General features: G+C 51.4%; 17 protein-coding genes across 45 annotated transcripts; 9 read left to right on the forward strand and 8 right to left on the reverse strand.

Annotated features, from left to right (window-relative positions):
- The first annotated feature begins 1,894 nt into the window (after positions 1 to 1,894).
- PCK2 (phosphoenolpyruvate carboxykinase 2, mitochondrial) lies at positions 1,895 to 10,169 on the forward strand. The gene is made up of 10 exons (XM_007180598.3): positions 1,895 to 2,052; positions 4,170 to 4,415; positions 4,851 to 5,035; positions 5,122 to 5,325; positions 5,693 to 5,880; positions 6,212 to 6,374; positions 6,658 to 6,876; positions 8,735 to 8,872; positions 9,171 to 9,266; positions 9,502 to 10,169. Exons 1-10 carry the CDS (start codon positions 2,024 to 2,026, stop codon positions 9,954 to 9,956), a joined length of 1,923 nt encoding a protein of 640 aa, XP_007180660.1. The 5' UTR covers positions 1,895 to 2,023; the 3' UTR covers positions 9,957 to 10,169.
- Positions 10,170 to 17,655: 7,486 nt separating this feature from the next.
- On the forward strand, positions 17,656 to 27,458 carry DCAF11 (DDB1 and CUL4 associated factor 11). Of its 11 annotated transcripts, none has more exons than XM_007180601.3 (15): positions 17,656 to 17,813; positions 18,441 to 18,647; positions 19,568 to 19,695; positions 19,928 to 20,055; positions 20,332 to 20,396; positions 20,709 to 20,809; positions 21,042 to 21,188; positions 21,401 to 21,455; positions 21,811 to 21,879; positions 22,240 to 22,297; positions 22,384 to 22,569; positions 23,027 to 23,180; positions 23,588 to 23,740; positions 24,577 to 24,683; positions 24,781 to 25,627. In XM_007180601.3, the coding sequence occupies exons 2-15, from the start codon at positions 18,493 to 18,495 to the stop codon at positions 24,913 to 24,915; spliced, it is 1,641 nt and encodes a 546-aa protein (XP_007180663.1). In that variant the 5' UTR covers positions 17,656 to 17,813; positions 18,441 to 18,492; the 3' UTR covers positions 24,916 to 25,627. The 11 variants fall into 11 exon arrangements, 10 of the variants coding, with proteins under 10 accessions (XP_007180663.1, XP_007180662.1, XP_028021900.1 ...); XM_007180600.2 differs by having other exon boundaries at positions 17,660 to 17,813; positions 18,413 to 18,647; XM_028166099.2 differs by having other exon boundaries at positions 17,660 to 17,813; positions 18,418 to 18,647.
- A 939-nt stretch (positions 27,459 to 28,397) lies between these two features.
- FITM1 (fat storage inducing transmembrane protein 1) lies at positions 28,398 to 29,697 on the forward strand. Its single transcript, XM_007180605.3, has 2 exons — positions 28,398 to 28,678; positions 29,060 to 29,697. The coding sequence occupies exons 1-2, from the start codon at positions 28,413 to 28,415 to the stop codon at positions 29,670 to 29,672; spliced, it is 879 nt and encodes a 292-aa protein (XP_007180667.2). The 5' UTR covers positions 28,398 to 28,412; the 3' UTR covers positions 29,673 to 29,697.
- A 2,051-nt stretch (positions 29,698 to 31,748) lies between these two features.
- PSME1 (proteasome activator subunit 1) lies at positions 31,749 to 34,496 on the forward strand. Its single transcript, XM_007180606.3, has 11 exons — positions 31,749 to 31,930; positions 32,517 to 32,549; positions 32,699 to 32,761; positions 32,879 to 32,989; positions 33,074 to 33,119; positions 33,237 to 33,334; positions 33,574 to 33,642; positions 33,729 to 33,796; positions 33,886 to 33,940; positions 34,016 to 34,102; positions 34,276 to 34,496. Exons 1-11 carry the CDS (start codon positions 31,892 to 31,894, stop codon positions 34,354 to 34,356), a joined length of 750 nt encoding a protein of 249 aa, XP_007180668.2. The 5' UTR covers positions 31,749 to 31,891; the 3' UTR covers positions 34,357 to 34,496.
- A 4-nt stretch (positions 34,497 to 34,500) lies between these two features.
- EMC9 (ER membrane protein complex subunit 9) lies at positions 34,501 to 36,871 on the reverse strand. 2 transcript variants are annotated; one of them, XM_057544563.1, is made up of 6 exons: positions 36,729 to 36,871; positions 36,448 to 36,490; positions 36,230 to 36,306; positions 35,079 to 35,148; positions 34,894 to 34,988; positions 34,501 to 34,731 (listed from the first exon to the last, which is right to left on the reverse strand). In XM_057544563.1, the coding sequence occupies exons 1-6, from the start codon at positions 36,845 to 36,847 to the stop codon at positions 34,551 to 34,553; spliced, it is 585 nt and encodes a 194-aa protein (XP_057400546.1). In that variant the 5' UTR covers positions 36,848 to 36,871; the 3' UTR covers positions 34,501 to 34,550. The 2 variants fall into 2 exon arrangements, with proteins under 2 accessions (XP_057400546.1, XP_007180669.1); XM_007180607.3 differs by lacking the exon at positions 36,729 to 36,871 and having other exon boundaries at positions 36,448 to 36,690.
- Positions 36,872 to 37,928: 1,057 nt separating this feature from the next.
- On the reverse strand, positions 37,929 to 41,259 carry PSME2 (proteasome activator subunit 2). The gene is made up of 11 exons (XM_007180608.3): positions 41,126 to 41,259; positions 40,783 to 40,815; positions 40,283 to 40,345; positions 39,952 to 40,038; positions 39,817 to 39,847; positions 39,633 to 39,730; positions 38,975 to 39,043; positions 38,753 to 38,820; positions 38,534 to 38,588; positions 38,147 to 38,233; positions 37,929 to 38,056 (listed from the first exon to the last, which is right to left on the reverse strand). The coding sequence occupies exons 1-11, from the start codon at positions 41,171 to 41,173 to the stop codon at positions 37,976 to 37,978; spliced, it is 720 nt and encodes a 239-aa protein (XP_007180670.1). The 5' UTR covers positions 41,174 to 41,259; the 3' UTR covers positions 37,929 to 37,975.
- Positions 41,260 to 41,544: 285 nt separating this feature from the next.
- On the forward strand, positions 41,545 to 52,191 carry RNF31 (ring finger protein 31). 2 transcript variants are annotated; one of them, XM_057543335.1, is made up of 21 exons: positions 41,545 to 42,432; positions 42,519 to 42,665; positions 42,816 to 42,971; positions 43,197 to 43,256; positions 43,360 to 43,435; positions 43,663 to 43,840; positions 44,315 to 44,702; positions 44,877 to 45,167; positions 45,593 to 45,673; positions 45,775 to 45,960; positions 46,072 to 46,278; positions 47,777 to 47,950; positions 48,033 to 48,131; positions 48,225 to 48,314; positions 49,721 to 49,835; positions 49,946 to 50,064; positions 50,330 to 50,443; positions 50,591 to 50,648; positions 51,369 to 51,465; positions 51,769 to 51,937; positions 52,049 to 52,191. In XM_057543335.1, the coding sequence occupies exons 1-21, from the start codon at positions 42,241 to 42,243 to the stop codon at positions 52,100 to 52,102; spliced, it is 3,051 nt and encodes a 1,016-aa protein (XP_057399318.1). In that variant the 5' UTR covers positions 41,545 to 42,240; the 3' UTR covers positions 52,103 to 52,191. The 2 variants fall into 2 exon arrangements, with proteins under 2 accessions (XP_057399318.1, XP_007180671.1); XM_007180609.3 differs by having other exon boundaries at positions 41,546 to 42,432; positions 45,425 to 45,673.
- Positions 52,192 to 52,218: 27 nt separating this feature from the next.
- IRF9 (interferon regulatory factor 9) lies at positions 52,219 to 59,809 on the forward strand. Of its 4 annotated transcripts, none has more exons than XM_028166062.2 (10): positions 52,220 to 52,870; positions 53,641 to 53,821; positions 54,144 to 54,327; positions 54,567 to 54,697; positions 54,786 to 54,867; positions 54,971 to 55,042; positions 55,660 to 56,001; positions 56,845 to 56,960; positions 57,108 to 57,275; positions 58,989 to 59,809. In XM_028166062.2, exons 2-9 carry the CDS (start codon positions 53,642 to 53,644, stop codon positions 57,234 to 57,236), a joined length of 1,236 nt encoding a protein of 411 aa, XP_028021863.1. In that variant the 5' UTR covers positions 52,220 to 52,870; position 53,641; the 3' UTR covers positions 57,237 to 57,275; positions 58,989 to 59,809. The 4 variants fall into 4 exon arrangements, with proteins under 4 accessions (XP_028021864.1, XP_028021863.1, XP_028021862.1 ...); XM_028166061.2 differs by lacking the exon at positions 58,989 to 59,809 and adding an exon at positions 57,386 to 57,652; XM_007180611.3 differs by lacking the exon at positions 58,989 to 59,809 and having other exon boundaries at positions 52,222 to 52,870; positions 57,108 to 57,653.
- Positions 59,810 to 62,848: 3,039 nt separating this feature from the next.
- On the forward strand, positions 62,849 to 69,259 carry REC8 (REC8 meiotic recombination protein). 3 transcript variants are annotated; one of them, XM_007180619.2, is made up of 19 exons: positions 62,849 to 63,211; positions 63,434 to 63,550; positions 63,651 to 63,719; positions 63,838 to 63,980; positions 64,065 to 64,140; positions 64,233 to 64,353; positions 65,451 to 65,526; positions 65,881 to 65,960; positions 66,199 to 66,292; positions 66,417 to 66,489; positions 66,568 to 66,659; positions 66,824 to 66,873; positions 67,199 to 67,333; positions 67,643 to 67,709; positions 67,813 to 67,979; positions 68,159 to 68,207; positions 68,471 to 68,537; positions 68,630 to 68,939; positions 69,052 to 69,171. In XM_007180619.2, the coding sequence occupies exons 2-19, from the start codon at positions 63,495 to 63,497 to the stop codon at positions 69,079 to 69,081; spliced, it is 1,755 nt and encodes a 584-aa protein (XP_007180681.2). In that variant the 5' UTR covers positions 62,849 to 63,211; positions 63,434 to 63,494; the 3' UTR covers positions 69,082 to 69,171. The 3 variants fall into 3 exon arrangements, with proteins under 3 accessions (XP_007180681.2, XP_057400123.1, XP_007180682.2); XM_007180620.3 differs by having other exon boundaries at positions 62,850 to 63,550; positions 68,630 to 68,761; positions 68,833 to 68,939; positions 69,052 to 69,259; XM_057544140.1 differs by having other exon boundaries at positions 62,849 to 63,550.
- IPO4 (importin 4) lies at positions 69,249 to 77,898 on the reverse strand. 2 transcript variants are annotated; one of them, XM_007180618.3, is made up of 30 exons: positions 77,689 to 77,898; positions 77,522 to 77,608; positions 77,314 to 77,393; positions 77,195 to 77,236; positions 76,632 to 76,761; positions 76,364 to 76,543; positions 76,049 to 76,114; positions 75,842 to 75,943; positions 75,674 to 75,757; positions 75,253 to 75,417; positions 75,099 to 75,152; positions 74,831 to 74,940; positions 74,433 to 74,541; positions 74,142 to 74,271; positions 73,839 to 73,952; positions 73,622 to 73,735; positions 73,261 to 73,381; positions 73,019 to 73,130; positions 72,795 to 72,910; positions 72,608 to 72,685; positions 72,474 to 72,531; positions 72,270 to 72,375; positions 71,976 to 72,169; positions 71,783 to 71,824; positions 71,267 to 71,392; positions 70,950 to 71,158; positions 70,711 to 70,843; positions 70,526 to 70,630; positions 69,743 to 69,812; positions 69,249 to 69,617 (listed from the first exon to the last, which is right to left on the reverse strand). In XM_007180618.3, exons 1-30 carry the CDS (start codon positions 77,755 to 77,757, stop codon positions 69,487 to 69,489), a joined length of 3,237 nt encoding a protein of 1,078 aa, XP_007180680.2. In that variant the 5' UTR covers positions 77,758 to 77,898; the 3' UTR covers positions 69,249 to 69,486. The 2 variants fall into 2 exon arrangements, 1 of the variants encoding a protein (XP_007180680.2); XR_009007712.1 differs by lacking the exons at positions 69,249 to 69,617; positions 69,743 to 69,812; positions 70,526 to 70,630 and having other exon boundaries at positions 71,267 to 71,412.
- A 255-nt stretch (positions 77,899 to 78,153) lies between these two features.
- TM9SF1 (transmembrane 9 superfamily member 1) lies at positions 78,154 to 85,290 on the reverse strand. Of its 4 annotated transcripts, none has more exons than XM_057544139.1 (6): positions 85,155 to 85,290; positions 83,559 to 83,923; positions 81,150 to 81,771; positions 80,664 to 80,849; positions 79,337 to 79,610; positions 78,154 to 78,768 (listed from the first exon to the last, which is right to left on the reverse strand). In XM_057544139.1, exons 2-6 carry the CDS (start codon positions 83,904 to 83,906, stop codon positions 78,375 to 78,377), a joined length of 1,824 nt encoding a protein of 607 aa, XP_057400122.1. In that variant the 5' UTR covers positions 83,907 to 83,923; positions 85,155 to 85,290; the 3' UTR covers positions 78,154 to 78,374. The 4 variants fall into 4 exon arrangements, with proteins under 4 accessions (XP_057400122.1, XP_028021840.2, XP_057400121.1 ...); XM_028166039.2 differs by lacking the exon at positions 85,155 to 85,290 and adding an exon at positions 84,384 to 84,604; XM_057544138.1 differs by lacking the exon at positions 85,155 to 85,290 and adding an exon at positions 84,227 to 84,350 and having other exon boundaries at positions 83,559 to 83,938.
- A 5,137-nt stretch (positions 85,291 to 90,427) lies between these two features.
- TSSK4 (testis specific serine kinase 4) lies at positions 90,428 to 92,669 on the forward strand. Of its 3 annotated transcripts, none has more exons than XM_028166040.2 (4): positions 90,428 to 90,649; positions 90,992 to 91,206; positions 91,584 to 91,983; positions 92,431 to 92,669. In XM_028166040.2, exons 1-4 carry the CDS (start codon positions 90,428 to 90,430, stop codon positions 92,611 to 92,613), a joined length of 1,020 nt encoding a protein of 339 aa, XP_028021841.1. In that variant the 3' UTR covers positions 92,614 to 92,669. The 3 variants fall into 3 exon arrangements, with proteins under 3 accessions (XP_028021841.1, XP_057400124.1, XP_007180685.1); XM_057544141.1 differs by having other exon boundaries at positions 91,602 to 91,983; XM_007180623.3 differs by having other exon boundaries at positions 91,620 to 91,983.
- Positions 92,670 to 93,616: 947 nt separating this feature from the next.
- CHMP4A (charged multivesicular body protein 4A) lies at positions 93,617 to 97,526 on the reverse strand. The gene is made up of 6 exons (XM_007180622.3): positions 97,325 to 97,526; positions 95,644 to 95,793; positions 95,376 to 95,553; positions 94,672 to 94,786; positions 94,371 to 94,506; positions 93,617 to 93,943 (listed from the first exon to the last, which is right to left on the reverse strand). Exons 1-6 carry the CDS (start codon positions 97,353 to 97,355, stop codon positions 93,885 to 93,887), a joined length of 669 nt encoding a protein of 222 aa, XP_007180684.2. The 5' UTR covers positions 97,356 to 97,526; the 3' UTR covers positions 93,617 to 93,884.
- On the reverse strand, positions 95,658 to 99,392 carry MDP1 (magnesium dependent phosphatase 1). The gene is made up of 7 exons (XM_057544142.1): positions 99,242 to 99,392; positions 99,065 to 99,125; positions 98,881 to 98,991; positions 98,443 to 98,550; positions 98,260 to 98,345; positions 97,923 to 98,082; positions 95,658 to 95,793 (listed from the first exon to the last, which is right to left on the reverse strand). The coding sequence occupies exons 1-6, from the start codon at positions 99,276 to 99,278 to the stop codon at positions 97,991 to 97,993; spliced, it is 495 nt and encodes a 164-aa protein (XP_057400125.1). The 5' UTR covers positions 99,279 to 99,392; the 3' UTR covers positions 95,658 to 95,793; positions 97,923 to 97,990.
- A 913-nt stretch (positions 99,393 to 100,305) lies between these two features.
- On the reverse strand, positions 100,306 to 110,146 carry NEDD8 (NEDD8 ubiquitin like modifier). The gene is made up of 4 exons (XM_007180624.2): positions 110,008 to 110,146; positions 101,389 to 101,436; positions 101,138 to 101,220; positions 100,306 to 100,541 (listed from the first exon to the last, which is right to left on the reverse strand). Exons 1-4 carry the CDS (start codon positions 110,023 to 110,025, stop codon positions 100,445 to 100,447), a joined length of 246 nt encoding a protein of 81 aa, XP_007180686.1. The 5' UTR covers positions 110,026 to 110,146; the 3' UTR covers positions 100,306 to 100,444.
- Positions 110,147 to 110,432: 286 nt separating this feature from the next.
- GMPR2 (guanosine monophosphate reductase 2) lies at positions 110,433 to 118,604 on the forward strand. 6 transcript variants are annotated; one of them, XM_007180632.2, is made up of 10 exons: positions 110,449 to 110,633; positions 111,016 to 111,136; positions 111,278 to 111,397; positions 113,524 to 113,607; positions 113,756 to 113,929; positions 114,753 to 114,834; positions 114,923 to 115,029; positions 115,215 to 115,257; positions 115,940 to 116,099; positions 116,275 to 118,604. In XM_007180632.2, exons 2-10 carry the CDS (start codon positions 111,050 to 111,052, stop codon positions 116,462 to 116,464), a joined length of 1,047 nt encoding a protein of 348 aa, XP_007180694.2. In that variant the 5' UTR covers positions 110,449 to 110,633; positions 111,016 to 111,049; the 3' UTR covers positions 116,465 to 118,604. The 6 variants fall into 6 exon arrangements, with proteins under 6 accessions (XP_057399625.1, XP_007180690.2, XP_007180688.2 ...); XM_007180628.3 differs by having other exon boundaries at positions 110,441 to 110,633; positions 114,753 to 115,257; positions 116,275 to 116,434; positions 118,253 to 118,604; XM_057543642.1 differs by having other exon boundaries at positions 110,433 to 110,633; positions 114,753 to 115,257; positions 118,253 to 118,604.
- TINF2 (TERF1 interacting nuclear factor 2) lies at positions 117,371 to 120,123 on the reverse strand. Its single transcript, XM_007180625.3, has 9 exons — positions 119,579 to 120,123; positions 119,332 to 119,436; positions 119,110 to 119,211; positions 118,923 to 119,030; positions 118,722 to 118,818; positions 118,093 to 118,555; positions 117,940 to 118,007; positions 117,741 to 117,832; positions 117,371 to 117,605 (listed from the first exon to the last, which is right to left on the reverse strand). The coding sequence occupies exons 1-9, from the start codon at positions 119,768 to 119,770 to the stop codon at positions 117,471 to 117,473; spliced, it is 1,362 nt and encodes a 453-aa protein (XP_007180687.2). The 5' UTR covers positions 119,771 to 120,123; the 3' UTR covers positions 117,371 to 117,470.
- Positions 120,124 to 127,089: the final 6,966 nt, after the last annotated feature.

Genomic DNA, 127,089 nt, shown 5'->3' on the forward strand with positions numbered 1-127,089 from the left:
AGCCTCAGTGTCCACATTGGTAAAACAGGACTATTGTGAAACTGAATGAGATTATGCATGTAAAGCTACTGGCTCAGAGCCTGGCACCTGGTGTCCATACAATAAATATTCCTCTCTCTTAATTTTCCAAAGTGAACTTAAGCACCGAGTTTGGAGAATAACTTGGTGGGAGGGAGAGGGGGTGGCATTTGGAGAGGTGGGAGGCCAAGAAGGTGCTTGGAAGCTATTGTTTGAAGCCAAGTGAGAGATAAACCCTGAAATAAGGCAGTGGCTAGGGGAAACAGACACAGACTTGAGAGCTAATTGTGAAATACAAATCCAAAGTTCCTGGCGTCTGACTGGACGATAAGAAAGGAATAGTCTAGACTGATTCAGGTTCCTCTAGGGCAATGGCTAGATAGTGGTGCCATTTGCTGAGATAGGGAGCCATGAGAGCAGGTGCAGGATCACAGAAGAGATGATGACCTTCAATAGCTTGGCCATGATGCCACCAGTGCGCACATCTTTAGGCCCAGAGAGTGACCAAAGAGGAGCTGTTTGCAGTGGAGTGGGTATGAACAGAGTTTGGATGTAGGGACTGGAGGGAACAGTCCCAAATACATACACATGAGGTTGAGTCCAGGATGGAGCCTGGGTGGAAGAGATGAGGGTCAGCAGCAAGCCCAAGGCTGGAGGCCAGCTCTTTTGTCCCATTATGTTCCAGTAGAGAACTCTGAGAAATCTGAGAATTAGGGTTGTTTCTGCTGCAAATAGCAGAAGTCCACTTGACATTAGCTTGAGCAAGAGAAGAAATTTATTGACTCCTATACCCAGAATTAGGAATCTGTCACTCTCCATCCCTCAGCCTGCTTCCTCTGGGCTGGTTTCCATCTCAGGCAGGTTCCTGCTTTGCAGGGCCAAGCTGACACCCAGCAGCATCAGGCTTAGGTTCTACCAGCCCAGCAACCCCAGCAGGAGATCTCATTTTGAAAGTTGACAGAAAAAGCCCCAGAGAGAGACCTCATGCCCATTCCTGAACATTTCCACTGGCTGTGGCCAGAGTGACGGACACACAAATTGGCCAAGCTGAGAGCGCACTGGTAGGAGACCCACAAGACCACACAGACTGAGGAAGTGGTTCCCCAAAGGAACATCAGGGTGCTATTACCAGAAAGGGGGAGTGGATGCTGGGCCGATGCTTACCATAGCCACGTTGAGTTTGAGGTGCTATGGCCTTTGGAGCGATACCCATGGTCTCAAGCTGAAGAGAGATGTCTGGCTGGAGACATAACTTGAGAAATTACCAGAGGACTTTGTGGTGGTGGTTGGGTGGGGCAGATGCATTCTCCAGGGGAATGTGGAGAGAATGACCAGGCCAGAGGCCCAAAGAAGAGATTCTGGGGTGGAGAGACATCACCACTTCACGGTAAGGCAGAAGAGAGCCCTCATCACTGGGAGAAGAAACAGGGATTTGGGAGTTGGGGACTGAGGGAACCATGGCATTAGGGCCCTGGACAACAGAAGAGCCTGGGCTCAGAGCGCCCAAGCCCCGGGAAGCAGGGGGAGGCAATGCCCAGCCCCCGGCTTCTAGACTTCCAGCGCCCCGTGGGCTCCAGCCCATGGCTCCTCCCCTTGTTCTTAGCTTGTTTGTCACCCAAAGTCTCCCAGTCGCTCTCTCCCGGGAGCAAGAGTCCTCAAAGTTACATCATGTGCAGGGGGGCGAGGCGTAGCGGTGGGGCGGGGCCTCGGGGAGGAGGGAGCCGAGGAGAGGACCCAATCCTCCAATGGGAGACAAGGGTTTGGGGGCTAAGATGCAGGAGGTGGGGCCATGGCTGGGCTGACCTGGGGCTGGAGCACCCGGCGGAGAGAGGGTCGCGCCGGCCCTGCTGGGTCCCGCCCCTTCGCCCGCCCTCCTTCTTTTTAAGCGCCTCCTGCCTAGCCTGAGCTCCTGCTCTCTGCGCCGCGCTCCCTCCTTCCCCGCCTTCCTTGTCTCCCCGGCTCCGCTCCGTTCGCGTGGCCACCCCGCAACCCCCGCCCAGGTGCCATGGCCGCTGTGTACCGCCCCGGCCTGCGGTGAGTGACCCCCAGTCCGGGGCCGACCCGCACCTTCCGCCGCGCTTGCCCCCTCGGGGCTGCCATTTGCGTTCTCCTGCTCGCCCTCCTCTGCCTGGTTTCGCCTCCGAGGAGGAGGAGGCGGGCAGGTGGCGAGTGCGTCTGGATCCACGGCCTCTCGGGGCGTGCGTCTCGCTGGAGATCGGGGCGGCCTCAGCCACTCCGGGTCTCTCGGTTTCCGTCCCCACCCCACCCCTACCCCCCGCTTTGCTGGTCCCTGACCACACCGTCTCTCTCTGCCACCCTCAGAACTTCCTTTCCCCTCCTCGCTCGTCCTCGCTGGGCCCGCTTTCCGTGTCTCCTCCTTTGCTTTACAGATGCAGCGCTTGTGCCCCAGGTTGCGGTGAGGAGCAGTAGGGCCTTGGGGTCAAGGGTGCATGAGCCCCTGGGGATTGAGCTCAGAGCTCCCTAAAGAAGGTAGAAGGTAAACAGCCATTCCGCAGCCTCCCCACGACTGGATCCTGGCAGACGAACCTGGCGGGAAGCCCAGCACAGCCAGAGGGGCCTGGGGCCCGGGAAAGGAGGGCGGCAAGGTGGAAGAGGGGGCCAAGTTGCCTTCATTCTTACCTGGCTGGCTTCATCCCCTGTCCAGGACGGGAACCCCTAGGTCCTACTTGTCTGCCCTCTCCCCGTTTTCACAGCTTCCTGTCTTCCCTCTGTAGCCTCCCTTTTCAGCTTTTGTCCCAGGGTCTGAGCTGACCCTCTGTCTCTCCCACAGCTGGTTCCACTTGGCCAGCCCTTGTGGGTGGTCTCTGGAGAAGGGGAAAAGGAGAAGGTCCTACTCAGGAGGCTGGGGTGGGGGGAGTGGGGGAGGGAGCTTCCCAGGAGACTTCCTGAGCCAGCCTCCCTGCGGAGACAGGTTCTCCCCAAGGCTGTCTGCCTTTAAAATTAATGCTCGGGGGAAATTCCTCTCTGAGGGGGAACAGAACCAGGCCCCAGGAGGCTTCCACCTCTGCCCCTGGGGCCACACTGGGTTTCCACCCTGCCCTGCCCAGTGAAGCCACCCAGCTCCCACATTCACGGTCTGAGCGTCCTCCCTTCCCCAGGCTTATTCCCTGTGAGTCTGAGCGCCCTGCAGTCTAATGTTCCACCCCACCACCAAGAGCCAAAGTTCTAGGCATGTGTTCTCTAGGAAAGAGAGCCAAGGGAGGGACAGGGTCATGCAGTGCTGGGCACGTGGAGCACAGTTTCTGACCGGCAAGGCCCTGGCATTAAGAGGAAGACAGCTTCTCTCTCTTGACCTTTGCTCTCTCTGGGTCACTCCATCCTGCGTCCAGGCCAACTGGAGCAGACCTTACTTTTCCCTCTCCTAGGGGTGTGAAGGGACGGACTCCAGGGACCCTGTTCTAAGAATTGGGGCATGCACCCCAGCCAGTGACATTCTCCAACAGTCAGCCTTCCACACAGTTCAAAAATACCTACCCAGTGGCAGCACTTTATGCAATCCTTGTTGGCCCAGGTGGGCAACCGCAGATCCAGTGCCTGGAACCCTGACATCCAATCACCCACTCTCTGTGCAAGGGCCCAAATCTAGAAACCTGGGACTTACCATCTCAAAGACCTAGTCCTCTGCTTGAGGCTTTCACAGTCTTAACAGCATGCACATCAGAAGAAAAGAATGAAAACAGCTGCCTTTTTGACTTATAAAAACTATACTTGAGAATGAAAAGGACACCAGACACATGAAGCTGTCAACTGGGCACAGTTTACTGACATTTGGGCCATAGGACACCTGCTCACTTCCAAACATTGACCAGACATAGTAAAAAATTGGCATGAGCTAAGCCTACAATAACATCAGCATGCCTTATACATACAGCCACACAGCCAGGCATGTGTCGTTATGCTCATTTGGTGATACCTGTCCCTTGCTAATCAGGAGACACCCACACTAAGCCTCATAAAGGCCACAAGACAGACATGGCCTGAACCCATCTTCCTTACCTATTCCGACCTCATCATGGTGCCTGTTCAGACCTACTTTAGCACATCCCCAGCAGCCCAGCTTTCTGTCCCCTTACTTGCCCATCTTCCACGAGAACACCTGGCCCATTACTTCTCTGTTTCTTCTCTCGCAGGCTTAGATGGCATGGGCTGAGCCCCTGGGGCTGGCCCTCACGGCGCAGTATCCAGACCCTGCGAGTACTGAGTGGAGACCTGGGCCAGCTGCCTGCTAGGGTTCGAGACTTCGTGGAAAACAGTGCCCGCCTGTGCCAACCAGAGAACATCCACATCTGTGATGGGACCGAGGCAGAAAATACTGCCACGCTAACCCTGCTGGAACAGCAGGGACTCATCCGAAAGCTCCCAAAGTACAACAACTGGTAAGCCCTGAGCCCAGCAACCTGCGAGATGGGGGCAGCTGTGGGGACGGAGGCCACTTTGGGTTTACCAAGACGAAATCAAATTTAAGTAGACCATCCCAATGGAATGAGCGAGAATGGGAGCTTTGGAGGAAACAATCAGGAATTATTGGGATTGGTCTGTGTTTTTATGTTAAGTGAATAAGCTGATACAAATAAAAGCCTTTGCTTTTTTTTTTTTTTAACTTAAAAGTTCAGTGAGTTTTTGCCAGGACTGGGGCCAAGGGAACTACCCCTTAGACTGGGACAAAATCTGGAGGAAGCAACTGAGATGCAAATGGATGGGAAAAAATAAGGCCAACAGAAGACCTAGAGACAAAGTTGGACTTGAAAGGGTGGGTCTGGGATGAGGGAGATCTACTGGCCACTATCTTCTTGATATCCGCTCTCCCCCAGCTGGCTGGCCCGCACAGACCCCAAGGATGTGGCACGAGTAGAGAGCAAGACGGTGATTGTAACTCCTTCTCAACGGGACACGGTGCCCCTCCCGGCTGGCGGGGCCCGTGGGCAGCTGGGCAACTGGATGTCCCCAGCTGAGTTCCAGCAAGCCGTGGATGAGAGGTTTCCAGGCTGCATGCAAGGTAACCAGGGCAGGGACACAGAGGCAGGGGCACTGAAGGAATAAACAGGTTGGAACCCTTCAGCCAGGTGGCGTTTTCCTCCACAGGCCGAACCATGTATGTGCTGCCATTCAGCATGGGTCCCGTGGGCTCCCCACTGTCCCGCATCGGAGTGCAGCTCACGGACTCCGCCTACGTGGTGGCAAGCATGCGGATTATGACCCGGCTGGGGACGCCTGTGCTTCAGGCCCTGGGAGATGGCGACTTTGTCAAGTGTCTGCACTCCGTGGGCCAGCCCCTGACTGGGCAAGGTGAGCACCTGCTCTGCCCGGGGCGAGGGTGGGGGTACACAGAGGCCTGCTTGTACTCAGAGGGAATCCCGCATCCTACCTATCCTGATTAGTGAGATACTGAATTCCCAAGAGCTAGGGCAGCAGTGCGCTGGGGGTGAGGCTGAGTTGGCAAAGCAGTTTGCTCAAGATTGAGAAGAGTGAATTATCCACGTCCAAGAATAGGGGCATGGGAGCTGATACATATTATGAGGTAGGAGGCCTTAGCTACTCATTGACACCACCACTGCTGCCGAGTGTCTTTCCTGCCACCCCCTGATCCCTCCGGCCCCTGACACCCCAGTGCCTGATGCCCCTGCCAGCAGCTCCATGACCCCATTGTCCCCAGGGGAGCCGGTGAGCCAGTGGCCATGCAACCCAGAGAAAACCCTGATTGGCCACGTGCCCGACGAGCGGGAGATCGTCTCCTTCGGCAGCGGCTATGGTGGCAACTCCCTGCTGGGCAAGAAGTGCTTTGCCCTTCGCATCGCCTCTCGGCTGGCCCGGGATGAGGGCTGGCTGGCGGAGCACATGCTGGTGAGGGCCTGGTGAGGATCTGGGCAGCTTCGGGGGGCAGGCCAAGGGCGGGGCCTGGCCAGTCAGCCTCAGCCTCGCCTCTCCACTGCCAGGTGCCCAACTGGCGGACCAGGGACTCTGCGCAAATGCCCGAAGCTTTGGCCCGAGGCTGCTGAATGTCGGGGGCGGGGGTGGGCTTCCCCTTGCTGCCACCCCAGGCCCTGTAGCAAGGCAGTGCACCTGTTTCATGAATAAACATTGGTCCTCCCTGTTGACCCCTAGCTGTCCTTCCCATGCAGACCATGCCTAACCTCTGGTGACCTCTTCCTTGCTCCCTCTCCCCACCTGGCAGATCCTGGGTATCACCAACCCTGCGGGGAAGAAGCGCTATGTGGCAGCTGCCTTCCCCAGCGCCTGTGGCAAGACAAACCTGGCCATGATGCGGCCGGCACTGCCAGGCTGGAGAGTGGAGTGTGTGGGGGATGACATCGCCTGGATGAGGTTTGACAGTGATGGTGAGAGGCCCTTGGATCGTACTCGCTGCTCTGGTTCTTACCAGAGTGTAGGATTCTCGCCTCCGCTGCTCAGGGTGAACTTTGTCAGTGAGAACCTTCTCCTGAACAACCACCCCTCCCCCATGCCTCCTGGCAGCCCAGCTGCCCTGGAGACGCCAAAACCTTTCCCCTCAGATCTAGGGTCCAGCTCAGGGCAGGGAGGGGCTGAGCAGGACCTTCCGAGGCTGAACCTCTCGACTCTTCCTGGTTAGTCCTTCCGTTTTTTCACTTTTCCTCCTGACAGGTCGACTCCGGGCCATCAACCCTGAGAATGGCTTCTTTGGGGTGGCCCCTGGCACCTCTGCCACCACCAATCCTAATGCCATGGCCACAATCCAGAGTAACACCCTTTTCACCAACGTGGCTGAGACCAGCGATGGCGGCGTATACTGGGAGGGCATTGACCAGCCTCTTTCACCTGGCGTCACCGTGACCTCCTGGCTGGGCAAACCCTGGAAACCTGGTATGGGGCCGGGGGGCGCGGGGTGTAAGTCAGCCCCCAGGGCTCAGCACCTTGATGATGTAAAAGCCTTTTCCTCAACCTGCAGCCATCTGCCAGGACCTCTGGGACTCAAAGGGAGTTACGCAACCCGAAGCAAGATCTCAGTTCACGTCCCAGTTCAGTTTGTGGCCTGGCTGAGTCGCTTAACCTCCTGAGCTTCAGTTTCCCCATCACATGAATGGGGGTAGTTATCATAGTACCTATCTCATAAGGTGTTGGAGGGTTAAATTAAATAATGCATGCAAAGGATTCAACATAGTGCCGAATACGTAGTAAATTCTCAATTAATATAAGCTGGATATTTTTTTAAAGGGGGGGTGTCTTGGAAATTATTACAGAAAGAATTGGACTCAAAGCACAGTCATAAAGTTTGACCCATTAGGAAGGAAGAAGCCTGCCCCTCCAACACATACACCCCAATCTTTCCGAACAAAATCAGACCAGCTCTTTAGCCTCTCCTAGAAGCTAGTTTCTCAACCCTGTCATTACTCCCTTGTGCCCTGCAGCCTGCCCCTTCCTCCAGCCCTGCACTCTGGACCTTCAGCTTTCAGTGGCCTTTGGCATTCCGCGAGCCCAGACCTAGGGGTGGGAGCAAAGAGGAGCCTAGCAGGGGAGGGTGGCCTGTGGTCACTGAAGCCTACATTCAAGTTTTTCAGGCTGGCTTAGCAGTCACCCCCCTCATTTAATCATCCTTCATTTTCTCTAACACCATCATTAAGCCCTCCTTAGCCTCCCCACCCAACTGAGAAATCCAAGAAACTTTCGTATTTCGCCACAGGCTAGTTGCCCAACCCTTTCATCACCTCTGGATTCAGGGGTGTAACGAGGGCATGTTGTGCCCAGCTTCAGTTCTCAGAATAATACCTTGTGCTAGGTCCTCAACTGGGGGCTGATGAAAGTGCAAGAGAGAAGCATAAGGATGGTTCTTACATGAAAGTGGAGGCAGGAGCTGGGGGTCAGAGGAGGGCGGGGGCGCTGGCTCCGTGACTTCCTTGCCCTCCAGGTCCAACCAGTAACCTCTGGCAGAGAAAGCACTGTGTCCATTCAGGGCCCCCGTGATGGTGCTTTATACATAGGCCACTGACTCAGTCCCAACTCCTCTCCAGACACCTGAAGGGGCCAAATGACCTGGGCTCCTCAGGTTATGACTGCCCAGGTTATGTCCTCATCTGAATTCTTCAAGCCCTATCACTCCAGCCGGGTCTGAGCAGACCCAGGGAAACCACCAAAACCCCGCTAGCTTTAAAATCAGTTCCGGTTCGCATTCTGATAGCTCAGGAGATTCTGTCTTCCGCTATTTGCTGATGGAAAGTCAGTTGTCTCTAAACTGAAGAAACAACACAACGACAACAAAGACAATAGCAAAGAAGAAAGTCGGTTGTCTGAAATACTGATCTGTCTCAGTTTTTGCTTTAGGTTTGAGTGTTTATTTAAATAATAATCCCATAAATTAAAAGAAGAGTTCCTGGGGGAAAATTTCCATTATAACCCTATGCCAATATTTAACCCCATTCCCTTGAGCACTGCTCAGTGCCAAGTGGCTGTAGCTTGGCATAAACATTAGTGTCCTGCTAAACACCAATTCCTCTCTCGCTCTTTTCTCCCATAGCTCAGCTGGCAGTACCATTATGGATAAATAACCTGATCTTCAGGGGAGATGTCCTGGCTCCCTTCTCCCTGCTCCTTACCAACCTCCAACCCGAGATTGTGGGGAGCTGATGAGGCAAAAAGAAACTGTGCAAGAGTGTCTGCAAATGTCTGTGTGTATTGGGGGTGGATGTGCCCTTGGAAGTGATAGTATTTGTATTTGCTCTGCCAGGTGACAAGGAGCCCTGTGCACATCCCAATTCTCGCTTTTGTGCCCCGGCTCGCCAGTGCCCCATCATAGACCCCGCCTGGGAGGCCCCTGAGGGTGTCCCCATTGACGCCATTATCTTTGGAGGCCGCAGACCCAAAGGTAAACGTCGTGTGGGCTCCATGCCATCTGGGTTAAGGGTTGGGCTCTCTGTCAGGGCCCGCCTCCCTCTTGTACTTAAAGCTCAGACAGCCTAAGCCTGGATCGCCAACTACAGCTGTCTGCCTCTAGAGCACCCGCCTGGAGAATGCAAAATCGAGGTGGAGTGGGGAGGCATGGGGTTTGAACATGGGCAGCTGAGGTCCTAGGAGAGAGAGAGTAAGAGTCAAGATCACCAGAAGGGATGGAGTGATCGTACAAAGATAAGGGCTGCCTTTGACCATGTGCACTGGTGTCCCAGGAGTCCCCCTGGTATATGAGGCCTTCAACTGGCGCCACGGGGTGTTTGTGGGCAGCGCCATGCGCTCGGAGGCCACTGCCGCGGCTGAACACAAAGGTGAGTTCCACTCCTGTGTGCCCAGCTTGCCTCTTCTCTCCCTTCCTGAACCAGACCTTCCTCCTGCCCACCCCTTCCCACACGTATATCTTTTCCCCATTCCCTTCCCCTCACCCTGTCTCGAGGATGTTCCAGAACCGCCAACATTTCACAGCTTCCTCCGGCTGGAGGCGGGGTACCTTTCTCTTCTCCAGTAAGAAGGGAGGTTCCTTACCCATCCTGCTCCCCTCCCCAGGGAAGGTCATCATGCACGACCCATTTGCCATGCGGCCCTTTTTTGGCTACAACTTTGGGCGCTACCTTGAACACTGGCTGAGCATGGAGGGCCTCAAAGGGGCCCGGCTGCCCCGCATCTTCCATGTCAACTGGTTCCGGCGCGATGAGGCAGGCCACTTCCTGTGGCCAGGATTTGGAGAGAATGCTCGGGTGCTAGACTGGATCTGCCGGCGGCTAGAGGGGGAGGACAGTGCCCAAGAAACGCCCATTGGGCTGGTGCCAAAGGAAGGTGCCTTGGATCTCAGCGGCCTGGGAGCCATAGACACCACCCAGCTGTTCTCGCTCCCCAAGGACTTCTGGGAACAGGAGGTTCGTGACATTCGGAGCTACCTGACAGAGCAGGTCAACCAGGATCTGCCCAAGGAGGTGGTGGCTGAGCTGGAGGCCCTGGAGGGACGTGTGCGCAGAATGTGACCTGAGGCTACAGCTAGCGAGAGAGCATGCCCGCCGCCCCCCCCCCCCCCCCGCCACACCCGCTCCAACCCTCCCAGGGATAAGCGAGCTACCAGACTTGCGGAAAATATGAGCAACTTGACATAACTATCATCTTCTGGGTGCCATGAGACCAGGCCACAGACCTTCCCCCACATGCTGCCCAATAATGAGATGCTCATTTATTTAATATAACATCTGTGCTGTTTTCATTTCCTGCCTGTCTTCACAGGCTTCCCTTTAACACCAATCTCACCATCTTCTTCCAACCCTTCCAAGTAGCTGGTGTCCCAGTGCAGCCTGGCCTGGCACAGCCTGGTGGTATAAGGACCTGTCTCACAGGCATCTCTACCACCGAGCCACTGAGTAGGAATTGCTGGGAGAAAGCAGTAACTACTCATGTCCTGAGGTCTTAAAAAGGTGGGGCCTCTGTGAGCTGCTCAGTACAGCCTCCAGGCCTAAAATTCCCAGTCTCCCATCAGAGACACAGAAGCCTCTATAACCCCACTCACCAGTGAAGCAGTTCCATTGTCAAACCTGTTCTTCCTCCTGCCTGACCTGAAATTGGGACCCGCAAAGTATTCATGAAAGCTTATTCAATATTAAGGCAGCTTCCATAGTACCTTCTGTGTGCCAGGTGCTGTTCAGGGGTGTCAGCTGAGAATAACTTCACCCGTGATCTGGATCAGGCTGAGTGAATGTATAAACTGAGATGGGTACGAGGGAAGTATGTACCCAGAAAATCAGGACAAATTTTAACAAAATAAAAATTACCATTTTAAAAATGGGAATAATAAAACGGAGAATTCCCTCAGAAGAAAACACTGGAGGAGGAAACACCAAGTGTTCTCATAGAAAACAGCCAATAACCAGTTATAATGTGTAAGAGCAGAAAAGAATCTAAAGGTCAGAGTGGATCACATGCTAAAACACAGCAGTGGAGTCCACTGCACTTAAAAATATCTAGCCAAATCCTCAGCTTCATAAATAGCATGTGATAACTGAAACAATATGATCAGAGGCAGCATAGTGTAGATGTTAGGCACCTAGTAGACTCAGGCCAGGGGTGCCTCTCAGTTTCTTCAGCTGTAAAATGGGGATGTGCCTACATCTAACAGTGTTGTTTGGATTAAGAGTCAGTGAAGCCAGGCACTCAGAACTATGCCTGACAAGGAATAACCATTGAATATATGTTAGCTGTCCTCACCTTTCCGCTCTACACTGATTAGAGTGGGCCCTGTAGGCATATGTTATACATTGCTGGCTCCACAGTTTAAGAGGAAAACAAGCAATGTAAATACAATTTAGAGGAGAAAGAAAAATAGGTTTGGAAATAAGTCCTTCCTGGTAAGAGGCAGGGAACTGGGGTTCCAGACACCTCTCTGGTAAGTAAATGCACAGGGGGTAGGAAGGTGTTAGCCTTAAAAATGATTTTGGGGACTTCCCTGGTGGTCCAGTCGTTAAGACTCCGCGCTTCCACGGCAGGGGGCACGGGTTCGATCCCTGGTCGGGGAACTAAGGTCCTGCATGCCGCGTGGCACAACCAAAAAAAAAAAAGAAAAGATTTTGTTTCTCCAAAGAAGACATACAGCTTACAGCTGGCCAACAGGCACATGAAAAAGTGCTCAACTTCACTAATTATTAGAGAAATGCAAACGAAACTACAATGGGGTAACACCTCATACCGGTTAGAATGGCTATTATCAAAAAGTCTACAAACAATAAATGCTGGAGAGGGTGTGGAGAAAAAAGAACCCTCCTACACTATTGGTAGGAATATAAATTGGTGCAGCCACTATGGAGAACAGTATGGAAGCTCCTTAAAAAACTAAAAATAGAGTTACCATATGATCCAGCAATCCCACTCCTGGGCATATATCCAGAGAAAACTAGAATTCAAAAAGATACAGGCACCCCAGTGTTCATTGCAGCACTATTTACAATAGCCAAGACATGGAAGCAGGGGCTTCCCTGGTGGTGCAGTGGTTGAGAATCCGCCTGCCAATGCAGGGGACACGGGTTCGAGCCCTGGTCTGGGAAGATCCCACATGCCACGGAGCAACTGGGCCCGTGAGCCACAACTACTGAGCCTGTGCATCTGGAGCCTGTGCTCCGCAACGAGAGGCCGCGATAGTGAGAGGCCCGCGCACCGCGATGAAGAGTGGCCCCACTTGCCGCAATTAGAGAAAGCCCTCGCACAGAAATGAAGACCCAACACAGCCAAAAATAAATAAACAAATAAATAAAAAATTTAAAAAAAAAACAAAAACATGGAAGGAACCTAAATGTCCATCAACAGATGAATGGAGAAAAGATGTGGCACATATATACAATGGAATATTAGCCATAAAAAAGAATGAAGTAATGCCATTTGCAGCAACATGGATGGACCTAGAGATTATCATACTAAGTGAAGTAAGTCAGACAGAGAAACACAAACATTGTATAATACCGCTTATATGTGGAATCTGAAAAAAAAAAAAAAGATACAAATGAACTTATTTACAAAACAGAAATAGACCCACACACAGAAAACTTATGGTTACCAAAGGGTAAGGTTGGGGAGTAGGGGGGAAGGGATAAATAAGGAGGATGGGATTAACATATACACACTACTATATATAAAATACATAACCAACAAGGACCTACTGTATAGCACAGGGAACTATACTCAATATTTTGTAATAACCTATAAAAGAAAAGAGTCTGAAAAAGAATACACACACACGTGTCTGAATCGCTGTGCTGTACACCCGAAACTAACACAACATTGTAAATCAACTACACCTCAATTTAAAAAAAAAAAAAAAAAAGTCTGGAAAAACCCCAGTAAAAATGATTCTGTCAGTTAGAATAAAACTGGGCTCCATGCCCTGCAGCTCCAGATAAATGATAAAATATAGTTAACACATTTTAGTTAACCTTTTTATTTCAAAATAAAACACAGATAAAGAAGACCATACAAAACAAAAGTATAGCTTAATAAGCTAATATAAATGGAACAACCTTGAAACCATTACCCAGAAAAAGAAACAACTTTGCCAAACAAACACTAAAAGCCCCCCCACCCCCTTGCCATGCTCCTCATCTTCATCACAGCCCCTCCTTCCTGGTGGAAATGGACACCATGGTTCATGATAGTCACATCCTTGTTTTTTTTTTTCTTTTCCCCTGGAGTTGTATTACCCAAATCCAGATCCCTAGACATTATAGTTTAGTCTTGCACATTTAAGAAAAATTTATATGCCCTTTAAGTCACTTTCAATCTGCAGGTTCCCCCTCCACTCTTTAATTTTCCTTCAGTTTAACCATTGAAGAATCCAGGCCTAGATGCTCAATGCCTAGATTCATTCATTTATTAGGGATTTCAAAACAGCTCTACTCAAACTCTGTCATAATAGTTGGAATAATTTTACAAAGGGACACTCCTTTTATCTTCTATTTCATTACTCAAAGGTACAGTTTATATAAGAACAGCAAGTAACTGCTTGATTCTTTTCCTTTATTTATCATCTTCAAAATAATGATTTGGCTTCATATCATTTTTCAAAAAGATGACCAATTAGTAACACACACACACACCCATTATGAACTCATGGCTTTAAACATACTTAATGTTTATTAAATTATCCTTATAATGCTCAAATTATCCCATCTTTGGCCATAAGCTTGGCTCCTGAGTCCTTTTGACATTACCCTGATAATGTTTACTGGCTTCTTTGCGACCTGGAATGGTAAGTTGTTCCATGCTCATCTTGTACATTTCCTACCCCAGACCTGGAATCAACCATTACCCCAAGCTCTGGTTTCTTTCCATGGGAAATGGTATTTTAAGATTTAGGTGGTAGGAGTGTTTATTGCTACTAGATTGTTTCTAGATCTTTTCAGTGAATAGGGGTAGGAAGATAAAACACCTCATGAGTTCATACTGATAGTTCCTATTCAAACTCAGGGCTAAAGGGTTTTTAACTTCTATATCACACCTGTAACTCCTATCACCACACAAAAAAATCTGGTTCCCAAGGACATAGGAGACAAGAGTATTAGAAATCCCATAATCACTCAATTTCTTTATAGTCAACACATTTTAAGTCCTGGGCAAATTAGCATACTTCCCCCGTTCCTTCTACATCGAACATGCTGCAAGAAGATAAGTTATAAACACACGTCATCCGTCACTTCGGAAAACAGAACTTTCCCTTGTGTTGCCTGAAGCTGTACACGTGTCCCAGGAGCTCTGTGCAGTCACCAGGCTGGGAGCTGGGACTGGGGAGAGAGAGCACAGGGGTAGCCAGAGAAAGAAAAATTTGCTTTCCTTCTCTCCTCTCAAGCTCAGCCCGCCCCCTGGTGGAGATGCTAATGAGCCGGGAACAGCCCAAGGCAGGTCAGATGGGAAGTCAACTAGCTGACATGTACAGAGCAGTTACTAGAACCAGTCCTAAAATGGGTGCTAAAGGTAGAAAACCTCTCTGTGGCTTCAAGTGGCTTTAAGTGTAGCTGGGGAGAGTGGAGGCTGCCCAAATGAAAAGCACTTACAAATTGTCACCAAGCAACATGCCAAATTTCAAAATCATGAGAGGGAAGGCCAATAAAGTTTATCAAAATGACTTCATTATTTTTAAAGAAACGCCATTGTCTTTCAATGAAACACATAGTATAGCCTAACATATAAAAGCTCATATACATTTTTTAAATAATGTAAGTCACAAGTGATATATCAACTTCATAGGCTTAAAAATCTTTTTTACATTCAAAAATCAACCAATGGGTCCAGAGATGAAATCCTATATTCTTTAGCATTTGATGTTAAAGACTCGCTTTGGCCATAAAACCTTAGATTTTTCTTTTTAACACTTACCATGACTTTTAAATGTCTTATTCAATAGTATACAAATTCCATGTTTCAAAGGCTTGAATTTAGATTTTATTCAGTTTTAAACTGCATTTGTAAAGTAAAAGGATTTGTAAGCTAAGGAGGAGAAGAGGAAAGAGGTTAATTTAAAAATGAGTTAAGGGCTTCCATGGTGGCGCAGTGGTTAAGAATCCGCCTGCCAATGCAAGGGACACGGGTTCGAGCCCTGGTCTGGGAAGATCCCACATGCTGCAGAGTAACTAAGCCCGTGTGCCACAACTACTGAGCCTGAGCTCTAGAGCCTGCAAGCCACAACTACTGAGCCCACGTGCCACAACTACTGAGCCCACGTGCCACAACTACTGAGCCCACTTGCCACAACTACTGAAGCCCACGCGCCTAGAGCCCATGCTCTGCAACAAGAGAAGCCACGACAATGAGAAGCCCGCGCACTGCAACGAAGAGTAGACCCCGCTAGCCGCAACTAGCGAAAACCCGCGTGCAGCAATGAAGACCCAACGCAGCCAAAAATAAATAATTTATTTTAAAAATTTTAAAATAAATAATAAAAATGAGTTAAGATGAGTTTAACAGAAGTTTTTGTTTTCTGTGGACTTCAGGTGGTCGAATTGTGTTAACCATGATGCTTTGTTCATATTGTATCTTTGTCATTAGTTCATGCAAGGCCTTCTCCATTTTATTATTTGTTTAATGATGTAATAAGCCCAGGTATTTTTATACTTTTTAAATGCAAATTTAAACCATATTGTTTTTTTCATCCACCACATGTCACCAGAAGAACTACCACCTTTTTTAAACCTAAAAATGTAACTTGCACAATTTCCCACAGTGTAAAAATAGAAGACTACATCATTTTAATGGCTACCTGGCATTTTTGTCTACCATATGGACCATCATTTATTTAACCAATCCCATCCCGTAGCAGTGCGTTTGGATCTATTTTGTTTCCAGTGTTTTACTACTATCAATAATTGCTCTGCTGAACATAAACATTTATGCTAGACTTAGCATAGAGGTCAGGGCTAGATTTCTTAGAAGTGACACCACTGGGTCATAAGGAAGGGAGTCTGACTGGTAGAGATAAAGCTTCCCCCAGATAAGAAATTCTCCTGCAAAGGTGCAGAGGGGGAAACAAGCAACGAATTTATGGCCATATTTGCTTGGCAGAAGTAACAAAAAAATGAGGCTAGCAAAAAAGACAACCAGGTTTGGAAATTTGTATTTGAAACAATAAACAATAGTGAACCATTTGTAGGTTCTTAAGTACTAAATGCTATTAGAGAAGAATACTTCTAGCAGATCAACTAACTAGGAGAGGCGTGAAATAATGAAAATTTGATGTTGGGTGATGACCCTGAAAAACCACCTCAACAAATCAGCTAAGAATCCATAGGACTTGAAGAACTGAATTAAAAGGGCAAAGAGGAGGGAAAGATCATTTTGGAAAATGATTCCAGATTTTCCAGGCTGGACAACCCAGAAACCAGAGTCCTAAGATTCTGTGGTTTATAATTTAGAATTATTTTATAATTTATAAATTTAGAATTTATTTATAAATAAAGCTAAGATTTATTGAGACAATACTATAGGGCAGATACTAAGTACCCTGGCAATAGGAGATGGCTGACTGGCAGAGCCGGCTACATAATTAGTAGAGCCCAGAGCAAGAGGAAAATGTGGGGCGCTTGCTCAAAGACTTTTAAGAATTTCAAAGGGTGACAGCAGAATATTAAGGCAAGTGTGGGCCCCTGAAGCCGCCCTGGTGACCACAGATGCTAAGGTCCGATCTAGCGATCTAGAAACCAGGAGGAATCACCCGAAGGACTAACCACACCCTCTCCCTCCGAGGGAGAGCGAGCCCCAGAAGGAGATAACAGGGAATCCAAGGGCCCCCGCTCCCCTGCGCAGCACTTCTAGGAGAGTGCGGGCTGGGGGCGCTGAGGTGAAGCTTGGACCCTGGGCCTATGCTCCCGGCACGGTCGCTCGACCCACCCCCGCCACCCCACCCAGCACGGGCGAGGATCCCGAGGTACACAAGTCCTGGCCTTGGACTCAGCCGGGTTACTCATAAACCCGGAGGAGGGGGTAGGAGGCGCCGCGCGTGCACACCCTGGGCCAGCGGCCCGGAGCGGAGAAGCACCCCAAGGACAGATGGTCTAAGAAAAGTCCGCAAATCCCTTAAGGCCCAGGAGGCGTCTGAGTGGAACAGACGAAAGACGGGCGGAGACCCGTGGGGGTGCTAGGGAGCGTCTGCAAAGAACGCCGAGGAACGCCAGGGGTCATCTAAAAAGCTGCCAAAGCGGCTAATGGGCGGTCCCCACAAGAACAAGGCTTCCGGAAGCTAAGCCCGGAAGGGCGGGTGCGAAGGCCTGTGACTTGAGCACATTCCAAAAGCGCCGGGCACCCCTTAGGGCCAGGACGGTTGTAGCTGCAGCCGGCGAAAAGAGAAAAGCTAAAGCCGGACAGGGACCAGTGGAGGAAAGAGTACGCCCTTAGAGATCGTCTGAAAAGTGCGAAGCCCAATTAACCTAAGGGACCGACAGCAAATTGTACCACTTGCTAAGACACCTCTCGGAAGCAAACCAACTTCTTTTGTAAGCCCCGCCCCTCGTCCATTAAGTCTAGTTCCGTTGTCTCTGATTCAGGAAGCAGCCGGTTCCCTACTTACTCCTCCCACAACAAGGAGCTACTGCCCCTACTGGGTCTCGCGCTTTCTCCTCCCCTCAAACCCCTTGCGCACTTTCTCCCGCCCATCTGTCAATCACCGCGCTCAGCTGTCCAGTGAGCGGGCCAAGAGGGCGGGGCCATCAGGGGCGTCGCGTGACGTCTGCAGTCCGCCAGCCGCGGAGCCAGGAGATGAGTGTCGAAGGAGGCGCGTGACGGAGAAGCGGTTGGCTGACGCCGCGGCGGCAGTCGTTGTAAACAAGGCCTCGCGCCGCTCGGGGCCCTGCGACCGCTCCTGGCTGGTGGGTGGTCTCGCGCGGGGCGGTAACCGCCGGCTTTGTGGGAGGTGCTTCTCGGCTTCCTCCCTGCCTACCCCCGCTTAGTGTACACACCCCCGGTACACCACGTGGGCGTGAGGCAAGGAAGGAGGGGGGGGTGTAGGCCGAATTTTAACCTCATTGGTTGTTGCTGCCGCCGGCTTTCGCAAGGGAGTGCTCTGATTGGCCGGTAAGGGAGGGGGGCTTCGGGGGGGGGGGTCTCTGACTCCTAAGGCTTCTGATTGGTTAGATGGGGTAAGCTAATGAGACGCTTTCTTCCGCGAGGGGTTTTGATTGGCCGGCCAGAGAGGTTACCTGGGAATCCACCCCCACCCCAGGGACTTTGATAGGTGAGTTTGAGGTAGAAAACTGAGAAATTCCTCTTCAAAGGATTCTCACTGGTGAGCTAGGGTCGTGCCCTAGGCTTCACTCTGCTTTTTTTGCTTCACAGGATCGGGAAAGGTTTGTGTTCCCGAAGCCTTAGGAGTTGTCACAGGCTAAGGAGAAGGGATCTCAGTCTCTAGGAAGGGTCGCTCTCCTAGAGACAGCTACTATCGTATCTCAGGAGACTCTGGTGTTTCTAGAGCAGGCTTTGCTTTCACCAAATCCAAGGAGGTGACAGGAGGAGTCCCTGCACAGGACCTAAGGATGCTGTGACCAGAAGATGGGATCACGGAACAGCAGCAGCGCAGGAACTGGGTCCGGAGACCCCTCCGAGGGCTTGCCCCGAAGAGGGACTGGCCTGCGTAGGAGTGAGGAAGAGGAAGAGGAGGATGAAGATGTGGATCTGGCCCAGGTACTGGCCTATCTCCTACGCAGGTAACTTACCCCCTGGTGTGTCCCCACCAGGTGCCACCACAGCCCCTTGATCCCAGGTCCAGTCAGGGAAGTTACAGAGAATAGGGAATGAGATTAGCCCAGGACAGCTGTTCTGTTTGAGCAGAACCGCTTTCCCTGGTGGACACTCACCGCACTCAGCTTCATACCCAGTAAGAGTGGTTCTTGCCTAGGGAGGGTCAACAGAATGACTGGCTCTTGTGTTTGAGGGGACTTTTCAGGGGAGTCTCTCTACCTATGACTACACAAATGTAACCTATTTTCCAAGTAAGTAAAAAAAAAGGGGGGTGGGTGGGGGGGTTCCCTGGTGGGAAGGGAGTGATGTGAAGGGTGAAGAAAAGAGTTAGGGAAGTGGGTGTTGAACTTAAGAGAAGTTATTGACACATGATATGAAGCCACGTGGATTTACTTGAAAAACAAGTTTAAATTAACCTAACTCTAATCCTGTTCTTGAGGAAAGAATGCTTTGAGGGAAGTGACCACCAGGAATTGACTGGAAAGGGGTGCAGTTGGCTTTGGTTCTTAGCTATGGCTCCCTGGGGAGAAGACGAGCTTGGGAATCCCTTCAGAAAACCACGTTCTATGCTGGACTCCTTGGGCAGAGGCTCAGAAGGAAATGCTCTCAGAATTTTTAGCTCGCTGGGAAGTCAATTTAGTAGATCTGTCAACATCCATGCAATGTTGGGGTTTTCTACTCCTGCTGTAAGAGTGAGAATTAGTTTCCCAGTGTGTCTTATAGGAGACAAAATAACAGCCAAGGTCTAGTCAGCCTCAAACCTCAAAATGGGGACAGTATGAGGGTTTGAGGACAAGGTCGTCTAAGAACTACATAGCTATTGACTCTGAATTTGGTTGATTTGGGGAAGGGATCCTCCCCTTTATCATGGGGGGTCTCTCCACAGAGGCCAAGTGAGGTTGGTGCAGGGAGGAGGTGCAGCAAATTTACAGCTCATCCAGGCCCTCTCGGACTCGGAGGAAGAGCATGACAGTGCCTGGGATGGTCGTCTTGGAGACCGATACAACCCACCCGGTAAGAGGAAAGGCAGACTGAGACCTAATATCAGAGGCCTTCCATTAGAAAGCCTTTTTTTGAAACTAACTTCGGCAAAAATTGAAAGAAAAAGATGAGATAATTCAGGGAACGAGGGAGTCTTTGCAGCCCCAGTATATTCAGCCACATTGAGTAGACTGAGCACAGCTCTGCTAACTGTCCTCTGAGGCTGGAAAAGACCTAGGATGAAACTTCTGTTTGGTACTCACAGTGGATGCAACCCCTGACACCCGGGAGCTGGAATGCAATGAGATCAAGACACAAGTGGAATTGGCCACAGGGCGGCTGGGGCTTAGGCGGGCAGCCCGGGAGCACAGCTTCCCTCAAATGCTGCACCAGGTAGGCCTCTCTACTTCCAGCCAGCCTGGCAGCAGGCCTATCAATGCAGCCAGAAGCTACAATCCCAGAGAAGAGGGAAGTAAACTTCCCAAGGACGCCTCAAATGCTGGAGCTGGAGAGCTCTTAGCCAGCCTGAGCTGGAGTTTGGTGTGGGACATACTACTGTGTGTGGGGTTCGTTTCTGTAGCAAGAGCAATATTTTTGGAGGACGGGGGTTGGTGTGGCTGAAGTGGCCCTCTGTTTCTGCTAGCAATATTCCCCAATCCCTTCCTTTAGAGAGAACGGGGCCTCTGCCACCAGGGAAGCTTCTCCCTTGGAGAACGGTCTCGAATGATGTCTCAGTGAGTATGGGGCTTGGTGGAGAGGTTCCAAGGGCCAGATAGGGCTTATTTCCTAAACTGTGAAGGGATCAGTGTTAAAGGATCCTCAGGGATATTAATTTTAGGTTATGTGGGGTTGAGGCTTTGAGAGTGAAGAAAGTGGAAAAGTATAGCAATTGAGAGGATGATAGAATGATTCAAAGAAAGGGGTTTATACCCAAAGCCAAAGGGAAGAATGCCCTTGTACTCACATCCAGCTCTGATAGGATTCTGCAAACTGGGACATTCCCCATCCTGAGCTCCCCTTACCCTCACTTTTCCTCTGCTTCCCAGCTTCTTGCCCAATGATCTGGGCTTCACTGATACCTACTCTCAGAAGGCTTTCTGTGGCATCTACAGCAAAGATGGTCAAATCTTCATGTCTGCTTGCCAAGGTACCAGACCCTAGTCCTACCAACTGCCCTAGAACAACAGACATTCTCCCTGACTGAGGCTAGAAAGCCCCAGACCCAGGGAGCTCAGACCCTGGCTTAGGGATGCTTAGCTAGAACACATGTCCCATGATCAAGGGAAGATTCCACAGATCAGTGATGAGTGAGGGAGGTCTGATCTAGGGAGGATTCCAGGAGGGTGTTCCCTAATTCTGCCTGATCCCCACTCACACAGACCAGACAATCCGACTGTATGACTGCCGGTATGGCCGCTTTCATAAATTCAAGAGCATCAAGGCCCGGGATGTAGGCTGGAGCGTCTTGGATGTGGCCTTCACCCCTGATGGGAACCATTTCCTTTACTCCAGCTGGTCTGATTACAGTGAGTGTGCCCCAGACCACCATCATCTCTTCAGCCTGGGACCTGAGGTCTCCAAATGCCCATCTCCTCCATGCCATGACTCCACGCCTTCTCCTGGGCAGATCACTCCCAGGGTCCAACATCCTTCCCCTTTGTTCCGTCTCCTCCCTAGCTTCACTTCCACCCTCCTAACCTCAGCCCTGAAAGATTCTTGTTTCTCTTGCTTCTCTTAGTTCATATCTGCAACATCTACGGGGAGGGAGACACACATACTGCCCTGGATCTAAGGTACTGGCTTCCTTTCCTGGTTAGACACATCAGAAACTTCTCAAGGAAGGCTCTCCAGGAGCAAACCTCTTGAACTGGAACTCCTGCTTAGAGGGAAAAGTACACTGGTTGCAAGTTTCTCTTTGTGGATTCCTGGGAGGGGACCACCCAGCCTGTCAGCCAGAGGACCAGAGTAAAATAGATGGCTGCAGGATTCTTCCCGGCTTCTCACTGAGGTGCTCCACGTTCTGGCACGTGCTGGCACGACTTCTTTTTCTCTCAGCAGTGTGCCCCACGGCCCTCATCAGGTTCTGTAGAGATTAACCAGGGCTAAAGGGAAGTCCACTAAACGCAGCTCCTCCTTTGCTCTTTCCAGGCCAGATGAGCGTCGCTTTGCTGTCTTCTCCATCGCTGTCTCCTCAGATGGGCGAGAAGTGCTAGGAGGGTGAGTGTTTGTGGGGATGCCTCTGTCACTTGATGAGATAGGAGTTCTCCCAGAGACCAGCTCTGCCATTACAGAGACTGCACTGGCCACCCGTACCCAGGCAGCTGTGGAGAGCAACCAGGCCTTCTCCGGGGCCAAGGTTTATGAGTTGCTTCCCTTCTCACTCACCATTTCTGCAGCATGAGATGGGAGGTCTCAAACCTCCTTGCAAACACAGCTAACTCTTCTCCCACCTCCTGTATAAGAAGAGAGAAGGGCTCTCCCCTCAGCAGGACTTCGAGACAACAGTCGAGCAGAGCACACGTAGCATGGGTCCTCTCGGTCCTGGCTCCAGAACCCTCTTTTTCCCTTCCCTTTCAGGGCCAATGATGGCTGCCTGTACGTCTTTGATCGAGAACAGAACCGACGTACCCTTCAGGTATTGCTCCCGAGACTTCAAGCCTCTGCCTCCTGGTCCTTGGCCTATTGGAAGACCTAGAAAGACCTGGCCCCCTTCTCCCCTAGATTGAGTCCCATGAGGATGATGTGAATGCGGTGGCCTTTGCTGACATCAGCTCCCAAATCCTGTTCTCCGGGGGGGACGATGCCATCTGCAAAGTGTGGGATCGACGCACCATGCGGGAGGATGACCCCAAGCCCGTGGGTGCGCTGGCTGGACATCAAGACGGCATCACCTTCATTGACAGCAAGGTGGGCGTGGAGTCAGGACCGCACAGCCAGGCGACTGAGGTTGTGGTTGTCCAGGAGGGCGTCAGAGTGGACGGGTGTGGGAACTCGCCAATCTCCTCACTAGCCAAGGTTTGCAAGAGCTGGAGTTTAGGGAAGAGGCTTAAGCCACAAGACGTGAGGTCCATCGGTACCCACCATTCCTCAAGGAGCAGGGCTTTCTGTACAAGAAAAGTAGAAGACGATCTGACCCAATATAGAACAGGAGCCCAGCCAGCGCCCTAGGCAAAGAAGGGGAAACCTAGCCAGGGTGTGGGGTCTGTGGTAGGAAACCAATGGTAAGGCCCACCTGGATGAAGAAAGAGGCAACCAAAGTCAAAGGACCAGGGTTTATACTCCTCAACTGGGGAGGGGGAGTTGGACTGACAGACCTTGACATCTGCAAGCTCTGATGCTTCATTATCCATCTTGGGATTCACAGGGAGATGCCCGGTATCTCATCTCCAACTCCAAAGACCAGACCATCAAGCTCTGGGATATCCGACGCTTTTCTAGCCGGGAAGGCATGGAAGCCTCTCGCCAGGCTGCCACACAGCAAAACTGGGACTACCGCTGGCAGCAGGTGCCCAAAAAAGGTGAGAGCGGAAGTAGAACCCGAGATCTGGAGAGTGAAGGGTCGGGGGTGATAGTTAAAACATTTAACCCCTGGCAAGGCCTGGCATGGGCACCGTGGATGGGCCAAAGCCTGGAGCCCTCCCCCTTGCCAGGCATTAACTCTTTGTTTACTGAACCATGGGAGAGCCAGGGGTTCCCAGTGTAGGGGCTGGGGATCCCTCCAAACCTACGAATGCAAAAGTATTTCAGCGTCTTAACCATCAGCAGAGCCATATTGGTGTGTATCAGCTGACCGTTAGATGGGGAAAGAGCCACCAGTTGGGAATCGGAAAGGCGATTGTCTTTGAGCATCAGTCTTTGCTGAGGACCAGTGATACAGGGGAATCCAGACTCCCTAACCCAGGGCTCACCCTGCATCCCTCCCCAGCCTGGCGGAAGCTGAAGCTCCCAGGGGACAGCTCCTTGATGACCTACCGGGGCCATGGGGTGCTGCATACCCTCATCCGCTGCCGATTCTCCCCCACCCATAGCACCGGCCAGCAATTCATCTACAGTGGCTGCTCCACTGGCAAAGTGGTCGGTAAGGACTGTGTCCGAACAGGGGGCCTCGGGAAGGGCAGCAGTGTTCCCCTGGCATTCTACCTGTAACCACCAGTGACCACCTTAAGAAACCCAGTGACAATTACAAGTGAAATTTCATTTAGCCTGGAGCGGGGAGGCTTAAACGGAGAAAGAGAAAACATTCTATTCATCAGCATTTTAAATTAAGAAAAGGAACACAGAATTCTAGTCAGTAAATATACTAGATTACCAAAAATATACTCAGTTCTGTTTTTCAGCCAGTCAAGGGAAGAGATTGCAGATGAAAGGTAGGAGGGAACAGAGACAAAAAGAATGACACAAAAAGACAGCAGCAAGTAGTAAAAGATGTACAGCCACTGAAGTAGGAGGAATGCACAAAAAGAAACACACAGTCACAGGAGCCTAAGACAGTGCCAAACCTAGGGAGGCCCTGAGATGGAGGCCTATCCAGGGAGAGAGAAAGGTGCACCCACGTCCAGAAAAGGAACAGCACGTTCACATGTCTGTGGAGACAGCCCATTGTTCACTTTTGTGGTGTCTTCCATATCTTGTGGGCTTTTAAGAAAATGGCTACTTTAAAGCCACATTTCATTTTCTTAACTGTAGACCCTGTGACATTTAGCTAAGGGCCAGAGATGCCCAAGCTCTGCTAGACCATACCCTCAACCTGAGGTAGGGAAAAGAAACTAACACCATCCTCGGGTGTGGGCTTTGCTCCCCTGGGAAAATGGGAAGTTGCCTGAGAGGCAGGTAAGTGGTGCTGCTCAGAGAGAGATGAGGGGTGGCTCGAAGGTCTTCTGGCAGCCCCTCTCCGCTCTGGCCTTTCCTGCACAGTGTACGACCTCCTCAGCGGCCACATCGTGAAGAAGCTGACCAACCACAAGGCCTGTGTGCGTGACGTCAGCTGGCACCCCTACGAGGAGAAGATTGTCAGCAGTTCGGTGAGGATGCTGGGGTTAGGGGGGCCAGTGTGTGTCTGGGACTCAGACCCAGGAGGGGGCAGTGCCCCCTGACTACTTGCCACCTTCTGCCCCGCAGTGGGACGGGAACCTGCGTCTGTGGCAGTACCGCCAGGCTGAGTACTTCCAGGATGACATGCCAGAGTCTGAGGAACACCTGAGCACCCCTGCCCCAATGTCCCACCCCTCTACAGCCTTTTCCTCGCCCCAGTAGATCTGACTTCCAGCCCCATTCATGGGTGAGCCTCTTGACATCTCTCCGCCTCCTCCCTCTCTCCCTTCTGGGGGAATCTTTGGGGAATCACTGGCATTGGGTGGGGAGAAACAGAAGCCTAGGCTTCGGCCCCCTAGCTAAGCCCCGGGAGGGAGATCCTCCCCTTGGGGCAGAGTGGTCTTCTCACATGCTCACACCCATCAGCTTGGGTCTCTGTCTCTGGTCAGGGTCTGGCAGGACTGCCATTATCTGGTCAGCAGGAGTAACGTCCTGAGTGTTTTTAATCATGTTTGGATGTTAAGTCTTAGCTCCTAGAGTAGATGCCTGGGGCCAGGCCTGAACTGAACCAGGCCCATTGCCCAGGCCTTCACGTTGAGGACTAAACTGGTCAATCAGGGCCAGGTGTCCTGGCCTTTCTTCCAGAGGTCCTAATGGCTAGAGCTCTAGCCCCTCAGGGGAGGGGGGGATGGGTAAGGTGTGTCCTCAGCACCCTCCCTGGCTGGGAATTACGGCTTCTCTCTCACGTGTCTGGGTCTTTGGGGTAGGCAGGCTGTGGTGTGAGAGGCTCCGTGTGACCCCACACAGGGCGGGCCCTCCCTTCCCCGAGTGTTCCCTCGTGCAGGAGGCCAGCAGCTTCGAGGAGGGATGTTGAAGTAGGACTCCGTCCTCTCACTGGCTTTGGCTCCCTCAATAAACTCTCTGTGGGAACCTAGCTCAGTGTCCGTCTGTCTCTCTCTTTTTCCTGTCTGAGATCTTCTATCCTCTCACTTCAAGAAAACAGTTTCAACAGAGCCTTCAGATATGCTCATCTGTGGGAGAAAACACTGCTTTGATGCCCCAAGATGAACGGAAATACCAAAATCATTAGTTAACTGAGCTTTGCAACAGGGAGTCCCTCACCAACCTCAGAGACTTCCCAGCAAGTAGAAATCGAGATAACAGGAAATAAACACGTTTTAGATGAGAACCTGTAACACCCACATCAGCTCTGCCCTGGAACTGGTCCAGTCTATGGAAGGAAGTAGCCCAGAGCCAGAGAGCATGTGGTGGGCAGTGATGCCAGATCCCATCTTGGCACTTCACACTTAGAACCTTATCCACCTCACAGCCACCCTTTTTTACAGGTGAGGAAATGGAGGTGTGCAGAGGTCAAGCACCATGGCCCAGGGCAGACCCATGGTATGGTCAGTAGGGGAGCAGCTCGGATTGATCTTCCCCATTATCTCTAAGGAACCTAGATGCACACCTCCAGGGGGTCTTAAAGACACAGCAAGGGGTTAAAAGATGTACCTATTCAGCAGCAAAGCAGGTAGTTTTAAAAGAATAAAGGGACTTCCCTGGCGGTCCAGTGGTTAGGACTCTGAGCTTCCACTGCAGGGGGCACGGGTTCGATCCCTTGTAGGGGAACTAAGATCCCACATGCCTCGCGGTGCAGCCTAAATAAATACATAAATAAATTTTAAAAATTTTTAAATAAAAGAATAAATTGTCCAGATGCTTGGCCTCCATATGCTCTCTTTCCTCCAGTTGATCCGCTTCCATGAAACTGTCCTTTTCGTTCCCCCTCTGCCTCTTCACCCAGAGATGCCAACCCGTCTCACCCAGAACTGTTTTACCTCCAGCATGCCAAAGGTAGAGGCCAATTAAAATTATTAGTGTCCTCAAAGCCTCATTTAGTCAAGGCCCCAAGGGCTGTCTATTCTTCTCATTAAGAAATGCACTTCCGGGCTTCCCTGGTGGCACAGTGGTTAAGAATCCGCCTGCCAACGCAGGGGACACGGCTTCGAGCCCTGGTCCAGGAAGATCCCACATGCCATGGAGCAACTAAGCCCGTGCGCCGCAACTACTGAGCCTGTGCTCTAGAGCCCGCAAGCCACAACTGCTGAGCCTGCATGCCACAACTACTGAAGCCCGTGCACCTAGAGCCCATGCTCCGCAACAAGAGAAGCCACCGCATTGAGAAGCCCGCACACCGCAACGAAGAGTAGCCCCCGCTCACCACTACTAGAGAAAAGCCCGCGCGCAGCAACGAAGACCCAATGCAGCCAAAAATAAATAAAATAAATTTTTTAAAAAAGAAAACTTTATAAATTCCATTTGAAAATAAATGCATTTCCAATACAATTTTAGTTTATTATTAATTATCAAACTGTGAAATGTTTGTTGTACAAATAATACATTTTGTACTAACAATTTTGAAATTTGTACTAGTAAAAAATAGGAAATTCAGTACAGAAAAAAAAGTTTAACCTTGTGATCACAGGAAATGTGTAAAAATTGTTTCAAATTATCTACTCCTTTTGGCAGAGAAGTGTGATCAATCAAAGACTTTCAGGCATAAAAACATTAGGATAATTTCAGTGGGGAAAGAATGGAAATGTTATTTCTGACTCTTAAGATCTTGTCACATGTTTTTAAATGAAAAACGGTGAGGCATATAATCACTGTAGTGTTTAGATTCCATTGGATATATTTAAAAGAGTGAAAAAGATAGCTTTACTTTTGAAATGTCAACATATACGATACACTGGAAATTATGTCCTTTGCAACTATTTAAAATTACAATGAAAAATGTTGTGTCAACTTAAAAATGTGTGAGTGCTTCTGTAGATCTTCAGGTATAGGATCCCTGAGCACAGACTATGTCAAGGTATGGGCTGTAGGATCTGGAAGGATCCTGATTGGTTAATCCATCTCGGTCAGTTTGCAGATGATGGCACTGAGGACCAAGGATGGTTAGTTGATTTTCTCAAAGTCACAGAGTTGGGCCAGAACCCAGGTGCCCTTTCTTGCTCATTCCTTTCACTACTTCATGGGCCTCCACTGTGCTCTGAGATCCCACCACCAGTTTTGAGGAATGAGGAAGGAAGACAGAAAGGGATCTCAAAACAGTTACTGAATATCAGGGACTTCCCTTGGGTAGGTTGCTCACCGCCCTATGGGTCCAGCCTCAGTGGTCAGGCTGGGAGGCCAAGTCCCAGGGTAATTGGTTGGGGGACACAACCTAAGGATTTCATGGACTCCAGGCTGGGGAACTTCCTTCTAGGGTCTCCACCACCCATCACCTGGGAGTGAACTTGATCTTCGGGGCTCTGAGAGTCCAACCTGGGCCGGGTGGGGGTGACTTTGGCTGACCAAACAGAGACAGGCAGACCCAAACAGGCCATGGCCAAAAACATCCCATGTTTTGGGCATGGCCCTGAAACATGAACTAGGGCATGGTTCCAGCCAAGAGGGTCAAGGAGGCACAGGACTAACAGGGAAGGACACAGGCTGCTGTCAGGACACACACCCAAGGCGAGAACACTGCTGACGTGGCAGCCCTCCGCCCCAGCCCCTTACTGCCCCCCGCCCCTCTCCCCCGCCTGCCAGCTGCCAACAGGGCTCTGCCCTGTGTCTGCCACACCTGTCACTGCCTGTCCTTGTCCAGGGGGAGCCCCATCAGCCCCTCCTCAGCTGCCCAGCAGAGCAAGCAGTTAGTGGGGAGGGGAGGGAACATGGAGCGGGGGCCGGCGGTGGGGGCAGGGCGGGGGGCCAGGGCCCAGATCTGGGCACTGCTGGGCTGCTTGGTCAGGGTGCTGCTCTGGGTGGCCTCTGCTTTGCTGTACTTTGGAAGCGAACAGGCTGCCCGCCTCCTGGGCAGCCCCTGCTTACGGCGCCTCTACCATGCCTGGTTGGCAGCAGTGGTCATCTTCGGGCCCCTTCTGCAGTTCCATGTCAACCCTCGGACCATCTTTGCCAGCCATGGCAACTTCTTCAACATGTGAGTCCACTCGAGGCCGTGGGCGCTGGCTGCCTGGGCTCTGGGATCCCAGCTCCCTCCTCCAGCTTTCTGTGCTCCTGCCAGTCCAGGACACTAAAAATAGGCTAGGAGGTTGAGGAGAAGGTCAGAGGGGGAGGGGAACAGAGTCATGGGGGTACAGGAGCAGTGCCGAAGAGGAAACATGGGCCCTAGAAGGCTGAGTGGGCCGCTAAGGAGATGGCCAAGTTCAAGGGGATGGGGGGAGAGGGGGGAGAGGGCCCAGGAAACAGAGAACCGGGAACGACAGATGCGACTGGAGGCAGAGCCGTGATTGGGAACGTAGAGCAGGGTGGGGAGATGGGGCTGAGGGGTCTCAGCAGCCTTCCCTCTTCTCTGCCACAGAAAGTTTGTGAATTCGGCGTGGGGCTGGACATGCACCTTCCTGGGGGGCTTTGTGTTGCTGGTGGTGTTCCTGGCTACACGGCGCGTGGCAGTGACTGCCCGGCACCTGAGCCGCTTGGTGGTTGGGGCAGCCGTGTGGCGGGGTGCCGGCCGGGCCTTCCTGCTCATCGAGGACCTGACGGGCTCCTGCTTCGAGCCTCTGCCCCAGGGCCTGCTGCTCCGCGAGCTGCCGGACCGCCGCAGCTGTCTGGCGGCCGGCCACCAGTGGCGGGGCTACACCGTCTCCTCCCACACCTTCCTGCTCACCTTCTGCTGCCTGCTCATGGCCGAGGAAGCAGCAGTGTTCGCCAAGTACCTGGCCCACGGGCTACCCGCCGGCGCACCCCTGCGCCTTGTCTTCCTGCTCAACGTGCTGCTGCTGGGCCTCTGGAACTTCTTGCTGCTCTGCACCGTCATCTATTTCCACCAATATACTCACAAGGTGGTGGGCGCTGCGGTGGGCACCTTTGCCTGGTACCTCACCTACGGCAGCTGGTATCATCAGCCCTGGTCTCCAGGGATCCCGGGCCATGGGCTCTTCCCTCACCCCCACTCCAGCCACAAGCATAACTGAAAGAAATAAAGGCACTTCAGGCCTGGCTCTGGCTCCTCTCATCATTGGGCTGGTGGGACCTGCAAAGGGCGGGAAGGGTAAGAAGAGAGTGTGATGGTCGCCAGGTTTCCTCAGCCAGACCTTGCTGTCACTGACCTTGAATGTCCTTGTGCTTGATCACTATCCCTCCTGTTCTTTCAGTCTCCTAGTCCCTGCAGACATCAAGCTCTTTGGGGCTCTGATGTCAAGGACTGGCACTGCCAGGTCAGGTAGCAGTGCCCTTAGGTATGGGCGGCATTCCCACTGAGCAGATGCTCCATCTCCAGCCTGGTTGATTCGTTTTCCCTGCCTCCAGTCCTGAATCCCCCTCCGCCATCCTCAGGGGCCTGCCTATCTGGGCACCCTACTCACGGACCCTTCCTACCCTGTCTTCCCGTAGGGGGTCTATATGTGCTCATTTACTTAAAAGATGTTCATTAAGCCAAGTTCCTTGCCATGTGAATAAGAAAGACAAGGTTTCTGCTGTTTGGGGGCCCATGGGTTACTGCCTGATGATAAACTCACAAATAATAATAGCAAACACTTGTGCTTACTCTGTGTCGGGCACCATTCTAAGTGTCTATAAATTCACGTATTTAGTCCCCACAACAACACTATGTGCTAGGGCTGGTAGCATTCCCATTGTACACTTGTGAAAATGGAGGCACAGAGTTTAAGTAACTTTTTCACAACTAGTAAATATTGGAGCCAGAATTATTAACCCAGGCAGTATGGGTCTGTTGTCTGTGTTCTAAGTCAGGGATCAGCAAACTACAGCCCTCCTGTGGCCAGTATTTGAATGGCCTGAGAGCTAAGAAATGGTTTCACATTTTTTAATGGTTGAAAAAAAATCAAAGAAGAATATTTCATGACACGTGAACATTACGTGAAGTTCAAATGCCAGTGTCCATAAATAAAGTTTTACGGGAACTAGCCACGCTAATCCATTTAACTGTTTACCTGCTACAATGGCAGAGTTGAGTAGTTGCTACTGGCACTACAAAGTCTAAAATATTTATTATCTGGCCTTTTACGGAAAAGGTTTGCCAGCCCCTGGTCTAAACCACACTATCCCCCCCCAATAAACTGGCTAATATCAGAGAGATAGTGCTATGAAGGTACTAAAACAGGCTGCTTTCTAATAGACTTGAAGGGAGTTACTTTATAAGGAAGATAGAGTTCTCTCTGAAGAAGTGACATTTAAGCTGAGAACGGAATGACATCCTGAGGCAGGGGAAGGGGTGTGTCAGGCAAAGGGATTAGCAAGGACAAAGGCCCTGAGGCAGGAATGAACACATTGCAGACAGGTTCGAGAAACAGCTGGAAAGTCCAGGTATTTATAACTGAAATGAAAGAGGGAGAAAGCAGTGGAGAGTGAAGTTGAAGGGGAACAGGTGCCAGACAGGCCTTTTGGGCCAGGAAAGTCCTTTGGATTTCATTCTGAGGACAACAGGAAGCTGAGAAAGTTTGAAGCAAGAGCAAGGTGGAATCCTGCTGCTGTGTGGAGAGTGGGTTACAGAGGAATGGCGCCCACAAGGGTAATAAGAGAGCTGACCCTCTCTTATGACCCTGTGATGGGGCGATGCCAGAGTCTGAATGTCATTGAGCCAGACGATGCCCGTGGAGCCAGGGGTCCACGCTGCCAGGGCAAAGGAAGGGAGGCCAGGTCTTGCTCCAGCACCGAGAAAAGAAGGAAGAGAGCCAAATAAGCCTAATCACTGTCCCAGGACGAGCAGGGAAAGAAGAGAGCCAGAAGGCTGTCAGGAGGCAGTGAGATGGGAGGCGGGGAGTTCAGAGGCGGGCACTGGCCTTGGGGCCGGGAAGGCGGGGGCGTAGAAAGCAGGGCGGGGAGGGAGGAGGTGGGGTGGGCGGAGCCGGTAGGCGGAGAGTCGAAAGACTGGCAGCGGCGGGGAGGCGGGGAGGCGGGGAGGCGGGGAGGCGGGGAGGCGGGGAGGCGGGGAGGCGGGGAGGCGGGGAGGCGGGGCGCTGGAAACTCGCCTCTCGGGCTCTAGGGGGAGCCGCGGCTGGGCCGCCTCCCTGAGCCCTTCCGCTCCTCGCCTCTCTCTGGTCTGTCCCCGCCTCCTCCAGTGCCTCCACTCCCACTACCCAGGAGGGCAGCGCGGGGAGCGAGTGCTGCTTTCGCTTTTCCTTCCCCGTGCCCGTCCTCGCTCCGCGTGCGGCCCTAGGCCGCCACCCCGGCTATGACCACGCTCAGGGTCCTGCCCGAAGCCCAAGCCAAGGTGAGCGCTGCGGGTTCGAGGAAGGGCCCATCAAGGAGGCGTGGCTCCGAGAGGCTGAGGGCGTCTGTGACCCGCCCCCCCCAGCCCCCCGACTCGAGTCGGGGTCAGTCATCCGAACCCTCGTGAGCCTCCGTGCCCAGAGCACCTGAGCCCGGGGAGCCCGGCCAGGTTTGCCTGCCGGGAGAGAGAGAGGCGAGGCGGCCGAGGTTCAGCGGGGTGAGGTGAAGCGGAGCGCTGGCGTGGAGGGGAAGTCCGCTGGCCCCGGGCCCAGGCCCACACACAGACGGGGAGCGGACCCTGCCCTGCCACCACGGGAGGCCCCGGGGCCCACTCCACAGGGCGCTCCGACTCTTCCCCAGTCGCAGCGGCTCTCTTACATCCCTCCTCCCACAGCCCTGGAGACCCTAGGGATCTGTTTCCGCTTGAACCCTTCGCCCTTCACCTCCAGGAATGCTCTCATTTCCCAAATCCCGCCCCACCTGGGTCCACTCCACCCTTCCCCAAGTCAGACCCTATACAACTCTAAGGGTCCTTGAATAGACTGGCCATAAAGCCAGCTGTCTGAAGGGCCGCCTGTGTCCCACAGGTGGATGTGTTCCGTGAAGACCTATGTACTAAGGTAAGACCTGCCCCTTCATCACCCCACCCCTTCCTACCCAGTCCCACTGCTCAGCCCTTACTTGCTGGGCAGCGGCAGCCCTGCTTCACTGCCTAGGAGGGCCATTTGATTCTGACCGCCGTCCTCCCCTCCCCTTACCCTACACACAGACAGAGAACCTGCTCGGGAGCTATTTCCCCAAGAAGATTTCTGAGTTGGATGCATTTTTAAAGGTACTGGGGCTGGGCAGGGAGTAGAGAGTAGGGACCAAAGGGAGAGCCTGGTGGGCCATGAGAGTGAGGAGGTGAGAGCTCGCCCCTGCCTCCAGCCCTTTCCCCCCCCTGCACCAGGAGCCAGCTCTCAATGAAGCCAACCTGAGCAATCTGAAGGCCCTGCTGGACATCCCAGTGCCTGATCCAGTCAAGGAGAAAGAGAAGGAGGAGCGGAAGAAACAACAGGAGGCAAGTTGGCAAGAGCTGGGAGGAGGGACCCAATACGGAGAAAATCAGCCTTAGGCCTGCCTAAGAGACACCCTTTCCCTACAGAAGGAAGACAAGGATGAAAAGAAGAAAGGGGAAGATGAAGACAAAGGTATCACTATGGTGAAAAGGACTTGTGTCTTACCTCCCAGGAGCTCCTCCCTAAGGATGCCTCTTCCCTGCCCTGCACAGTCCCAGTCATGTGACTGACCCATTGCCCACCTCCTAGGTCCTCCTTGTGGCCCAGTGAACTGCAATGAGAAGATCGTGGTCCTCCTGCAGCGCCTGAAGCCTGAGATCAAGGATGTCATTGAGAAGCTCAACCTGGTGAGCCCTCCCACTTCCACCCCCACCCTTTGTCCTCCTTCGTCCCTGCCAGTTGGGCATGGCACCTGCCAGGTCTTAGCAGGAGAGGGCACAGCAAGTAAAGCCAGAATTCCAGGCCCTGGGGTTCAGGACAGACGTGGCATACTTCCACCCACTGTGGGCAGGGAAACAAAGGAGGACAGGAACCTGGGAATTGGGTTGGAAGCTGATGGGGTTTCAATGCCGTTCCCTCCTCCCAGGTCACCACCTGGTTGCAACTGCAGATACCTCGGATTGAGGATGGGAACAATTTTGGAGTGGCCGTCCAGGTGAGGACACTGCTCCACTCCTGTGCCTTCCTTATTTCTCCCATCCATGCTGCTTTTCCACTTTCCCCCTTCCTTTCTTTCCCCAGGAGAAGGTGTTTGAGCTGATGACCACCCTTCACACCAAGCTGGAAGGCTTCCACACTCAAATCTCCAAGTGAGTGATTGCCCACTGCTCTGCCTTCGGCTGGGACTGAGGCCTGTGCTCCCTCCTCCTCCTACTCCACACCCTTCTACTTCCCACAGGTATTTCTCTGAGCGAGGTGATGCTGTGACCAAAGCGGCTAAGCAGCCCCACGTGGTAGGTGAGGCCCAGGTCAGGGTGCATGGGAGGAGGGACACCTTTGAAATCAGGCCTGACCCGAGTCTCCCACAGGGTGATTATCGGCAGCTGGTGCACGAACTGGATGAGGCAGAGTACCGGGATATCCGGCTGATGGTCATGGAGATCCGCAATGCTTACGTGAGGAGGCGAGGGCAGGGGTGGGCAGAGGCAGCTTTCCCAGGCCACCCACTCCCTGACCCTGCGGGCTGGGGATGAAGGGTAACAAAGCTCGACCTCTCCACAAGGCTAGAAATGGGGCACAGAGCCACTGGGGACCTGCGGCTGACCCCCACTCCTCCCTGGCCCCATAGGCTGTGTTATATGACATCATCCTGAAGAACTTCGAGAAGCTCAAGAAGCCCAGGGGAGAAACAAAGGGAATGATCTATTGAGAGCCTCCTCTCATTCTGTGATGGGTCCAGCAGAGACCTTCCTGACTTTCACAGGGGACTCCAGACTTTCCCCACCTTCTGTCTGTTGAGGTTTCTCCCTCACCTTGCCTCCCAGGCACAATAAATATAGTCATACCATCGCCCAACAGCCCAAGTCTCTTTATTGGATCCTGAGCCTCCCCTCTGGCCCTGGCTCAGGTATTTCCATTTGTGGGACCAACCCACTGGGTGATTTGGGCGTTGAGCTTCTGGTTGGTCCAATCCTCCCGGATGTCGTCAAGGTGGCAGTCAAAGTCCACAAGGTGCTGGTGGGCCCGGCCCTCTAGTAATGCTCCCACCATCTGCCGTGACTCTTCCCAGTCCCTCCACATCACTCTGAAATAATAACCCCCATGGAGGTCAAACTCAGCAGGCAGAGGGACCAGACACTTGGCAGAGGTTAGCCTCTAGAGAAGGACGCTTAGGGCAGAACCAACAACAGAGGAGGCTCAGGAGCTGTGGGCTTCCAAGAAGAGGTGGAGGGAGTGGGGCACTCACAAGTTCTTGTCCTTGGGGACCCAGCAGAGACCATGGCTCTCCAGGACAATAACTGGGGGCACGTGAGGCTGTGGCACCAGTTTCTGATTATCCAACTGTGTGGACAAGGAAGGGCAGGTGAGGGTTTCGAGGATTCCCCCTTCCTACTTTCTTTCCAACTCCCCAGTCTGAAACCCAAGCCTCACCATAATAAGTACTGCATCAGGGAAGAATTCTGCAATCCGCCCAGCGATTTTCAAGGCCAACGGCCCAGGGCTGTGTAGAAGGAAGATCAGAGTTGTGAAGAGCCTCCTGTGGGCAGACCCCGTCCATCTGAGCTGGGCCTCCCAGGGCCCATAGACGTGGAGGCAGTGATTGCCTTTCCCTGTAGTTGGCCTGGGGGCGTCAGGCCTGCTTGACGCTTCATACAAGACTTATGCTTGAGCGCTGTGGGAAACAGGTGCTCAGACACTGCTGGTGAGAGTGGAAATCTAAGATGGTCTTTTTGGAGAGTAATTTGGCATAACCATCCAGATTTATATTGTATGTTAACCCAGAAACCCTACTTAACGAAGAATTTACTGTAATAATAGGACAGTGTCTGTAACAACAACAAAAAAATTGGAAACAACCTCAATGTTTAATGTAAGGCACTAAATAAATTATGGTACATCCATGTTCATACTATATAGCTGATAGGGTAAGGTAGATATTAGTGTAGGGATGGAAAGATGTCAAATATTTATTAAGGAGAGAAAAGCAAATTACAAAACAGTATAATTTGCTCCAAATACATGATTACTGTATAAGTAGATAACTTTTTCTGTATACAGTTGACCCTTGAACAATGAGGGGGTTAGGGGCCACAGAGCCTCCCGCAGTTGAAAATCTGCAGGTAACTTTACAGTGGGCCCTCCCTATTCTGGATTCTGCACCGGGATTCAACCAACCTCGGATCCTGTAGTACTGGAGTACCTATTCAGTGAAAAATTTTCGCCTATTTGTGGCCCCAGGTAGTTGAAACCCATGTTGTTAAACGGTGAACTGTATATATAAAAAGAAACTTCCTTTTTTTAGAAGCTGCTGGTTGGGCTTCCTTTGTGTTTTCAGCACTTGGGGGGCATCTCAGTTACAGCAGGTGTCAGCCTGTTATTGTCCTTGCCACCCCACCCCAGCTCCTCCAGGAAAATAACATTTCTTTATATTTTCTCACTGCCTACCCAGCCTAGTAGGTACCTTAGCTCTACAGTGGCTAAGACTTGGATGAAGGAAAGATGGAAGGAATGACCAAGAGAGGCTCTCTTGACATCCCCCACCCCATAACCCTTAGCCCTCTGCCTCTGGCTTCCCCACTCACCTCTGGTCGTCCAAAGCTGCATTGGCATGGTAGTACCCTGCCACTACCAGCCCGGCTTGCGCGCCCCACACATCCACCTGCCATGGGAAAGCGCCATCAGTAACTAAATCGTGCCGCCCGCCCTATGGGTGCGCACTACTGCCAAGAGGCCAGGGATGGCCTTGGGCTAGGGGTGTTGGGGGGTTTCGCGGTGGTCGGTGGGCGTCCAGCGGCGGCACCTGGTTGAGGGCGACCTCCAGCATGACAGACAGGGCCAGGTGGCTGTGGAACAGGGGCACACAGTCGGTGAGGCACAGGCATTCTCTCGACCGCGGCGCTGGCGCCAGCAATAGCCCGTTGACAGCGGCGTGCGGGTAACGGGCGGCGTGCAGGCACATCTTCACGTAGGCCCGGGCCGAGATCTCCACCTCCCCCATGGCGAGCGGGGCCCCAGCTCGCGTCCGCGAAGCCCCCTCCAGCGCCCCCAAGCCCTCCTGGGCCCTTCCCCGTGCCCCCTCACTTAGGTTCGACGGTGACGCTGACTTGACTCGAAGGCAGCCCGCCGGCTCCGGCCGACCTCAGCCCGGCGCCTGGCCCCCGGCCCCGACCCGGCCCGAATGCCGGCGGCCGGGATTGCATGTTGCAGCACAGAGCTCCGCCTCCCCCGCCCCCAAGCGGTGGCAGGAGAGCTGCGCCTGCCTTGGGGACACATAACCAGGGCTCGAAGTCGGACCGGCTTCTGGAGTCCCGCCCACGTGGTGCTCTTTGATAGGCTTAGAGGGTCTCGTTTGGCCAAATCAGCATCCAATATTGTCCCGCCATTGACTGTAAAGAGAGCTACCCGCACGCTGATTGGCTAGGCTACCCCCACTTCGGCTCTTGATTGCAAGATGGCTGCGTCTGTTACCTCTGCCTCCCGCCCCTATAGGCCCCGCTGAGCCACCTGGGTGGAGCCCGCGCCCCTCATCTGGTGTCTCCTCGAGCCGCGGAGCTTCGAATGTCGGTACGTAGCGGACAGCTTGGCTCCAACTATGGAATGAGTGGATTTGTACTCTAGAGCGGCTTTGCCACTTACTAATAAGCCGTGTCACTTTTGCAACTACAGGTTATCTGGCCCTTGCCTTCCTCAGTGTAATGACTGCAGAAATAAAGATGGCATTGGCTGAAGGAGGAGGGTAAAGGTCAAAAAGAATTTTATTGAACCATCCTTCCCATAATGTCCTGTAGTATAATTTCCTTCGCCTTAGTGCCTTGGGAGCGTTTTTTCCCCTCCCAGCCCTTGAGAAGGAATCCAACCATTTACCCATAATTTTCCCAGTGAAATCTAATTCTCCCTCCAGGCTTGCTCTGAGCTGAAGAAAGGGTTGTGCCTTTCTTCATCCCCTGACCTCAGCGGCAGAGCTTTCCCCCAGTCTGTCCAAAGCCTGATTATTCCTATAAGGGCTCTGCCCAGATGCCATCTCTTCCAGGAAGCACTCATGCCACCTCCAGATGGAAATAATCTTGTGAAATTCCCCAATACAGGTTATTTTCATGGCTGTCATGGCATGTAACAGTTCCCACCCTGTTCTTTAGGATGACTTCCTAAGAACAGGATGGACCTTTAATTCATCTTCGTCTTCCTGGCACCCCTCCCTTTCTCATCACCACATTCACATTTAGTCTCTGGATATAGGTGACACTCAGTAAATGTTTTTGAATGAATGACACACACCAGAAGTTATCCACACAAAGTATAGGTCATTTATTTCCCCTCTAACCCTGGGCTCAGTACATAGATGGCTTCTCTTCACCCTTTGGGTTGACAATTTTCTCCAGGTTGCTGCTTATAATATGGTAAAGCTCAGCCTGGAAGAAGGCCAGAGGGCAACGGTCAGGTTCTTGGCCTTTCCCCTGCCCCCCTCATCCACCTCCCTTAGGGGCTTACTCCACACTCACATAGAAGGCCCTGAGGTCCAGCACCATGGCCCTGAGCTCTCCATAGGCTGCCTCGTCTCGCTCGTGCACCAGGGCCCGGTAATCCATCTGGGATGTGGAAGGCAAGGCTGAGTCAGCCCCATGGGAGGTTGGGACATTAGTCTGTTCCTCATACAGGGAATAGGTAACTTGAGGAATGAGCCCCTTCTCAGCCAAGAAATGGGATCCCAGAGGATCAAACAGAGAAAGGGGTCAAGGTTTTTGAAGCCTAAATCAGTTTTCCTGGGCTTAATATTCTCCACATTGGGAAGGTCACAAATGAGACAAAGAGGACCTCTATCCCCCACTTTCTCATCACCCCCCATCCCCAGCAGCCTCAGCTAAAAGGCTGGTGGACTGTCCACTTACTACGTGGGTCTCCTTAGAGGCCTTGGCCACAGCATCCCCACGTTCTGAGAAGTACCTGCCGGAAGCAAAAGGAGTAACCACAGGAATGGATGTTCAGCGAGAGATAGTCCCTCAGACCCTTCCCAAAGCCCCGCTTCATCCCGATAGGCATGCCCGGCTTTGGGAGTCCCAAAGAAATGTCCCTGCAGACCCCGGTGCTGGCCTTCCAGCTGCCCTCACTTGGAAATGGTTGTCTGGAAGGCTTCCACTTTGGTCTTGACTGCATTTACCCTCTCAAGCACCTTCTCCTGTGGTGACAAAAGAGTGGAAAGCAAAGAAAAGCCTTCCTCTCCTCCCTCCTTCACTCACCGTCTCTCTCCTCCTCCCAGTTCTCGTCTAGCTCCTATCCCTTATTCCCCAAGTCTCTCCTTGCTGTCAGCATCCTCACACACCCTTTCTCACCTGGATTGCCACCCCAAAGTCATTTCCATCCTCAATTTTGGGGATGAGATGCTGGATCCATGTGATCACCTACATTAAGAGATATCGTGTAGGAATCATTCAACAAATCCTCTATTCTAATTACTGCTACTTCCTAATAATAGCTACATTTAACTGAGTACTTATTATATGGCAGGCACTGTGCTATGTATTATATATCTCATTTAATCTTCACAACAACCTTTCAAGGTATATATTCTTTTTTTTTATGCTTGTTTCAAGGTATATATTCTTATTGTACCCACTTAACAGATGAAAAAACGGAGTCACAGGATGTCTAAGTTACTTACTTAAAGTAACCAGTTAGGTAAGTGATAGAGTCAGGATTTGAACCAAGGCAGTCTCCCTCTAGGGCCCAAGCTCTTAAACCAACTCACTGTATCATAGTATCTGTGCTCTGTACCTGGTACAGCAGTAGGTTCTCAGGTTACAGAAGTGGATGCAGCACAGTCTGATTTGGGGATACCATTGTGATAGAGAACAAAAGGTATCTAAACCCAAGGCACAGAAGGAAGCTTCCTATTTGGGGAATAGTTTCCTAAATGAAGGAATTGAATCTCTGAAGGAGACCAGGGCCTGGCCTTGCTCGTTTTCTCTGTCCCCCAGTTCCCAAGCTTACCAGAATGCATTTTTCTTTGAGAGTCCAGACTTCTGGCTTAACCAGGGCAAGCAAGGCCAGGACCTTCTCATTCCCAGGGAGAAAGCCGCACTTAGGGACTGTGAGAAAGAGGGGACTTAGACCCTTTCTCATCCAGTAGTCAGTGTGCCATTTCCCTTTTCCTAGCCACCCCTTCCTCTCTTACCTTCTTTCTTCTCCTGCTTATCTGTTTCCATCTAAGGAAAAAAAGGGGAAAGTAGCTTTAGAAAAGTCATGGAGGTTGGAGGGCCATCATTTACACTGGGTTTATAGCCCGAGCCCTACACCATGAGTGCCTCACCTCATCATCCTTGGGTGGAGGGTCTGGGATGGGGATGTCCAGCGGGGCCCGGAGAGAAGTCATGTCAGTCACATTGAGGGAGTCCTCCTGCACAGAGATCACTGTCAGGGGCTGCCCAGCCTCTTCCCCTCATCCTGAGTCAGAGCCTTCCCTCCACACATCCCACCCACCCTCTGCCTCCCAACCTAGGCTCAGGCCTCACACTATCCTAATGTTCCCAGTCCACCATTTGCGACTGTTCTCTGCATTCAGAGCCCAGTTGTTAGCTAGAGAGGGTGGATGGAGAGGAGAGAGGCCATGGGATGGGGCAGGAGGGGTCCACACTACTCACTTGCAAGAGCTGATTCAGGTATATGATTTTCTGAGGTAAGAATCTGTAGAGGAATTCCTCAGCCTGTGGGTTACATTGCAAGGGTCGGAATCACAGAAGACGTTCAGTGAGATGTCTGAGAAGTGGGACTGGAAGGGCCCTTGGAAATCATTGACTCCAGTACTTATAAATGAGGGAACTGGAGCCCTGAAAATTGAAGGGACTTCCCCTAGCTGGGACGCAGCAGAACCAAGGTTAGAACTGTGGTATTCCTGCTTTGGGGCCATGGCTTTTCCCTCCACACCAAAAGAGGGGAGAGGAAGTGGTGGAAGTGCGGAAGGTATTAAGAGAGGTACAAGTAAAAGTAGAGATCAATAATTAAGAGCTTGTCTTGGGTGGAGGCTTGATAAGTGAAGTAGGGCGCAGGTGGAGGGTGGGTTTGGGGATCAGTCTGAGAAGTTGCAACCCTCAAGTATTGGCCTAAGATTCTGGGTCAAATCGCTTGAATCCAGAAGACTTACCTCCTGGAAAAGATTTTGCCTGAAGACGTCCACCTGCACAGAGAGCGGTACCCGGATGTTGGTTAAGGGTCTCAGTTGTCCAGAGTAAGATCCCACCCCCCAGTAGGATGCCCTCCAACTTGTCCCAGTCCTTTCCCACCACAAGCCAGATTTCCCTGGAAGCCCATGCTCAGTGCAGAGATTGTCCGGAGAGCAGGAATTTGGTAATCCCCGGGCAGAAGTGAAAGCACTTAGAGAGGTTGGGAGATTTCTCTGGCACGGCCTTGGTCCCTCGGAGCACCCAGTTTGGCCTCCATTCAGGAGGGCTCCTCGGCCCCTTCCTGGCCTCCCGGTCCCCCGTTACCTGTTTGCGGGCTTCCCCGCTCAGGCGCACCCCACAAGGCTTGGCCATGCTGCTCCAGTTGCTGCTAGGTCTCCGGTCTCCCTGTTCACCGCCTGGGCTTTCGCTTTCACTCCCCACGTCCAGGCCCGCCCCCCTCAGCCCCACCCCCTTCCTTCTTTTCCCCCTCCCCCTGGAAGGCCGCAAACCGTAGGGAGCCCCTCTGCCATTCTCGGCCTGTGAGACTAGGAGAGGCGGTGCTGACTTGGTCACAAACCCAGGGGCTGTCCGGGGGAGGGGCTTGGACAAGTGGGACCGGCGGACATTGAACAGGGGCTGTCCCTCGGAGAAGGGGAGGGGCTTAGAGAGAGGGAAAGAACCGTCCAAGGACAGTGAGGGTTGGGGTGAGAAGGGTGGGAGAGTGGGAAAGGGGGTGTTCAGTGGTGGGGCTCCCCCAGGAAGGCTTGACTGCGGGGAAGGGCCAGAGAGGGATCAGAGTGGGCGGGAGAGGTAGTAGGAGGGAGAAGGGACAGAGGATATGGAAGGGAGAAGGCGCGGGGTCTTCCTCCCGGAGGGCGCCCTATCTTCAAGACTGACTGGAGAAGGGGCTTGAGTGGGGCTCAGGCCGGCCAGAGTTGAGTCCCCAGCTGACTGGGATTTCCCCTGTGGGGTCCCGGATAGAGCGGAGGGCTTTGAGGGGAATAAAGTAACCCCACACCGGGGTCTATCCGGAGAGGGGTGGGACCAGCCTGGACCAAGGAGGGGAAGAGCGCCAGAACAGGGTTTGCAGCCTAGGCGCTCTGGGGGAGGAGCCATGGATTATTTATCATTATCATTGGCTGGGACCCTGGCCACGCCCCCGATTACTTGGCCCCCGCCCTTCCTCAAGCTTAGGCCCCGCCCCTTCCCCTGAATCTGGGTCGCAGTCCCGCCCTCTTTCCTAGTACTTCCTGTTCCCGCTAACCCTGGCGTTGGGCCCGGGGCCGAAGAGTGACCGTACCCTGAGTGACCCGGGGCGTCCGAGCCGACTGGGTCGGGCCGCGAAGCCAGACCCCAGGCGCTCCTGGCGGCGCTCGGGCCGCGCACAGCCTGAGCCGGGTCCCGTCGGGCAGCGGGCTGGGGCTGACTCTTGTCTCAGGATGCCGGGGGAGGAGGAGGAGCGGGCCTTCCTGGCGGCCCGCGAGGAGCTGGCGAGCGCCCTGAGGAGGGATTCCGGGCAGGCGTTTTCGCTGGAGCAGCTCCGGCAGCTACTGGTCACCTCTCTGCCGCCAGCAGCCCGCTACCTGCAGCTGGATGCTGCACGCCTGGTCCGCTGCAACGCTCATGGGGAGGTGAGGCCCGGCCCGGGTTGGGAGGAGGGCAGAGGACCGGAGGCCGGGCCGGGGCTCACTGCTCTCTGCTCTCTGACTGCTCCCAGCCCCGAAACTACCTCAACACCCTCTCCACGGCCCTGAACATCCTGGAGAAATATGGCCGCAACCTCCTCAGCCCTCAGCGGCCCCGGTACTGGCGCGGGGTCAAGTTTAATAACCCTGTCTTTCGCAGTACGGTGGATGCTGTTCAGGTGAAGCCCCTGGGCCCCTAATGGGAGAAGGAAACTTAGCCTAGGCTGGGGGTTGACTAGAAAGGGCCTGAGGCTGTGCTGAATGGGTTGAGGTCCAGCCCTGGTGGGAAGGGGACCTGCTGGGCAGTGACTGGTTTGAATGTGTGGCAGGGGGGCCGGGATGTTCTGCGATTGTATGGCTACACAGAGGAGCAGCCAGATGGGTTGAGCTTCCCTGAGGGCCAGAAGGAGCCGGATGAGCGACAAGTTGCTACAGTCACACTGGAAGTACTGCTGCTTCGGACAGAGCTCAGCCTGCTGTTACAGGTGAGGTATCTCTAGTCCTGAGGACTTAAGCATCAGGGCTGGGAATCCCAGCCTAACAACAAAGCCAGTGTGGGGACTCCCATGCTGCTGAACCATAGGCATAGTCCCCACAGTAACTTAGGATCTCTCTGTACTTTTCACCATTTGAACGTTGGGGGACCAGGGCTTTGAGGGAGGGCCTTGTTCCAGGGCTCTAGGTGGGAACTCTTCTTATCTTGTTTGCAGAATACTCACCCAGAACCACAAACACTGGAGCAGCTGCTGAAAGACAAGGTTGAAGATGATGTAAGGAAGGCAGGAATGGGGCTCTGGGGCCTGGCGAACAAAGGGAACCTGTTGTGGGCCTCTGTCCCCAAGCCTTTGCTCATTCCCTGTCCTTTTTCCTCAGATACTGCAGCTCTCAGAGTTTGCCCCCTTACTGAGAGAGATTGCTCCTGACCCCCTCACCACACCCTCTGCCCCAGGTATTATTGTCCTATATTGGGGGGTGGGAGTGCTAGTAGATCATACTGATGGAAATTTCCTCTGTCTTCTTGGTTATTTTCCTTTCTTTTTAAAAAGAGATTAAAATTGTTTCCTTGGGTTGAAAAGATATGCTGAAAAGTTGTCTGTGATTTGTCCCCTTCCACAGCAGATTCAAATGTAACCTGGTCATTTTTAGAAAGATGTTCTATTTTTTCCTGTTCTCCAGCCTCCATTCCTGGTCCCTGCTTCCTCTGTGGTTCTGCCCCAGGCACATTGCACTGCTCAGCTTGTAAACAGGCCTTGTGCCCAACTTGTGATCGCCTCTTCCATGGACACCCAGACCGTGCACATCACCTCCGCCAGACCTTGCCTGGGGTCCCCCAGGCCACCCACCTGACCTCCAGGTGAGAGGCCTTTTCTTCTGAGTGGGAGCGAAATTGAGAGAACTTAAAATTATTTGAGTATCTACTATGTGCTGGATTCTGTGCTAAAGACTGTCTCATAGAGAGCAAGCAACCAGTTACTGCCCTCCAGGAGATCATAGATATACATGTCAAGCAAGTAGCAGTCATAGCAAAATAGATTATTTGAGTGTGCAAATAGGTAGTAGGAGGATGCAGCTTAGTCAGAAGGATCAGTTCAATCAGTTGGTAGTATTTTAAGCACCTAATAGGGGTCAGGCCCTATGTTAGGGATATTTACCAGCCAGCTACGGACTTTAAGCTGTCATTTAAATGTTGAACAGGCTATGGGTATGGTAGTGTTCCAGACATGTGCAAAGGCCAGAGCCATGTGTTGTCCTGCAGGGAATGAGGGATGCCCATGGGTAAGGGTCCCAGGCACCCCCTCAGCAGGCCGTGTCTGCTTTTCCATTACAGCTTACCTGCCTCAGCTCCACCACAGCCTCAGTCAACCTCCCTGCTGGCCCTGGGAGACAGCTCTCTTTCTTCCCCTGATCCTGCAAGTGCCCGTCTTCCCTGGCACTGTTCTGCCTGCGCCATGCTGAATGAACCTTGGGCAGTACTCTGTGTGGCCTGTGATCGGCCCCGAGGCTGTAAAGGGTTGGGGCTGGGGATTGAGGGCCCCCAAGGAGCTGGGGGCCTAGAACCCGAGCTTGCACGGGGTCACTGGGCCTGCCAGAGCTGCACCTTTGAGAATGAGGCTGCGGCTGTGCTGTGTGCTGTATGTGAGCGACCTCGGCTGGCTCAGCCTCCCAGCTTGGTAGTGGATTCTCAGGATGCCGGCGTTTGCCTACAGCCCCTTCAGGTAACCTGTTCCTGGCCTTCTCAGCTCTTTATTTGCACCTGTTACCACAGACCATTCTCTACTTCTTCATCCCCTATTTTCCTTCAGTTCCCCAGTATCTTCCCCCTAGCTTTCTATATTTCCATCTTGAGCCTCAACCAACCTTCAGTGGGATAATTCTTTCTGCCTTCCCAGCAGGAGGATACTTTGCTCTCCTCTGCCCAGACTCCAGTGTGGTACTGTATTCACTGTACTTTCTGCAACTCGGGCCCTGGCTGGGTGTGTGCTATGTGCAACCGGACCAGCAGCCCCATCCCAATACAGCGTACCCCCCGGCCCCTTGCCAGCTCTTTGGAAGAGCGACTCCCTGAACCAGGGCCTCCACGACGCCTCAGTGCCCCCCTGGCCAGTTCCTGTGGGGACCTTGAGAAGCAACGCCAAGACAAGATGCGGGAGGAAGGTCTCCAGCTAGTGCTCAAGATCCGGGTGAGGATTTGGGCCTGGGATAAGCTTGTGGGGGAAGGGAGAGGCTGCAGTTGATTGATGCAAGTTCTCAAAACCTGTCATTGTTAGCAGCAGCTGCCTCTTATTGAACCCTTCCCCCAGGGCAGGTATCATGCTGTGTCCTGCTCAGGTGATCCATGATCTGAGCTCCAGCACTGTCAGCATTTTGGTTCGGGCTAAGGGTGGGTGGAGTGTGCACTTCCTGATGGGCGCTCTGTCTGGGCGGGACTGTGCCTTAGGAAGGGGAAGCCGGAGGCGCCTGTCCAGAGGAGGTCTTCTCAGCTCTGCAGTACTCGGGCACCGAGGTGCCCCTGCAGTGGCTGCGCTCAGAGCTGCCCTACGTGCTGGAGATGGTGGCTGAGCTGGCTGGACAGCAGGACCCAAGGCTGGGTGCCTTTTCCTGTCAGGAGGCCCGGAATGCCTGGCTGGATCGTCACGGCAACCTGGATGAAGCTGTGGAAGAGTGTGTGAGGGCCCGGCGGAGGAAGGTAGTAGCAGCTGTGCTGGGGCGGGGTGCAGGATTGAGGGCTGTGGATCTCAGAGCCTCTCACATTCTTCTTCACTCCTTCTCACCCCTCCCAACTCACAGGTGCAGGAGCTCCGGTCCCTGGGCTTTGAGCCTGAGGAGGGGTCTCTTCAAGCCTTGTTCCAACACGGGGGTGACGTGGCACGAGCCCTGACTGAGCTACAGCGCCAGCGCCTAGAGCCCTTCCATCAGCGCCTCTGGGACAGTGGTCCTGAGCCCACCCCTTCCTGGGATGGGCCAGATAAGCAGGTGCTGGAAGGAGGTGAAGAGCCCACTTAGTAGGGCTGAGGGCAGGCTGAGGGGTAGGCTCTCTGCGGTCTGACAGCCACTTCTTCCCTCTCCACCTGAATCGCCTTGCAGAGCCTGGTCAGACGGCTTTTGGCAGTCCACGCACTCCCCAGCTGGGGCCGGGCAGAGCTGGCACTGGCGCTACTGCAGGAAACACCCAGGAACTATGAGTTGGGGGACGTGGTAGAAGCTGTGAGGCAGAGCCAGGACCGGGCCTTCCTGCGCCGCTTGCTTGCCCAGGAGTGTGCCGTGTGCAGCTGGGCCCTGCCCCGCAACCGGGTAAGTCCCTCCCCACTGCCCCTGGCCTTAGAATTGCTCTGTTCCCTTTGGACCCCCACTCTACCCCAGCCCCTGTCTCCGATCTTGTCTTTTGCTCTGCAGTTGCCCATGTGCCCCTGAAGCCTTCTGGGAAGGGGAGGGCAGGAATAGGCCACCTCCCACTCTTTTTTTAAATGTTCTATTATGGGAAATTTCGAACATGCAATAGTAGAGAAAACTGTATTACGGATTCCACTCTCCCTCCCCGCACCATGTATTCATCATCAAGCTTCAACCGTTATTAATGTATGACCAATCTTCACTTCATCTACACATACATAAGATTATTTTGAAGCAAATCTCAGATGTCAGATAGTTTATCTGTAATATTTCAATATGTATCTCTAAAAGATAAAACTCTTTGAAAATATAGCCACAAATACCACTGTCACACCAAAAAAATTACCAGTAATTCTTTAATGTGACCATCAAATACCCAGTTGGTAGGAATAGGCCCCTCTTATCTCCTGAGCCCCTTCTGACTTACTCTAGGTCAGAAGTGGCAGTTCTTTGGCAAAATACAGCCCAGTTTAGTTAGGCTGGCTCTGTATGTTTTTTGTTTTTACTCTTTATTTTAAAATAATTGTAGAGTCACAGGCAGTTATAAAAATAGTACAGAATCCTGTGTGCTCTTCATCCACCTCCTCCCAATGGTGACATCTTGTATGTATCTAATCATAGTGCAATATCAAGACCAAGAAATAGATATTGGCACAATGTTAGCAAGACCGCAGGCTTTGTTCATTTTGTGCATCAGTGTGTATGTGTGTAGTTGTATGCAGTTTGATCCCACATGTAGATTCATGTAACCATCACCACAATCAAGATACCACAATGCAACCCCCTTGTGCTACCGCTTTATAGTTGTAACCTTCTTCCCCTCCTCCTGTCATATGGCAACCACTAGTCTGTTCTCCATTGCTATAGTTTTGTCATTTCAAGGATGTTGTTTGTGTTTGCTTTTTTTTTGGCCGTGCCACACAGCTTGCAGGATCTTAGTTCCCCAACCAGGGATTGAACCCAGGCCCTCGTCAGTGAAAGTGCGGAGTCCTACCCATTGGACCACCAGGGAATCCACGCCACCCCCCCCAGCTGCTTTTTCCTTTTTAAATTAACTCTTTAAAAAATTTTATTTTCTATTGGAGTACAGTTGATCTACAGTGCTGTGTTAGTTTCAAGTGTACAGCAAAGTGATTCAGTTATTGTGTGTTTGCTTTTAATTGAATGTGGATGCCTTTGGAGGGCATTCTTCCATTTACCTTAGGTCTCACCATTGTCTGTTTTTTTCCATCTGACGGTCTTCATACATTTAGGTTGCCTGCCCAGTTGTTAATTAGACCCCAGTTTCATAGCAGACACCTGGCTGCTGCCCCTTCCCCCGGCCGGCAACTGTAGCTTCTTACCCCCTTCCCTCCCTTCCCTCCCTTCCCTTCCCTTCCCTTCCCTTCCCCTCCACCAGATGCAGGCTCTGACCTCCTGTGAGTGCACTATCTGTCCCGACTGCTTCCGCCAGCACTTCACCATTGCCTTGAAGGAGAAACACATCACAGACATGGTGTGCCCTGCCTGTGGCCGCCCCGACCTCACCGATGACGCACAGCTGCTCAGCTACTTTTCCACCCTTGATATCCAGGTACTGCAGTCCCTAGGACTCAGGGTGCCCTGGGCTTTGAAAGGAGCCTTGCCCACCCGCCACTTCCACATCCTGTTCCCAGCTTCGAGAGAGCCTAGAGCCAGATGCCTATGCGCTGTTCCACAAGAAGCTGACTGAGGGCGTGCTCATGCGAGATCCCAAGTTCTTGTGGTGTGCCCAGGTCAGAGGCCTGCCCAGAGCTGCTGACCGGAGGGAGGAGTGGGGAGTGGTGCCTGGTCAGGCCTCAGACAGCTTTATGCTCTTGCACCCACAGTGCTCCTTTGGCTTCATATACGAGCGTGAGCAGCTGGAGGCAACATGTCCCCAGTGTCACCAGACCTTCTGCGTGCGCTGTAAGCGCCAGGTGAGGCACATCCATCCTTTTAGAAATACCTGCTGAGCCACCGCAGGTACTGTTAGACGCGGGGTGTGCTGGAGAACAGAACAGACGTGAGCTCTGGGCTCAAAGAGTTACAGGCTAGCCAGGGAGGGAGGGAGGAGGGGTGAGGGAAGGAGAGAGAGCAGAATTATACATCGCCATGGGTTCTATGAAGAAAACAAATAGGAATCTGAGGTTAGGAATAACAGAATGGACCTACCTAGTACATAGGATCGAGAGGTTAGACAAGTGTTCTCTAAAATGGCTGGATTTAAGCTCAGGCATGAAAGTTAAGAAGAAGCCAACTATGCAAAGAGTATTTGGGAGAGAAAGAACAACACATGGAAAGACCAAAGTCAGAAAAAGTGTTGTGTGGCTGGAGCCTCAAGAGCAAGGGTGAGAGTGGCTGGCAGTCGGAGAGGAGCTAGGTGCCAGGTCAGGAGAGGCCGTGAGGCCAATCAAGCAAGGGATCGGCCTTTCATTCTAAGACTGAGCAAGGGGTGATGCTCTCTCATTTACCTTTAGAAAGTTTAATATTTGATACCAAAAAGACGCATCTGTCTTTTTTTAAAATTTATTTTAATTAATTAATTAATTTATTTATTTATTGTTGGCTGTGTTGGGTCTTCGTTGCTGCGTGCGGGCTTTCTCTAGTTGAGGCGAGCAGGGGCTACTCTTCGTTGCCGCGTGCGGACTTCTCATCGTGGTGGCTTCTCTTGTTGTGGAGCATGGGCTCTAGGTGCACGGGCTTCAGCAGTTGTGGCACGTGGGCTCAGTAGTTGTGGCTCGCGGGCTCTAGAGCGCAGGCTCAGTAGTTGTGGCACACGGGCTTAGTTGCTCCGCGGCATGTGGGATCTTCCCGGACCAGGGCTTGAACCCATGTCCTCTACATTGGCAGGCGGATCCTTAACCACTGAGCCACCAGGGAAGCCCCTGGTGGCACATCTGTCTTATAAAACACAATAATAAAATGAACACCTGCGACCCTACCACCAAACCTCCAAGCTAGAACACTCCCAGTGCAGTTGGTTACACGTTCAAAGGCACACTGGCTGCAAGGTGTAGGCTGAACCATAGGGGAGCAGGAGTGGAGGCATAGAGAGTAGGAATCGAGACGAGACCTGACCTGGCCCGGAGTAAAGGTGGTCAGAGTAGGGATGAAGAAAAGGACAGGGTTGAGCTAGGCTTGGGTGGTGGAAACAAGACTTGCTGGTGAATGTTTTGGGTGTGAAGAGATGAGAGAACCAAGGCTGGCCCTTTGGTTTGGGATTTGAGCAAATGGTGGATGGCAGTGCCATACACTAAGCCAGGAACCGCTGGATCTGAGTGGAGGGGCCAGCAAGAAGGGCCTGGGATAGAGCTTTCATGGGAAGCTTGTTTCCTTCTGGCAGTGGGAGGAGCAGCATCGAGGCCGGAGCTGTGAAGATTTCCAGAACTGGAAACGCACCAATGACCCGGAATATCAGGCCCAGGGCTTGGCGATGTACCTTCAGGAAAATGGCATAGGTAAGGTTGCCTGTTTGCCCAGTAATCTCTCATTGCCCATTGCAGCGGCTCTCTTCCTGAGGGCCTGAGGAGCAGTGGCAGCGCGAACCCTGACCTGCTGTCCCTTGCAGACTGCCCCAAGTGCAAGTTCTCGTACGCACTGGCCCGAGGAGGCTGCATGCACTTTCACTGCACCCAGTGCCGCCACCAGTTCTGCAGTGGCTGCTACAATGCCTTTTACGCCAAGAATGTGAGCCCAGAGAACGGGGATGGAAGGGCTAGCTGGGTGGGGCTGCTGTCGGGAGTGAGGGGTGGAGGCCATTGAGGAACAGCCCAGGGGAAGAGGAGAACAGTGGGGGGTAAAGCACCTCTCTCTGTCCTCTCTCCCCTTCTGCTTGCTCCAGACCCTCCAATGTCTCATCTCCCCCACCCCTACACCCCTCACGCAGGGGTTCCTGAGAGGCCAGGGCCCCAACAGTCTCCAACTTCCCCTCTCCCATCTGGGTTTCCGCCAGAAATGTCCAGACCCTAACTGCAGGGTGAAGAAGTCCCTGCATGGCCACCACCCCCGCGACTGCCTCTTCTACCTGCGGGACTGGACGGCTCTCCGGCTCCAGAAGCTGCTTCAGGTCAGGGGCAGCCAGCCTGGCTGGCTTGCCAGTCGCCCAGGAGAGGAAGCAGGGCACAGGGTGGCAGGAAGGGAAAGGCCTGGATGCCGAGAAATCCAGCAGGCTGGCATCAAGGGAAGCTAACGCCCATCCTTCTGCCTTCCTCAGGACAATAACGTCATGTTCAACACAGAGCCCCCAGCGGGGGCCCGGGCAGTGCCTGGAGGTGAGTGTCAGGACAGGCCTGGGAGAAGGCAAGAGGAGGGGCTGGGCTCCCCCTGTGTGATGGATGAAGGCGAGGCTTGGGTCTGGGGTTGGACCAGGACGCAGGGCCCATCCTGTGCTTGCTTGTTGTGCTCTTTGGTGACTCAGCCTCCCCAGGCTTGTTTCTTCCTCTGTAAAGTGAGGACCATGTCTACCTTGCAGCCAAGCTGTTTTATGTAAGGCCACATTCAAGCGCCTGGCACCTCGATGCTAATTTTATTCTCCCATTCCCAAAGGATAGTGATTCAATAGTTAATTCAATGACTATTTAATTAAAGACTTACTAGTTGCACTGTTTTAGGTTCCATGAGGGCAACAGAAAGATGTTGTCTATGATTCTAATCTGCCCCACTTCTTACCATCTGTGTAGAGTAAGACCTTCACAGAATAAGCTAACCTCGCAAGAGCTAAATCACAACCAAAAGAGCTGTCTCAAGGGAGTATATGATTATGGGCCAGAAGTCAGCTTGGCTAAAAGCAGGGACACCAAGGTACCTGCTTCCGTGTCGGAAGTGGTCTGCATGGTGGCATCTCTGGCACAGCTGTTAGAGCAGGGGCTCCTGTCCTCAGTCCCCTCCCTAGAGGCTGCCTCCCGTGCCTCCATCCATATCCTAGTTCTCCTGGGCCTTTGTGGTCAGTGGCCCCCTCCGGACAAAGGGTCCCTTCCTTCCCTTACCCCTAGGTGGCTGCCGAGTGATGGAGCAGAAGGAAGTTCCCGACGGGTTCCGGGACGAAGCCTGCGGCAAGGAGACTCCTGCTGGCTATGCCGGCCTCTGCCAGTGAGTGCCAGGCAGGGCGTGGAGCACGGCGTCGGGGGCACAGGAGCACTGGGGGTGTGCCTGGGCAGAAGAGTGGGTCTCTGCGAGCAGTAGGTCCTGCAAGAAGTGGGAGGGAGGGGCCTATCTAGGCAAGGGCACAGAAAGGTGGTGTGCACAGGTTGGCAAGGGCCTACAAGAGCAACTGGCGACGAGTGTCGGTCTTGTTCATCTGAGTATGCTAGTGCCCAGCACAGTGCTGGACACACTCAGTTGATATCAGCCAAACTTCAGAAGAACAAATATTCCGCCCTCTCATCTCCCCAGGGCACACTACAAAGAGTACCTTGTGAGCCTCATCAATGCCCACTCGCTGGACCCAGCCACCCTGTATGAGGTGGAGGAGCTGGAGACGGCTGCCGAGCGCTACCTGCATGTGCGCCCACAGCCGCTGCCTGGGGAGGATGCCGCCACCTACCACGCCCGCTTGTTACAGGTAAAGCCTCCCCCCAGCCTCACCTCTGACCCCACTCTCTAGAAGTTCCCTGTCCAGACTGTGTCTGAGCCCCAGGCTTCCAGTATCATCATCTTCTCTCTCCTTCTACAGAAGCTGATAGAAGAGGTGCCCTTGGGACAGAGTATCCCCCGCAGGAGGAAGTAGCTGAGGGCAAGGGTCCCAATGAAGGTCCTGTGATCTGACTCTCCGGGAACACTTCCAGCACCAATAAAGAGGCATTTCCTTGCCCAGGCTTCTTGGTGGTCCTTCTTCCTTCCTGACCCCACCATCTGGGGGCACCAGGGAAACAGGGGGTAGTGAACAGAGCTTTGCTAAAGGCCCCCTGCAGCCTGCCACCTGACCCTCTCTGGACTCAGGCAGAAGGAATTGACGCTGTGGGAGGCCAAGGGCAGCCCTCCCCATCCAGCCACCTGGCCTGGGCTTCCTCCTTCCCTGCCTCCTTTCTTTCTTTCATTGAATTCAGCTGATATTTGGGGTGACCTAGTAGGTACCAAGCAGGCACCGTGGGGGAACACAGATGCACAAGTGGTACAGAGCTATCCAGAGGCCCCAGGCCTGACTCTGGGACACTGCGGCCTCCCTGGGGAAGCAGCAGTGTCATAGAGGTGATCTGATGCAAGCAAGGAGTATCTTGAGGGAGGAAAGGGAATGAGCCTGAGGCAGTAGGGTCCCTCATCCAGACTCTGACCGCAGGATTCCTACGATAAGATTCTCAGATGCTGCTTCCCCCTGGTGGTAACCAGTTACCCTGCAACTCGGAGACCACGTGATTTCGGGGAAAAGGACCTCCCTGGAGGAGAACTGAAACTTAGGGTGGGGACTGTAGAAAGGGGCGGAGAGATCCAGGAGCTGCCTAGCCGGGAGCTGAGCTGAGGTCGGCTGAGCCCTGGGACAGCCTGCACAGCAGCTCAGGTAAGATTAACCAAAAATAGGTGTCAGCCTGGGTCTAGGCGGGAAGGCCCGGCTAGATTGGAGGTGGTGGGTAGAGGCTCCTGGAGACCCCTCTGCTAGACTGAGGAATAGACAGAAGGCCTGTGAGCCGGGGAGCTGGAATTTGGCATGAGTGAAAGACTTATGGGGGGGCCTGCATCCCAAGCCTTCTAGGCGAAGGACAGGAGGACCTGTTACCGGGTTGTTTGGAGAAGAAGACTCTGCTGCTCTCCCCTGATTGTTTTCTTGCCTCCTGGTCCTGCCCACTTCCGCCTGCCCACAGCTCTGCCCCTGCCCCCAGCTCCCTGCCCCACCTACCCCTGGGACAAGCAGAGGGAGGGGAAGGTTGGGGGGCATCGAAGGATAGGTTGTGGGGGTGGTGAGTGAAGAGGGTTGATGAGGCATCACAAGCAGCCACTGTGTCTGTAAATACTTGGGGATCCAGACAGGGCCTCTCACCAGGAGCAGGACACCAGGGGAACAATAGATTCCTGAAAAACCTTAAAATTAAGACCAATGCCTAAGGTTCCCTTCCAGATGTCACAGCTTGGGATGTTAAAAAGAAAGTATTTTTGGTCATCGCTAGTGACGGCAGAAATAATTCAGCCTCAGAAGTTTGAGATTATGTCTATAGAGGCAAAAGATGGATGAGATCTCTAGGGGCCCTTGCCGGAGTCCAAGCCCAAGGGCCAGGATCTCACTCTTCCCAAAGTATCAGTTCCCCTGACACTTCCTGCTGCTTTTATCCCCAGGATGGCATCAGGCAGGGCACGTTGCACCCGAAAGCTCCGGAGCTGGGTGGTGGAGCAAGTGGAGAGCGGGCAGTTCCCAGGAGTGTGCTGGGAAGATGCGGCCAAGACCATGTTCCGCATTCCCTGGAAGCACGCAGGCAAGCAGGACTTCCGGGAGGATCAGGATGCCGCCTTCTTCAAGGTGAAAGGCCCGGAAACTGGCCCCTTGGAGGGAGGGATGGAATATACACTGGCACTGTCACCCTCAAGCGGTTGCGTCCACCTGGGTTTCAGATAAAGGGGAGGTTGCAGGGTAGAACCAGCTACATTACGTAATTGTCAGAGCCCCATGTAAGATGAAAATGCAAACCTTAGTAAGGATCTCAAGGTGGCAATAGCTGAGCATAAACCTAGCATAGGCCCTTCTGTGTGAGCGCTCAGGCCACACATCCGTGAAGCCAGCCTCAGTAAAGGATCTGCGGTCCAGAACATGCTGCCTCTTCTTTACTTCTGCTGTGTCCTAGGCCTGGGCGATATTTAAGGGAAAGTACAAGGACGGGGACTCGGAAGGCCCTGCTATCTGGAAGACTCGTCTGCGCTGTGCTCTGAACAAGAGTTCTGAGTTCCAGGAGGTTCCTGAGAATGGCCACAGGGATGGGGCTGAGCCCTACAAGGTGTACCGGCTGCTGCCACCCGGAACCCTCCCCGGTGGGTGTCCCTTTGCCCCGCCACTCCTAGAATCAGCAGCCTGGGGAGGAAGGATGGAGCCCTGCGCCTCCTGGGAAGGTGGTGGCCTCGCTCAAGGCCCCTCGGTCAGAGTTCTGCCCTGTCCTTGGGGAGCAGGTTCCCTGCCAGTCCTGCCCATCCTTTCACTGCCTCCTATCTCTCCCCTTCCCTCTGTGCCCACTTAAGGCTCTGACCTTCCTCTCCCTCTCAACGTTCCACAGCTCAGCCAGGGACCCAGAAATCACTGTCAAAGCGACACCACAGTTCTGTGTCCTCTGAGAGGAAGGAGGACGAGGTTACCACGAAGAACTGCATACTCAGCCCCTCCTTGCTCCAGGACCCCCTCAAAAATGTGAGAGCTGGTGGGGGAACCAGGTGGGTCTGAGAGCAGAACAGTAACTGGGGGAGAGGTGGGCCAACGATAGAAACTGTGTCTGTAGGAGCTGGTGGAGACCAGTGGGGGAGCAGCCTACTCAGACTCCGGGAGCAGCAGCAGTGGCAACAGCCCTGAGCCTCAGGAAGGTACCACGTGCCCTGCCTCTTGTGTTATCCTCCATGCCACACCCTCTGGCCCTTGGACTCCCCAGTCTGCTCTGAATGACCAGTGCCTCTGCCTCCCACCCAGGTAGGGACACAGCTGAGGCCCCTCTCCAAGGAGATCTGGTGTCCCCAGAGCTTCTGCCCCCTCCAGGTTCAGGTACTTGGCATTTCTGACTCACCCCTGCCCCCATCCTCCCTTGTCCTCCTGTGGCTATGCGTGTGTTACCTAATCTGTCAGGGCTTGCAGCAAACTGGGGCCACCTTACTCAGAGGCACTGGTTTCTAGGCAGTGCACCTGCCACCACTCCAAACAGCTCACTTCTCAAAAATACCCCCTACACACTGTGTTCCCTGGAAATCCACTTTGAGACATTGATTCTGTGGGTTAAGTAGAGGACCGATCTCTGGGACCCTCTTGTAAACTGTAAGGCCCTGGCCATTAAGGCCTCAGTGGGAATCTGTGTATTAGCTCCTCTCCTGAGCGATGGGAAAGTATGATGGGAAGCCCTCTGGGCTGCCGAGGGTTGGCGGTGAGGATGAGGAGGGAGGGCGCCTTCTCTATCCTTAAAAGGTGTGGCTGCCGCCCCCACCTTGCGGCCTGCTTGGTCCTCACCAGCCCTTACCTAGTTTCTCTCTCTGAGCCTCACGTTCCTCGCCAGCAAAATGAGGGTGCTGGATTTGCAGGAAGCCTCTCTTCATTTCTCCAGAGCCTCTTGCTGGCCAGTGGGCCCCTGGGGAGGGGCGCCGGTGCAGCTGGCCTTTCTTTGTCCGCAGACTACTCTCTGCTGCTCACCTTCATCTACGATGGACGTGTGGTGGGTGAGGCCCAGGTGCAGAGCCTGGACTGCCGCCTCGTGGCTGAGCCCTCGAGCACCCAGTACGGCATGGAGCAGGTGATATTTCCCAAACCCGGCCCACGAGAGCCCACCCAGCGCTTGCTGAGCCAGCTCAAGAGAGGGGTCCTGGTGGCCAGCAACTCCCGAGGCCTCTTTGTGCAGCGCCTTTGCCCCATCCCCATCTCCTGGAATGCGCCTCAGGCTCCACCTGGTCCAGGCCCGCACCTGCTGCCCAGCAACAAGTGCGTGGAGCTCTTCAGAACTGCCTATTTCTGCAGAGGTGAGGCTGCTCCCGCCAAGCACCTGAGCCCCTTCCCCCACCTCTGTTCCCCCTCCATGGGCCCGGCCACCGCCCTGCGCTCCCTCCAGCACATCCCCCATCACAGCCCAGGCACGGCCCCTGCACTCGTGCAGTGCTCAGCCCTGGCAGCCCCCCTTCCCCAGCCAAGGCCGCAGAAGATGAGGACCAGGTAAGCCCAGCACCAGGGTGTCACGCCTCGTGAGCACCGCCACATGGGAACGTACAGTAATCATGGGAAGGTGCGCCTCGCGGCACCCCCACCGGACACACCTGCACAGCGACCACTCACACATTCGCGAGAGCTGCGCGCATCACGTGCCCTCGCCCACCGCTCAGCCGCCCCTCAGCTTGCCCCTCTCCCATCCACGCTTGGAATCCCACTTCCTGCCTCCATTCCACTCTCAATTGGACTTCGGGAGTGGGGGCCCGGAGTATACGGGACCCAGGGCCACAGGGTGCCCTAGTGCAGGGAGGCTGTGAGCAGGCAACAGAGGTGTGGCCCAGCTGTGTTAGCAGCCAGGGCTGCCGCCGAGAGGACTGTAAGCTCCCCCAGCTCCCCCAGGTTTCAGGTTGTGTGATGACTGGCTACCTCTAAAAGGGGGCCCCTTTCCCTATTTGTCCACAGGCGAGCAGCAGCTTAGTTCCTAGCATTTCCCCGGGCACCAGGCAATAGCCTCACCACCCCGAGGCTCCTGCTCTGGCCTTGGTCTCTGAGTGGCCCCACTGCCACCCCTCTTTCTCCATTATGGGATCCTCCCCAATCCCTCCCTGCCTGAGACCCTCTGTCTTCTCTTTCTTCCAACTCTTGACCTTTTCTCTCAGACCTGGCCAGGTACTTCCAGGGCCTGGGCCCCGCACCCGAGTTCCAGGTGACACTGAATTTCTGGGAGGAGAGCCCTGGCCCCAACCACACCCCACAGAGTCTTATCACAGTGCAGGTGAGTCGGGATAGGGCAAGAACAGCCTGCCTGCATGGGAGTGGGGTGTTCAGGAGGAAGCGGGCCTCCCGGGGAAAGAGCCCCTGGGCGTAGTGTCTGGCCCTGCCTGCCGTGCTCACAACCCCCTCTCCCCACCTCTTCATGCAGATGGAGCAGGCCTTTGCCCGACATTTACTGGAGAAGACTCCAGAGGATCAGGCAGCCATCCTGTCCCTGGTGCAGAGCGTGGAGGACCCGGCCTCCTTCTCCTCTCTCTGTTCCTCCTATCTGCTTTGAGAGAGCCTCTTCCTCCACACTCTTGACCTGCCTCCCACGGTGATCATTCTCATTGGTTGTCTGTGGTGATTTAGTCCTTGAACTCCTCATAGACCCTGGTTGGTGGGGAACTCAAGGATGACTTTTTTTTTTTTTTTTTTAATTTTGAGATATACCCTCTTTCGTCTCTGAGGAACTGAACTGGGCAAGTCCAGATGGCGTGAACTCAGGGGACCTTTCCCTCTGCCCGCAACCCTAAAACCTAGCACTTTATATTTTCTTAGATCTTCACTAAGGATTGAAAATAAAATTTTATTGAAAAGGAATCAGCATCGGATTTGTTGAGAGAAGAAGGCAGCAGGGTCACAGAGAGATGATGGGGATGTAACCTGAGGGCAGGGCACTCGGGTTCTCTTCCTGCTGGCATCTCTGGGCCCCTTTCCTCTCCTCCAACCACAGGTTCGGGCTAGCAAGCTGTCTGGGCTAGGAAGCTTTGGGTTCTGGGCCTGGCTCTCTGTACCCTCTAGGCAACCAGGATTAGGGACAGGGTTGGGGTCAGCCAAAAAGAGGGGCACTGAGCCTATGGCCATTGTAGCCACCTTCATAAGGGAAATCCGGTGTCCACAGTCCTTGGCTAGAGGCCTCCGATTCAGCCTAGGGTTGGACTGTGGCCTGGAGGTCTCAATGAACAGACCTGAAACGATGAGCTAGAGGCCCTGGGGCCTGGCAGGGGAGGAAATCAGAGGGAAGAGTGGCCGAGGCTCCTGTGCCCTGGTGCCTCTTCTCCCAGTACCTGGGGCACTGTCACCCCAACTGAAGGCTGCTCCCAAACAGGTCTCCTCACTCTACCTGAGCGCCACGACAGACAACATGGCCTAGGCTGCCACATCACCAGCACTCTGTCTGCTGGGGTCCCAGGGGTCCAAATCCACCAACACCACTCTCCCTTGCCCCGTGTTTATCTTGCTCCCAAACTGGTAGTTCTTCTTCACAAGGCCACCGGTCATCCTACCTCATCCTACACTAATCTCCACCAGACTAGTTCACCGCTTAACCCGACTGCCACAGCCTCCAGCTTCCCGCTTCCCGTACATGACACCAAATTGGCGGAGAGGTAGCCTCCCAGACCAGCTCCTTCCTGCCATGTCACTTGTATAAGCTTTGAGTGGCTCACTGACATGATCAAATCTGGATGTCTAGATTCTTGAGGAACTTCTTGCTGTCTCACCTGACAAACTTCACTGCTTTTGAGCCTTTCTGCCTCCTTGGACCTTCCTTGTCTTCAGTCTCTCTCATCATCATCCTGAGAAGCCAGGAACCCCAACAGGCATCTGCATAGGCAGTGAGGAAATTGGGTACTGAGTGTGCAGGTGCACGGGCTCTGCTGAAATCCCTCCTGGACCTTCACTTCATTTTTCTGTTATACCCCACATCCAACCCATCAGCAAATCCTATCATTCCTTCCTTCAAAATCTATCCTGAATCTGACTCTGCTTCCCTCACCAAGACTGGTTCAAACACCATCATCTCTCACACCTCTTCTTTCTGCTTCCTTCCACATCTTTTCTGCTTCCACTCTTGTCCACCTTCAGCCCATTCTCAACACAGAAGAGATCCTCTTAACACATAAATCTTATCATGTCATTCCTCTGCTTGAAATCCTCCATTGGCTTTCAATTCACTCAGGGTAAGAGCCCAAATCCTTACAATGGCCTTCAAGGTGATATGGCCCCTATTCTCCTTTCTAACCTCACCCCTTGCTATTCTCCTCAGTTACTTTGCTGCAGGCTCCCTGAACCCACCAGACATTTCTGCCTCAGGACCTTTGCACTTGCTGGTTCTTTTGTCTAGAACACTCTTCCTTCAGGTAAGCACATGACTTGCCCCCTCTCTTCAGAGAGGGCTTCCCTGAACACCCAACCCAAATAGCAGCCCTCACTATTTTCTATTCTCTTATGCTGCCTCATTTTTCTTCATAACACTTATTTACCACTTCACACATTTCTATTTGTCTACTTGTTTATCATCACTCCTTCCCTATTCCATGAGAACAGGGACTTGTTTCGTTCATTGCTATATCCCCAGCGTCTAGAGTAGTGCCTGGCACATGGTAGGCATGTAATAAATACTTGTTGAATGAATGGACAGATGAATGAGCAAATTACTGTGTCCTTTATCTCTTAAACTAGGTCCTAAGCACCTTAAGGGTAGGTGGCCCCACTTTATCATATTTGTGCCCCAGTGTGAACACTTATGAACACTGACAATATACGTACAGTGATCGAAACAATTTGTAAGTATCATGTAGAAACCAATTTAGCCAAGCACCGTGGAATAGGGATTGGGAACACTGGAATTCAAAAGAGCAGAGTTCCCAACCAGGCTGCCACTAAGGAGCTGTGTGGTCTGGAACAAACAGTCCATATGGGCCTCTGTTTTCTCATCTGTAAAGGCAAGTCTTGGACTAGATTTTGAAATCCCATTCAGCCTTGATATTCTGTGGTTGTAAATTTAGGGCAGTTGCTCATTTCCCTGACAAACGTTTGCTGAGCTAAGTTTCAGGCACTAATGGAAAAAACATGAACCTCTCAAGAGTTCCCGGATTGAAGGAACAAAATAAAATAGGGTCAGCTTGGCTGCAATAAGAGCTGAGTCTTTTTTTTTTTTTTTAATTAAACTATAGTTGACTTACAATATTGTGTTACTTTCAAATGTATAGCAAAGTGGTTCAGTTATATATTTTTCCAAATTCTTTACATCATAGGTTATTACAAGATATTGAATATAGTTCCTTGTGCTATACAGTAGGTCCTTGTTGGTTATCTATTTTATATATAGTGGTGTGTATCTGTTAATCCCAAACTCCTAATTTATCCCTCCCTCCCCTTTCCCCTTTGGTAACCGTAAGTTTTTTTCCTATGTTTGTGAGTCTGTTCCTGTTTTGTAAATAAGTTCATTTGTATTCTTTTTTAGATTCTACATATAAGTGATATCATATAATATTTGTCTTTCTCGGTCTGACTTCACTTAGTATGATAATCTCTAGGTCCATCCATGTTGCTGCAAAAGGATTATTTTGTTCTTTTTTATGGCTGAGTAGTGTTCTATTGTATATATGTACCACATCTTCTTTAGCCATTCATCTGTTGATGGACACTTAGGTTGCTTCCACATCTTGCCTCTTGCAAATAATGCTGTTATGAACATTGGGGTGCACATGTCTTTTCAAATTAGAGTTTTCGTCTTTTCCGGATATATGCCCAGGAGCAGGATTGCTGGATCATAGGTAGCTCTATTTTTAGTTTTTTTTTTTTAATATAAATTTATTTATTTATTTATTTTTGGCCACGTTGGGTCTTCCTTGCTGCGCGCGGGCTTTCTCTAGTTGTGGCGAGTGGGGGCTACTCTTCGTTGTGGTGCGTGGGCTTCTCATTGCAGTGGCTTCTCTTGTTGCGGAGCACGGGCTCTAGGCGCATGGGCTTCAGCAGTTGTGGCACCCAGGCTCAGTAGTTGTGGCTCACGGGCTCTAGAGTGCAAGCTCAGTAGTTGTGGCACACAACTTAGTTGTTCTGCGGCGTGTGGCTTAGTTGTTCTGCAGGGCTTGGTTGTTCTGCGGCATGTGGGATCTTCCCGGACCAGGGATCAAACCTGTGCCCCCTGCATTGGCAGGCGGATTCTTAACCACTGAGCCAGCAGGGAAGTCCCTATTTTTAGTTTTTTAAGGAACCTCCATACTTTTTTCCATTATGGCTATGCCAATTTACATTCCCACCAACAGTGTAGGAGGGTTCCCTTTTCTCTACACCCTCTCCAGCATTTATTGTTTGTAGACTTTTTAATGATGGCCATTCTGATCGAAGTGAGGTGATACCTTATTTTATTAATAGTTTGGGGAGACTTCCCTGGTGGTCCAGTGGGTAGGACTCCGTGCTCCCAATGCAGGGAGCCCGGGTTTGATCCCTGGTCAGGGAACTAGATCCCGCATGCATGCCCCAACTAAGAGTCTGCATGCCACAACTAAGAAGTCTGCATGCCTCAACTAAGAAGTCTGCATGCTGCAACTAAGAGATTCTGCATGCAGCCAAAGTAAATATTTTAAAATAAAGTAAAATAAATAGTTTTGACTTGCATTTCTCTAATAATTAGAGATGTTGAGCATCTTTTAATGTGCCTGTTAGCCATCAGTATGTCTTCTTTGGAGAAATGACTATTTAGGTCTTCTGCCCATTTTTTGATTGGGTTTTTTGTTTTTTTTGATATTGAGTTGTATGTGCCGTTTGTATATTTTGGAAATTAAGCCTGTGTCTGTCGCATCGTTTGCAAATATTTTCTCCCATTCGGTAGGTTTTTTTCCTTTTGTTTATGGTTTCCTTTGCTGTGCAAAAGCTTCTAAGTTTGATTAGGTCCCATTTGTTAATTTTTGGCTTTATTTCTTTTGCCTTGGGAGACTGATCTAAGAAAATATCGCTGCAGTCTATGTCTGAGAATGTTTTGCCTATGTTCTCTTCCAGGAGTTTTATGGTGTCATGTCTTATTTAAGTCTTTAAGCCATTTTGAATTTATTTTTGTGTATGGTGTGAAGAGCTGAGTCTTAATAAAGAGGCAGAAGCATGCCCTGGAGTCAAGACTGGGAAGGATATTCTAGGCCAAAGAAATGGCTGTGCAAAGGCAGGAGGCATGGGGAATGGGATTTTTTTTTTTTTTAATAAGTTTATTTATTTATTTATTTATGGCTGCGTTGGGTCCTCGTTGCTGTGCGCAGGCTTTCTCTAGTTGCGGCGAGTGGGGGCCACTCTTTGTTGCGGGGCTTCTCATTGCGGTGGCCTCTCTTGCTGCGGAGCACGGGCTCCAGGCACACAGGCCCCAGTAGTCGTGGCTCACGGGCTCTAGAGCACAGGCTCAGCAGCTGTGGCGCACGGGCCCAGCTGCTCGGCAGCATGTGGGATCCTCCCGGGCCAGGGCTCGAACCCGTGTCCCCTGCATTGGCAGGCGGACTCCCAACCATTGCGCCACCAGGGAAGTCCGGAATGGGATATTTGTAACTACAACCATACAACTTATATTACACAAAGAATTTTTGAGACAAAACAGCTTTTGTACGCTGAGAAGTATGCCCTGCATCCAGCAAAACTAAAGTCTCAGCCAGGAAAACATTCACAACTGGAAAACAGCCAGGTGAGGAATGCCACAACCTAAACTGTTCAAATTTAGGAAATGACCCGGCCAGTGCCCTCGTTGCTCCCTGTGAGGTCTTTCTTCCCCAACGACCTGGGGCGGCTCCAAGGCCACCTCACACCCGTTTCTACCTCCCTAGCTCACCATAGGCCCTAGGCTGGGAACAAAGGCGGACCAACCAATTGCTACTAGGTGGGATTTGGGGAAAAGGGCAAGGTCTAACCGCAGGTCAGGCGCCCCAAACAGGGCGTGGCGGTTGCCCTTGGCATGACGCAACCTCCCCGGTAGCTGAAGCACCCTTGTTACCAGGCTCGCCGCAGGTGAGGCTGGGGTCTGCTCCCCGCTCATTGGTCCAAAGAGAAGCACCTCTGAGGAACCCCTGTTGCCCAGGCGAGGACGAGAGCCCATTGGTCGGGACAACTCGCAATGCCCCCCCCCCCGCCCCACCCCACCCCCCGCGCGTGTGCAGGGTTCCTCCCATTGGTTCTCTGCCTGCCTCGGGAGCCCCCTGTGGCCTCCAACCAGGCAGCCTACTTGGCACCCTGCAGCGAGTGCCCCCAAGCTGACCCTGTCCCCCATTGGCTGCTCTGGGGGCCGCCGCCATCTAATGAGGAGAGAGGCGCAGAGCACGAGCTCCCTGCGGCGGGATCTAGCCTTGCAGCAGCGGGACCGGGCAGAGGCCGAAGCTGTGCAAAGGCCGAGAGACCGGCTTCTCTGCGGAGGACACCCGTTCTCTCTCCGGACCTGGTCTGGGTCGCAGCTTGGGCTTCCCGTCGCGGAGCTGAGCATCTCCAATCTGGAACCCAACCCGCGAGGCTCCAGTAAGTAAGAAGCACCCACGCAGCGTGTGAACCGGCTCAGGGCGGACGGAGAGGGTGTCCCTGCTCCTGTGTATCCGGTGTGCGTCTCCATTTACTTAGCCCCTTAATCGTTTATCCACCCATCGTTTATCGGTTCGTTTATTTGGCATTCTGGGTGCACTCGCTGCGCCGCTTGTCCACATCCTTCTCTCCGACGGTGTTGGAAAATCCTGTGCCCTGAAGAATTCGGACTGAGATCCGAACGGAAGAGTGGTGTAGACGAGGGTGCAACCCCAGAGGGACCATGTTCTACTATCCCAGCGTGCTTCAGCGCCACACGGGCTGCTTCGCCACCATCTGGTAAGGGAGGGCTGAGCCAGGGTGGGCGCACCGGGAGGGGCGCCCAGGGATCCCAGCCTGAGGGCTTCTCCTCCATCCTCACTCCTCGTCCTTCTTCCAGGCTGGCAGCAACGCGCGGCACCCGGTTGGTGAAGCGCGAATACCTGAAGGTGAACGTGGTGAAGACCTGGTAAGGCCCAGAAAAGGCCAAGAGTGGCCTGGGGCCATTGTGGGTTAGGGGATGGATTACGCTGGGCTGTGGGGCTGGTCTTTGGCGCAGCGGTGATCAGGGCGCGTCGTTCCCCCAGCGAGGAAATCCTCAATTACGTGCTGGTACGAGTGCAGCCCCCGCTGCCAGGTCTGCCGCGGCCCCGCTTCTCCCTTTACCTCTCAGCCCAGCTCCAGATCGGCGTCATTCGGGTCTACTCTCAACAATGCCAGTACCTTGTAGGTAAGGCTAGAAGGCTCTGAGGTGGGGCAGAGCTGAGTGGTCCTCCCATGGGCTGGCGCCATATCTTGCCCTCCCCGCCCGCAGAGGACATCCAGCACATCCTGGAGCGCCTGCACCGGGCCCAGCTGCAGATCCGCATTGATATGGTGGAGGCTGAGCTGTGAGTGTGTCCCTGGGACTGGGACCACCCAGTCTTTGGAAGGGAACCTCCCTGCTTGGCCTCACTCCTTGACAGCCCCCATTCTCCCTCAGACCCAGCCTGCTACTGCCTAATCACCTGGCCAGGATGGAGAGTCTGGAAGCTGCTCCAGACCCCTTTTTTGGGATGATGTCTGTGGAACCCAGACTGCCCAGTCCCTTGAATATCCCTCAGGTAGGTCTCATTCCCCCTGGACACCTCAGACTGATGAGTTGCCAGTCTGACACTAGGGTGGGGGTGGGATGGGAGCCTGCTACAGCTCTGCCCCACAGAAGTCATTGCAGTGCAATTGCCATGGTGGACCCATCCAGACAAGCCTGCTGCACTTACCTATTCAGGACCAACCTAGAGGCAGCTCTTGTCTCCACACCATTCCAAGAGCCAAACCCCCAATCCACACCCTCAGTGTCCCTCGGCACTGGGTTTCCCATGTCCTTGTCCATCCATTCCTAACACCCCTACAGCTTAGACAGTATTCCTTCCTTCCTTCAAAGACACCTCCAGTGGCTCCCCACTGCCAACAGAATACTAGCATTTAAGGCTCTCCATACCCTGGTCCAGAGGTAGCCATCCCTAGACATCTCTCAGCACATCCCCTGGGCATCCTTGGCTCCCAAACACCAGCCTGGCCCCTATGCCGCAAAGATGCCACATTTACTTCTTTGCTTTTGCTCTTTCCCTAGGCCATAATGGTCACCCCTTGTTCTCTTACAGTCCTCGCTCAATTGCTACTCTTTTCCATCAAGTCTTTATACCACTCCTGGCCAGAACCAAACATTGTTCTAGAACTCAGCACATCACTAAGGCTTTGTTTATCCTTTGTGTTGACTCTCTCTTTTTTTTAATTAATCTATTTTGTTTTTCAAAACAACTTTTATTGAAGTGTAGTTGATTTACAGTGTTGTGCTAGTTTCGGGTGTACAGCATCCTTTGGCTGACTCCTGCTGGGGTCGTATACAAACTCGTCTCCCCACTAGACCATATAGTCCTTAAGATCAAGAATCTTTTCTGTTCCCTCTGTCCCCAACACTTGACATAAGGATGCAGTACTTCTTTCACAGACAAATTAACACAGTCTAGATGATTGGGTGGGGGCAGGAATGGGAGGAAAGGAAACTGGATGGTGAGTGGGTTCACTGCATGCTGCTGTCAGTGCCACAGAATTAGGCATAAAGGGCTATCACTGTCCATTGTCTGAATAAGGTTGTGAAAGTGGGGAAGCAGGGCGCTGAAGCTGAACCCTATCTTTTGTCCCCAATCCCTCCCCAAAGATTCGACACCTCCTAGAAGCTGTGATCCCAGAGAGAGTTCTTGAAGAGATCCCTCCTGAAGTTCCTATAGAGCCAGGTGAGCAGTGAGAGCCTTCTTTTTGGGGAGAGGCAGAGGAACGTCCAAGAGCTGAAGAAATCACTGTCTTTGAGCTTCTTTCAGGAGCGAGGCCCTGTGAGGGGCACTGTATGTGTATAATGTCGTCACTGCTCACAAGAGTCCTATGAGATCAGAATTATCCCCAGTTTACAGATGAGGAAAGTGAAGCCCATAGTGGTTAAGCAATGTGTCCTGGGTCAGCTTGCCAGTGACTAGCCGGGGCCTGACTAGAACTCAGGTGGACTTGACTCCAGAGTCCATGCTTTTGCCTTACCACACGGGTGGTGGGACTTGGAAAGAAACAGGGGCTGGTGTGACTTCCCTCCCCTCCAGAAAGGATTCCGATCACTGCACCGTCTCCCGAGGCCATCACGCTCCTGGAGGCGGAGCCCATACGTATGCTAAGGATTGAGGTGAGCTGACCCCCTGCACATGGAGCCTGAGGCCCGAGTCCTGCTTCTGATGGCCCAGCCCCCCTGCATCTGCTTCCTTCTGCCCCCAGAGTCCTGCCTTCTCCACCTCCGTTTCCCCACCACTGCCCCCAGCACCGTAGCATTCACGGGCTTCCTCGGTCTGGCCCAGCCCTGCGGCATGTCTCTCAGACAGAAATGGAATTGAGTCCCCTCGCCTTGGTTCTTCCTCTCCTGACAGGGTGAACGGGAACTCCCAGAGGTCAGCCGCCGGGAATTGGACCTGCTGATCGCAGAGGAGGAGGAAGCCATCTTGTTAGAGGAACGTCGGCCAGGCAGGTCCACCCGGCCGCGTAGGGCCCGCCCGGTGCTGGATGGTCAGACCCCCGGCACGGGCAGTCTGGGCTGCGCAGTGTTCCCATCTCTTCTGTGTTCTGAGCGCTGACCTTCTCTTCGCAGAGTACAAAGAGGAGCTCCTGGCCCCAGAGAGGGAGATCACAGTCCCCCCGCCCTCACCTCTAGCTCTTGCAGAGTAAGGGCAGGAACCCCTGGGCCAGGTAAGGGTCATTGCTGGGAGGGTATCTTCATTCTCTTGCCCATTTCCCCTCAGGGTGGAGGAGGCTGCAGAGCTACTTCCGGCTGAGGTCCTGGTCCCTGAAGAGCTGAAGCCACCAGGCTGGGAGCCCGAGGTCCTACTTCCTGGTGAGTACCTGGCGTGCCAGGGTCCTTCCCGGGGGTCCCTGCACAGCTGCTGCAGACAGTGGCCCCGTATTCTAACTTGAAGGGAGGACTCTCTAGCATCTCGCCTGGGTGGCTCTGAGGGCAAAGGGTGTGGGGCAGAGCTGGGACCTCGAGTGTTTTTGCAGAGATAACCCCCCCGCCGGAGCTGCGTCTGCCAGCCCCACCTAGCCCAGAGGTGAGTAATGCTCCTCCAAGCCGCCTCCTTTTCGCCCTCCTCTGCCAGAACTGCTCACCCATTTTCAGTTTCCCCAAGCTGAAGGCCACTGCTAGCTTCCACAGGCCTTTGAGCAAATTAGTAAAAGGTGCCCCTGTCCACACCCCATTTTATCCGGATGGGCACCTCATACAGGGTGGGAGCTGCACCTGCTCCCAGAGGCCCCACCCAAGCCCCCTCCCGGGGCACCGCCAGGGACAGCAGGCTGGGACCTGTCTGCAGTCCACGAGGACCACAGGGAAAGGAGTAACGGGTAGCCTTGCTCCCACCTCCCCTCCCCCCTCAGCGGAGGAGGCCCCCAGTCCCCCCACCTGCTCGCCGCCGCCGTCGCCGCCGGTTATTATTCTGGGACCGGGAGACCCAGATCCCCCGGAAGGAATTCCAGGAACAAATGCAAACCAGAGCCCACTGCCGGGAGTGTGTGAGTACAGCCCAGGCTCTGGAGGGATGGAGGGAGGCAGGTGCACGTCGGGCCTCCTAAACTCCTGGGGGGAGCCTTGAGAACAGTCCCCAAAGTGCACATGTTGGGGGTTTGCCCACATACCACTTCATTACCCCGCCTAGCACATCCAAGGGCATCAGTTGAAAGTCCTTTTAGCAACGAGCAGAGCAGGCAGGAGCATGAGCCTGAAAGAGCTAGAAGGCCAGAGGCCCTGGAACAAGGCACTGCAGGTGGATAAGGGGCAGTGGCTCCTTCCTAACCGGGCTTCCGGCCTTTCCCACCACACAGCCAATGGTGCAGCCTCCTGAGAGGATGATCACGAGCCCCGCAGAGCTGTTCCGAACTCCGACTCACTGTGAGGAATGGTGGGAGCTGGTGTGTGGGATCCTCTGAACCCCTATCCCTCACTCTTGGTGTTCCTCACGCCTCAAACCCTCTCCCTGCTGCCCCGTCCTCAGCTGGCCGGCTACCCCAAGAACTGCTGGCTTTCTGGACCCACTGTGCCCAGCCACTCCCGCTAGCACTCCGGAGAAGGCCGCCCCCGGAGCTTGAGGAGGAGGAAGCTGAGAGGGAGGCGGCAGCTGAGGAGGAAAGGAGAAAGGCTGAAACTCCGAGCGCTATCGAGGTAACGGCACCCTCACTCCTTCCTGCTTTGCCTGAGCTCCAACAGGCTGCTTTTTTCTGCCCACGTGAGCCATGGGCACCAGGTCCCAGCCAGGCTGGTTCAGGGCTAGGCCTGCTTCACCCCTGCCCCCGGTGCTTCTGTGATGCTTGGGGTCTTAGTTCTCTTTCTCTTATCTCCAGGTCCTGAGGGAGGCCCTGGAGCCCAGTGGGCCCCTCATGCTGCCTTCAGGTAAGTACCTGGAGAAGGGACGGCGGAGACCACCACCCTGACCACTGTGCCAGGAACCTGGTGCCCCCACTGCTGACAGTTCTTGTCAGCGCACTTAACATAGGGAAGCACAGACTGAGACTCTTCATCCCCTCCCCCCACCCCCTGGGTGCTTTTTAACAAGTCACTGCCAGCTCTGGCACCCAGGTGGACCAGGCGGCCCCAAAGTCCCAACCGCTCAGATGCAAACAAACCCACTCAGGACCTTGCCCTCTCCCTGACAGAGATCTCCCTAGAAGCAGCTGAGGAGGAGAAGCCCCGCATCAGCCTCGTCCCCCTGGAAGAACGGTGGTAAGCAGCAGCCTCAGCTAGGATGGGTGTGCCCCTCGTCACTGTCACAGCTGCCACCTTCCCTGCTCCACCCAACTCCCGTGTTCTCCTAGGCCCTGGGCTGAGGCGGAGCTGCCAGAAGCCCCTGCGTTGCCCGTGGTGCCTGAGCTCCCTGAGGTGCCTGTGGAGCTGCCTGTGGAGCTGCCCCCAGAGCCTGAGCCGCTCTCGCTGGAGGCTGTGCACAGGTACCAGGAAGGGCGTGCCTCCGTGGGTGGCCTGCGCTGCAGCCTCAGCTCACAGTTCTTGACCCCCACAGGGCAGTGGCACGGGAGCTGCAGGCCAACAGGGAGCCTGACTTCAGCAGCCTGGTGCCACCTCTCAGTCCCCGCAGGGTGGCCGCCCGGGTCTTCTACCTGCTCCTGGGTGAGCGAGGAACGTGTGTGCCTGTGTTGGGGGGCGGGGAGTGGACACACAGGCCAGAGGCTGCTGTAGGGACCCTCTCCTCTGACCAGCCCTCTCCTCCCCTCTTGACCAGTGCTTGCTGCACAGCAGATCCTTTGTGTGAAACAAGAGGAGCCATATGGGCGCCTCCTGATCCAGCCAGGGCCCCGATTCCACTGCGGTTAGAGCCAATTTACAAAGCTGCCAGGGAACCCGCTACGTTAAACAATGTCCTGCCTCACTTCTGAACACGGATCTCTATCCTTCCTGCTCCCAGAGCTACTGTTCAAGCAGAAAATAAACTGCCTTTATTACAGAATGGTGTCATGACTCCGTTTGTATTGTCCCACAGCACGACAGACCCAGGCCTAGGGGACACCCCCGTAAGGCAGCAGGTAGGGCTGAGACTCCAAGTGGGTGTGAGGCCCAGGCCCAGAATCTTTGGTAAGGCGTGAGCTGGAACTGGGCTGAGAGCTGGTCTCGGGCGTGGGCAGGCTCTGTTCTCTCTGGCCCAGCGGCAGCCCGCAGTCTAGGTGAGGCCCAGGATGGCCTGGAGCTCCTGGGCCTTGTTGCCAGGCAGGGAGCCCAGTGCTGAATGGAAGCTGTCAGCGTGCTGTCTGGCCAAGAACGTGAGGAGCAGCAGCAGCGACGCCTTGGTGTCTGGGTGGAGAGTGAAGGGGGAGGAGTCTGGGGAGGGCTGGCCCCCCACCCCTAGCTGCCCCCGGCCCCCTGAGCCCTGCTGCTCCCCGCCTCCCCCCGGCCCTGCCCACAGCTGCCGCCCTCACCTGGTGGGACCTTGTTCTCGGCCAGGATGAGGCTGCAAATGCGCAGGAGCTCTGGAGCCACATCTACAACCTGTGGGGAAAGCAGGGCTGACTCGGGCAGAAGCACCCCTGGGCCCCAGCACTGGGGTGGGTTACCAGAGCCCCGGAGAGGCAGTCTCCCACCTGGGCTGTTGGAGCGATGCTGATTAACACACACGCCAAACAACTGTGAACCATGAGAAGAACCCTGAAACAGGGTGGTAGTAATGTTTTTTGTTTTTTGTTTTTTTTTGGAGAGCGTGAGACTGTGACCAAAGGTATTTGAAATCACGGCCTCAAGACCAAAAGACGCCCAGACACTCAGGAGCTCCACCCACACAGTAGTCTGCGAAGATGCAAGACAAAGATGATGGACACAAGAGCACTGGGACATGAGTCCCAAAGCTAGCCACTTGATGCAGACAAATCTCATTCAGAAAGCAGAGCTGCTCTGACTGGAAAGGATGGTGGGGTGGCCCAAAGGACCCAGGCTCCATGGAGCACAGTCTGAAAGAGCTTGGTCTAGGAAATCAGCCTAGGAAAGCTGTGACTTCTGGCTCAGACCAGAGGGTGGAAATGAAACCTCCCTGAGGAAAAATGCTACGTGGTGAGAGGAAGCCCCTCCTCTCCCATTAAACGCCTTGGCTGCCAATCCTTGCACACCAACAAGAAAGCCGAGAAGAGCAGCTTAAACTGATGCCAACCCTGCCTGTCAATGAGAGTGGAGCATCAAGCCCCCTCTAAGGGCCCCAGCATTGGGGTTACCTGGTCAGGGCTGCTCTGGTACAGGAAGCTGAAGAGGTGCCCTAAGGTGACCCACTCCTCCAAATCCTCCTTCAGTGGCAGGGCGTGCAGCAGGGCAGCCAGCACCTGGACACAAAGAAGACTCTGGCCTCCAGCCCTGCACCCTCCTCAGCTCCCTGGCCCTGTCTGACGCCCCCACCCCTCACCTGGGGCTCTGGTTTCCTCGTGGGACTGGCCATCAGCAGGCGGGCAAGTGCCCCACAGATGTTGTCATGGACACGATCATGGCGCTCCCTCGCCAGGAGGGGCAGCAGGAGCCCCAGCAGCTTGGGGAAGTGTCTGGTCCACAGTCAAGGAACAGGCACGCGGGGAGACTGCTCCCATCCCGAACCCCAGGGACACCCTCCCAACCCCATCTGGGCCCCCTCCTGCAAGCCAAGGATACTCCTGGGCAGGGCGACCCCCGTGCTCTGCCAGCACGCCCAGCCCAAAGACGGCATTGCTCCGCACCTCGGGGTCCGCCTCCCGGGCGGTGCTCAACAGCACGGGGAGCAGCCGGGACACAAACTGGGCCGAGGCGGCACCCAGGCCCTGAATGGACTCCGCCAGCGTCCCCACCGCAAAGGACTTCTCTGCCACTGTGCAGCCCTGTTTCTGGTGGGGGGAGGAGTGCGAGTCAGCCTGGGACTGGGACAAAGTGGGGAACTGGGCACAGGGGGCACAGGCGGAATGGGGCTCGAAGCCAGAGGACAGAGCACTCACCGTCTTGCAGAGCAATAATGGCAGGAAGCCGGCAAAGAAGGGGGCAAAGGCATCTCCCCCGGCCGCAGCGGCCAGGGCAGGGATGGCCTCACCAGCATGCTCCAGCAACATGGCGTCGTATTCAGCCTGCAGGGCCAGGTCAGAGGCTGGACACCAGGGCCAGCTCTGAGACTGGGGGCACCTCCCACCGTACTCCTCCATGGCTGCAGGTGGTCTCCCTGAGGGCTGCCCTTGGTTGACAGGACTGGCCCCTTCCAGGCTGGGTTTGTTTGCAGCCCAGCTTTCCCTCCTGGTCGTCCTACTCCCACTATCAATCCAAGCCTACCCCGAATCCCCACCTCCAGGAAGCCTTCCTTGAACACCCACTGCCTTAGTGGGAGTGGGGTTGGTTGTTCCGAGCCACTACCAATCTTTTAGCAAGCCCCATACCCCCAAGCCAAGCCAAGCACACTGTCCACCCCGCCCCGTGGAGACCAACTGGGCTGCCTGGTCCCAGTTTGCACCCGTAGCTCTTACCTGGTCCTCATCCTCCTCCTGGTCGGTGTCCTGACAAGCTGTCTGTAGGAAGAGGGCGCTCAGCTCAGTCTGGGCTCTCCTGCCCCTTCTCCTTTCCATGGGTGGAAGGAGGGGGAAGCTGGACTGGTAGCCTCTGGCTAGCCCCACCCAAGGCTGGGCCACCTCCTCACCCTGCAGCCCGCCGGCCCCTCACCTTCCTCTGCAGCACAGCCTTGAGGGCGTGGCAGAGCTCAGCAAGCCGCCCGGGGGGCTGCAACGCCACGCTCCCAGAGCCGCGCAACACTGCCGTCAGGGCTGACAGCACGGCCATCACCACCTGGCGCTCCCGCTCCCCGGTCACTGCCCGCACGTAGGATGGCACCACCCGGGCCAGCGCGGCCTGCAGAGCTGGGGACACGATTGGCTGAAGCCTTGGTCAGCCCCTGCCCCTCCCCACCCACCCCCTGCTTCCAGAGGCCCCAGCCTGGACCCGGCCTCGCCTTCTCACCAGCAGTGTTGGGTTCCGAGGGGCAGCTTTGACAGGCTTTGTGCAGCGCACAGCAAAACTGACCCAGGGCCTCATGGGCTGCCTTCCGCACGTTCAGGTGAGGGCACTGCAGCACGAGAAGGGGCAGGACGTGTGTGCTGCATGCAGGGCCGGCACAGCTCCTAGCCCCCAGACCTCACCCGCCCCGCCCCCCGCCCCACTCACCTCCAGCAGTGTGAACACTTCTTCAAAGACAGTCTCCATGTAGGGAAGGAAGACCACACTGTGGACAGACACACCACCATGGGGAAGGGGTTCCCAGGAGAGGGTCCCAGTGCCGAGGAGAGGCCAATGCTCACCTGGCATTCACAGAGATCTCCCCCAGCGCAGCACAGGCGTCTTCCTTCTCATCGAAGAAGGCGTTTTCCACGCTGTACCTAGAGTAAGGTGGGGAGGCAGCAGCAATCAGGCGTCAGTAGAAGCAGAGCTGGCCCTGGGCCCTTGTCCAAGCCAGGATCCCCCAGACCAGAATGGCACCCTCCGCACCCTGAGATCTCTGAGTCATCCTCCTCTTCCTCGTCCTCCTCCGTGAGCTCCTCCTCTTCCTCCCCACCGCGCTCGTCGTCAAACAGAAGGAAGGTGCTGCTTCCATTGTACTGAGGCTGGAATGGGGAGGCACAGCAGGGACTTTGGCTCAGCTGGGCCCAGGAGAGAGATCTCATCCCAGCCCTGGCCGTCCCCAACTGGCCCAGCCCACCCTGTGTGCTCACCATAATGCCCTCGGTGGAACGCAGTGACAACAGCATGAGTGTGGTGATTCGTGGCAGGTGGGGAGTGAGGCTCTCACCCATCAGCCCCGATAAGGCTGCAAACAGGCTGTACCTGGCGGAGACGGCCGGAAGCTTTATAGTCCTACCTGCTGTAGCCAGACAGGACGGGGGAACCCGGGGAACCCATGGTCCAGAACCGGAGGACTGGGGTCTGGGTGGGGGCGGGGTGAGGGCTCACTCACGTGCAGCGCCGCAAGTCAGGGTCGTCTACCTGGTCACACAGGCCCAGCCCCAGCTGGCAGCATTCCTCAGCCAGGGGCCTCATGGGCTCCCCTACTGCTCGCGCCAGCACCCCAAGTGTCTCTGCAGAGGCAAGGGCTCGGTTAGCACCAGGATGAGGCACTAGGCCAGAGGTGTGCAGGGCCAAGGCCTGAGGGACCAGAGATAGCTGGGCGGGGGGGAAATTCAGAAATCCCTTCTACTCCTGGGTATGGTGCGAGCGCAGGAAGACACCTGTGCTGCCCCGGGGCGATCTCGAGAACGACAGGTGAGCATCGGCCCTTCCCCAGCACTGGGAAGCCCGCCTAGGAGTCCCTCGCTCACCCAGGCTCTGGATCCGCACAGGCTGAAGGTCCTCATGGCCTGTCAACAGGAATTCCCGCAGGTGCTCCACGATGGTGGGGAAGTAGGGCAGCATGGAGGCCTGGGCAGCCGTGGCTGCAGCATGGAAGGACAGAATCAGAGCTGGAGAGTGAGCAGGGACCACCTGCCGCAGGCACCCGGAGTGAACCCATGCTCCCGCCTCCTGCCTCTGACTCACCAATGGCCCCCAGGGCGCTCACAGCCAGCTCCTTGGCCCGGGAGCTGCTGGGGTTCCTCAGAGGCTGCAACATACACTCCATGAGCTCCGTAAGGTAGTGCTGCACTTCAGGCCCTGTGGGAAAGGGCACCCGTCTACCAACCAACCCAGGCCTCCTACCTGCCTCCAGGCCGACCCTCCTTGTGGCCCTGCCACATCCCTCTCCCCACCACGGGCAGTGGTTCGTGGAGCTGCACCTCCTGCCCCCTTCAGCCAAAGCGACAGCCCCGTCCCCTCCCTCATACCCCCAAAGGGCATCGCCACCTAGGTTCTCCACGAAGTTCTCCAGAGCATAGCAGGCCTTGGCTAGGTGACGTGTGCACCCAGGAGGCACGGACTTTAGGTAGGCGAGGAGCAGTGGCATCACCTCCCCGGAATAGCTGCGAATGTGGGGCTGGGGGAAGGAGAAAGGCGGCCTGAGTCAGCTCAACTGCAAGGCACGCACCTAATTACTGATGGCAGCAGGGATGCCTGAGGGATGGAGCTGAGGGGAAGCTGGTCTCTGGGGCAGGTGGGGACTCTGAAACAGTGGCTGCCCACACCGGCCTTGCTGACCTGTAGGTTCTCTGAGAACTGGCCCAGGGCAAAGAGCGCAGCATTGCGCACAACCTGTGACGGATCCTCCAGGCTCCTGCACACGATCTGCAGCAGTGGGGACAGCAGTCTGGATGGGGCAGGACAAGAGGATGGAGTCTGAGGGGCAGGACCTGAGATCCCTGGGCTGAGCCATTCTGCTGTTTCTCCTGGGAAAACCAAGGCTTTCTGCCACCAGATGGTGAGCACCACCCGCTGACCCTGACAGCTGGGGTATCTTCCAAACCAGGACACTTGAGTGTGGGAGCAGACACTAGTGATGACTAGGCTCAAAGGACAAGCGGAGACCAGGACTGCCGTGGGCAGTGTGGTCCTCCTCCCCATGGCCCACCCTCACTCCGAGACAGGGGAACAAATACCTCTGCCTGATGTGGTCCCCGGCTCCATCCGAGAGCACCGCCAGCACCAGGAGGCCAGCCTTGCGCTGGTATGGGCTCTGGCTCCGCAAAGCCTCTTCCAGCATGGGCATCTAGGGGAGCAGATGGCACTCTCCTGAAACCCCAGCACGAGCCTGCCTGTTCCTGCGGCAACAGGCCTTCCACACCTACCAGGGCCCAGACATCCTCAGGCTCGGGAGGCTAGGCAAACCCGGGGGTAGGAGCACTGGAAGGACAAAGCCACACTTACCAGCAGAGGACAGAGCTTCTCAGGGGGCAAATGGAGTGCCAGCATGTCCACGACCTGGAAAAGGACAGGGAGACTTTGATGGACTCCATCTCTGCCCCCCAACCTCCCCCAACGACCTAACACCCCTGCCCCCGGCCCCTGTCCCACATCCCACCTGAACGGCAAAGTGCTTGGGCGTCTCCCCCACCAGCCCAACATCCAGCTCTTCCTCCTCTGAATCCTGGTCCTCAGGATCCAGCTGACCCAGGGGGGGCTCGGCAGCCATGATGGGGAAAAGGGTGTGCAGCAAGGGTGGCAGGAGGCGATTCTTCAGTAAGGCCTTAAAAGGGAGAATGGAACGGTGTCCCTGAGAATCTGTTCCCAAGATGGACTCACATTAGAAATTCCAGCCTTCCAGGCCACAGGGGGTCCAGCAGGAGATTCCCAATCTCCCAGCCAAGAGCTGGGCTGAGTCCAGGCCCAGCCTGGAACATCTTAGCCATGGTACTTTACATATCCCCAGATGGACAGAAAGCTCCAAGAGTGAGATGGAGAAGAAGATGGAAGTGGGGCGATGTGTGTCAGAAGGCACTCACCTTGCTCTTGACTTTGACCAAGAAAGTGAGGCAGCAAAGAATACGCACACGTATTGCATCACCCAGGGCCACGTTTCTAGCCACCTGCCCAGAGCAACTCAAATCAGAAACCGGCAAGGAAACTCCCAGCAGAACAAGCAGCAGGGACAGTGCCGACCCCAGGCTCACCTCCAGGCAGAATGTGAGGACCTCTGAAAGGTGGGAGGTGATGATGGGCAACTCTGACTCCAGCAATTCATCCAGGGCCTCCAAGGCCTCACAGGCCTTTGCCTGCCAGACAGAGAAGTCACGGGGTTACTATGCTCTTCTTCAGTGGACCAGGCTGAATGCTCCTGCACCCTCCTTCCAACAGAGCTCCTACCCGAATGTCCTCACCTCGTCTACAGGGATCAGAATCTGCACGGCCACAATGAGCTTGGGCACCAACATCCGCACGAGAGGCTGGAGGACACAAGATGAGCTAAATCACAGAGAGCACGATGCAGCCTAATCTCCAGCCTCAGAAGCTGGCAGCTTCCTCGAAGCCTGCACATAGCAGGAGCCTAGGCAAAGCCACCCACAGGATCCCCTCTCAACTGTTACGCAGGACAAAAAGCAGAGAAAGAATCTTAAGCAGCTCTGCATCCCGCAAGGGTGAGGACACGAAAGGCCGAGGGTAGGAAGCCAGGAAGGTGAGGGCCCACATCTCACCACATCATCAGTGCCAAGGTAAGGGGCCATGGTGGTCAGAGTGCGCAGGGAATAGAAGAGGAGCCCAGGAGAGCCCACATCACCAAGGGTCTCATTCAGAAGCCGAAGAAGCTCCCGGTGGTGGGGTCGGAAGGCCTCAGGCCGGGAGGTCACCACCACACTTAGCAGCAAAAGCCCCATCTGCCCAGGAAGAGGGGTTGAAAGGGAAAAGCTTACATGGTCTATCCAGCCTCTGGGTCCCTTCCTCCCACCAACCATGTGGTAGTACCTCTCTCTCAGGGACGTGGAGGCTGTGGATACTGTGCTGAAGAAGCTGCATGAGCTGAGGCCAGGCCTCCAGGCCTTCTTTTCGAAAAACGGTAGCTGAGAGCTGGGCCAGGCTAAGACTCACAGAATGCCTGTAAACAGGAGAGATTCCCCACCCCCAATCACCCTCCAGTACCCTTCCCTGTATGCGATGGCCCTGCCTCCATGGGGTGGCCAGGAGAGAAACCTCCAGGTGTGCGAACAGGGCCTCTGCCAAGTTGGGACACAGAAGACAACGTCTCAGAGGAACACTAGCAGCACAGTGGGTGTGCAGTGTGGTGAGGGTGACCTCACTCATGCTGAATTTCAGTTCTGTCTTCCAACTCGGCTTTGGCAGACCATCAGAGCCCACGCTCAAGAAGTTTCATCTTTAATACAGCTTGAGAGTCGTTCCTCCACCCTTGGTCTAGAACCTAAGTCCCTGCCCTCCAAGAGCCAGCCTGGAGCTGAAAAAGAAGGCAGAAACCCTGAGAAGCTCTCAGCCTAGTCAGTTAGGGCCCTGAGAGGAGGCAGGTAGGCACTTACTCTGTCTCTCTCTGGAGGACCGTCAGGATCAGAGACTTGATGCTGGAACACAGATGGCAAGTATTTGGTTCCCAAGAACCGCCTCAGCCCGGCCCCGCCCCACCCCTGGCCCCGCCCACCTCTCCTGTTGCTCGGCTGCCAGCCGTCGCCAGCCGGTGCTCAGTCGTCTGCGGGTCAGTACGGCCGCGAACTGGCGGATCTGGGACGATGAAGCAGGCACGTGAGGGTCCGGGCAGGAAGGTGCTGAGAGAGTTGCCGAGGGCAGGAGCTGGGGCTTGACATGTGGCGTACTATGGGAAACTCAGCAGGAAGGGGCAGGAACCTTACCTGAGGGTCGCCCGCCGAGGCCAGCAGTTCGCAGAGCGCGGGCAGGGAGGCGGGGTCCCTAAGAGCGATCTGGAGCTGCTCGGTGGCCTGGGGAGAGCCGGGGGTCAGAGTCGGGCCGTTACCGCAACGCCCCCGCTCGCCCTGGCCCGGTCCCGCCGGCCCCATACCCGGCGGATGCGCTCGGTGTCCGGCAGCAGCAGCTCCCGGAGGATCTGTTCCAGGCCGGCGGGCTCCATGACAGCAGGGGAGCCGCCGCTGCTGGGCCGGAGTTGGGGGAGGGACAGCACGTGGAGGTTCCGAAACCCGTTTCCGGCGGAAAGGGCGTTGCTCCGCGCCCCTCCCGTCACCAGGGTGATTCAATTCGCTTCGCGCAGAGCTCGGGCTCCGCCACTTCCGTTGGGCGGAGCGCCGGCTGAGCCGCGGAAACAGGGCCCTCGTTGAAGGTTCCGCTAGCCGACAGTTCCTCAGCTCCGTGAAGAATTCGAGTTCCGTGCATTTCGCGGCCGACCCGCCTTCCTAGGGGACAGTGCCCTTAACGGCAGGGCACGAGTTCCTATATCCAGACCAAACCCTCCAACTACAGGATCCTTTTTCTTAATAAATTTTATTTTGGTATTGTAAAAAGAAAAATTAGGACCAAAAAAAGGCAACTTAAAAAGTTCAAATATATACTCCTTATATAATAGAGATTTATAATTTCCCGGCCCTCTCTGGGGAAGGGAGGCCCAAAGGGCAAAGGGGGAGGCAACAAAACCATCACACAACTCAGTCACTCAATCAGAAGAGATGTTGGTAAGAGATCAATAGGGCATGAAGAAAGGGAAAGAAGAGTGATAGTTTTGCCACCCAAAACTCAGTCCATCTTGAGGTTAACATAGATATAACGGATGAACTTTAGGGAAGAAAAAAAGGAGATGGTGCCCAGCATGAGGAAGAAGACATATCCAGTGAGTAAGGAGTAACCAAAGAACTCTACTGTCTGTACCACCCCTGACATGTTGGAGCGCCGGGCATAGTAGAAAACTGAGTAGAAGAAGATGAAGAGCCCAGTGGAGCCAACACTCAGCACAGATCGCCACCACCAGCGGTAATCCTCCCCAGACAACTGGAAGTAGGTGAGCGCAATGGAGATGCAAGCCCCCACGCTCAAAAGGATGGCGAAGACGAAGAACAGGATGCCATACAAAGTGTACTGCTCCCGACCCCAGACTGTGGCAAAGATGTAGTACAGCTCCACAGAGATGGCACTGTGAAGAGAAGAAACGATACACAGCATTAAAGGGCTGTGCACTGCCAGCACAGTGGCCAGGCCAAAATCCAGCCACCACCCCTCCATGTTACTGGGTCACTGTGGAAAGTGGCACTCCCTGCCCTGGAGTTCCTGGCTTGATGGGGATTCTTTTACCTATGATTAGCTGCTCTCATTTCAAGAACATCTTCTTTGGTAGGTTGAGAGCAGGGATCTTGTCTGTTCTATTTTCCACTGTATTTGTCTGGCACTAAAAGGTACTTGATAAATTGGATGAGTAATCAAATGGGTTTTAAGCCCCACGTGGTGTCGCCAAAGTCAGAAACTAGGAAGATAGTGAAAGGAGCAATGTCTCTGGAGAGCTTCACAAGTGAGACACCCTCATTTTTGAACTGATTCAAGCTCAGTCCTGGTTGGAGAAAGTAGGAACCATTTAGTGAACTCTTAATGGTACAGCTGAACCAGGGATTATCACTGACAATGGGTTACGGTACAGGGTGAGTAGGGAAGGGGAAAGTTAAGGTCAGGATCCTGAGAGTGATGGCCATGGAATAAAGGGAGGATACCTGAAAGGCAGGAAGCCTCCAACAGTCATGTGGATGAGAGTAGACTTGTACCAGGGCTGGGGCGGGATTTCCCGAGCTATGTTCTTGGTGCGACAAGGTGCATCAAAGGGGTTAGCGTTGTTCTTCCCGAAGATACCTCCAATGACAGTGAGGGGAAAGCCCACCAGCAGCCAAACCGTCAGAAGCAGCAGGATGGTGGTGGCTGGCAGAGCCTGTGTTGAACCATTGGCCCAATGCACGGAGTTCACCACACTCCACGTCAGGAAGAAAGGCACTGCAGGGATGGGCCCCAGAGGGAGAGTTAGCACTAGGAGCTACATCCCTGGGAGCACCCAATCAGACTGGACCTAAAGGCGTGAGGAGTGAAACATCCTGCTCCCAGGCTGACTCCACCCTTTCATGTCTTGTTCTTTGTTCCTTAGCTTACCAACACTCCCTCCCCTCCCCATTATCATTAAGGATCTAAGCAAGCCGTTACATAATGATCTAAGAGTGACACAAATCCACCTGCCTCCAAGGGCCTGTCCTGCTGTGGCACTGGTGATTCCTAGTATGAGACATTCACTTGATTAAGGCTCTGTTTTCAGAAAGCCCTGGTTCAAATGTAAATGTGGTAGAACAGAAATCAGACACTTAACAGTTGGAAACACAAGAGGTTCAGAATGCAAACTACTACTGCCTTTGAAAGGACAAGCTGGCTTGAAAGGCTAGAGTGGGGAGGCCCACTTTCAAAATTAAAAAAGCTTGGGGAGGGACTTCTCTGGTGGTACAGTGGTTAAGACTCCACGCCTCCAATGCAGTGGGCACAGGTTCAATCCCTGATCAGGGAATTGGGATCCCACACGCTGTGCAGCATGGCCAAAAAAAAAACGTGGGGGGAAAAAAAGGGAGTCTCAAAAGATAAATTCAAGAGTGTTATTTCAGTGTAATGGTTGAGAATACAGGCTCTAGAGTTTGACTGCCTAGGTCTGAAACCTGATTCTCTGCTTTTTAGGAGTATAATCTCAGGCAAGTTACCTAACCAGCCTGAAGTTCAATTTCCTCATCTGTAAAATGGGGACAATATTACCTATTTCATAAAGTCAGTGTGAGAATTAAATGAGATGAAGGCATGTCAAGTGCTTATCACGTTACCTAAAACATTTCAAGGGCTTAATATTTAACTATGCAAAAAAAAAGAAATGAATTTTTTGTCTTTTGAATGGTTTCCTTAGTGTTTCTTTTACCTATTTTCATTCCCTTAAAAGCCTTACTCTGACTCTATCTCAGGTTCCATGATGTGTTCTAAGTTCCTAAATTGGCCCACCGCGGAAAGGGCAGTCCTCACCAGAGAAGAGACTGGTGGTGAGAATGATGTTCCACACCCAACGCTCGCCTCCAATCTGCCGGTAGAAGTGGCTGGACACGTAGCCAGAGATGCAGCAAGTCAGGGCATACAACAAGATGGCTGCTGAGTTAATAGCCCCGTGACGGTGCACATTGAACATGCCCAGCAGCGCCATGACAATAATGCCTGCAGCGTGGTAGTGGAAAGTCTGTGTTAGGTCTCACCTATCCCTCTTCCGGCAAATTCAGAGAAATCAGCCAGCCCCCTTTCTCCCAGACCCAGGGCTTCCATCAAAACAATATCCCCCAGTTCTGTTGTCCAGAAAACCCACAACAGAATATACACATCCTTGCTAGAGCCATTCCACCCCTTAGGTCTGCCCCTCACCTTGGACAGAAGAGAAGATCTGTAGATCTTTTTCTGAACAAACTACCTACTTAGTTCTACCCCTTGAGAGAAATCCCTAATTAATTTTTATCACCTTACCAGTGCCAAGGGCCAGGAACTGGGCACCCACACCAAGCACAGCACAGAGCAGACCACGGTATGGAGGGAAGCGGAAGACATCTGTATGGATAATTTTCCAGCCATTGTCACCTTGGTCAAAGTCATCACCAGAACCTCCAGAGGTTGTCTCTTCATCCAAGTTGTACCGAGCCAGGTCATTTCGAAGCACACGCATGAGAATGACAGCCACAAAACCCACCAGTAAAAACACAAGCACCATGGAATTAATGATGGACAACCAATGGATTTCCAGTGTTCGGGGAAAGAAACCACCATCATCACCACGGCGCCTGTCACTCCGACGCTCGACTGAAGTCTCAGACCAGCGCACACTGTAGGTGTGGGTGAGGCCTAGGAACTCATCAGGTCGTAACCCATCTAAACTGTGGGGCTTGACGTCCCGCACTGAGACATTGGCAAATATAATACGATCTCCGTGGAATTCTAGGTGGAAGTCCAAATGGGTCCAGAGTCCTATCTTGTGGCTGTGAGGCAGGAAGCCACTCTCCTCCATGTAGCCCACAAAGCCACGGATTGGCAAGTCGTCCACCACAAATTCAAAGTAGTATAGTTCCTCAATGGCCTGGCGCAGCTGTTCCACCTAAAAAGAGCAAGTTAGGAGTCAGACAAGGCCTCCCCAGGCATTGGATTAGAGCAGGGTTTCAACCTCAGCACCAATGACATTTTTTTTTTTTAAAACATCTTTATTGAAGTATAATTGCCTTACAATGGTGTGTTAGCTTCTTCTTTATAACAAAGTGAATCAGTTATACATATACAATATGTTCCCATTTCTCTTGACATTTTTAAAAAATTAATTAATTATTTATTTTTGGCTGCATTGGGTCTTCATTGCTGCGCGTGGGCTTTTCTCTAGTTGCGGAGAGCAGGGGCTACTCTTCGTTGTGGTGCGTGGGCTTCTCATTGCGGTGGCTTCTCTTGTTGTGGAGCACAGGCTCTAGGTGCACAGGCTTCAGTAGTTGTGGCTCACAGGCTTTAGAGCGCAGGCTCAGTAGTTGTGGCACACGGGCTTAGTTGCTCTGCGGCTTGTGGGATCTTCCCGGACCAGGGCTCGAACCCATTGGCAGGTGGATTCTCAACCACTGCGCCACCAGGGCAGCCCCACTAATGGCATTTTGAGCTGGAAAATGCTTTGTTGTGGGGGGCTGCCCTATGAATTTTAAGATGCTCCGTTCCTGGCTTCTTCTCACTAGATGTCAGTAGCGTCCCCCGGTAGTGACAATCAAAAATATCTTCAGAGGACTTCCCTGGTGGCGCAGTGGTTAAGAATCCACCTGCCAATGCAGGGGACACGGGTTCAAGCCCTGGTCCGGGAAGATCCCACATGCCGCGGAGCAACTAAGCCCGTGCGCCACAACTACTGAAGCCCGCGCGCCTAGAGCCCGTGCTCCGCAACAAGAGAAGCCACCGCAACGAGAGGCCCGTGCACTGCAACAAAGACCCAACGCAGCCAAACATAAATAAATTAATTAATTAAAAAAAAATCTTCAAACATTGCCAGATGTCTCTTGAGAGACAAAAGCCCCCTGCTGAGAAACACTGGTAGACCCTAGTATGTTGGGATTCTCCGAAATGAGCAAGCATGACTTGACAGGATGAAGGCCTAGAAGGAGAGGGAGGTGTAGGAAGGTCTGGAGTAGACTAAGGAAAAGTGCCCTAAGATAGGAATTGCTGAAGAAAAAAGCATGATAGGGAAAATTAGGTAGCGTGTAAAGGAACCAGTTAAAGAAGCCAAGAGGTAGGAATGGCAAAAAATGACTACGGGCTTCCCTGGTGGCGCAGTGGTTGAGAGTCTGCCTGTCAGTGCAGGGGACACGGGTTCGAGCCCTGGTCTGGGAGGATCCCACGTGCTGCGGAGCAACTGGGCCCGTGAGCCACAATTGCTGAGCCTGCGCGTCTGGAGCCTGTGCTCCGCAACAGGGGGGGCCGCGATAATGAGAGGCCTGCGCACCGCGATGAAGAGCGGCCCCCACTTGCCGCAACTAGAGAAAGCCCTTGCACAGAAACGAAGACCCAACACAGCCATAAATAAATAAATAAAAATTAAAAAAAAAAAAGACTACGTAGGTGTGATAGTTGGGACCTTATTACCAACAGAGAAGCTTCAAGTCAGGAGCCCTGGGCTCTAATGTCAACTCTGCAATCCACTATCCATGTAGTCTTGAAGAAGTTACTTCTGAGCCAGTATGTTTCTTCATCAACCAAATGCAAATAATAAATACTACCTTCCCTGCCTGCCACATGAGGTTGTACTTAGAATCAAATCAGATCATTTCCATAAAGGTGCTTTGAAAACCATAAACCTAAGGCACTGTTATTAGGTCCTGGGAGGGAGGGCTAAGTTCTAGTCAGTGTGGAGAGGCTGACCTGTGCGGAACTGAGCTGCATGTGGCACAGAATTCTCTTCTCCACATTCTCCCGAAAGCGGATCTCGTACAAAGACTCAGCCATCCGGTCCCCATCCAGCACTTCACCCAGGCTAAGGCTTTTGTGGCGTATCTTCTCAGGACAGCAGACTGGAAGCTGATAGTAGTGGTAAGTCTCCTGAGGGTTATGGTAAGGTCCCACTTTGTTGACATACAGAATGACGGGGTCGCCGGCCTTGTAGTGTGTCACACCTTCCACCCCTGGATCTCGACCTGTGCCCAGCAACAGCAGCAGCAGGAGTGGCAACCACCGGCAGCTCCAACTTCCAGGGTGGCCTAGGACTGTCATCCTTAAGGCAGCGGAACCTGTTTGGGGGAGTCCTGCAGTTATGGGAACCAGGGATCGAATGACTCCCCAGGTCAGGTTCTTTGAACTGAAGCCAATGGCTCCAATTCCTCCCCTTGGCCTTTCCGACCCTCCCTCAGGAAGCCACCTCCCCACCGCCACACCACAGCATGTCCCTCTAGCTCGAACACTGGGCTCCGCCTCTGCTGTGTAGTCCTCCCAACCTGGGGTCCCCCCCCTCCGGCAGCCCGCCTGCCCGGGACCTCCCCACGCGCCCCAGCCCGTTTCCATGGCAACGCCACGCGGCCCCGCACGTCCGGCACCTTCCCGCCGCAGCCCCAGGGTGCTCTCCGCGCGGGAAGGGCTGGCCGAGGCGGCGCCAGCGGCCTCTGCGGCCCTGCAGCCGCCCTCGCGCTCCTGCCGGGGTCTCCCCCAGAGCCGCGCGCTAGCGGGGGGCCTGGAGAGGACTTGACAACCGACCTCCACGGGGCTGGCCGCCGCGGTGCCTGATCGCAGCGGCTGCGGCCGCACCGCAAAACATCGCGCCCGGCTCACTTCAGTGCTCCCTGGGGAACCTTTCTACGGTTGGAGGCCCGGCCCAGCTCTGGAGACCCCGCGAGTCTCGGGCTAGCCCGTCGCCCGGCAAGGAGCGGGGTGGGGGGCCCTCCCGGCGACCTGAGGGCAGCTCAGGACACGTCAGTCTTCCCTCTTCCGCCTTCACCCGAGGGGACCTCAGCCCGGCGGAAAGCTCCTTTCCTGGAGCTTGGAGTGGGCCACTCCCCCCAGGCCGAGGCCGCTCCGAAGCTCCCAGGTTTTTCCAGGGCGGGTTGCGGTTGAGACCTGGCTACGAGGACACAAACGCCCTTTTTGGATAAGCGTTGCCGCGGGTCCGGCCGCCTATCCCCGGGAAGGTTTGGGTTGGGCGCCCGAGAGCAGTGCCCACTGCTCGCGCCCAGTGACTGCCCGGGACCCGGAGCCCGGCCGGCGGCTGCGCCCACACCTAGGGGACGCCCGAAGCGTTTGCCGGCTGAACCAATGGGACTCGCCACCGACTGCTGAGGCCGAGCCCCGAGAGGCGGTTCAAGGTCCTCAGCCCGGGCGGCGGTGAGGCTTTGGGCGTCGCTGTGGAAGGACAGCAGAGGACACAGCCCATACAAGGGTCCTAGAATCGGATCTCACCGCACTGCTGCTCTGCCATCCGTCCTGAATGGCCTCTCGCCAAAAACCAAATGCCGTAAATAAAAATCTTACCAAGGCTGTACTGGAGGCCTCCCTGACCGTATAGCGACCGTCCCGTGTCCGACGATAGGCAAGCCTGGGCCAGGTTTGGTGCAGAGGCACGCAAAGAGATCGGGTATTTGCTCTTTTACCCCGTGAACTGGGCAGCCTGACGCTTGTTGTTGTTTTTTGTTTGTTTTTTTAATCTTATTTACTTATTTTTACTTTTGAGTGTGTTGGGTCTTCGTCTCTGTGCGAGGGCTTTCTCTAGTTGCGGCGAGCGGGGGCCACTGTTCATCGTGGTGCGCGTGCCTCTCACTGTCGCGGCCTCTCTTGTTGCGGAGCACAGGCTCCAGACGCGCAGGCTCCGTAGCTGTGGCTCACGGGCCTAGTTGCTCCGCGGCATGTGGGATCTTCCCAGACCGGGGCTCGATCCCGTGTTCCCTGCATTGGCAGGCAGATTCTCAACCGCTGCGCCACCAGGGAAGCCCAGCACCCCCCCCCACCCCCCCGACGCTTGTTGTTAATTGCAGGTAAAGAACCTTGACATGCTTGCTTCGGTCTCTATGTTTTTATTCTTTATTTATCTCTGTATATGTGTTTGAGCATCTCTTAATTTTGTATTGCAGATTACTCTGGAAAAGTTTATCCTGTCAAGGGATCTGCCATTAGGGAAATTCCTCTGGAGATCAGACCCAGGGGCCGTGACTTCGTTTTGGCCACCTGGGAGCAACTTAAGGTTTCCTTTTCCCGAGTGAAGAAAGTGGAAAATCTCAAGCGGTTTCTGGCTTGAAAAGCCCTTCATTTACTCACTTCTGCCCTCTCTGACCCAGCCCTCCTCCCCGCAGGAGGAGGTGAGGTTCCAGGAAGTAGGGGGTTGGGATTTTTAGAGAATCAATGAATTTTGTAATCAGAAAAGTAACTTAGAGTAGCTTTGGAATAACTTTTAAGTGACAACCCCCTGGTCTCTAAACCTGGGCCTCCTTCACAATTAACAGCCACCCCCCGTAAGATCAGTGCCACCAAGCCTCCTCTGCTTTTCTCTTGAATATCTTCCAAATTGCCCTCCATGCTGCCTTGGTTCAGGCCCCATCCCCTCACCTAAATTACCATGACAGCCACCTTGCTAGTCTCTTGGTCATCTCTCCCCTTGGATCCATTTTCCATACCGCTGCTGCAAGGATTTTTTCTTTTTTTAGTCTTAAAGATGTCCTATTTCCTGCAACAGTGGTTCTTTTTTTTAAAAAAATTTTAATACAATTTTTAAAGGTAACTTTCCATTTACAGTTATTACAAAATATTGGCTATATTCCCCGTGTTGTGCAATACCCTTGAGCCCATCTTACTCCCAATAGTTTGTACCTCCCACTCCTCCACCCCTATATTGCCCCCTCCCCCTTCTCACTGGGAACCACTAGTTTGTTCCCTATATCTGTGAGTGTGTTTCTTTTCATTAAATTCACTAGTTTGCAACAGTGGTTCTCAAATCTTGGTGTGCATCAGATTCAGCTGGAAACTTATTAAAAACATAGATACCGGGACTTCCCTGGTGCCACAGCGGTTAAGAATCCGCCTGCCAATGCAGGGGACATGAGTTCGAGCCCTGGTCCAGGAAGATCTCACATGCCGCGGAGCAACTAAGCCCGTGCGCCACAACTACTGAGCCTGCGCTGTAGAGCCTGCGAGCCACAACTACTGAGCCCGCGTGCCTAGAGCCTGTGCTCAGCAACAAGAGAAGCCACCGCAGTGAGAAGCCTACACACCGCAAGAAAGAGTAGCCCTCGCTTGCCGCAACTACAGAAAGCCTGTGCACGGCAACGAAGACCCAATGCAGCCAAAAATATAAATAAATAAATAAATAAATAAATTTATAAAAAACAACATAGATACCTGGGTCCCACCAAATCAGGATCTTGGGGAAGGAGGTGACTGGGCATCAGCATTTTTTAAAAAGCTCTGACTTTGATGCACAGCAAAATTTAACCATGAGTACGTAGGATAGAGTCAAAAAAAGCTTGGCATATTAGGCCTCTCAGACCTGCATTTAAATTACTTCTCCAGGTACATTCCCCTCTAGAACCCTATCCTGTATTTAAATTGAAATCTTGAATGTCATATTTTCTCAAGCTTGCAAGCTTCATATATAGTTCCTTCTGCCTAGACTGTTCAATCTACCATTCCCTACTTAACCTGCCTGGAGACTTCTTTTGAACAGTGCAAATGCCACCTTCTCTATAAAGCCTTCCCTTACATCTCCTTACAGACTTTGTTTATAGAACTTTATCTCACTGTACTGTTATTTTAACTTCTTATGTGTCTGTCTCCCTTGCTAATTGCTAACTCCTCACAGGAGGATTATAATTTATCCATCTTGGTATCCTCAGAACCTAACAGTGCTTTTGTATACAGTAGGCAGCTTAATACACATTCCTTGAATAAACTGGTTTACCTGCTGTAAGTGATGAGAACAGAGGTGCCACCAAGCTGCCTATCCAGGGGAGCAGAGGATAGGCGGGGCTGGGTGGGCCTCCTTACCACTGTGTGCCCTGGACAGTTGTTCATCTTGATAGACTGAGGATGTAGATTTGGCTTCCAACAGGACTTTGGAACCACCCTGCCAGCAGGATCAGCCTGTCAATAAATAGGAATTTACCAGTAGCCTATGGTATAATCTGTTGGAGTTTCTGTTTTGTTTTGGAAGATGGAAGATAACTCTGATTCTTCCTTTGTTACTTCCTCTGTGTGCCCCCCCCATCCCCCCTATCTTAAATCCAGATAACCCCTCTGACCACAACCTCTTGTCCTCTGTCTTTCCCACCAAACTTGTTCCATTTCACTGAGACCTGCAACCCCTCCCCCTGCCCTTTGGCCTTTTTCTAGCTTGTCTTCCTAACCCAAGCAGCTTAGATTCTGCATTCCATCCTTTTAGCCAAATTCTTGCCTGTGTTCTTGATGCCTCTCTCCCATTATTCTTTCACGGCAGCTGCTAAGTGAAACCTTAATCTTGGGTCAATATGTCTGTTAATATTCAAATACCTATATCCAGAATGCTAAAATAATCTTAACACTATGATATGTTAAGATTGTGTGTCCATAAGTTGTGTTTTCCAAACTCATTTGGGCCCTCAGTGCTGCCCAGTAATGCTCATTTTCCAAATCAGCTCTCTCCCATTCTCCACAAGCCTTTCTTCTCAAGTCTTTGACTTCATATCCCTTCTCTCATCAGCTGACCTCCCTTACAGCCTAGTGGGAGATGCAAGCAAGAAAAACAATTACAGACACCACGTTAGAGAAAGTATTGGAGCTGTGGGAGCACCCAGGAGGGAGGAACATCTAATTTGGGCCTGAACAGTCAGTAAAGGCTTCCTTGAAACAGATCATCAGCTAAGTCCTGAAGGGAGAGTAGGAGTTTGCCAGAACAGAGGGAACAATGAAGGAAAACCAGTTGTTTGGCTGGAGCATCGCTTGTATGTTACAAGAGAAAATCGGAGAGGTAAGCAGGATCAAATTTGAAGCCACATAAAAGAATCTGGACTTGATCTTAAGGAGAACAGGGAGGCACTGAATTGTTATGGGAATAAAATCAGATTTACTCCCTGGACTTCAGGGTGAACACACTGAGGGGAGGGGAGCAGAAGGCTTGCTGGAGTTAAGAAATGAGGGGTCTCGATGAGATTCTTAGGGAGGACGGAAAGGTCTGAGGAAATAAGGCCTATAATAGAATCCTCGGGGTGTGATTAAGGGATGGATGGTGGGGGAGGCTCCAGTGGAACCTGAGAAATGGCTAGAGGGGTGGCAGGAAAACTGTAGAGTTCAGGGTCATGGAAGGCAAGATAAGAATGCATTTCAAGGGGACTTCCCTGGTGGTCCAGTGGGTAGAACTCCACGCTCCCAATGCAGGGGGCCAGGGTTCAATCCCTGGTCGGGGAACTTACAGCCCACATGCATGCCGCAACTAAAGATCCCACGTGCTGCAACTAAAGATCCCACGTGCCGCAACTAAGACCCAGTGCAGCCAAAATAAATATTTTTAAAAAAGAATGCATTTCGGGCTTCCCTGGTGGCGCAGTGGTTGAGAATCTGCCTGCCAATGCAGGGGACACGGGTTCGAGCCCTGGTCTGGGAAGATCCCACATGCCACGGAGCAACTGGGCCTGCGAGCCACAATTACTGAGCCTGCGCGTCTGGAGCCTGTGCTCCACAACAAGAGAGGCCGCGATAGTGAGAGGCCCGCGCACCGCGATGAAGCGAGGCCCCCGCTTGCCACAACTAGAGAAAGCCCTCGCACAGAAACGAAGACCCAACACAGCCAAAAATAAATAAATAAAAAAAAAAGAAAAGAAAAAAAGAATGCATTTCAAGGTTAAGAGGAGTCTCTATCCCCACCTCATAAATCCGAGTGATCCTTGTAACCGTCTTTATGCATATAAAGGTATGGAAGTGATGTTTTGTGATTTTGGAGCCTAGGCCTCAATTGGTCATGCAGCTTGTTTTTTTTTCTCTTGAAATTCAGTGCAAACTGTGTGAGGGAACTTGGGCTACTCTACTGAATAATGAGATCATACGCAGAAACAAACCAGCCCAGCTGAGATGATGCCACCAGCTGAATTACCCAAGTGAGTCCAGCTGAATTTGTCCAAAAAAAAAAAAAAAAAAAAGGTTGTTATTTTAAGCCACCACCACCACCCCCAAAAAGGAATACGTTTGAAAGTTAGGTTCCTTAGAACACGCTTCTACAATACCTTGCGATTCTCTGGGATATTCTGACACTCAGGTGTTTCTCATGCTGGATTATCAACGCTAGCAGAATAGGGTCTCTCTTGGCCTTATTGGTTATTTTCTCCCAGGACTGCGTACACTGCCTGGCACATAGCAGGTGCTCAATAAACATGATTGGTTGAAAGGACCAGATCCACGGAGCGAGTCTCACCAGATTATAAAGGTACCTCCAGCAATGAATATGTTCCAAACTGCATTTCCTTCTCAAGCCTTGTGGCCAGTGGTGGATAGAAGGTGAATTATGATGTGTGCGGAACATGGGACCTTGGGGAGTTCCGTAACCAAGAGGAGAAAGAAGTAACAACAGCCAGTGGAGACAAAAAGAACTGCTTCTCCCTTCTTCCCTCTCCAAGCTCCTAGTGGAGAGCTGAACCCAGCATCCCAGACTTGTGTGACTACATAGGCAAGCTTTTGGAGACTAACTTCACTTTGGTACCCTAGCCTTCAGCGGCTCAAGGTGTTGGCTTTCTGAGCAGACAGGAGGCTTTTAAGTAGCAAAGCTCCCTGCTCTCAGCAAGCCCAACACCATGGGGAAGGGAGACACCTTGGAAGCACCATCCACCTCGGCCTACCGCTCTGTCATGGAGGAACATGGTTACGAAGTGGGCAAAGTCATTGGCAATGGCTCCTATGGGACGGTGTATGAGGCTTACTACACAAAGCAGAAAGTCATGGTGGCTGTCAAGATCATCTCAAAGAAGAAGGCCTCTGAGGACTATCTTAACAAGTTCTTGCCCCGTGAGATACAGGTTGGAAAGGGGGCTAGAAGAGGGACCAAGCTGCTTAAGGCTTCTCAAAAGGGGTATGGTTAGGAGGGGGTGGAGCCAGAAACCCCTATAATCACAACTGAATGACTCACTAGGCAGCTAGGAAAATTACTTGATGTAAATTCAGCTTCTTTCCACCTCACTTCCAGACCCTCAAAAAGTAAAAAGTGCAAAGCATAGGGTTTGTCCATAGGCCACCAGCCCCCTGGGGTTTGATTCTGTTGCAAAGTTCTAAGAAAGTAGCAGTGGGAGAGTAGGAGAAGGCTGGGAGCGCAGCCAGGGTGCTCCCTGCCTGGGTTTGATGGGTCCCTCTTCTGGGGCCAGGTAATGAAGGTCCTGCGGCACAAGTATCTCATCAACTTCTATCAGGCCATCGAGACCACATCCCGAGTGTACATCATTCTGGAGCTGGTTCAGGGTGGTGACGTCCTTGAGTGGATCCAGCACTATGGGGCCTGCTCTGAGCCCCTTGCTGGCAAGTGGTTCTCCCAGATGACCCTGGGCATCGCCTACCTGCACAGCAAGGGCATCGTGCACCGGTGAGGGCACTGCCACCCAGACTGGGGCCTTTGGGCTCCCAAGGGGGTTTTATGCACGTCTTCCATGTTCTACCCTCTTTTTTCTTCCCTTGACCTCCCTCCTCAGTATCTAGGCCTATTCATCCACTTTATTTTAATCATCCGGTCAAGAACATTTATTAAGTACCCACTGTGAGCAGAGCACTTTATGAAAAGTGATGGTGAGCTCCTAGTGATCCTCAGGTACCATCCTCTCTTCCCTTTGGGCTCTGCTCATAACTCCATGACTTTCCTTCCTCTCTGCCCTGTGTCCTCATAATGGCATCTCTTTCCCTCTTTGCCTTTCCTTATCTCTAGCCTCTGACCCCTGGCCCTTCAGCTCCCAGTCTAACACTAAGCCCTCTCCTGACCCCCAGCCTTTCTGCTGCTGGTAGGGACTTAAAGTTGGAGAACCTGTTGCTGGACAAGAGGGAGAACGTGAAGATATCGGACTTTGGCTTCGCCAAGATGGTGCCTTCTAACCAGTCTGTGCGGAGTAGCCCTTCTTACCGCCAAGTGAACTGCTTTAGCCACCTCAGCCAGACCTACTGTGGCAGCTTTGCTTATGCCTGCCCGGAGATCTTGCTAGGCCTGCCCTACAACCCTTTCCTGTCTGACACCTGGAGCATGGGCGTCATCCTCTACACGCTAGTGGTTGCCCGTCTGCCCTTCGATGACACCAATCTCAAGAAACTGCTGAGAGAGACTCAGAAGGAGGTCACTTTTCCACCTAACTATGCCATCTCCCAGGAGTGCAAGGTGCTGGCTCCCCCAGGAGGGCTGAGGCCTCAGGGGTGACCTGCAGAGAGGGAATACCCAACCTAGACCTCCCAACCCCAGGGAAGCCTCCCCCCGATACCAGGGCCATTCCACACCCTTGCCCTGCCCTAGAATAGTGGGGAGGGCTTAAAGGGCCAACCTCTGGGCTTGCACCTGGTATGTGAGTGATAAGCAGGTTTTAGTCTCTATCTCTTTAGGCCAGAAGGGGATTCTGCAAGGATTTCCCCCACAGAACCCTTCCTTTCCTTCCCCTCAAGGTGTTGGCTTTCTGAGCAGACAGGAGGCTTTTAAGGGTAAAGTCAGGGCCACACTCCCTTTCACCAGAGTGGTGTGATGGGCTATCCTGCTTCTTTCTTAGGTCCAGCTACTCATTGTGTGGCACAATGCGGGCCAGCTCAGCCAAGACCTCTCTCTCCCCTGCCCTAGAACCTGGTCCTCCAGACGCTACGCCAAGCCACCAAGCGTGCCACCATCCTGGACATCATCAAGGATCCCTGGGTGCTCAAGTTCCAGCCTGAGCAACCCACCCATGAGATCAGGCTGCTTGAGGCCATGTGCCAGCCCCCCAGCACCACTAATCGTCACCAATCCTTGGAAATCAGTACCTGAAAGTGGCGGAAGGAGGGGGTTGAAACAGGAGCAAAGCAGGAGGGTCTTGGGCTAAAAATCTTTTATACCAAAAATAAATCTAATTCTGTTTTAGTTCCATCAGGTAGAGTCACATTCTTTCCTCAGGGGAACCTTAGCAGGGAACACTGCTGAGGGTGAGAGGTGTGTTTCTGCCCAGAGCTTGTAACCAGTCATCTTGACACTGGTTAAGTCAACATTATAATTTACAGTGTAGCGCATATGTGGCTCATAGGTGAGTGGGTTGGGCGTGCTCAGAGGAACACCTGCTTTGGGGAGGCTTCGTTATTCTGGCTGAGTACCTGCTCAGTTTTGTCTATCTCTATGCACTCTAAATGTTCAAGTAGTGGGGCAGAAGTTGCTCTACCCTGATTGCTCAGTTTGGTCACAGCTCTGCCTGTCTACAGTCCAAGGGGACGGCAATGTTCGTTCTTTTAGAGATGGGTAACAGGAGGTATGTAATATCTTGGTTCCTTCCTCCTTCAAATGCCACCTTACCCACTACTGAAACAATCCTGGTGAATCACGGTCCCTCATCATTGCTCCCACACGTTGAAGTGACAGTTCAAACCAAGCCTATGAACTATGCGTTCTGGAGAAAGGAAACCTATTGACCCCTTATCCCCGTACGTCTCCTTTCCTACCCTTCAAAGTGGGCTTTGTAAGGGGATGGCTGGTGAGTCACGGGGCTCTCTCGGCAGAGGCACAACTGGGTGAAAGTAATGAGGGAAGGCTCAGGGACAGCTCCACACGGCTCTAGGATAAATAACAGATGGCAGTTTCCTCACCCTCAGCACCAGGCAGCTCTAGGACACACCAGCTTGAGAGATGGAACAGTATCTGCCTGGAACATAGTAGGTTGAGATAATGGAAGCTCCCATTTCTCCTATGCTCCAACTCCCCTTCATTACTCTCATTATTACTCATTTCTTGAAACAAAGCTCCAAGGACCAGGAGACGAGTTTCAGTTGTAGACAAGGCAGTATAAGCACTAGGGTTCCATCCGCCCAATTTTATTGCGAACGAGGGCACTGTAACTGCTATCAAAGGGAGCCCAGGGGCTCCTCCTGCACCAAGATCCTTCTTCAGGGTTGAGCCAGGGATGCGAGGGCGACAGACCCTTTTCTCAGGCAGGGTCACACTACCACCCTCAGCAGGACCTCCCAACAAGGCCATGTTCCTTTAGCTTAGCATTTGGCACTTAAGGAAAAGAGAACAATGAAGGCAGCGTCAGGTAGACAAGCCCAGACTCATCAGGACACCCACTCAGCCAACTGCTTTAGTGCTTCTTCATCTTCATCCGTTTTGGGAGCTTTGGGGATAAGGACACCCAGAGAAAGAAAGAAGTGTTAAGGCCTCAGCAACTTCCAACCATCCCCTCCTATAACACTCAGAGCCTGTGAACACTCTCTCCCAGCAAAGAACCTAAGGGTATGGTCTTGCTTGCTGGGCTGCTGCTAATTCCCACAGCACCTTTGTGCAAATCAGAAGAAGCTGCCTCTTTCTCCCAGCATTTGCAGCCCTAAACCAGAGGACACAGTTTGCTGAGTGAAGCACAGGCCTGATTTCAGTCCTCATTCCCCTTCAGCCAGGTGCCCTTATGCAGTCAACAACCTGTGCAACTGTAGCAGCAACCCTCTCTGCCTGGATCCTTTCAGGCAGGATGGATGAGGAATAATTTTTCCCCATATCTATCCCACCCTCTCAAGTCCTTGAGATGACAGAACAGCCCTGGGTACCTGGCCCTGCAGGAAGATGTGTAGAGGGTACACAGGGCAGTGTGACTGGGGGCTCCTCCTCCTTGTCGCCCACATGTAACAACTCTCGGGCCAATTCCTCCTGCTCCAGCTCCTCTAGCTCCTCCAACAGTTCATCCTGGATATGGGATGACAAGATCACTCAAGACAAAGGAAAATTCTACTTCCAAAAACATACCACTTTTGGAGTTTCCCCCAAACCTGTCCCACAATTCTCTTAGGCATTCCTTCTGGCTGGTCCCATGCCTTCTCCAATATTCCTTGACCCCTCACTCCCAATCACCTCATCCACATCGTCTCCAAATCCCAAGGGTCGAGAAATGGCATCTGAGATCTGCTGGGCCACCTCCTGTTGTTCTGTGATGTCAGCCATCAGTTCATCCACCTTGTCAATGTCCCTGAGAACAAGATACATAGCCCAGAAATCAGGTGACAACCCTGACTTTTTCATCTCACATGAATGAAGACCCTCCTGCCTGTGGCTTCAGACTGACAAATCCATGGCTACTAGGTAAAAGAGATCCCTGGAAAAGTGTAAAGAGGCAAATCTGGGCTAAGAAATGGCAAGAAGACACATTGGGGAGGAATGGTTACACTCTCTTCTCTGAAGGATCTTTAAAAATGAGGAAAATTGGGAATTCCCTGGCAGTCCAGTGGTTAGGACTGGGCGCTTTCACTGCGGAGGGCCCGGGTTCAATCCCTGGTCGGGGAACTAAGATCCCACAAGCCTTGCAGGGCAGCCAAAAAAACCACAAACAAAACAAAACAAAACAAAACAAAAAAAAGAGGAAAATCATCTTTCCTCCCTAGAATGCCCCAGCCAGCAAAGAGGTCACCTTGCAATAAGCAAGGAGGCTGACAGGGGTCTAGCCATCACAGGCAACTCTACTGTAAATTCACATCTGGAGAGGTTTTAAGATTCACAGTACAATATTAAGCTACTCTCCCCAGTGCCTGGGCCCCCTCCTCCCCTCCCCCCGTACCCACATGTCCTGGTAGGCCTTCTTCATGCCTTGGGCAGCAAGCTCCATGGTACGAAGCACTTCTGCATTGGTGGTGGCATTCTCAATGGCCTCACGCTGAAACTCCAGGGTGGATAATGTCCCGTCGGTTTGTGCCAGCTGCTGTTCCAACCTTTTCTTCCTCCGCAAAGCCTGTAGGGCGGCTGATCCAGCCCACACCCTGAACATCAGAGCCAGAAGCCCTTGCCCCCGCCCCGGGCCCTCCCTGGTGGTGCCTTTCCCTCCACCATTACCTCTCTTATTCTTGGTCCCATGCTTCTTGGCAGTTTGTAGCTCCTGTTCAATCTTCTGCTCCAGAAATTCCTGTTTCTTGATCAATATCTTCTCCGTCTCCTTCAGTTTCTGTATTGCCTCTTCAGGGGTTGGCCCCCTCTCCTTCTTCTCTGGAGTCCAATGGAGCAGCCCACGTTGTGTGAAGGAAAAATATTAGCCACCGATTATTGAGTGCATAGTATGTGCTAGGCACTCGACTGTGTTATTGTTAACCCCCGAACAACTTTCTACGATGAACGTACTCTCTCTACTTTACAAATGTGAAAACAGGCATAAAGAGGTTATTAACATTTTGGTCTAAAATCACAACTACTATAGTAAGAGACTGCAAAGGAATTGAAATGTGAGAGTATGATTTCCAAAGCCAATATTCTTTTGCTATTCCTAGTTACCTTTCAAGTCATTTCCAGTTTTTGTTTTTGTTTTTTTAAATAGAATTAATTTTTCTTAGAGCAGTTTTGGGTTCACAGCAAACTGAGTGAGTGGAAGGTACAAAGACTTCCCATATACCACCTGCACCCACACATGCATAACCTCCTCATTACCGTGTTCCCCACCAGAGTTCAATCACTTTTTATTACTGTTCCACTTGCTATCCTAGGAGATACTCAAGGTCCTGATTCCACAGGATCAAACTGAATGAAGTAGGGGGGCTAGAGAAAAAAAAATCTGATTTCAATTTCTCCCTTCATCTTCTGCACTTCTAACAGACTTATTAAAAAAAAAAAAATCTGAAGGCCCTAGCCTGCTTAATATCCTTCCACACTCTCCACTGCCTACAGAATAAAATCCAAAAAACTTTAAGACACACAGGGTCCTTCATGATCTGGCCCCCGTTTACCTCTCCATCCACACTTCTACTTTCCTCTTCCTTCAGCGCGCGCGCGCGCGCGCACACACACACACACACACACACACTCCCAGGGCAGCCAGAACTCTTTTCCCCTAAATATAGCATACTTTTTCCTGCCTCTGTTTTGCACAGTTATCTCTTCCTGGAGAACCTCAACCCCCCATCTGGCATACTTCTAGCCTTCTGGATCACCACCCGCCGTGCCTGCTTCTTCCATGCACCCCTGGTTCTTAGGAAAATCTCCATCACAGAGTCGCCACACTACACTGTAAATGCCAGATTTTGCTTGTTTAGGAAACTCTCCATCACAGAGTCGCCACACTACGCTGTAAATGCCAGGTTTTGCTTGTTTAGGAAACTCTCCATCACGGAGTCGCCACACTACGCTGTAAATGCCAGACTTTGCTTGTCTTCCCACACCACAGAGGAGCTCACGAGGGCTGTCTTTCTTGGGTCACCTCAGATTGCCTCTGGCCCAGCATAAAGGAAGCACCAGTGTTTTGGAAAGAACTGGATGCCGACAGGCAGCAACTTGTCCCCCAGGCCTTAACAGCGGGAGCCAGCGCAGCTGCCACGCTCTCCACTCGCGCCCCCTCCCGGGCCTCGAGCTCTTCCCTCCGCGGTGGGGGAAGGAAGGCAGCTGGAGCCAGGCGCCCTGACAAGGCGGCGCCTCCTGGCCCGGGAGAAGGCCTTGCTGGGCCACCGGGGTTTTCAGGACAGCGTCTCCCAGCTCTCCCCGCGCCCCCTGCGGCCAGCGCCTCCCGGGGACTAGTCTCGCCCGGGCTCACCCCTCCCGAAGAGCCGGCCGAGCCCACTCATCGCGACCCTCGCCTCTCCCGCCTCCGCCCTACGGCGTCCCGTACGCTTCCGCCTTGCTCCCGGGAATCATCACTGCGAGACCAGCCTCGGCCAATCCTTCCTTGGGGCACCGCGGCGACATCATCAACAAGCGCCAGCGAGACCACTATCACGTGTGACCCGACACACCAGCCCCAAACCCACGCGCTCCTCTTAAAGCGGCCGCTTCGTTTCCCACTATATAAAAAGGTCGCCTCACCCTCCCCACCCCAAAACAAAGTCTTTGCTTCCTGGAAGGAAATGTGCAGGGTAATGCACCCCACTACTTGGGGCCAGTGGAAGAGTTCTTCATGCCCTTGACAGAGCTCAGGAGAGGTGTGGGGATGGGGAGAGCATAAGGGGATCACAGTCTTGGGTTTGCCACAAGTTTATAAGGCAGAACCTGATGCAGTCTAATGCCTCACATACTGGTCTTGGCACCTCCGGATGGCCCACCCCGGGTCACACGCTAGAAAATTAGAAACAACACACACTGGGTAAGATCTCTTCTGCCACTCACAAATACACTTTAATAATTTACAAATGCACCTGAAAATGCCCTCCTGATTTCCTTTCAGTTCTATGCCTCAAATGAGGCTCATCCACAGGGCTGGACCTCAGAGTCCAGCTTGCGCCTTTGCAAATGTCTCTGATCCTTGAGTTAGGGTCTGAAGGCTCATTCCATTCTGGACATGAATGCTGGTAACACCTAGAAAGAAAGAAGCCACAATTTCATCAGGCCTTCAGGGCTCCCTATTATGACTCTCACCTTTTTGGGGTGTCACTTGCATGCAAACTATCCATCCTGTACATATCTACCTAACCCCTTCCCTCTTAGGAACCCTTTCTCCTCACTCCCCAAGTGGCTATCCTTGCCACTCAGTACCCAGTTTGCTGACATCTACAATATTCCGCTTTTCATCATCAAAGAAGATCATCTGGGAGAAAGGAACTCCAGTCTTCTGCTGCAACCTGTGCAAGACACGGCGAGGGTAACCACTCTGGCTTCTTAGCTCCTCCAGCCTCTCTGGTCTTCTGTCTCCCTGCTTCTCCCCTTATCTCAGCGTACCTCTCAAAGTGCGTGACCTTGCTGCCTGGATAGATCTCCCGATGAACAAAGTATCTGACAAGGTCAAAGAGCTCCAGTAGCTGGTTGGCCCCTTCAACCTCACCTGTCCTGCAAAAAGGTGTAGTAGATGGGATCAGGAGAGTGGAGGGCCAAGGCTGCAAGTGAAATTATGTGTAACCAGGGGGAAATCAACTTGCTGTTCTTCCGGAATGGGTAGGCATCCTCCGCCCTGATTCAATTCCATATCCTTCCTGTATGACACAGGTGGCACTGAGCCAATGTTTATTAAACAAAATGCACAGGAGAGGGTACAATTCGAAAAATATATACACACCTGCAAATTTGCACCGCCTAAATTTTTGCAGCCAAGGGGTTACACGGGAAGTCTCCTCATGCATGCACCTCTCGGCATTAGACCGACTCAGTCGCTCTTCTTACCGTGAAGCGGCCGCGACGGGCACCCCCAAGCCCTGCAATCGTTCCAGGACCTTAGGCACCTCTGGGTACAGTCGGACGGCCTGGCCCCGCCTATCTCGTACAGTTCCATCACTGGAGAGGGCGAGAGTGTGCTCAGCTCCCGCGGGGCCCCGCCTGGCCCCAGGCCTCCCCAGCCCCGCCTCACCTGCTCTTGTGGAACGGCGGGTCTACGTGCGTGTCCACCCAGAACGGCCACAGCGTGTAATCTGTGAGAGGAAGGAGGGGGAGGTCTCAGCCTGGGCGGGCGCAGGGCCTCGAGAGCATCAACTAGGGTTTGGAAAAAACTGTGCCCTACGAAACTCTTCCCAATCCAGTCCCTCACCTAGATCGAAGACTACGAGTTTCGGGAGCCGCGCCATGACCCGCGCCCGCAAGCTGCGCGCACGGAGGCGGGCCTTTCTGCCGCGGCTCCCAGGCCGCCCCGCGGGGCTTAGAGAAGCGGCGACTAGAGCGCCGCCAACCTGAGCTAGGAAGATCGGCCCCAAAACTTCGCAAGAGCGCCTTCTGGTGGTGGTGGTGGTGGGGAGGACCGCAGCAAAGTGCCAATGCGACTGCTCACAGGATCGCAATGGTCCTCAAGTCTCTCCAAAGGATATTCTTTCCTTGCTTCTCCACCCAACCCGGCCTCGCCAGCTTCTACTGAACTAGAGGAGACAAGGAAGGGAAGCCCTTTCTTCTGGCACCCGTCTCTCATTTTATCTCACCGAGTCCTAAAGTGATCCATCATAGCTTGTCACTCCACACTCATCCTTTCTCCATATCGGCCACTCCACCGTATAGAGCCTAGAGCCCTCAGCAATATTCCAGCCATAAAAGAATGCAGTGTCTGCTAAGCTCTTGATGCCTTTCTTGAACCAGGCCCAAATGTCCAGTAGGGTCACAATGGGGGAGAATTCACTCTCCTGGTTTCTACCACCCACGTCAGTAGTATGCTGACAGATACGTAACAAGCAGTTTGGGGAGAAGGACTGATTTGTATTGTTTGTCAATTTCTGTAACTATTCTTACCATGGCCAATTTCAAGCTATCAACATGAAGTCACTTAATACGGGGTTAGGAAAGATGCCAACAATTAGCTCTGGAGCGGGTTAAGAGCTGGCTCCAGCACACCACTGAGTGTAGACTCTTAGAGTCTGAGAACCGCTCTAAGGGCACATTCTCTTACACTGTCCTACTCCTTCAGCCTGGTGTAACTGAGTGTGCATTGGCCCATTTTGATTTCAGTCACGTTTGTGCAATAGAAGAAAGATTCCAGGAGGCCATGAAATATTTTATTGACAACCAGGGACATAGCCATTAACAGAGGGAAGCACACAGGACTGCAAACTAAAACCCAATAGCCAGCAAGGGCCCTTTGGGCCAGGAACACTGCATCCTGGGGTCCTCACAGTCTCCCACCAACAGACACACAAGACTGGGCATCCAGGAGAGGGGGCAGTGGCTCTGGTGTCCCACAGTGTGAGAGGATACATGATGCCTCATAATGAGCGCCAGGGCAAGGAGGTGAAATGGAGGGGGGGGTCCATCACTGCCTAAGACCACCTCCTCCTCTCAGAGCCAGTACCAGGTGGAGGACTGAACCACCTAGTATCTTGTAATCAGCTGCTGTCTTCTCATCGTTCCTGCAGGAAGAGGCAAAAAAAGAAAAAAAAAAAAAGAAAAAAAGGTATTAGAAATACCATCTAGAGCAAGGTTCTTAACCTGGGTTTCATGGATCTGTCTGGGGATCTATGAATGCAGATGAGAAAAAAATTACATCTTTATATTTTTACTAACCCCTAACTGAAATCTGATATTTCTTTCAGTTTTGAACACAGGCAAAAACCCCACAGGGGTATTGTTAGCAATATGGGTAACTTGTTAATAACAAAAATTAGATATTTTCCTATCATTTCACAACTGTTTGTAGGTATCTTGAAAATCTTTTAAAATTATAGTAGTTATTATATCCATCATTAGATCTTAATGAAGTACATATATCACAAACTTGCTTTAGTAGTGTGATAAGTGTATTTCGATCCCATTAGTTTCTTTTGTAATTCCATGCATTTGTATCTTATGTCTGCAAAAATCTAATTCTGAGAAGGGGTTCATAGCCTTCATCAAATTGCCAAAGGGTGTGAGACAACAAAAAAGAGGCAGGCCTGCTCCACCTCCAGTACTTGCATCTTCATCTTCACATAAGATGGCCACGCCCTCATTCCCATTCCAAACTTACATCTGTTTACCACTGTAGATGAGCCGCTGCTGCTGTGGGGGGATTCCCTCTTTCTCCTCCACACGCTCCTTGATTCGCTCCACCTTTAGGGGTACAAGTAGTCAGGGGTTGCTCAGGGGGAAGGACCGTGGAACGGGAAAGAACAAGAGCTATGCAGAGAGTATGAAAGCGGAAGGACTCAGTTCATCAGCATACCCAAGCAAGTGTACACGTAGGGAGATAGGCATGGAGAGGTATTGGGCGTACATTACCTTGTCTGTGGGTTCAATGTCAATCTCAATCTCCTTTCCGGTCAGCGTCTGAAACAGGCAAGGGTTTCATGAATCCTATAGCCCAATATAAAATTTGTCTCCTAGGTAAAACATCCTGGCCTAGTCTTGGGGGATCTATCTACTACCTTCTGAGAAATGCACATTCTCAAAGCTGATTTGAAGTGTCAGAAATTTTGACCACACCCGATTTCAGACATTTTTAGGCTGTGAACAACTTTGATAGGGGAAGATTCTGTAAACCATTTGACCCTTTTAATCTCACAGGTCATCTCACCTCCCATTCCGCTAGAATCCAAGAGAATACCATAACTCCTTTTGATAAGACAGCAATGAGAATTGTCCTAAGGAAAGTATTCCTTTGAGAAGGACCTTGTCTTACGTACCAATGCCAGAAATTAACATTCAGATAACTCAGAGAATTCTCAAGGACAATGGAGATCACCTCTAACCAACGTTTTTTTTTTATAATATTTATTTATTTATTTGGTTGCGCCGGGTCTTAGTTGTGGCAGGAGGGCTCCTTAGTTGTGGCATGCGAACCCTTAGTTGCAGCATGCATGTGGGATCTAGTTCCCTCACCAGGGATTGAACCCAGGTCCCCTGCATTGCGAGCGCAGTCTTAACCACCGCACCACCAGGGAAGTCCCTGAACAACTTTTTAAGTAATACTAGAATTCAACATTCTATTCTCCCGTATCTTCTCCAGACTTCCATCTAAATCCTAAATTGCAGCTCTGGTCTTCTTGACTTCTTCTATAGGCAAAGGGCTGCTGATATCCAAACACAATAATTATACTCATTGTACACTTATTTATTTTTTTAAATTTTATTTATTTATTTATTTTTTGGCTGCCTTGGGTCTTCGTTGCTGCGCACGGGCTTTCTCTAGTTGCGGCGAGTGGGGGCTACTCTTGGTTGTGGTGCGTGGGCTTCTCATTGTGGTGACTTCTCTTGTTGCAGAGCACGGGCTCTAGGTGTGCAGGCTTCAGTAGTTGTGGCACGTGGGCTCAGTAGTTGTGGCACACGGGCTTCGTTGTTCCGCGGCATGTGGGATCTTCCCGGACCAGGGCTCGAACCCATGTCCCCTGCATTGGCAGGCGGATTCTTAACCACTGCGCCACCAGGGAAGTCCCTCATTGTACACTTACATATGTGCTTCAGCCAATCTAATCTCCTATCCATCCTTGCTCTTCAAACTCCATCTGCACCAGTCTACAGTAATCCATAATTTAGGGGCATTTTCCTTGCTTCTACTGTTTTTCTTGTTGCCATGCCCTCTTCCGCTCTTTTGCAAACCTTCAAGGGACACTTTAAGATTGATGACTTGTCCCCAATACACTTTAATAGCCATTACAGCTAGTTGTTTAAGTGTCAAACTCTCCAATTTATACTCCAGCTCCCTCAAGGACAGAGACTGTTCAATCTTCCTAATTTAAGCACAAAGCACAGTGTTTGACATAGAAGCAGTCAATAAATATTTGTGGAACGGCTAAATACACCGATGATCATGTTATGATCACAGCTAACATTTACTGAACACTTTCCAAGAGTTAGAAACTATGCTGAGTGTCTTACATGCGTCAATACATTTAATCCTTGCAAGTACTTATGAGATATGTACTATTACTATCACCATTTATAGTTGAGGAAAATGGGGTTTGGACAGGTTAAAAAGCATGCCTATGAAGTCAAAAGGAGAATATGAATCCAAACACAAACTCTCTGGCCCCAGAACCTGAGCTTTCAGCTCTGTACTCAGTACTGCCCAAGTCTGGCTGATCTAGTATTGAGACCCAATGTACACTCCTGTGGGGGACTTACAAAATAGCATATGGTTCCTACTTATGGTATTCACAAAGACCAGCATGAAGAAAGTACTTAGGATCTAATTTCTCAACCATGAGAATGATTCACTACTAAGGATATTTCAAAAAATGCAAGAGTAACTCCTTTGGATTGACCTGTTTGGATGCAAAAGAATAAATTACAACAGTAATTTTCAAGTTTCCACCCCAACTCAAGCTGGTCTGTTTGAAAATTTTCAGTAGTCTATGGTAAAATGAGAAAAATAATGACAACAATGAGATTTTCATGAAACTAAATATTTTCAGGTGTTAAAATGTCCTTTTATGAAACGACAGTGACAATATATGGTATTTTTTTAGGCTCCTTCCTGACAAAATGAAAAGTATGCAATTCCATGTTGTCCACAAATTATCTCAATTTATGGATCATAATACTTTAAATGCAAAGACTCTTTAACCAGACAATTCTATTTCTAGATAACTAACCTAAAGGAAAAACTTGAAATTTGAGTACGTATTCAGAGGAACATGTGAGGTTTACTGCAACACCTTTCATTAAAGAAAAACACTAGAAACAGCCTAATGCCTATTAATAGGAAAGCTATTAAACTATGGTACACCCATAGAATGATACATTTATTATGCAACAGTTTATACACTAACATGGAAAGATCTAGAGAATGTATGATTATGTATCATTTTCTATATGTAAATATATACATACATACATGCATAGAAGAAAGGATTAAAAGTAAACCTATCTCCTAAAATTATGATTATCCTTGAGAAGGGTAGTAGGACTGAGGAGACCAAAGCTAACTCTCCCTTTATCTGTACTATCTAATAAAATATCTAATAAAAATATATTCCTTTATCACATGAATATTAATAAATATTCATTCTGATTTAATAATAACAATTTTTAAAGAGTACAAAAGACTCTAACAGAAAGCCTAGAACTGCTCTCCCAAGAGTCAGATGCTTGGGCTTTATGACATTTGAAAAAAATTATTGGTTTATAAAATCTAAAACTCTAGCACTGGTCCTTTGTTTCTGAGATCGACTATAGAAGCCTATGAATGTATCCAGAGAGCAATCTGGCATATGGTGTCCCAGCAATAACACTTCTGGGAAAATAATTCTCTGTCCAAAAATATACCTATGACAATGAATTGCAACTTTTTGAAACTGAAAAACTAGAAACACAATCCAAATATCACACAATTGAGGGTTAAATAAATTATGGTACAAACACAGGGGGAAAATCACACAGTTCTCAAACAATGTTTTGACTAACAGTATAATTCTTATTTTGTAACTAAATAAATAAACACACACATACATGTATTTATATGCTTTCAAAAAAGTTTGGAAGGATATAGACATCAGTGCTTTTATTTTGAGTTGTGAGATTATGGGTGATTTAAATTACTTTCTTTGTGCTTTTTTGTATTTTCCATTTTTTAATACCATAAATACATTGGGATGAGAAAAAAAATTTAAAACAATGTCCTTGATGAGAGTATAAGGAAACCATTCTGTAAAGCAGCACTGTCCACTAGAGATAGAAACTTAGTGAAAGCCACATATACAATATTAAATATTCTAGTAGCCACATTTTTAAAAGGTGAAACTAATTTTAATATTCTGAAACCCAATATATTCAAATTATTAATATATTTTACATTCTTTTTTTCTAACCAAATCTTCAAAACTCTGTGTGCATTTCATACTGACAGCACACCTCAATTCAGATGGTAAGTTATCATCTGAAATACTTTATCTGTATTTAAATTTCACAATTTACAGTTGAAAAAGTACATTTACATTCCCAACTTGTTCCAAACAAGTTAAAAGGTTTTCCAACTACTGAATAAAGTTTCAGTTCCTATACTAAATTAATTAAAATTAAATACAAATAAAATAATTGAATTCCTCAGTCTCACTAGCCACATTTCCAGTGGTCAATAGTGCACGTGGGCTAATGGCCACTGTACTGGACACTGCTCAAGCATCCCAGCTAATGTAGGAAGCAACAATAAAATCAGAATATCCCCATTTTGTAACCTCCAATGAAATAATGGATCTAGGCAATGACTAACATCGCAGAAAGCAAAACAACCTGACAGAAGTATGTGTCACAATACCACCTATGAATTATTCTCACACATGAACAGACAAAAAGGACTAATCAAGCCTCTAGATCTTATTACCAATTGACAGGAAATACAGAGGAAAGAGGAATATATTAAAAGACAGCATGGGATGTAATCAGCAAAATCCAAACTATAGGAAACTCTATGGGACCAACCACCTAGATTATTCAACAAGAAAAAAATGGGGGAAATGGGGAATTACAGGTTTAAAGAGGCCTAAAATACTTATCAACCAACTACAATGTATGAATCTTAGTTGGATCCAGATTCAAACAAATTGTAAAAAACAAATGAGACAATGATAGTGTGAAATCACTGTTGATTTTTTAGGTGTAATAATTATGGTTATGTTAGTAAAAAAAAGTTCTTTTTTACAGATAAATACCGAAATATATACAAATAATATACGCTACGCTATCTGGGACTTGCTCCTTAAAACATAAGGTAAGGAAAGTTGGTGAGTAGAAATAAAATAAGATTGGCCATGAGATGATTGTTTTTGAAGCTTGGTATAGGGTGCATTATTCCTTCTCTCTGCTGTTGTATATGTTTGAAATTGTCATAATTAAAATCATTTAAAACTGAACAATTTTAAAAGATATTCTTGATTTCAATTTTAAAAGATATTTTAAAAGACCATGTCATACTGGATTTCTTCCCTCAAATCTGGTCATTGTGACCTGGGAATACATTCAATGCTATTCAACTAGTCTATGATGAACCTAAGGCTGACATTCTGCTATAAGCACTGTAGGGGATATAAAAGAAATTAAGTGACCCAGCCCTGGCCAACAATCTGTTTCAAGTGAAGATTTACAACCAAGAGACACTGAGACATACAATTAATAGAACAAACCAATATACAAGAAATGCCATACTGAATGTTATCGTCCAAAATACAAGGGGCAGTGACAAAGTGCTGTGGTGAGGGAAAATCAACAGTGATTAATTTAAACCTGACTGAGATACCATTTCACACCCACTAAAATAGCTATAATAAAGATGGGTGCAGAGCAGCTGGAATGCTCACTCATTGCAGGTAGGGATGTAAAATGGTGCCGTATTTTGGAGAACTGTTTGGCAGCATCTTTTAAAGTTATACATGACCCAGTAATTCCATTCCTAGGTATTTATCCAAAGGAAATGAAAACGTAAGTCCACAAAAAGATAATGTTCATATCATCATTTCTGGCTATTACAAGCCTTCTTCATAATAGCCAGAAACTGGAAATAACACAAACGTCCATCAACAGGAGAACGGATAAACACATTGTGATATACTCATCTAATGTAGTATTACTCAGTAATGAGACAGACCTACAGACACAACAACAGACATAATGCTGAGTGAAAGAAGCCAGACACAAAAATTATATATTCTATAATTCCATTATATGAAATTCTAAAACAAGCAAAACTAACCTATGGAACTTTCAGAGGGCAGGGGTGAAAATGTTCTAGATCTGTGGCTACATGGGGGTATACTGTTGTTAACAACTCCTTGAACTTAACCCTTAAGAGCTTTGTGTTTTATTTTATGTTTAAAAAAGCACAAATGAGAAAACTGGGGCTTAGATAGTAAAGACAGGTGCCCAAAGTAATTTGTTAAGAGGAATCAATGCAGGATCTGAGGTTAGGGAATAATATGATGAAAAAGAAGGTTAAAGAAGACCTGTACACTATGATTTTGTACACCATATTTTGGTATAGACTCTAAACTTTATTATTATTTTTAAAAAATACATATACTTTATTTTTTTTAAAGAATTTTTTGATGTGGACCATTTTTTAAAGTCTTTGTTGAATTTGTTACAATATTGTTTCTGTTTTATGTTTTGGGATCGAACCCACACCCCCTACACTGGAAGGTGAAGTCTTATCCATTGGACCACCAGGGAAGTCCCTAGACTCTAAACTTTAGAGGGGAATGGCAGTAGGAAAATCTTGTTGGAGGTATCCCAACAAGAGGTATTTCTCTGGAGGTATCACAGAGAAATAAAGATATAAGTTAATGAGACCCCAGACGAGAACAAGGGTAATGGGAATGGAAAGAAAATCAACAGAAAGATGTATCAAAAGAAAAATTAGGTTCTATAAGAGAACAATGATTTTAAAGAACTGGGTTCCAGCTAACTGGTAGATTGATGGGATCAATATATGAGATGAGTATTGGGAAGATGGCTTAAGACAGAAGATGATGTATTTAATTTTAGAAACACAGAGATGAGGTATCAAGAGAAGTTTTAAATCACGAGTGTGCCAACTAAAGGATGTCACTTGCCTCCTGGTTCTACAAGAATTAAGTCATTAGCCACCGCAGTCACTGACCTTCAACCCAGCCTGAAAGGAGTTCAAGGTGGAGACCGGGAATGAGGCACATCAGGAATGTGCTCTGGGAAAATTAATAGAACAGGCCTTTAGATAGTTAGATATTTTCAGGAGAAAATTTTATGAACCCAAATTCTTACATCTTCCCATACTTAGAAAAGCACTAAAACCATTAACTAGGATGTCTGTTCCTCTTGACTAGCAGCAACCTTCTACCGAGATGTGTGCTTGATTACCCTTTGCCAAAATCACATACATGCTGACCTCCCCCACTTACCTTTGGAGCAGTTCCTCAGAGCTATCTAAGAGGCTGTCTCCTGGGCTAAGGTCCTCAGTAAGTCCCCAAATAAAACTGAACTTACAGCTCTTATGTTGTGTGTTTTTCCTTCAGTCGACAAGGGATTTAGTTGTAAAAGATTGCAAAGAGAGATATGGAATAAGTTACCTACATGGAGAACGACAGTGGAAGAATGAATAATTCACAAAGGAACCCTGCTAAAAAACCTATCATTTGTATAGTAGTTCACAGCTAACTAATTGCTTTATTTATTTAACATACAAAAATGTATTTAACATACAAAAAAAAAAAGAGAAAGATGGACAGAGAAACCTATTTGAAGGTGGAAAGGAAAGTGTTTTGGGGAAGGAGCCTGACAATTTTTATAGAAGTACTAAATAAAAATGGATTCAAAGAAAGTAGAACCTTGCATACTCCCCAGACAAGCAGAAATGCAGAATGTTAGAAATGCAGAATCTCGGGTTCCATCCCAGACCACTGAATTAGAATCAGCATTTTAACAAGATCCCCAGGTGATTCTTACACATTTTTAAGTTGAGAAGCCCATCTAGAATACAGTATTTTCTTAAACTGCAGGTCTCAACCCATCAGTGGGTTATGAAATCAACTTGGAATATAATTCAAAATACCAGAGCATATCACACACAGTTATTTTGTGTTTGTATGGGACCATGAGATAAAATTTTTTTGTGTAGGTTGAGATTTAAAAAAAGGTTTACAAAACATTGAACAAAAGTATAGTAATAACCTCTTCTTTGGACTAAGGGGGTACTAAGAGAACCTGAGAATCCATATGTATTGAAATGACATAAGCATTCACTTGCTAATGTTTCTCAAGACTTTTTGGACAGTGACCCACACTAAGAAATACATATGAACGAATATCACATCCATGCATGTAATATACATACAAGATAAAAACCAAAATTTCACAAACAATCCTCTTACCCAGAAGTATACCGATATTTCTATTTTTTTCTTTTTCTTGTTGCTTGTGACCCACGGACTTATTAAACTGATTTTACCACTAGTGACTGTTTTATAGGTCATTACTCAAAATTTGAAAAACAATGACCTTTAACATGCTGCTTGGCCTCAATCCTCAGCTAAGATGGTGGTTCAGAAGGACTGAAGAGGTTAATGCCTATTATGCATGATAAATACACTAAGGAGCTGATGAAATAACGATAGACTTCCTTGGCAGTTAAAAAAAAAATGCTAAACTAACGTTGCACTGCATCAATTGTTAGTTTTTGTCCCTCCCTCTTAAGGCACAAAGGAGGAAATAGCAGATAGGACTAATGAGGGTTGGAAATTGGTGAAGAACCACGGGAGGCGGGATGGAGATGAAAGAAACACTGCTAGTACCAGGAACTAGGGCACTGATAACTAACCTGCCTCAGTCAAGGAAGTGAGGCTGGTCCAGGATGCTGGCTCAGAAAGGCAGGTGCTAACTGAAGACGCACCCAGCTTTGTTTTCTGAAGGCCGGCTGAGATACTACACCTTGGCGACAACTAGCAAAAGCTCACAGTCTAGTTCCTGGGAGGCCCCGGTTCCCTAGGCTAACGTTTTTGTGCTGTACTCGGAGTAGCCTACGTTAGGCGCTGGGAGAAGCAGGTAACTTGGGCTTGAACGACGGAGAACAGAGCTTATTCCCAGAATCCGAGAGAGAGGGGAGCCAAGATGCTGCTAGGCCTTCTCTATGACCGCGGGGGTTCGAACACAGCGAGACCCCGGACAAAGGCGGCCTCCTTCTGGGTCAAGGAACGGTCCCGGAATGAAAGCAGGCACAGCACAGACCCCGGGGTCGTCTGGCTGGGCCAGCCCCTCCTCTCGAAGCCCTTTTGGGCACTCCCCCCCCTACATCCCATCACCCCTCGCGCGCAGCCCCGAGGCTGTCAGCCCCCTCCACGCTCGGGAAAGGCGTGGTTTTCCTTCCCGGCTTCTCCCTTAAGGCACAGCGGCCAGCCCAGTACCACTGCATCTTGGCAAGGCTGGAGGTGCTCCCACCTTCACTTTAATTAGCATCTTCTTCCCAGTTTGGGGCTGCACACAGATAAATTGCTGCTTCTACCGCTGCGATCGCCGATGCAGCTCCCCAGCACTCAGCCTGTGGGAGTCACTTCTGCTTCCGGGTCACTGCCTGGCTCCACCCCCCCTCCCCCCACCTCGCTCCCCCCCCCCCCCTTCTTTCCAAGGGGTTCCGGAAAGGCTCAGGAATGCCTTCGGGTTTCATTTCTGTGGCGTCGTAAAAAAAAAAAAAAGAAAAGGAGGCGGCCCGCCTAGTTACAGCAGAGATGATGCCTCTGCAATTCTGAGAGTCCCCAGCGAGCCGGGGCTAGTATAAAGCGGGGGCGGAACGAACTACTCCTCCCATCACGCCAGGGGGCAGCTCCGCGCGTCCCTCCCTGGGAGTTGTAGTCCCCTGCCCCTCAGATCCAACGGCATCCTCAGTGTGTGAACTCTGTTACCCAGAAGGCCTCCAGCACCGAAGCTGGAATTCCTCAGTTACTCGTTCTCTCCGGCAATTAGCGGAACCTGTTAGCGCTGCCCACAAGGCTCAGCGGGGCTGCGCGAGGCTAGTAGCTAATCAAGAGGAGCTTCGGTAAACTGCCACCTGGCCACGGCGACAGGAAGTGAGTACCCCTATTCCGGAAGCTGGTTATGGGATCCCACCACTACTTCTCACTCCCAAATCTGCCTCTTATCCCAAACTGCTCTTTGCAGGGGCGGGAGAAAGAAGAGTAGTGGGGTAAGGAACGCACCATTTAGGGTCACTCACGACTCCATCCCAATTCTTCTCCCCAACAAATAGTACCTGGGTTGAAGACACCGAGAGTAAGTGGAACCACACGGGTCTGAGGTGACGGTCTTCAGGGACTATGCCTCGATCAATGCCCTGACCTTCCACAATTTAAGCGAGGAGAGAGATGAGCCCTGCCGCCAGCCCTAACAGAACATTAAGTTCTAAGGGAAAATTGGCTCAGCTACCGCCTCCTGACTTTTCCTACCTTCCAGCTCTCAGATTCGCTGCTACCCTGAGGTGCCTGCCATGCCTCACATCGACAACGACGTCAAACTGGACTTCAAGGATGTCCTGTTGAGGCCCAAACGCAGTACCCTTAAGTCTCGAAGTGAGGTGAGCCTGCTTCTCTAGTTGCTCTTTCTTGATCCCAAGCTCCTGGAGGGCCAGGACTGGGAAAGATTCCTGGCTTTTGCCCTCCTGCAATACTTGTTTTTTGGATAAATGAAATGCTTAGTTTCCTGTTCATATCTGCAGGTGGATCTCACAAGATCCTTTTCATTTCGGAACTCAAAGCAGATGTACACTGGGATCCCCATCATTGCAGCCAATATGGATACCGTAGGCACCTTTGAGATGGCCCAGGTTCTCTGTAAGGTAGGACTTCCCTCATACCCCTTCCTCATGGTGTCCAGTTCTGTGGGCTGACTGCAGAGGTATCTGCATCCCCACCCCCATCCCAGGTCAACTCTGGCAGTTACTGGTCAGGATGCTCAATTTCTGTTTCCTGCAGTAGTACTAAGGCCCCTTTATCTGATAACTTTAAAGGGCCATCTGAGTTAATGAGATTCAAAGCTAAATTTTGCCCCCATTTTAACAGAACTTTCCCTTTTCTCCTGCCCAGCAGTTTATACATCCTGCCAACTTTTCCCACCACCCAGATCACCCTCTCCAAATCACCTGCATCCCTCTTTACACTATTATGATAATCAGCATTCACTGTTTTAGTCCAGGAACTAGATATAGTTTGAGCATTCAAAAATTCCTAACTAGAAGATTCTAGAGAGAAGAAGTTTATTTTCTTTCATGCCTGTTTTTTTTTTTTTTTTTTAATCTTCCTCTTCTTTAAGTCCTAGGTTCCTGGGTGTTTCTGGGATGTGCCCAAAATGGAATGTGTTTTTCTTATATACAGGTTATTGCTCATTTTCAAAATGGAAGCTGCTGCTCCTTTCAGTAATATTACCTGCCTCTATATTTGTAGCTGAGAAGGTAGATAGTCTGGGCATCCTGAGGACATATGCACTCTTCTGGTTAATCCAGGTAGCCCTGGTTGATGGATTCTGCTGCTGCTTGTGGCTCTGTCAGCCTTAAGGACTTCATCTCCCTTTCTCTATTTTTGATTGCTGTAAGTCTTTGTGGAATGTCTGCTGTCATTTCTCTGAGGTTCATAGTTATGCAGCTTTAGTACTGTATTACTATTGCCGTTTACCAACTGCTTAGGAATCCCACTGTTGCCCGTTGTCCACCGGGCCTGTCCAGCAGAGTTAAGGAATGGTGAATCTGACTTCAGTGTTAACAAATGTCCTATAATGTATGGACCTTGCCGGGACTGTCTTGATGCTTTATGTTGAGACTGGCTTTTCATTACTGCTGAGTGCTGAAGAAATCAGATTTTAGAGATACAACCAAGTCTCAGTAATAATTAAAAGGTTGGATGCAAGCAAGGATCTTTTTCTAGATCTCTAGCTTGCTATGTAATTGGATATGCTCATCATGCCACCCTATATATACCTAGATATACCAGTATATCTCCAAGGTCTGCTGACCTCCTAGAGTGATTTTTGTCTATTAGCATGTTGATGGCAGAGTGTTGCTGAGAAAGCACAGTTCAGTACCAGCGTTAGCTAGGTAGTGTTGATGATGATCTCTGAGTATTATAGCGTTTGCACTTCCTTACTGCTGGCTGATGCTTGACTCCCTTGGGTCTCTCGTCTGTTGCAAGATTTGTGCTGTCTTGTCTATTTGCATGTATGCACTTTTAAATCACAAACACCAGCATTCACAAGTGGCCTTTGAATGCCTTTCTCAAAGTATTGGGATGTTGTTTGCAATTTGTTGAGCTAGGAAATACAAGTCTGATGAGTCATTATATCCTTGAACTTGGTTGACTGAAATAGACTGAATGAGATAGACTTTTCAGGTTGGTCCATGTCTCAAGAAAATTCGTCCTTTACTTTAGCGGAGATGGAGAAAGGGTAGCGCTTTATTGACTGTTAACCTTAAGGCCTTACCTCTTGTGATTTTGTGAGCATTTAGGCTCACTGAATTACTGCTGGTAAATGGACCAGAAGATACCGAAAGTAGGTTAGCTCCATACTAGGTTATCATAGGAGGAGGGGCTGAGTCAGTGCAGGCAGACACTGGCTCCGTCCAGCCTCTTCATGGTTCTTTGTCTACTGCTTGTCCCACTGCACCAACAGCTTGTCCTTGTCACCTTTTAACTCAGAAGCACTGTACATGCTGGCAGGTGAAATCCAATCCAGGTGACTTAGTACTTTGGTGGGAGTGTTGGGCAAGTACTAGCTTATGGGGAAAAGCCCGACTGCATTTGTAGAGAGAATAATGGTGGAACTGAGGTTCGAGCTCAACCACTGACTTCTTCAAGTTGCTCTTTCCAGACTTCAGTCCTTTTGTCCCTCAGATAGGATAATATAAAGGTCTATTTTTAGAAAAAGAGACTCTAACGAAGTTCCCTCCTTTTTGATGGCTCTTTCTTCTCCCAGTTCTCCCTCTTCACTGCTGTCCATAAACACTACAGCCTCGAGCAGTGGAAAGAGTTTGCTAGCCAGAATCCTGACTGTCTTGAGGTAACACTGGTCCTCCCCTGATCCATTCCTTAGCCCAGTCTTCCAGGAATCTTTGTTTGGCTTCCTGGGGACCAACCCTTACCTCCCCACCCCTGTTGGCTAACCAACCAGGTCGTTTCTTACATGCTAATGACCCTGTTTCTCACAGCATCTGGCTGCCAGCTCAGGCACAGGCTCTGCTGACTTTGAGCAGCTGGAACAGATCCTGGACGCTATTCCCCAGGTGAAATATATATGCCTGGACGTGGCCAATGGCTACTCTGAACACTTTGTTGAATTTGTAAAGGATGTGCGGAAGCGCTTCCCTGAACACACCATCATGGTATGTCTCTATTACCCTGTAGTGGGTCCATTCCTCTCCTTCCTCCACTCTTTCCCGCCACACCATTTTGTTACACCAGTTCCTTTCTCCTCTGCTGCATTTCCTAGTCCGCTTAATCATGTCACTGGATGATTATCCATGGTTCCATGCTTTAAATGTTTGTGTACTGGCCAGTGCTGTCTTCTCCAAACCTTGATACCTAGTCTTTGTAAATCCAGTGCCCGACATCACTCACTAAACCACAGTGGAACATTTCTGCATCGTACATACCTCTGGTACATACACACCTGCCCAAAGGTATGGACAGATACTACAGTCATATTGAAGGGGTTGCATGAAATGATGTTTTATTTTTTTTTTACAAGCTCAGGGGAGTGATGACAAGGCCTTACTTTCTTCGCAGCATTGAGGGGTCTCTCTGTTCTGTCCATCAAAAGCAAATACAATTGTGTAGATGGGTATTTAGCCGACAGTACCATGTCCTCCCCCTTTCCCGGAAGCCAGAGAGGTTTCATGACATAACAGCTTAAGCAAAGGATGTGTTTGAGTCTTTTGGAGGGGAGGGGGAGATAAATCTACTGTAAATCAGATGTGAGCTTGTTCCAGTTGGACCCCCGCTTTACCCCAGTACAACAGTGACACTGGCCACTCACCCCCTTACCTCAGCTTGGAAAGCAGGGTCCTTTGAAGTGACTGGTCTAAAAGCCCTCAGAGGGCCCAGATAGAGGGAACCGAGGTACTCTTCTTTGTAATAATGCTGGAAGCATGCAATCGCCTCTTTTTCTGACCCTAAGAATGCTCTGTTTTGATGGTTCTGTCCCAGGCAGGGAATGTGGTAACAGGAGAGATGGTGGAAGAGCTGATTCTCTCTGGGGCTGACATCATCAAAGTGGGAATTGGACCAGGTAAGCTGGTTCACTGGGGGCCACTGGCCACTGCTTCAGTGGCAGACACCTGTGGAGAGCTTTCCTCTCCTTGTCACGTTCTTCTCAGGCTCTGTGTGTACCACCCGGAAGAAGACCGGAGTGGGGTATCCACAGCTGAGCGCAGTGATGGAGTGCGCAGATGCTGCCCATGGCCTCAAAGGCCACATCATTTCCGTAAGGCCAAGGGCAGGGTAGGGCGTGAGGCTGCCAGACATCTGGGTTCTCTGGCAGGTCTGGAGGCTCTGGTAGAGGTGAATCAGGACTCCTGGGTTCCTGTCAGCTTTGAGGTGGGCCACTGGGACCTCCCAGAGGGCTTGGGGCATCCATGCTCTCTCTTCATAGTGCTCCTTACTTTGCAGGACGGAGGCTGCAACTGTCCCGGGGATGTGGCCAAGGCTTTCGGTAAGGAGGGCACAGAAGGAGGATCCTGTAGAAGAGGATGAGTCACCTCTGAGGGTCTAGGATCAGGCTAGGGAAGTCTAAGAAAGCTGTTCAGATTCTTTTATAATATGACTAGTGACCCAGAAGCCTGTGGTGTCATCTGGGGCAAACCAGCAGGGGAAATCCTGAGACTCCGATGTGGACTCCTAGTGTGGGCCAGGGCCATCTGCATCATCCCCTGGACTGCGGGACAGTGCAGATGCCGAGCCCCACCCTGGACCCATGGCATCTGGCTCTGGGGAGTGGGGCTACAGATCTGCACTTTCCCAGCTTCCTAGGTGATCCTTGTTCACACTGAAGTTGGAGAGCTTTGCTCTTGGGACACCTGAAGTTGAGTCTTGTTCAGCTGGGCAGAGTAAAAAGAGGTGACCAGAAAATGGCGAAAGCAGCAAAAAGGAGAGAGCAGAGGCCAGGCAGGGCATCTCCAGAGGCTCTATTTTAAATTCTTGGCAAGTCCACTGAGGAATAGAAGCCAGGGCAGAGTAGGCCTGTGCACTGGGTTGTGGGCCAGCTAGGGAAACAAAACCAGGAAGATGCCGGAATCACTGGCAGGCCTGAGAATTTGGTGTGCGTTGCTTCTGAGGGTGACCATGTGGGCACCTGGGCCAGATCCATCTCTTTCCCCTCTCGTTGGTGCTGGCAGGGGCAGGGGCTGACTTCGTGATGCTGGGCGGCATGCTGGCTGGGCACAGCGAGTCAGGTGGTGAGCTCATCGAGAGGGATGGCAAGAAGTACAAGCTCTTCTATGGCATGAGTTCTGAAATGGCCATGAAGAAGTATGCCGGGGGCGTGGCTGAGTACAGGTAGGTGTGGAGGCCAGAAGCTGAGGGTTCTTGGAAAGCGTGACTTTCCAAGTAAGGTGGTGGCAGAACTTGGAAGAAAAGTGATGAGCAGGGACTAAATGCTAGAGACTGGGGAAGAGTCATTGGGCTTAAGGAATCCAGAGAGAAAAGGTAAGAAAGCTTTTCCTCTTCTAAGGGCCTCAGAGGGGAAGACAGTGGAGGTGCCCTTTAAAGGGGATGTGGAACATACCATCCGAGACATTCTTGGAGGCATCCGCTCCACCTGTACCTACGTGGGAGCAGCTAAGCTGAAGGAGCTGAGCCGGAGAACTACCTTCATCCGTGTCACCCAGCAGGTGAATCCGATCTTCAGTGACAAGAGCTAGACCTGAGCAGTTCTGCCCTCCCAGGGCGCCAGCACCCACCACAGGGCTCCACAGTGGGCCCCTCTCCCATCCCAGCTACTAGGGCTATTACTTGGTCATTTCCTATCCTCTCTCTCCTGAGGGCTCCTGCAGTATTCTGTACTTTATCTGCACATACAAAATGCCCAGGGCACTCACTGGGGAGGAAGCAAGGAAGGCAGGCTGAGAAAATAAAGTTAAGATAATCAAATGGGAACCTGGGGTCCCAGAATCCTGAAGATTATTAAAAGGAAAAGATGCTGATTCATACATAAGTGTTTTATATGGCCTTGGTCTGGAAGAGGTAGGCTTTTAGAATGATGTTTTGTTAATCAGATTCATTAAATAGATCTTTGAATATCTACAAAGCTCAGAAGTGTTTATGTATTTTAAATACCTCAATAAAGAGAGATCCCAATGACTGAGATTCTGGGGATTTCTGCACAAGGCTGGCATCTGGGTGCTGCTGCAGGGCAAGTGGAGGGGTTGGCACTGACCCAACCCAGTGGAGTCAAGGACAGTGAGTGCCCTTCCTATGAAGCATCTCCATTCTAGTGCCACCACCCCCAGGTAACCTGGCAGCGTGAGAATTTACAAGTATATTCTGGCATCAGACCACACACAGTATTTTCAGAATAGCAAAAGGAAATTTCTCTTCCAGGTTCTCAGCCCTGGTAACCCTTTTGGGCATGTTTGAACAACACTCTCCAAGGGAAGTAAAATGGCAAAGGGATCCCCTTCCAGCCCTGGAGAGACCAGTTCTGTTTCTAAGGAATGACCTACACTGACCTTATAGAAGCCTTAATTCCCCTCCCTCGAATGAAGACAGTGTTTTAACAAATCCAAATTTTAATTATTAAATATTACAAAGTAACTTTAGCAATGTAGTCAGGCAACCCAAGCCTGGACTTCCACTTTATTCCCCCTAAACTGCATGAGAGCTGAGGAGGAAGGAGACAGGCAGAGTGCCGTGGGCATTCCAGTCTAATCACAGCAGTGTAGAACTGTCTGTATGGTTAGGAACAGGGACAGACACACCACTGGGGCCAGAAGGGGGGAGGTATTCACAGAAGGTGGGGATCAGGGTGTCAAACTTTGTCTTCTGATAGTTTTCCAGAGAGTCCTGCAGAGAAGGGAGCAGGGAGATCCTATCATCACTGAAACATGCCCTGAGCCCTCCATATCCTGCATCATATGGCTTTCTGTCTTGTTCTGCCCGCCCATCCTCTTCCCCAGCTTTCCATTCCTTCCTACTCACCCTTCCTTCCCTCTGGCCATTTTCTTCCTCGTCGGAGTCCAAAACCAGGTCCCCTATAGTAATGTCAGAGCTGCACAGAGATGGAGGACGCACTGCAGGGAGGAAACCAGAGTCCAAGTACTCTTCTCAGTGAACACAGGACCTCAAGAGTCCCCAAGAGAGGAAGCTGTCTGATGTGGTCCTGACTCAGGATACCTACCTGACTTCCTGGCCCTAGGAGGCGATAATGACAATCTCAGGGGTTCCATGGGGCAATCCAAGCAGTTCCTAGGGTGGGAGCAAGCAAGACAGGGTGAAAGGAAAGCAGGCAGGGCATGTGCTGCTAGTAGGGAGAAGCAACTGTTCTACTCACTCCTTTTGCTCTGAGGCAGACAAGTCAATTGGGTTCTCCTTCAGAGCCCTTCCTCCCAGGGTCTTGGACGGACTCCTAGACTTGCCAGTCGAGGCTGCTCTGGTGCCCACAGCACCTGCTGGATCTAATGTGTGTGTCCCATGTTCTTCCCTGTTCCCAGGCTTAGATATGACCTGCGTTGGTGAACCCAGATTCCTAAAGGGGAACAGCATGACTGTGGGGCGCTCCTTATGGCCTTTGCTAGTGGATGCCCACCGGGACTGGATTCTTCGCCGGCCTAGAGGGGCCAGATTGAAGTGGTGGCCAGTCAAAGGTTCCGGGTGCTTCCTTGAGGCTGGACCCTGAGGAAGGTGTGGGCCAGGCCGGGCTTTTGGCAGAGGGTCGTGGAGTGCTGGTCTTGGTTGCTGGGGAGGACTCTGCTCCATAGGCTCTGTCATGCTCATTGAATCAGTAGCAAAGCACTCTGAGAAAGAAAACAATCTCCTTAAAAAGGCAATATAGTAACACATCGACTCAGTCTGGTTTCTTACGCCTCAGGCCCATGTAACCCTTCCGATAGGCTGCCTCAGAAGGTCGCAAGCTAAACACTCCACCCCCAAATTCTTAGTTCTCCTAGATGGTCCTGGTACCTGGAAGTGGCCACCCCATGTCCACACCATATTGGCTCAAGACAAAAGAAGAAGTGATAGAAACTCCAGGCTGCATCCAACTCAGCACATCCTGAAGCTGTGGGCAGGGAGAGAGGCATGAAGACCACAGGCCTTGATACAACTCCACCCCCTACCCCCCACCTCAGCATTCTGCCCTTATGTGTTTTGCCCTAGCAAAACCTGCTGTGCCTGCAGTGTAGGCAGTGCTTTTTCCAGCTGACACAGGTATTCAAAAAACAGCTTTTCCATGGCAGCCAGAAAAAGTTCCCCATACTCTTGTTCAAGTTCCTGCAGGAGGAAAAGAAGCAGGTCAGAAGAGGACTAGAGAGAACAGCTACACCATAGCTTCCAAAGCAGCTAGTCCCACCTGTAGCTTCGAAGCCAAATCAACAGGGGCTTCTGCCAGCTGCTTCACCTGCTGGCAAAAGGTTTCCCGAGCCTCTGAGATCTTTCTCAGATCCTGCTTTGTCTGTTGAGGGTAAGGAAGGCAAATAAGTTAGGGGCACCAGAATCCAGTGACCGGGAGGAGGAGCAACTTTGTTGCACCAAGTGTTAACTGGGGATAGGGCTTGCTCTAGGGACGACTCACGGCTTTGGGGTCCCGCACTGCAGGTCCAGACTCTGGGAAGTGGCGATGCAGGGCATTCAGAACCTGGGCCCAAGGTCGGCCCTGCAGGATCATCTCCACCACCAGCTGTGAAGGGTACTGAGCTCAGAATCCCCACGTCCGGGCAAGCTGCCCTTTTCCAACCGGTTCCACCCCCAAGCAGTCGGCCCAGGACAGGTCCTCGCATCCCGTCCCTTTCCCCTCTACCGGGTCCTACTGACTCCAATACCTTGGCCTTTAGGCCCATACACAGGCGTTCATGGTGCCGGTAGCGAACCAAGCCGGGGGCAGCAGCGCGCAGGGATCGCAGAAACTCCAATACTCGCGGAAAATGCTCCACGCAGCGTCCGCGCACGACTTGCCAGCAGGCAGCGGCTGCGAAGCGAAGAGCGGCGGGACCGGCCCCCGGGGGCGTGGCCATGGCCGGCGGGACCCACCCTAGGAGCCGTCCCTTTGGGTTCCTACCTCTGGCAAGGCTTCCCGACTCCTCCTAGAGGCGGGGTTTCCGGTGGCCCTCACAGGCTCGGCTATTTCGGTCTGTGCCGGATAGTTCTCGATCCGAGACTGCGCCCTCCCATGGGCCACCGGAATTCCGGGGTTTTTCTCCAACTCGGGCTGGAGCCTGAATGGAGAAGCTGGCCAGCTCCACTAGCAACAGGTCGTTCTGCTTTAAACGCCGCCGCTGTCTCGAACCCAAAGGCTACTTCGCTTTCGGCTCCGCGACCAGTCTCCCTACCCGGGAGAAGGGTGGTAGTGGAGAACCAATGGGTCGCCAGACAGAGGAGACGAGACGTTGCGTCATAAGGCCGCGCCCCGGCAGATCCGGCGCCGCTGCCGGTCCCCGCCCCCCGCTGCCCTGCACTTCCGACGGCTGCTGGGCGGCGGGGACCGGGGACCTGGGCCCTGCCTCCGGCTCTTGCATTTCTTCGCGGAGCCTACAGAGAAGGCCCCTCGTTCTTTGAGGTCTTGACTTTCTAGTCTGTAAAGCGAGGCTTATGCCACTTTCCCTCTACATCGTCTTCACCCTCTCAAATACGATTCCTTAAATCCCAGCGCCCAAACCAGCGCCTGCAAAGCCTTCCCCGGGCGGCGCGCCGCTTGCAGTAAGAGTTCAATTCTTTTTTTTACAGAATGGGAGAGGGCGCCCGCCTTTAAAAAATAAAATTCAAAGTTTGAAAAGATACATCAGATTGTTAATCTGGTTTTTTTCTAGATGGTGAGACTGCAGGAAATTTTTGTGCTTTTCTGTGTTTGATATCTTTTTTTTAATCGTGTAGTTCTAAAATAAATAAAATAGATTTCCTTTTTCGAATTTCTGTTGTGCGCTTACTCCAGTCAGCCGCCTAATATAGTTGACCGTTTTACTTGTCTTTCTCCTTGTCACCCTTCCTGGTGTCTCTCCTTATTTCCATTGCCAGGGACAGAACCTTGGCACACAGTGTATATTTTTTGTTGACTGAATTAATTACCTGCTCTGACTACCTTACAGGGATTTAGTGAAACTACCCTTTCCTTGGGCCATCTCCTTTCTTAGAGATAATGGCTCCCATATCCCTCCCTGTCTCCACTCAAGATCAGTCTTCTGAGGTGAGCCACACATTCGACTGCCCTTGGGACATCTAGCTGGAAGTTCCAAAGTACCCAAATAGGACATCTACGAAATTCTAGTTGTCTTCCTTTTTACTTTTACCTTAATTTATTATTTCCGTAAAGTTCTGCCTTTATGTAGATCTGAGTTTCTGACCTATGTCACTTTCCTTCTTTCTGAAGAATTTCTTTTAGCATATCTTGCAAGTCAGGTCTCCTGGCTACAAACTCCCTCAATTTTTGTTTGAGACAGTATTACTCCTTCACTTTTGAGAGATAATTTTGCTGGATACAAAAGCCTAGGTTGGTAGGCTTTTTTTCCTTCAACACTTTAAACATTTCACTGCACTCTCATCTTGCATCGTTTCTGAAGAGAAGTCCGATGTAATTCTTTTTTAAAATATTTATTTATATATTTATTGGGTTGCTCCAGGTCTTAGTTGCGGCAGGCGGGCTCCTTAGTTGTGGCATGCGAACTCCTAGTTGCAGCATGCATGTGGGATCTAGTTCCCTGACCAGGGATCAAACCTGGGGCCCCTGCACTGGGAGTGTGGAGTCTTAGCCACTGCGCCACTAGGGAAGTTCCCCTGCTGCCTCGAAGTAATTCTTATCCCTGCTCCTCTATAGGTAAGATGTCCCCCTTTCTACCCCTCAAGTTTTGTTCAAGGTTTTCCCTTGGTCTTTGATTCTCTGTTCATCCTTCTTGTAAGGACAGGAGTGAGAACTTCTAAGCTCCTTATATGCCAGACTGAAAACTGGAAGTTATCTTCTATTTTAAATTCTGCTCTTTCTCCTGGCCTCTGTATTTCTGTGCATGGCACCTTTCTTTACCCATGAGTCAGAAAACAAGACCATCACCCTTAACTCTGTCCTCTCTCTTCTCCAAATCTAATCCCTCACCAAGTCTAATCAATTCTACTTCCTACAGAACTTTTAAACCCACCCCCCTTTTTCTTTATTCTCACTGACTGTATCTTATTTCAGGTTCCCTGTCTCTCACATTGAGAAGACTCTAGTCTCCCTACCTCCAGCCCAACTCCTAATTTCTTTTCCATGTTGCTTTCATCATAAACCTGGTGAAATGCAAAACTGATCATATCATCCCTAACTGAAAGCTCTCTCTTACTTTCAAAAGAAAGTCCAAATTCCAAAATACGGCAAAAGGATTTTTAATGATCTGGCTAAGTTTACCTCTTCATCAACATTCCTTGCCACTTTGCACTTATCATGCCTCCTCTTCAAACAGATGGCATTTTCCAAATATACTGTGTTGTCTCATATTTTGTGCCTTGCACATACTGGATGATTCCTCTGTCCTTCTTGCCTCTTGGACTTGCCTTTTTTTCATCTTTTGTGGCTCATCTGATAACTACCTCCATGAAACCCCCCATAGCTCTCTTCCCAGCCTCCTCAGCATCATCCTGTACATCTTTTTTTTTTTTTTTCCCCAAACTGCGTGGCGTGTGGGATCTTCATTTCCTGACCAGGGATTGAACCCGTGCCCCCTGCAGTGGAAGTGCAGACTCAACCACTGGACTGCCAGGGAAGTCCCCCGTACATCTTTTTATCACCACCATTGTCATGCAGACTCTATTTTGCAATGTTGTTGTGAGGATTAAATGAATTAGTAAATATAAAGCACTTAGAACAGTGCCTGGCTCCTAGTAAATACTACATATGCATTTACTGTATTTTGAATGTTTTCTTGTCTGTCATCCTCACTGTTGGGAGCCCCTTGAGAGAAGGACTTGCTTCTTTCTCATACATGTTATGTCACTAGTGCCTCATGCAGTTTCCGGTTCATGTGTTCATGGCTAACATGAGCAGCTCCTTTGTTAGTCCTCTGTGTCCTGCCCCAGGAGACCCTTGTCTTGCAAACCTTCTCAAACTCAAAGGATCAAGAAGACTAGAGGTCGGCTCTTAGAACATTGGGAACTCGTGGTTACTCCTGGCCCAAGAAGGGTGGAGGCAAGGAGAGCATGGAAAAAGTACAGAAAGAAGAAAAATGGAAGGTCATTGTCCTCAATAATTAGCGTGCATAGGAGTCAAACCCCTTAGTGAGATTATTAAAATACAGACTTCTTGGCCTCTGCTCCAGGGATTCTGATTCATGAGGTTTATTCTGGGGCCCAGAAATCTGAATTCTTAATAAACATCTCAGATGATTTTAATGCAAGTGGTCTGGAGATTATACTTGAAGAATCCTGGGGTAAGAGAACAGTTTCATTCAAACCAAAGCCCAGATCCTCCAACGGTCACCCAAAGGAAAATTTCCAGGTAGAAGAGAGCTATACAAAGGGTGTCTCTGAGCCTCACCTTCCCTCACAGTTTCCTTTCTCTGGTGAAGGACACTAGTCCCTGTATCAGTGGATGGGACCACCTATCTGTCCTGTTCCATGAGCCAGAAACCTGGTGTTTAGCTTTACTGCTCCTTTCCACCCTCCACCCAGCCACATCCCATCCTTCCCCAAGCCCTGTGAATTTTCCCTCCTAGATATTTCTCCAAGTTTTCCACCTCTGTCTCCAGCACCACTACTCTGGCCCAAATCACCATCTCTAGCATAAAATATTACAACTGTCTTCCAATCTGTGTCTCTGCATCCACTCCAGCCCCGCTCCAATCCATTACTTGACACCACAGGCAGAATAATCTGTTCAAAACACACAATGTGATCGTGTCACCTCCAATTCCTTAAACCTTCCAAAGGCTTAAAGTGGCCTATGGGGCCCCACAAGGCTCTGCCCTGCATCTCTCAGCTTCACCTTCTCCACTCTGTCCCTTGCTCTCCTTGCTTTAGCCACACCATCCTCCCCCTCCTCCTCTACCCTCCTCCTCCCCCCATTCTCCTTCTTCTCCCCTTCCCTCTCCCTCTCCTTCTTCTCCCTCTCCCTCTTCTCCCTCTCCCTCTCCCTTTTCCTCTCCCTCTCCTTCTTCTCCCTCTCCCTCTCCCTTTTCCTCTCCCTCTCCTTCTTCTCCCTCTCCCTCTCCTTTTCTCCCTCTCCCTCTCCTTCTTGTTTTGTTTTGGCTGCGCTGCGCGGCATGCCAGATCTTAGTTCCCCAACTAGGGATTGAACCTGTGCCTTCTGCAGTAGAAGCACAGAGCCCTAACCACTGGATCACCAGGGAATTCCCCACACTGTCCTTCTTTTAGTCTTGTTTACTCTTCTAGATGCCCTTCCACCACAGGATCTTTGCACAGGCTATTCCTTTTGCCTGGAGTGATTTCCCTTCCATCTCTACCTACGTATCCTCCAGGGTCACCTATCTAGGTAAAGCTTTCCTAACCACCACCACCAGGCGAGGTCACACACCTTCACCATAAACTTCAGAGCTCTGTACGTACTCTCCTTTGTCTTGTGCAGTTATTCAATTAATCTGTTTCTTTCTCAGACTGTAAGCTCCGTAAGGCAGGAACTAGGTTTGCCCTGTGTTCTTGCACCTAGCGCATTGCTTGGCACATGTCATTGAATATTTGTTAAATGGGTGGAGGAATGGGTTCATTATCTGCTACTGTGGCTGGACCCTGCCAGTCAGAGTCTCCTGTAAAATTCTGCTCCAGCTGTAGACAAAAATCCCTCTCCAGGGTGGACCTTATAACAGCGGAATCTAGCCATTATTTTAAAAATTAACTTTATTTAAAATGAATTACAATCACTGTAGCCTGATCCATAAATCTGAGAAACATTTATAAGTCACATCTTATAAAATTTTTCTTTTAAATTTGTAATTAACTCCACCTGGTTTATTGTCAGGAAGATAAAATCTTCCTTTTGATGTTTTTACCTTTCCCAGAATTTCCTAAGAATTGTGACCAAAAGGGCAGACCTTCCAGCTTCCATGCCTGTTTGGGGAGAGCTCTGCTGCCTACAGGGTCTGCCATGCTTCTTCCACCCACTCAATGTCATCTTAGAAAACCAACGACAGGGATTCGTACTTGAGCTCTCAGGATTCTATATCCAGGTCCAGACTTTGCTCCCTGGCCTAAGGGGCTGCAGGAGCTTCCAGCATCAGCCCCAGACTTTGCCAAGTCAAACCCACCTACATGGGATTCATGCACCCTGGTATCCAGCCTAGTTCTCCAAGGCTGGGATGGTTCCCTTCCCTGCTATTGGGCTGCCGTTGAAGCTACCATAGTCCACACTAATGTTCCCAACTTTAAATCTTGGGGCAGAAGGAACTGATAATACTGGGTCTTTACACTCAGGAAAACCTGGGCTACTGATGCAAAGAATCCACCTCCTCCCTAGTGATCAACTTTGTATACCAGGTGTCCCAGGAGAACCAAAACTGGTGACCAAGACTCAGAGATAATGACTGCCTTATCACTGTCCAGAAGGCATCAACTAAGTTGGCAACTCTAGTGGATTTCTTAAAACCAAGACTAAGAACACTTCTCTTCGTAATAAAAAAAAAATGCACTCTGTTATATAAAGGATGATGTAAAGGAAATAATCATATAAATAAATGAAAATGGCATTAAATAGGTTTCCCTAGTACAGTTTTCTGAGGTACAGTCCAAGTAAGAGCTCTGCCCTGCTGGTCACTACTCAGCTCCTCGAGTGCCCATTTATCTCTCTCTTTCCCAGAGCTGGTCTAGTTATCCATCGAGCATTCTTCCCACAAATGCTCCAAAACACAATCCTCCACTGCACCCCTAAGCCCCCAGACTCCCCATCACCCTCCAATTTAGTTCATTTTCCGTTCAACAGATATTTAATGAGCATCTACTGTAAGTCACAATGAGTAAGCATAAGAGAGATAAGGTCCTTGCCCTTACATTCTAGGGGAGGGGAACCAGAGGTCTAAGAACAAATTAAGCTGGAACAACAGGGATTCTGATGCTCACCCCCAGAGAATTAAAGGAGATGATCTCCATAAAGCACCCAGTTTGAGCTTAACTCATAGTAGGAGCTCAACATATATTTGTTTCTTTCCCTCTAGCTGTTTGGAGAATAGCATTCCCTTCCCATTTTGTTGTTGTTGTTTTATTTTGTTTTTCTTTTTGAGGCTTTCAAGCATTTTTGAGCTCTAACATATACAGGGGACCAAGGTAAAATGAACACATGTGAAGCAAGTTACAAAGTTGTTAGAAATCTTAAGCTCTCACGTTTTCCTGGGAGCTCAATAAAAAGAGATACGGTTGCATTACTACTCAACCTTTCTGGAAACTAATTTAATAAAATGTATCAACCACCTTAAATGCGCTCAATCCCCTTTACACAATAATTCTCACTCTGGGGGGTTATTTTAAGGAAATAATTTAAAATAAGCCCAAAGATTTATGTGCTTGTACAAGGATATTTATCACAGCTCTATTTAGAATAGCAAAACTTTGGGGGGTCGGGGAGGGATGGACTGGGAGTTTGGGGTTAGCAGATGCGAACTAGTATATATAGAATGGATAAACAACAAGGTCCTACTGTATAGCACAGGGAACTATATTCAATATCCTGTGATAAACAATAATGGAAAATAATATAAAAGAATATAAAAAAGAATGTATATATATGTATAATGAATCACTTTGCTGTACAGCAGAAATTACAACATTGCAAATCAACTATACTTCAATAAAAAAAAGAGAGAGAGAAAGGAACAGTAAAATTCTGGGAAGACTTAAATTTCTAGGAATGAGAGATTAATCAAAGAAATCATGTCATTTGTTCATTTTTATTAAAAAAACGTAGTACCAGGACTTCCCTGCTGGTGCAGTGGTTAAGAATCCACGTGCCAATGCAGGGGACATGGGTTTGATCCCTGGTCCGGGAAAGTCCCACATGCTGCGGAGCAACTAAGCCCGCGAGCCACAACTACTGAGCCCCCGCACCACAACTACTGCTCTAGGGCCTGCGTTGCCGCAACTACTGAGCCCACGTGCCTAGAGCCTGTGCTCCGCAACAAGAGAAGCCACCGCAATGAGAAGCCCGCGCACCACCATGAAGACCCAACCCAGCCAAAAATAAATTAAAAAAATTAAAACAAAACAAAACAAAACAAAAACGTAGTACAACTACTGCGGCTTGCTCCGTAAATTCAAGGAACAATTATAAGTTACATGTTGCAAATTGTTTCTTTTAACTTTGTAAGTAGCAAACATTTCTTGTGCAGCTCTGTGCTGGACCCTGTTCTAGGTCCTGGGTCACTGGTGTGAA

The sequence above is a fragment of the Balaenoptera acutorostrata genome, chromosome 3 (assembly GCF_949987535.1).
Source record: "Balaenoptera acutorostrata chromosome 3, mBalAcu1.1, whole genome shotgun sequence".
Classification (NCBI taxonomy): Eukaryota; Metazoa; Chordata; class Mammalia; order Artiodactyla; family Balaenopteridae; genus Balaenoptera; species Balaenoptera acutorostrata.

Coding starts and splice junctions, on each gene's coding strand:
- TINF2 (XM_007180625.3), bottom strand. CDS start 119,770: ATGGCCACGCCCCCGGGGGCCGGTCCCGCCGCTCTTCGCTTCGCAGCC. Junction 119,437..119,578: donor GTATGGGCCTAAAGGCCAAG/GTATTGGAGTCA, acceptor TACCCTTCACAG/CTGGTGGTGGAGATGATCCT. Junction 118,819..118,922: donor CTACACTGCAGGCACAGCAG/GTTTTGCTAGGG, acceptor CCCTGCCCACAG/CTTCAGGATGTGCTGAGTTG.
- IRF9 (XM_028166062.2), top strand. CDS start 53,642: ATGGCATCAGGCAGGGCACGTTGCACCCGAAAGCTCCGGAGCTGGGTG. Junction 55,043..55,659: donor TCTGCCCCCTCCAGGTTCAG/GTACTTGGCATT, acceptor CTTTGTCCGCAG/ACTACTCTCTGCTGCTCACC. Junction 56,961..57,107: donor AGAGTCTTATCACAGTGCAG/GTGAGTCGGGAT, acceptor CTCTTCATGCAG/ATGGAGCAGGCCTTTGCCCG.
- DCAF11 (XM_007180601.3), top strand. CDS start 18,493: ATGGGATCACGGAACAGCAGCAGCGCAGGAACTGGGTCCGGAGACCCC. Junction 23,181..23,587: donor GCAGCAGGTGCCCAAAAAAG/GTGAGAGCGGAA, acceptor ATCCCTCCCCAG/CCTGGCGGAAGCTGAAGCTC. Junction 23,741..24,576: donor CTCCACTGGCAAAGTGGTCG/GTAAGGACTGTG, acceptor TTTCCTGCACAG/TGTACGACCTCCTCAGCGGC.
- TM9SF1 (XM_028166039.2), bottom strand. CDS start 84,444: ATGTTTTGCGGTGCGGCCGCAGCCGCTGCGATCAGGCACCGCGGCGGC. Junction 79,611..80,663: donor CACCACCAGTCTCTTCTCTG/GTGAGGACTGCC, acceptor CCATCCCTGCAG/TGCCTTTCTTCCTGACGTGG. Junction 78,769..79,336: donor GGAGGCTTCCTGCCTTTCAG/GTATCCTCCCTT, acceptor TTCTCTTCACAG/TGCCATCTCTGTGGAGCTGT.
- RNF31 (XM_007180609.3), top strand. CDS start 42,241: ATGCCGGGGGAGGAGGAGGAGCGGGCCTTCCTGGCGGCCCGCGAGGAG. Junction 43,257..43,359: donor AAGACAAGGTTGAAGATGAT/GTAAGGAAGGCA, acceptor CTTTTTCCTCAG/ATACTGCAGCTCTCAGAGTT. Junction 43,841..44,314: donor GCCACCCACCTGACCTCCAG/GTGAGAGGCCTT, acceptor TTTCCATTACAG/CTTACCTGCCTCAGCTCCAC.
- REC8 (XM_057544140.1), top strand. CDS start 63,495: ATGTTCTACTATCCCAGCGTGCTTCAGCGCCACACGGGCTGCTTCGCC. Junction 64,354..65,450: donor GTCCCTTGAATATCCCTCAG/GTAGGTCTCATT, acceptor CCCTCCCCAAAG/ATTCGACACCTCCTAGAAGC. Junction 68,208..68,470: donor GCCCCTCATGCTGCCTTCAG/GTAAGTACCTGG, acceptor TCTCCCTGACAG/AGATCTCCCTAGAAGCAGCT.
- EMC9 (XM_007180607.3), bottom strand. CDS start 36,645: ATGGGGGAGGTGGAGATCTCGGCCCGGGCCTACGTGAAGATGTGCCTG. Junction 36,307..36,447: donor TGGAGGTCGCCCTCAACCAG/GTGCCGCCGCTG, acceptor TTCCCATGGCAG/GTGGATGTGTGGGGCGCGCA. Junction 34,989..35,078: donor CTGATGCAGTACTTATTATG/GTGAGGCTTGGG, acceptor TTGTCCACACAG/TTGGATAATCAGAAACTGGT.
- FITM1 (XM_007180605.3), top strand. CDS start 28,413: ATGGAGCGGGGGCCGGCGGTGGGGGCAGGGCGGGGGGCCAGGGCCCAG. Junction 28,679..29,059: donor CATGGCAACTTCTTCAACAT/GTGAGTCCACTC, acceptor TCTCTGCCACAG/AAAGTTTGTGAATTCGGCGT.
- GMPR2 (XM_007180626.3), top strand. CDS start 111,050: ATGCCTCACATCGACAACGACGTCAAACTGGACTTCAAGGATGTCCTG. Junction 111,398..113,523: donor TGGCCCAGGTTCTCTGTAAG/GTAGGACTTCCC, acceptor TTCTTCTCCCAG/TTCTCCCTCTTCACTGCTGT. Junction 113,930..114,752: donor TCCCTGAACACACCATCATG/GTATGTCTCTAT, acceptor GTTCTGTCCCAG/GCAGGGAATGTGGTAACAGG.
- PSME2 (XM_007180608.3), bottom strand. CDS start 41,173: ATGGCCAAGCCTTGTGGGGTGCGCCTGAGCGGGGAAGCCCGCAAACAG. Junction 40,816..41,125: donor GCGGGGAAGCCCGCAAACAG/GTAACGGGGGAC, acceptor CTCTCTGTGCAG/GTGGACGTCTTCAGGCAAAA. Junction 38,589..38,752: donor TTCCAGACAACCATTTCCAA/GTGAGGGCAGCT, acceptor TGCTTCCGGCAG/GTACTTCTCAGAACGTGGGG.
- NEDD8 (XM_007180624.2), bottom strand. Junction 101,221..101,388: donor ACATTGAACCCACAGACAAG/GTAATGTACGCC, acceptor GTACCCCTAAAG/GTGGAGCGAATCAAGGAGCG. Junction 100,542..101,137: donor ATCTACAGTGGTAAACAGAT/GTAAGTTTGGAA, acceptor CTCTTCCTGCAG/GAACGATGAGAAGACAGCAG.
- CHMP4A (XM_007180622.3), bottom strand. CDS start 97,355: ATGAGTGGGCTCGGCCGGCTCTTCGGGAGGG. Junction 94,787..95,375: donor AAGAAGGCCTACCAGGACAT/GTGGGTACGGGG, acceptor TCTTGTTCTCAG/GGACATTGACAAGGTGGATG. Junction 93,944..94,370: donor ACATCTTCCTGCAGGGCCAG/GTACCCAGGGCT, acceptor TTATCCCCAAAG/CTCCCAAAACGGATGAAGAT.
- MDP1 (XM_057544142.1), bottom strand. CDS start 99,278: ATGGCGCGGCTCCCGAAACTCGTAGTCTTCGATCTAG. Junction 98,992..99,064: donor CCGCCGTTCCACAAGAGCAG/GTGAGGCGGGGC, acceptor CGCCCTCTCCAG/TGATGGAACTGTACGAGATA. Junction 98,346..98,442: donor AAGGTCACGCACTTTGAGAG/GTACGCTGAGAT, acceptor TGTCTTGCACAG/GTTGCAGCAGAAGACTGGAG.
- PCK2 (XM_007180598.3), top strand. CDS start 2,024: ATGGCCGCTGTGTACCGCCCCGGCCTGCG. Junction 5,326..5,692: donor CCAGCCCCTGACTGGGCAAG/GTGAGCACCTGC, acceptor CATTGTCCCCAG/GGGAGCCGGTGAGCCAGTGG. Junction 5,881..6,211: donor GGCTGGCGGAGCACATGCTG/GTGAGGGCCTGG, acceptor CCCACCTGGCAG/ATCCTGGGTATCACCAACCC.
- PSME1 (XM_007180606.3), top strand. CDS start 31,892: ATGACCACGCTCAGGGTCCTGCCCGAAGCCCAAGCCAAG. Junction 32,762..32,878: donor AGTTGGATGCATTTTTAAAG/GTACTGGGGCTG, acceptor CCCCTGCACCAG/GAGCCAGCTCTCAATGAAGC. Junction 33,643..33,728: donor ATTTTGGAGTGGCCGTCCAG/GTGAGGACACTG, acceptor TTCTTTCCCCAG/GAGAAGGTGTTTGAGCTGAT.
- TSSK4 (XM_028166040.2), top strand. CDS start 90,428: ATGGGGAAGGGAGACACCTTGGAAGCACCATCCACCTCGGCCTACCGC. Junction 90,650..90,991: donor TCTTGCCCCGTGAGATACAG/GTTGGAAAGGGG, acceptor TTCTGGGGCCAG/GTAATGAAGGTCCTGCGGCA. Junction 91,207..91,583: donor AGCAAGGGCATCGTGCACCG/GTGAGGGCACTG, acceptor TCTAACACTAAG/CCCTCTCCTGACCCCCAGCC.
- IPO4 (XM_007180618.3), bottom strand. CDS start 77,757: ATGGAGCCCGCCGGCCTGGAACAGATCCTCCGGGAGCTGCTGCTGCCG. Junction 74,941..75,098: donor AGAAGCTCTGTCCTCTGCTG/GTAAGTGTGGCT, acceptor CTGCTCCCCTAG/ATGCCCATGCTGGAAGAGGC. Junction 73,953..74,141: donor GAACTTCGTGGAGAACCTAG/GTGGCGATGCCC, acceptor CCTTTCCCACAG/GGCCTGAAGTGCAGCACTAC.